This window comes from Pelobates fuscus, chromosome 12, assembly GCF_036172605.1.
Source record: "Pelobates fuscus isolate aPelFus1 chromosome 12, aPelFus1.pri, whole genome shotgun sequence".
Classification (NCBI taxonomy): Eukaryota; Metazoa; Chordata; class Amphibia; order Anura; family Pelobatidae; genus Pelobates; species Pelobates fuscus.
Window position 1 is genome coordinate 19,787,967 of NC_086328.1, and position 144,179 is coordinate 19,932,145.

General features: G+C 40.5%; 1 protein-coding gene across 2 annotated transcripts; it reads right to left on the reverse strand.

The window, feature by feature from the left end:
* Window positions 1–18,662: 18,662 nt before the first annotated feature.
* Window positions 18,663–85,241, reverse strand: LOC134578723 (ninjurin-1-like). Of its 2 annotated transcripts, XM_063437724.1 has the most exons (5): window positions 85,161–85,241; window positions 84,883–85,005; window positions 76,188–76,340; window positions 40,811–40,911; window positions 18,663–19,018 (listed from the first exon to the last, which is right to left on the reverse strand). In XM_063437724.1, the coding sequence occupies exons 2-5, from the start codon at window positions 84,997–84,999 to the stop codon at window positions 18,871–18,873; spliced, it is 519 nt and encodes a 172-aa protein (XP_063293794.1). In that variant the 5' UTR covers window positions 85,000–85,005; window positions 85,161–85,241; the 3' UTR covers window positions 18,663–18,870. The 2 variants fall into 2 exon arrangements, with proteins under 2 accessions (XP_063293794.1, XP_063293795.1); XM_063437725.1 differs by lacking the exon at window positions 76,188–76,340.
* Between the last annotated feature and the right edge of the window lie 58,938 nt (window positions 85,242–144,179).

Consider the following 144,179-nt stretch of genomic DNA (forward strand, 5'->3'; position numbering starts at 1 on the left):
GGTTATGTTGCTAGGTGTGATTGAGCTGTATTGGTAATGTTGCTAGGTGTGATTGAGCTGTATTGGTTATGTTGCTAGGTGTGATTGAGCTGTATTGGTTATGTTTCTAGGTGTGATTGAGCTGTATTGGTTATGTTGCTAGTTGTGATTGAGCTGTATTGGTTATGTTGCTAGGTGTGATTGAGCTGTATTGGTTATGTTGCTAGCGGTGATTAAGCTGTATTGGTTATGTTGCTAGCGGTGATTAAGCTGTATTCGTTATGTTGCTAGGTGTGATTGAGCTGTATTAGCTATGTTGCTAGGTATGATTGAGCTGTATTGGTTATGTTGCTAGGTGTGATTGAGATGTATTAGCTATGTTGCTAGGTGTGATTGAGTTGTATTGGTTATGTTGCTAGGTGTGATTGAGCTTTATTAGCTATGTTGCTTGGTGTGATTGGGCTTTATTAGTTATGTTGCTAGGTGTGATTTAGCTGTATTGGTTTTGTTGCTAGGTGTGATGAAGCTGTATTGGTAATGTTGCTAGGTGTGATTGAGCTGTATTGGTAATGTTGCTAGGTGTGATTGAGCTGTATTGGTTATGTTGCTAGGTGTGATTGAGCTGTATTGGTTATGTTGCTAGGTGTGATTGAGCTGTGTTAGTTATGTTGCTAGGTGTGATTGAGATGTATTGGTTATGTTGCTAGGTGTGATTGAGCTGTATTAGCTATGTTGCTAGGTGTGATTGAGCTGTATTAGTTATATTGCTAGGTGTCATTAAGTTGTATTGGTTATGTTGCTCGGTGTGCTTGAGCTGTATTGGTTATGTTGCTAGGTGTGACTGAGCTGTATTGGTTATGTTGCTAGGTGTCTTTGACCTGAATGAGTTATGTTGCCATGTGTGATTGAGCTGTATTGGTTAGGTGGCTAGGTGTGATTGAGCTGTATTAGTTATGTTGCTAGGTGTGATTGAGCTGTATTGGTTATTATGCTCGGTGTGATTGAGCTGTATTGGTTATGTTGCTAGGCGTGATGAAGCTGTATTGGTTATGTTGCTAGGTGTGATTGAGCTGTATTGGTTATGTTTCTAGGTGTGATTGAGCTGTATTAGCTATGTTGCTAGGTGTGATTGAGCTGTATTGATCTTGTTGCTAGGTGTGATTGAGCTGTATTGGTTATGTTGCTAGGTGTGATTGAGCTGTATTGGTTATGTTGCTAGGTTTGATTGAGCTGTATTGGTTATATTTCTAGGTGTGATTGAGCTGTATTAGTTATATTGCTAGGTGTGATTGATCTGTATTAGTTATGTTGCTAGGTGTGATTGAGCTGTATTGGTTATGTTGCTAGGTGTGATTGAGCTGTATTGGTTATGTTGCTAGTTGTCTTTGACCTGTTTTAGTTATGTTGCTAGGTGTGATTGATTTGTATTGGTCATGTTGCTAGGTGTGATTGAGCTGTATTAGCTATGTTGCTAGGTGTGATTGAGCTGTTGTAGTTATGTTGCTAGGTGTGATTGAGCTGTATTAGTTATGTTGCTAGGCGTTATTGAGCTGTATTGGTTAAGTTGCTAGGTGCGATTGAGCTGTATTAGCTATGTTGCTAGGCATGATTGAGTTGTATTAGTTATGTTGCTAGGTGTGATTGAGTTGTATTGGTTATGTTGCTAGGTGTGATTGAGCTTTATTAGCTATGTTGCTTGGTGTGATTGGGCTTTAATAGTTATGTTGCTAGGTGTGATTTAGCTGTATTGGTTTTGTTGCTAGGTGTGATGAAGCTGTATTGGTAATGTTGCTAGGTGTGATTGAGCTGTATTGGTAATGTTGCTAGGTGTGATTGAGCTGTATTGGTTATGTTGCTAGGTGTGATTGAGCTGTATTGGTTATGTTGCTAGGCGTGATTGAGCTGTATTGGTTATGTTGCTAGGTGTGATTGAGCTGTGTTAGTTATGTTGCTAGGTGTGATTGAGATGTATTGGTTATGTTGCTAGGTGTGATTGAGCTGTATTAGCTATGTTGCTAGGTGTGATTGAGCTGTATTAGTTATATTGCTAGGTGTCATTAAGTTGTATTGGTTATGTTGCTCGGTGTGCTTGAGCTGTATTGGTTATGTTGCTAGGTGTGACTGAGCTGTATTGGTTATGTTGCTAGGTGTCTTTGACCTGTATGAGTTATGTTGCCATGTGTGATTGAGCTGTATTGGTTAGGTGGCTAGGTGTGATTGAGCTGTATTAGTTATGTTGCTAGGTGTGATTGAGCTGTATTGGTTATTATGCTCGGTGTGATTGAGCTGTATTGGTTATGTTGCTAGGCGTGATGAAGCTGTATTGGTTATGTTGCTAGGTGTGATTGAGCTGTATTGGTTATGTTTCTAGGTGTGATTGAGCTGTATTAGCTATGTTGCTAGGTGTGATTGAGCTGTATTGATCTTGTTGCTAGGTGTGATTGAGCTGTATTGGTTATGTTGCTAGGTGTGATTGAGCTGTATTGGTTATGTTGCTAGGTTTGATTGAGCTGTATTGGTTATATTTCTAGGTGTGATTGAGCTGTATTAGTTATATTGCTAGGTGTTATTGATCTGTATTAGTTATGTTGCTAGGTGTGATTGAGCTGTATTGGTTATGTTGCTAGGTGTGATTGAGCTGTATTGGTTATGTTGCTAGTTGTCTTTGACCTGTTTTAGTTATGTTGCTAGGTGTGATTGATTTGTATTGGTCATGTTGCTAGGTGTGATTGAGCTGTATTAGCTATGTTGCTAGGTGTGATTGAGCTGTTGTAGTTATGTTGCTAGGTGTGATTGAGCTGTATTAGTTATGTTGCTAGGCGTTATTGAGCTGTATTGGTTAAGTTGCTAGGTGTGATTGAGCTGTATTAGCTATGTTGCTAGGCATGATTGAGTTGTATTAGTTATGTTGCTAGGTGTGATAAACCTGTATTAGTTATGTTGCTAGGTGTGATTGAGCTGTATTGGTTATGTTGCTAGGTGTGATTGAGCTGTATTGGTTATGTTGCTAGGTGTGATTGAGCTGTATTGGTTATGTTGCTAGGTGTTATTGAGCTGTGTTGGTTATGTTGCTAGGGGTGATTAAGCTGTATTGGTTATGTTTCTAGGTGTCTTTGACCTGTATTGGTTATGTTGCTAGGTGTGATTGAGCTGTGTTGGTCATGTTGCTAATTGTGATTGAGATGTATTGGTTATTTTGCTAGGTGTGATTGAGCTGTATTGGTTATGTTGCTAGGTGTGATTGAGCTGTATTAGCGATATTGCTAGGTGTGATTGAGCTGTTTTAGTTATGTTGCTAGGTGTGATTGAGCTGTATTGGTTATGGTGCTAGGTGTCATTGAGTTGTATTGGTTATGTTGCTAGGTGTGATTGTGCTATATTAGCTATGTTGTTAGGTGTGATTTTGCTGTATTGGTTATGTTGCTAGTTGTGATTGAGCTGTATTTGTTATGTTGCTAGGTGTGATTGAGCTGTATTAGTTATGTTGCTAGGTGTGATTAAGCTGTATTGGTTATGTTGCTAGGTGTGATTAATCTGTATTGGTTATGTTGCTAGGTGTGATTGAGCTGTATTGGTTATGTTGCTAGGTGTGATTGAGCTGTATTGGTTATGTTGCTAGGTGTTATTGAGCTGTGTTGGTTATGTTGCTAGGGGTGATTAAGCTGTATTGGTTATGTTTCTAGGTGTCATTGACCTGTATTGGTTATGTTGCTAGGTGTGATTGAGCTGTGTTGGTCATGTTGCTAATTGTGATTGAGATGTATTGGTTATTTTGCTAGGTGTGATTGAGCTGTATTGGTCATGTTGCTAGGTGTGATTGAGCTGTATTGGTTATGTTGCTAGGTGTGATTGAGCTGTATTAGCTATGTGCCTAGGTGTGATTGAGCTGTTTTAGTTATGTTGCTAGGTGTGATTGAGCTGTATTGGTTATGGTGCTAGGTGTCATTGAGTTGTATTGGTTATGTTGCTAGGTGTGATTGCGCTATATTAGCTATGTTGTTAGGTGTGATTTTGCTGTATTGGTTATGTTGCTAGTTGTGATTGAGCTGTATTTGTTATGTTGCTAGGTGTGATTGAGCTGTATTAGTTATGTTGCTAGGTGTGATTAAGCTGTATTGGTTATGTTGCTAGGTGTGATTAATCTGTATTGGTTATGTTGCTAGGTGTGATTGAGCTGTATTGGTTATGTTGCTAGGTGTGATTGAGCTGTATTGGTTATGTTGCTAGGTTTGATTGAGCTGTATTGGTTATGTTTCTAGGTGTGATTGAGCTGTATTAGTTATGTTGCTAGGTGTGATTAAGCTGTATTGGTTATGTTTCTAGGTGTGATTGAGCTTTATTCGTTATGTTGCTAGGTGTGATTGCGCTGTATTGGTAATGTTGCTAGGTGTGATTGAGTTGTATTGGTTATATTGCTAGGTGTGATTGAGCTTTATTAGCTATGTTGCTTGGTGTGATTGGGCTTTATTAGTTATGTTGCTAGGTGTGATTGAGCTGTATTGGTTTTGTTGCTAGGTGTGATTGAGCTGTATTGGTAATGTTGCTAGGTGTGATTGAGCTGTATTGGTTATGTTGCTAGGTGTGATTGAGCTGTGTTGGTTATGTTGCTAGGTGTGATTGAGCTGTATTGGTTATGTTGCTAGGGGTGATTGAGCTGTGTTGGTTATGTTGCTAGGTGTGATTGAGCTGTATTGGTAATGTTGCTAGGTGTGATTGAGCTGTGTTGGTTATATTGCTAGGTGTGATTGAGCTGTATTGGTAATGTTGCTACGTGTGATTGAGCTGTATTAGTTATGTTGCTAGGTGTGATTGAGCTGTATTAGCTATGTTGCTAGGTGTGATTGAGCTGTATTGGTTATGTTGCTAGGTGTCATTGAGTTGTATTGGTTATGTTGCTAGGTGTGATGAAGCTGTATTGGTTATGTTGCTAGGTGTGATTGAGCTGTATTCGTTATGTTGTTAGGTGTGATTTTGCTGTATTGGTTATGTTGCTAGGTGTGATTGAGCTGTATTGGTTATGTTTCTAGATGTGATTGAGCTGTATTAGTTATGTTGCTAGGTGTGATTGAGCTGTATTGGTTATGTTGCTAGGTGTGATTAAGCTGTATTGGTTATGTTGCTAGGTGTGATTGAGCTATATTGGTTATGTTGCTAGGTGTGATTGAGCTGTATTGGTTATGTTGCTAGGTGTGATTGAGCTGTATTGGTTATGTTGCTAGGTGTGATTGAGCTGTATTAGTTATGTTGCTAGGTGTGATTAAGCTGTATTGGTTATGTTTCTAGGTGTGATTGAGCTGTATTCGTTATGTTGCTAGGTGTGATTAAGCTGTATTGGTTATGTTTCTAGGTGTGATTGAGCTGTATTCGTTATGTTGCTAGGTGTGATTGCGTTGTATTGGTAATGTTGCTAGGTTTCATTGAGTTGTATTGGTTATGTTGCTAGGTGTGATTGAGCTTTATTAGCTATGTTGCTTGGTGTGATTGGGTTTTATTAGTTATGTTGCTAGGTGTGATTGAGCTGTATTGGTTTTGTTGCTAGGTGTGATTGAGCTGTATTGGTAATGTTGCTAGGTGTGATTGAGCTGTATTGGTTATGTTGCTAGGTGTGATTGAGCGGTGTTGGTTATGTTGCTAGTTGTGATTGAGCTGTATTGGTTATGTTGCTAGGTGTGATTGAGCTGTGTTGGTTATGTTGCTAGGTGTGATTGAGCTGTATTGGTTTTGTTGCTTGGTGTGATTGAGCTGTATTGGTAATGTTGCTAGGTGTGATTGAGCTGTGTTGGTTATATTGCTAGGTGTGATTGAGCTGTATTGGTAATGTTGCTACGTGTGATTGAGCTGTATTAGTTATGTTGCTAGGTGTGATTGAGCTGTATTAGTTATGTTGCTAGGTGTGATTTAGCTGTATTTGTTATGTTGCTAGGTGTGATTGAGCTTTATTGGATATGTTGCTATGTGTGATTGAGCTGTATTGGTTATGTTGCTAGGTATGATTGAGCTGTATTAGTTATGTTGCTAGGTGAGTTCCTTTAATATAGCAAGCAGCTAACTGCAGATAGCTAGGGTTAAGCAGTAGTTATAATACAACTGCAGCAACCATAGTCATACAATATTTAGTGAGTGTTTGTGTGTGTGTGGGGGGGGGAGGTGGGGGGGTTACTTTGCAAGTGCATTGTGGGTGTTGCACTGATCTTTAAAAGTAATAAACACAATGTAACCCAGAATTAAGATGTTTAGCCTTTATTGATACCCATTGTGTGATTTGGTGCACAAGGATTGATTTGATATGTACTGTCCATTGAGACATATTGATTTTAGGCATCGCCTGCAGAACTACAGAGTGCCAAACAGCCTTCTCTCTGTGAAAGGCAGCTCAATAAGAGAGCGTACATCTGTATCATGAGTGGAGAGGTGTGAATTACCCAGGCTGATCTGTTGTAGAACAGCTTGAAACAGCTGAAACATCCAGATACACGTTTGTTATCCTGAAATTAAAATTGGTTTTCATTTGCTTCTGATACACACGTGTTGATGTGCAGATCTATAACTTCCATTCAGCTATGATGTCCGGGGAGACTTCATTTAAGATGTTTTAAGACAGCGTATATCCGTATATCAAAAATGGAAGATAAATAATTGAAAAAGAGCAGAGCTTAGGTCAAACATCTCTAAAGTCTAATAGCTACTACACCAGATCAAAGTATGAGACTTGAATGGCACCGACCGGGCACTTTGTAGGTCTCACTGCCAGGCAAAGAAAATGCAGAGCCTAAACAATATTGCCTTTGAGAGTATAAATATGAGTATAATATGATACAATTATATATAAATATTATATTAGGGAATTTTGTAGTGATGGAAACGGGGAGTATTATGAATGTAAAGCGGCAACATATTGTGATTACAGATGTGATGAAGGCTTTAGATATTGCCATAATTGCTGCAGAATTCAGTGGATTTAACGTCCTAAAGCAGGGACTGATCCGTTTTTTTTTTTTTTTAAAGGGAGAATTTGACATGTGGCTGTATTATATCAAAGGGTTTCATTAACCTCTGGTGAGTGATAACAGTCAGATAAATCCTTGCGACCATCCGGGCTCCTTAGAGCATAGCATTACCCTGAGACCCACTTAAGGTGTTAAATTATAGACTGCTATATTGCTGGATATAGAATGAAGAGGCATTCTGCAACAGTCTACAGATTTCATATTTGATACAATATAGAACGTGACATTGTAGCAGAGTAATTGTCAGGTGTTTTTAAAAGTAAGAAGGCTGAATGTAATTCCTTTCCTATTAAAAATAGCAGCAATGTGATTGACTTTCCCAGGCAGTGATTCAGGACCTCGGAGAGCTACTCTCTGACTGCTGCTGTGTGGATGTTGTTACATATCCGGCTGGAAGGGACTTTCTAGCGAACTTCGTTTCCTGTGTCTCCTCTGAATCACTGTTCAAATTCTCCGAGGAGGGTTCATGATGCTGGCAGAGATGTATGGTCTAATTAGCGTGCAGTTAATCAACTAATTTTGCTGTGTACTTCACGAAGGCCTAATTGATTAATTATATGTTAATTAAGGAATACTTAAGCTTTCTCCAGACCTATAGTGTGACTGGTCACCTGAATTCTCTGAGATACTAGTCAATCTGTAATGGAAAACTGAAACACATAATGATTTACTTCACTTTGCATTTTTAAGAGCATTCCAGAGTGAGCTACTGTTACATTTCTTTACTAACGTTCCTGTTGATCACATGGATTTAGGGAATGCAAGTCAGGCATAAGGCCTGCTAATACATCTGTGCCTGATGCATTTCGCTTGTGCCTGGTGGATTAACGCAGGGTCAGTTTGTGAATGAGGTTTGTGTCACTGTGTCTGTGAGTTTCATGTACCTCCCATTTGTTAGAATAATTCATACCAGCAATGGATGGGATGGATAGGCTGCCCATTGGCATCTGGTACCTTAAGGATAAAATTGGTTCACTATGTTACTAAACTGTTAATCATTTTGTTATGGTTTAAGTATATATTGTTTACCTGGGCTGGGTTTAATGGGTAATTGAAAACATCCACATAAAGTTCTGGTAACGTATTTACTGTATCCTGGGATAATAGGTTTTGGGGGATAATTTGGTATAAAATGTTGCCTGGTAAGGAGCAAAGAAAGTACATTTAGTGACTGCATTCTATGAATGCTTTAAGATGCAAAATCACCCACTGTTGTGGCTTGACAGGTTATCCTGGATGTGATGGGAGTTAAAAGATTTTGATACATGAGTGAGGAGTTGGATATAGCAAGAGTGTGACAAAGTACCACTTGTGCCTGGAGAGGACTAATTGCCAGCCTCCTGCCATGTGACTATGGTCCCTGGGAGACTTTGCCAGTTAAAAAGACTATTTGGGCTTATTGGCTTTTAAAAGACTGTATCTGCCCTTTGATTCCATGGGAGCATGTGTCTCTTCCCCTCCCCCTCTAATACCTATACCATTGTTCTCCAGCAGGGCGTTGTCCCAGGGACACTGCCAAACCAGTTGAAACTAGCTGTTTTGTCCCAAATAAGACTTTTACCTAACTTTTGAGCTACTGGAGGGAATTGTATGATTTTTGGGTATGTTTATAATTTAAGTGTGCTGAGTTCGAATATGTTCGAATATGAATATGCGATTTTTTCTCATTGAGCTGCATTGGGAAGTCTGTGATTGGACAGCCACAAAAAGTCTGGGCGGGGTTAGAAGGGGAGGGTTTGCAAATGCTGCAGACAAGTGAACTGCAGTGTTTGCAAGTTGTTTTAAAATATACCCTGAATGAAACATTGCATAATTAAGTGCATGTTTTTGTTTGTGATATATTTACTAAATAGTGATTTATATATATATATATTTTTTGTATTCGGGCAGTGGCGTGTCCTATACCTTGGCAAACTATGTGCCTATACCTTGGCAAACTATGACTAAACCAGAGATCTGGCACATTTACAGAAATATATTTCAGGCAAACAGAATTAAATGTTTGCCTTTTCACAGACATAGCACTGAGGGGATAAGTCATTTTTTACATCGTATCATTACAATTAATTTTACCTATAGGAGAGATAGCAAGCAACAAATATTTACAAAAAAATATGTTTATTCCAATACACCTGTCCCATTATCATAATAGACTTATAACATTTTACTTTGCATGTTTTCCAGGCTTTGTTAAGATGACCAACCTATACATACATGTTCTTCGGTATAACTTGTATTATTTTCTGTAATTTCTTTGGAACTCATATTGTATGATCTAAAGCCGTAGAGCCAAAATAAATCCAAGTTTTTGTCTGGTAAGTCCAAATGGGTACATATACTTTGAATTCCATTAATCTTTCACAAATAACTGTGTCACCACTAGTACCTGCACATTCACCCTTAAAAAAACGCACAGGTAAATACTATGTCAAACGAACTATTGACAAATAAGTGAATGCAGCTCCAAGTCCGTCTGGCTATGCCGTACTAGACTAGTATATAATTTGACACACACAGCGTCTCAGTTGAAGACAGATTTATTTCTATCCTGTGGTGATATCATTTCTACTGCCTACACTGTCCTCTGATTTTACTTAGCTAGAGGTCACCATGTTTGATGACATATATAATCCTATCACAGAGACATTATCAAGACAATAAGCTCTTTCACACCATTCTCAAGTATTAATGCCTGCTTCGAATTACCATCAAATATGTATTTTGATGCTAATTGCTTTAGCAGGGGAGCTGGCCTTACAATAAATCTGTTTTAATGAGACCACAGAACAAATTGTATTCATGTTGTTGAATTTGTGTGCACAAGACATGTTTACATGTGTGGGTAAACCTACATTCAAAAGCAGGATCACGGAAGTACAACAAACTGCAGACATACCCATATCATTTAACCCTTTTACTTCAGAAGCTGTGTCCTCGAAGGGTTAAACTGGCTGTGCACATAAAACATTCAGATGTATTCACTTAAGTGGGAATTGTCAAATATCTAAACAGAATACAAAATAAATTCTAAAGTTTAAGACAAAATTGTTTAAACTCTTAGTGACCATGGATGTATCAGGTACGTCCGACAAAAAAACAGTCATTAAGGACCGTGGACGTACCAGATACGTCCGTGGGGAATTAGAGCACTGGAAGCAATCATGATTGTTTCCAGCAGCTCTAATTGTATTGCAGTGATGCCTCGATTGCAGCGATACCCCTCTCAATGCCAGTGGCTGCTGGAGAACACCGGGGAGGGGGAGTGGGGGGGAGCGATCACTTCTGGGTTGCTTCACGTGGAGCCCGGCTATCAGGCAGGCTTCCGTTGCTCTGCCTGTACTGAGTGGCTTGAGGGGGTCGAGGTACTCAGTAAATATATAAACAAAAAAAAAAAAATCAAATAATTAATAAAAATTAAAATTTAACCACTGCCCTCCCTCTCCCTCCCTCCCCATGTACTTACCGATCGCCGCTGTTCCCCTTCCGGCGATCAGTCTTCTTCAATATAGGACCCCCAGGGGTCATGTGACCACTCTAAAAGAGCGGTCACATGGCTGCAATAGGTGTCCACAGTGCTGCCAGCAGGGGGACTGCCTAAACTGACAGTCAGTCCCCCTGCTGGTGAAAAACGATTAAAAAAGTTAAAATAAATAAATAAAAGGGAACAAATTTAAAAAATATATATTTTTTTTAGTTTTTTCATTTTTATATATATATATTTACATATATTATATCTAAATATAATATGTATATATATATATATATATATATCGTATATATAACGTCATAATAAGTGTATTTTTATTAATATATACATATATTAATATAAAAATACACTGAGAGTAAAATTACACACGTGTATATACATATTTATATATATAATATATATAATAACTATATATATTGTGTGTATATATATATATATATATATATATAATAAAAAATAATAAAAAATAAATAAAAAACTGTAAAAATAATAAAAAAATTAAATATATATATGTAATTTTGTTCTAACTGTATTTTGATATTAATATATATATACATATATATTTATATCAAAATACACTTAGAATTAAATATATATGTATATAAAAATAAGAGCGCAAAAAAGCAAATAAATAACCAATATACTGGTGACAAATTAATGAATTAACAAATTATTAGAAGCAGCTAAAACCACATTAGAAGTTTCCCAATTTCACACATACAACATATTAAAATCGTGTTAGCGCTATGTAAGAGAAGCCCTCAATCCAAAAAAGGGTGCTCCACGAGTACTCTTATGAAGAAAAAATATTTATCATCCTGCTGCCGCAAACTACTGTGTCTTAAGTCAGTGGACTATCTCTGTGACAACAATTAACCCCTTCAATACCAAAGAACTCTGGGACATTTGTATATATATTTTTTTCTTCGTAGATTCCATATATTACCAATATCTGCTATGAACACTAGTAAGGTCCATTGGTAACTAACAGATATTTTGTTACAAATAATGGTTATAAATATTTTTTCTTCATAAGAGTACTCATGAAGCGCCCTTTTTTTTAATTGAGGGCTTCTCTTACATAGCCCTAACACGATTTTAATATGAAATTATATATACATCTATGTATATCCCCTTAACGACCGCGGATGTACTATGTATGTCTGACAAAAACACAGACCGGACTTACCTGGACCGGCGATCCACAGTGATCACCATGATCACAATGGCGCAATAGGACTATAGGTGCTGCCAGCAGGGAGTCTAACACAAAAAAATTAATACCCAAAAGTTTGACAAAGCTGGTGATAGAATTAGTGCATGGAAAGTGTTAAAATACCACCATTTGAAATACCCTAGGGTGTCTACTTTTCAAAAATATATGGTTTGATGGGGGTAAATCACATTCAAAAATGTCCCAAATAGGACATGGGTGCATGATGACCAGCTGTGAAAATTCCAAGTTGGAAAACTGTAATGCGCATCCTCCAAATAAGGTCTTTTAGCCCCCAGAGAATCCAACACACCTATACATGGGGGGGTACCACTGTATTCAGGAGATGTTGCTGAACACATATTTGGGTGTGCTTTGGTAGAAACCCTTAATGTTCTCCGTACATGTAGTCTTAAATTGCTATGTGTGTCAAAATAATCACCAATTATTATTATTTTTTTTAAATTTGGCATAGATTGGTGGTAAAATGGTTGCATGAAAAGAGTCAAAATACCCCAAGTTTAATACCTTAGGTTGTCTTCTTTTAAAAAAGATATACATGTGAAGGGTTATTCAGGAATTCCTGACAGATATCAGTGTTACAATGTAACTTGCGTTAATTTTGAAAAAAAAATGGTTTGGAAATAGCAAAGTGCTACTTGTACTTATAGCCCTACAACTTTCCAAGAAAAGTTAAGAACATGTTAACATTGGGCATTTCTAAACTCAGGACAAACTTCTGAAACTATTTATCATGGGTGTTTTTTGGCGGTTGTAGATGCGTAACAGATTTTGGGGGTCAAAGTTCGAAAAAAAATTTTTTTCCAACTTAGCTCTTTCAAATTTTTCATTTTCCATTTTTCAGTCAATTCCTGACAAGTGAGTAATTCCTTGCCCTGCCAAGTAAGGATCTGTATAGGTATGTATTTTGCTGAACTTGCTGCAATACAATACTGTGCAATTAAGAGATTGTTTCTCTAAGCCTAAAAACTTAGATTTTTTTTGCATGGTCATTCTGCTGGTCCCACTTGAAATCTGTCTTAATGTCACTCCAAATGCGTACGCAGCCACTAAAGACCATTTAACGTCTGCTTATGCATGTTTATAGTGATAAGAGATAAGATATGCAAGAATCAATGCAATCTGACAACAGGATAGAAAAAAAAAAAGGATTTCTCTTGTCAAGGCAATTGACTTGTTGTAAGTGTTATCAGTTTTATAACAGGTTTGATAGTAAAACCTGGCCACAAGCCCACTCATGGCTGCCTGGACAGTAAAGTGAAGAGGCCAGGTCGTGTTGGAGAATCCCTGGAATTAAATTGAAGGGAGAGCTGTATGTCTACACCTGGAACTAGCATAGAACATAAGAACTCTGAGAAACATCAAGAGCTGCTCCAAGCACTATGACCTCTTATGTGGTTTGAGGTGGTTATGGTGTTCGGATTCTGTACGTGCAGCATTTAGCTGAGAGACGCAGCACAAACAGAGTTAACGCCCTTTGCTTTGTCGCCAACTCCGGAAGCTCATTAGCTACTCTGAAATCAGAGGTGCGGGCTGGCCACTGTTAAATCTGTGCATATTTGGTGTATGTCGTCAGCACGCAGACGACCAATAGTGGTATGGATCTTCCTCTACGCTGACAAAGTCCTCCCTGACATGCCTTCCCTTGCAGTGAGGTGGAGAGATTTCACAGTAGGAGGATAGGGCTGCAGGGTGAACGCACATAATTTTATTGGGGGGGATAGGGAAGTGGAGCAAGTCAGCACAGCTTACTCTCCAAGTAAAAACAGAGTTTTAGTAACTCTTTAAGTGATCATGTGTAGGCAAACCTTGTGTAGCGGAGAGCCGATCTTGCACAGCTATTCTCCACTAGAGATCCCAGTGAGGCTCAGGAACAAGGTGATGTTAAGTCCACAGGCAAGGTTTCCAGCAGGTAGAGTAATACAGCAATATCCCCATCGCAATCCCAATAACTGGACGACACACAGTTTCAGGAGTAGAACTAACTAGCTTTATTTCACAGTTCCTTATAAAGCCCTCTCCCATGCAAGGGAGGAGGTTCTATCACTTAAGACATTATCCAATCTCCAAGTAGTAACCTCCCACAGATCTCCTCCCCTCCTCTAGCATCATAATCCCCTTATCGTGTACACAGTTTTCCCCGAGTTTTGGATGTACCCTAAATACTTGGGGTACATCCACAAATCCAACATCCCCAGATAGCTCTATTCTGGGGGACCAACATACTTAAAAATTAGCCCATTCGGATAAAGCGTTCGGGAGTTATGGGACTTTGAAGTTTGGACCGACCGCAGAGGTAAAGTATCCGAAAACAGTTCCATGTATTCTGGCCCTGCGGTCGGTCACAAACAGGCGAATGCAAAGGGGTGAAATATTACTGTTAAGTGGCCTGACGGGGATTCGGATGAATCCCCTAGTTTGTGGGGTTCTTTCTACCGAACGGCGGGCCGTTCGGTAGTTTCCCCACGAAGTATTAGGAGTCTGGAGGTCTCAGCGGTGTTTGCCTAGTCAAGTGTCCGATTTTGGTTCCAGACACTCGACGGCAAAACACCGCTGTTCGGCAGTCTAAGATGGCCGCCGCCACGTGTTCGCATCCCGAATGGCGGCCACCCAGAGAACAAAGACCACACCGCATGAATAGGTAATTACCCGTTTGCAACATTGTTGCAAATGGTAATTGAGGGCACACTTTACACAGGGGGGGGTCTGGTTGTTCGGTAGTTTCATTCCCTTGTTTTATTTGAATGATTCTACCGAACAACTAGAGGAATACAGTTCTTTATATACATTTAACTGTCAATATAACCGGATACCATGCTTTCTATACATGTTCACACACATTAAACCAGCAATATGACTAAATACACTATTTCTCATACATGTTGTGGGACAGCCCGGTACCAATCCGCTACACCTTGGTTAAGACAGATCATTGAGGACTTTCAGTAGAGCTATAAGCACCAAAGACTCAATGTAATATTTATAGTGCAAATAGGTTCTGAACGCCACCTTACTTTTTTGACCATCTCATCTCATGGCTGCCGAGAAGTCAGGGCAGAGCCTTGCTTTTTCTCAAATGGATCCCAAGTAATTTGACAAAACATGTCAGACAAGGCCCATATCATCTTTTCACCCAAAGCACTTCACTGAGCTGTAGTATCCAACTTGCTTGAGGTGTCCCTTTAATTCCATAGTAAAGAAGGTTAAGACAATATTTTCATTAACTTTATGTTAAGATAAATACCTGTTATCCCATATATCATTATCATTATTGCATTTTTAACAAATATCCCATATACATGATTGCGTTTGTTTTAAAATGTAGATTTAAAATGTTTTGTTGATGTGTACTTTTTTGTTACAGTGTGTTTACTCTACTGAAAGCGGACATTTTTAAAAACCAAGACATGCTTTTTTAGTCATTATTCAACATTTTATTCGCGATTAGGATGTGCTACGCCGACGTTGAAGCTGTATAAGTCAAGGGTTCAGAGATTTTACTTCAAAGAGATATTTTAAATACCGCATGTCTGAGTCTGCATAATAATTAATGTGACCTTCGTGTATAGACACATATAATCATTGCAAAACTACACACAGATGTATAAACCAAGGGACGTTCAGGTATAAGTGGTTAACACTCACCAATACTCTACACGTCTATGATGACTGGAGGGATTTGAACTGACTGCCTTTATACCGCAATAATTTTTGAGCCAAGCATTTAGCTAACAGACAATAAATCAAATGCTCTCCTGTGTGTCATGTATTCCTTATTATTCTGTATGACAAGTGTACTTTTAATTTAAACAAAATAAAAAAAACTTTAGCTTTTAAGATGACGCAGACCCTTTGAAGGGAACAGAATTTTCTCTGAATCATAGTTCTCTAACAGGCCAGACATAATCTATTTATTTTTAGCTCTAAGATTTTTCCAATTTAATTCCCGTTTTAGAAAAAATTATTAAAACTCATAAAATTAAAGAAAAAAAAAGTAAAAAAAACAACAACAAAAACAAGTTAAAAAGAAAGAGAATTAAAAGAGCTCTAAACACCTTTAGTGGTATCCCTTAAACCACCTCTTTAAATACACACACTATACATACATAAGTTAGAGCTGGTGTAATGTAAATCTGTAAAGATAAAATGTAACAAAAAATAGTGCAATATTGCCAGTACAAATACTTTTGGAATTGGTAAAATCAGGAATATCACTCACAAGTGGAGAGCCATTAAAGGGAAATTCCAGTGCCAGGAAAACAATCTGTTTTCCTGGCACTGCAGGTCCCCTCTTCCTCCCACCCCCCAATCCCCGGTTGCTGAAGGGGTGAAAACCCCTTCAGTCACTTACCAGAGGAAGCGATGATGTCCCTCGTCGCTGCTTCCTCCTCCGCTGCCACTCCTACTCTGCATTGCGTCGGCCGGTGGGCGAGACTGATCCCGCCCACCGGCCGGGGAGACCTAATGCGCATGCGCGGCAATGCCGCGCATGCGCATTAGCGCTCCCCATAGGAAAGCATTGAAAATGCTTTTCAATGCTTTCCTATGGGGAAATGAGCAACGCTGGAGGTCCTCACACAGCGTGAGGACGTCCAGGGACGCTCCAGCACAGGTTTCCTGTGCTATGAAGGAGGAAGTTCCCTCTAGTGGCTGTCTAGTAGACAGCCGCTAGAGGTGGAGTTAACCCTGCAAGGTAATTATTGCAGTTTATAAAAAACTGCAATAATTACACTTGCAGGGTTAAGGGTAGTGGGAGTTGGCACCCAGACCACTCCAATGGGCAGAAGTGGTCTGGGTGCCTGGAGTGTCCCTTTAACATCATATGGGTCTGATGAGAAATGTGGTAGGGCACTTGGACCTCCTTTAAGTGCCTTACCACATTTACCATCAGACCCATATGATGTTAATGGCTCTCCACTTGTGAGTGATATACCTGATTTTACCAATTCTAAAATATTGCACTATTTTTGTTATATTTAATCCCTACAGTAAAAACAAAAAACAAGCTTTGAAGAACTATCTGCATGTAAAGTTGTGTATGGCACCCGTCCCTTGGAGATAACAGCTGCCTATTTGTCAGATGTAGCGCTTGGCTTTAACATTTTAAAGGCTTAGAGCAGATTTTGACAGCAGATAAAAGCCAATCGCCCATATATGCTGGCTATTTACAATTTAAAAATACAGGCTTTATCCTTCTCTTTACTTACTTTTATCAGCTGCAGTATATCTACCCCGAGCTTCCTTGAAATACTCCAATATGTTAACCACTACCACCTCTGCTGGAAGGCTGTTCCATGCATCCTCAACTCTATCAGTACAGAAGTATTTACCGACATTAAACACAAGTTTTCCTTTCTCCAGCTATTGTTCTAGCTACCCTCTTTCTTCTCAAAGGATTTAGTTAAATTAAATAGCTCTATAACTTAACACCACCACATGCAAACAGGACAGCTGATACTCATCAGAACAAACAAGAATAAAACTATGTTTTTAATGGTCACAGAGAACTAATGTTATCACAGAAAGAAAAAAAAAAAAACACATGTACTGTCCTGGCAAACAAAGCAAGAGATCTTAGGAAACAATATATAAACCTGTGGAACAGATGGTCAATATTTAGTTTAGATTTTTACTCATTAAATGAATATTTGGCTGAACCTGAAACAATCATTTTGAGAAAATGAGCTTGGCGCTCGTACAGATAACACTGTGCTCTAGCAATTTGCGGGCCTTGTTATTTGCTGATCCCAGAGAGATTTTAAGACTTTTTGAAAAGTGAAATTTTAACTAGTGTACCATGCTGAGTACAGATTATTTTGTGTACACAAGACTTGGTGTATAATAAAAAAATATCAGACATATTTTAGAATTTTGTTCATCATATATAAACAAGAGGACATAGTCTTAAATTAGAGATGCAAAGGTTTAAAAATAATATCAGGAAGTATTACTTTACTGAGAGGGTAATGGATGCATGGAATAGCCTTCCAGCTGAGGTGGTAGAGGTTAACACTGTAAAGGAGTTTAAGCATGCGTTGGCTAGGCATAAGGCTATCCTAACTATAAGATAAGGCCAGGGACTAATGAAAGTATTTAGAAAGTTGGGCAGACTAGATGGGCCGAATAGTTCTTATCTGCCGTCACATTCTATGATTCAATATATCTACATCTATCAAAAGAGAAACAATCAGATTTTGTGTTAAAAATGTTACTGAATCCAGCACATAAAATTAGCTAGGCCTTTTATTTTAGAATGGTGGGTGATGGAGGTCTGTGTGTGATGGCACAGACCTCTTTACTGGTTCCTGTTGGCATATTGCAGGGTGAACGCAAACAGCTGGTAACGGAGCATTAGCCAGTTATCAGAAATTGAGTTAAACTGGGAAAAGACTAGGTCAACAAGGGGTAATCTTGACATTGCAGATGTTTTATGCATTATCTTTCCCGTCATACTCAGAAAGGTAAGATGGCTGCCAGAAGTCTGCTCGGCTGAGACGGGAGACAGAAAAGGAATGGGAGACAGAAAAGGAAATTAGTCTGTATCAATTTACCCCATTCACTAATAAACCAACCGAATAAAAAGACATAATAATAAACTTTGTCACACCAATGGATTCTGGGAAAAGTATATAGCGAATCAGCATTAAATGCCCTGTCTGTGCCAACTGGAGATTGCAAGGTTAAAAAATAATTCAATCTAAACAATGAGCGAAAATTAAGCAGTGCATAGGATAAACAAATAAAAGGGTCTGTAGGTACTTTTGTTTGCTGGGTTCAAATACTTTCATCTGAAAGATGTATATTTGTACAGAAATACATTTTTTTGTTTCAGGAGGATTTTAAGGGGTGTTAAAAATTATGTTACAAACAAAAATAAATACAACTAAGCAAAGAATTTCCAAGACAGTCTGTATTGGTATATAAAAATAATGCACCATAATAATAAAAAAAAATTAAAAAAACACACACACACACACAGCACAGCAAATGTCAAGTCTTGTTTTACTGCAGACAGCTTGTTCCTTTGACACCTACATGAAAAAAAGGTAATCCTCTTTGGAGAAAGTGGCTTGAACTCTCGTCGGCTTGCACCGTATAATTGTGCTTCGTGTTGTTTGGAACATGTCTGTCTTAACAGGAGTTTTTGTAGAAAATGGAACTTGTTAACACTCTTCGGTAGCTTTGGCCACAAGAAAGTTCTGGTCTTCAGGGGTCGAGTGGAGTGGAGAGAACCAGAATGCGGTGATGAATACATTGACAGCCGTAATAACCAGAATTAGCCCAGTCACAATGTTATTCAGCAGGTGTACTCTACAAGGAGTAATGATGGCAAATCAGTGATCAAAGGCATCTCTTACAGACATGAGGAATAACCCCACATGCAGAGTCTACAATAACAGTAACAGACTGGACTAAAATAGATGTATTACTGGTCCTTAGAGTGGCTGGGGTTAACACACAATTAAGTGGACACAAAGTCAATTACATGTCAGGATAACAAAGAGACAGTGTAAACAAGTCTAACTGGAATCAGGTAAACGGTATATCAGTAGAACAGGTAAACAAGTCAGAAAAGGGTTACAGAGAAACTCAGGGTCATGAACCCTGATCCAAGGTCAATACCAGAAACATCACAATGTAACAAGGGATGCACTTAAGCGTACTGAGAACAGAAACCAGGAAAGGGCTCAGTAAATGGAGTCAGAGGTGTTTAAATACTGGTATGTCTGATTGGATTGGTCCATGTCATGCCTGCAACCCCAGAACATGTATGAACGTGGACCATGGTGTAGCTTATATAGGGTTTGACAGAGATAGGGTTAATACCAGCCTTACCTCCTTCTCAGCAACCTGTAGATATTACACTAGCAATACTCAGTATCCTGCTCCCATGGGAACCTTCAAAACAATCACCAACATATATAGTAGCACTAAGCAACCCTTTCCTCACCATAAATATGATTACAAATGCCCCAAGTGCCTGTCCCATGAGACATGTAATTTATTTAGATTTTTACAGAATGTATAACACAACAAGACCTTGATTTTACTATGTATGCTGGGTAGCTATTCCACGTACCTACTACACTTTCAGTATTAACATTTACGGTAGTTTAACGTAAACGCTATTCCAGGCACCTTCTAACGCTATTCCAGGCACCTTCTATACCTTTCATATCACTGTTGTCTATCACTGGTATCGGCCACTCTTTCCTTATCATCGTAAGCATTGACAGCTACCTCTAGAAAACCATTCAAATTATTACCCTTTTATGTCACTGTTCCATGTACTGCTACCTCTGACAGGTAATGCAAGGTACATACTACCCTTTATATATTTATAGATTGATTTTCGCACACCTCTGGGTGGTATTTTTTGTATTGCTCATTTGTCATTTGTCATTTGTATTGGACATTTGTCACAAGTTTAATTACATGAGCTGGTACATTATACCTGGTAGCCCTCTTTTTCAGTACATTTCCTATTACCAAAATTGTTTCGCTTCCACTTTATTTAATTGCCAATTGCCATAACAAAGATTTCAATCTCTTTTTTAGTAAGTAACAAGTCCAAGAGCTAAAAAACAAAAAAACAAAAAAAAAAAAAACAGAAGAAAAAAAGAAAACAGAGCTCTCAAGCTCGGTATAAAAACTGGCAGCATGACTCAGAGTAATAAACACAAACAGAATACAATTATAGAGGGAATTCTCTATACAACACAATATATACATAAAAGACGGTTTCTGCTTGCAGGAAGCCGTAATTACATGAGTAAACATGTATCATCTTCTAATCGCGCTGACAAACTCAGCCATACTGCAATCTAGGCAAACAAAACACGCATCGTCCCAGCTTTCTGAGCTGAAACGTTCTGAACTTACTCGAATAGGAGAGATATATAGGCAGGTTGAGTATTAAGGGGCATGACAAAAGTCCGCAGTGCCAAGGTTAGACCTCGTTGACCTCGATTTATCTCGGTTAATCTCGATCTACTGTAACTTGCTAATGCTCAGCTACCAGCTGTTTGCATTCTCCCTACAAACCCAGTTAAATCTGAGTGGGTCAATGAGTAAGGCCATTATTCTGAGCTATTAGGAGCAGTTCAGTGAAATATCTACATTTGGAAGCAATGGATTTTTCTTGGTGAAGGGAGGACGTTGGTCTTGATAATTACCTTGCTACGTTATTGGGTGCAATATACCATATTGAAGAGCAGCCATGATTCTCCCACTAGATACTTTATTAGAGATATAATTGTCAGCCGCTTTGTGATAAGGCCTTTATGCGCAAATATTGCATCATTTTCTATTATATCTCTTTAGTCAGACTGTAAATACTGCTGAAAAAGCTTCGCTCTCATGTAGCAAATCTTCGGGCAGACTAATCTTTTCTTTGGCAAGCTTTGTGTGCACTGTAAGAGGAATATACTAAATATTTTTAAGTATCTCTAAATCTGGGGACTCAATGTCTGGCAAAACGTAGCATCCTGCTGGGAACGCTGGGACGAGGATTTGCTTTGAGATTTTAGCTTAATTCGGCATTAACAAAACAACCGTAGCCACTCATTCAAAGGAAATTTTCAAAGAATGATTGATTAAAGCTCCTTGAGATATTTTCCTGCACGATAATGTTATTATTAAAGGAGCAGCTTGTATTTAATCCAGACCATATGGGGTAAAGCAGGTCAAAAAAATTACCTTTTCTCCACCCCAGCTACAATAGAACCAGGCCTATATTTACTTGTCTACAATGCAATCACGCTCAGCACAATCTGTATCACCTGTGTTCAAGCAAGGTTGCCCTTAGATGCTTGGGTGTTCATAGATTCCGTAGTGTGAAATAGATTTAAAATGATAAAAGTATTCTCTCTATTAAATGAGAATGAATGACAAAAGGAGATCATAGGTATTATTAGGGGTGATTTGGGGGGCTGAGCATATTTTAATTTAAATGTTACAGTTGTATCATGGTCTGCTGAGCTACTTAGGGGGAAGAGGTGATGCTGTTAAGATTTGGTTTAAACCCCCAAAGCTCTGTTAGTGTAGGGTTCATCAAATTTTCCATTGGGTTAAAGGGACACTCCAGGCACCCGGACCACTTCTGCTCATTGGAGTGGTCTGGGTGCCAACTCCCACTACCCTTAACCCTGCAACTGTAATTATTGCAGTTTTTCATAAACTGCAATATTTACATTGCAGGGTTAACTCCACCTCTAGTGGCTGTCTATTAGACAGCCACTAGAGGTCACTTCCTGGGTTCTAGCACAGGTTTCCTGTGCTAGAGCGTCGCTGGACGTCCTCACGCTGTGTGAGGACCTCCAGCGTCGCTCAAAACCCCATAGGAAAGCATTGAAATGATTTTTCAATGCTTTCCTATGGGGAGACGTAATGCGCATGCGCGGAATTTCCGCGCATGCGCATTAGGTCTCCTCGGCCGGTGAGCGAGATTAGTCTCGCCCACCGGCCGACGTAATCACTAGGAGGAGCGTCGCGGAGGCGGAGACAGCGGCGAGGGACATCGCCGCTGTCCCAGGTAAGTGACTGAAGGGGTTTTCACCCCTTCAGTAACCGGGGATTGGTGGGTGGGAGGGAGAGGGACCCTCCAGTGCCAGAAAAACGGATCGTTTTTCTGGCACTGGAGTTTCCCTTTAAGCCACTTGTGTTTTTAGAATGTAGCACCGCTCCTGGGAGATATTTACGTGCTTCTAACAGAAACAGGGCAACAAATGAAAACAATAATGATTCCACTGGTATCCATGGGGAAATACATTTTTAAAATTTGCCCTACATACTTGTTGGTGACACTTTTGATAAGTTGTGGCAGCCAGACTCTGTACTATAGGATAATAATAGTAGATTTCAAGTCTTTAAAAAAAAATAAAAATTTAATTGATCAATGTAGAAGCATAGAAGCATTTCTCACATGTGGGAGGGCTAATTTTAACCATATTTCCTCATGACCCTCTGTCTGACACATAACTATGGGAACTGCAAACCTCCCAACATTTCAAATGAACAAAGAGGGACACTTTCATTTTAGGGGTGTGATATAGTGGCCAGGGATGGAGCTGATCTGGAAAATTTTAGGTGACTTACCAATAACAATTTAAGGAACTAAAACATAATTCAGATCAGATTTACTGATTTCTAAACACATTTATTGTAGTTTAAAGACACATTACTGCATGTAACATTGCTGTGGCGCTCTGTTATACACTCAGACACACCAACAATATGGAAAAGACATGTGCATTTGTTTTCGTACAAACACGGTTTCGTACAAAAATTCGTGTTTTTTCGTATTCGTTTACCGAAACGTAAACGAAAGTCCTACATACGAAAAGAAACTGAACGAAAGGGCAAATGCCAAATGCATTGCTTTTTCATTTCAGTTCTTTTGTTTATTGTACACACTGCGCATGCGCCAATAAAAAAATGCAAGGAGGGAGCTGGCAGCGCTACCAGCTCCCTCCTTGTAATAAACAACCATTCAACCCCACCCACCCCCGCATTAACCTATGGGGGTCACTATGACTAGGTTAAATCCTCCTGCATGCCCCTACTTGTCGCCAGTGGCTGCTCACTGTCATTTAAAACTACTAGTGACTGGGCGGAGCTTATATCCCCCGCATGCCCCTTCTCACGGCATTCCGTGAGTAGGGGCATGTCGCCTAAACAAATTTCAAATTACTATTGCTACCCAGTCACTAGTGCAATAAGGGGGTACCTGGCACAGGTTAAATCCTCTCCATGAGTAGTGGCATGTCGCCTAAACATTTAAAACTGGATATAAATCAGTATGTTATATAGAAGTGATAGAGAGCTACGGTAAGAGTACATGTTACCAATAGTTATAGCAAAAACTATAACAATGTTGCACCAAGGGCACGGCACAAAATGAGCTCCGCAGGGCGGAGAATGGCTTATAATGCCTTCCCACGCCCTGCAGTTAGTCTGAGAGTGCTCTGATTGGTTGGTTTAAGCCAACCAATCAGAGTGCTCTGACAGGTAAATGAAGAGACTGACAGGTAAGTCTCTACATTTACCTGTCAGAGCACTCTGATTGGTTGGCCTGAAATCCAATAAATTAGAGTGATCTGTGTCATTTTACACAGCGTGGGAAAGTTCTTTGGAACTTTCCTATGCTGTGTAATTTCACTCATAACCCTCTGATTGGTTACTTTCAAAAAAGAAAAAAAAAGCCAGTCAGAATGTTTTCAAATACCGTATATACTCGAGTATAAGCCACGTTTTTCAGCACATTTTTTATGCTGAAAAAGCCCCCCTCGGCTTATACCCAAGTGAGGGTCTGTATTATGACAACTTATATTGCCATAATATAGACCAGGACCGCCTGGCCCATGACAATTTACCAGTAGCTGCTGCATTTCCCACCCCAGGCTTATACTCGAGTCAATACGTTTTCCCATTTTTTTGTGGTAAAATTAGGTGCCTCGGCTTAAATTCAGGTTGGTTTATACTCGAGTATATATGGTAATTTCTATTCAATATATATTAAGCTATTTTGGACAGGACCCTCTTCATCTAATGTTCCCATATGTTATAAGACAATAATTTAATAGTCTGTCTATCTATCTAATCAGTTACAACACCACAGACAGGTGAAGTGAATAACATTGATTAGATCATTACAATGGTATCTGTCAAGAGGTAGGATATATTAAACAGCAAGATATACAGTCAGTAAAAAAAATATCTGAGTGACATGGACTAAACAGTGATGACTAGACGACTGGTGAGATGATCTCCAAAATAGCCAGTCTTGTGGCATGTTACCGATATGCAGTGGTTAATACCTACAAAAAGTGGTGCAAGGAAGGACAACCGGCATCATGGGTCATGGGAGCCCCAGGCCTGTCTAGTTCAATCACACAAAATAACGAATGTAGCTCTGTTGCTAAAAACGTTAATGCTGGCCATGATAGAAAGGTGTCAGAAAACGCAGTGCATCATAGTTTGCCAAGTATGGGGCTGCCTAGCTGCAGACTGGTCAGATTATCCATGATGACCCCTGTCCACCGCAGAAAGATCCAGTGGAGGCCCCACCTTGCAACTTTCAGGACATAAAGGATCTCCTGCAAATGTCTTGGTGCCAGATACCACAGGGCACATACAGATGTTTTGTGAAGTCCATGCCTCTACGCATCAGATCTATTTTGTGAGGGGACCTACATGATATTAGGGCAGGTTTTAATGTTGTGACTGATCCGTGTATATGTACATAGGAAATATATATATATATATATATATATATATATATATATATATATATATAGACAATGTAATGGAAGCATATATCTTAGCAGTGTGTCATGATGTAAATTATCTAAATCCAACGTTATTTAATATAGATGTAAAACAGTGTTGTTCACTAAGCACCAGATTTTGTCTGAATGGACAAAATCCTGTAAAAAATTACCGAATTCATACTACGTGGCAATTCGCAGATCTACTAAAAGTAAAAAGACGTGTATGGGTTTTCGCCAGTCCAACTGATTCTGTAGAAGCTCGATGGAGGTTAATGGAAGAAAACGCCCAGAAATTGTAGATGGATAAAAATATATACTGACCAGACATTCTATTTACATGATGATTCAGTAAAAAGGCTTAACTCGTAGTCAAAGCATTAGGTGCAATTTGAAGTCACTGGGACAACTGACTACTATAACCAAAAGACCTATTGAGATAATTTTAAACCATGATCTTAGATCCAGATTTATTTATGCAAATTGATTGCATCAAATTTTTAACTGAACTAATTACATGTAAATGAGATGACCGGCCAATTACTCTCAATTAGCTGCGAAAAGTGCCAAGACTCCTGAAGAGAAAATGGCAGTTCAAACCTTGTAGCTTGTCCCCTGGACCTAAAACTTTAACTTAGAACTGTGGATGGTATTGCATTGTAGGATCTTAGCAGATAACCACCAACCTGATGTGCTAAGCGGCTTGTACAACAGAACTGATGGCCACTGTAGAAATTGTAACAATTATATTTGATCTAGGACAATATTTGGAGCTCCAATGCTGTGACAGAAAGGTTTCTGATAGAATATTGTTCAAGGTTCCTCAAGGACGGTTACTGTTACATCATATTAACATTTCATAATCCACACGGTAAACATGTAATTTTATACAGAAATAGCGATCCACAGAAACCAGGTCAATAGGAGGCAATCAGAAAAACTCTTTATTCTTGCATTGTCAGAAGAACATTTCAAAGGACAAAGCAAAAAAATAAAAAAAAATCCCCTTTTCCAATAGCTTTATGCCTGGATTCAATGACCTATGATAAGTATAATACTGGCAATGGATTCTTTATTCATCTATCGAGGTCTATAGCAAAATGAAATCACCAACGTCAGTGTCTCTGTTTATAGGATCTAACACCTGAGCAAAATAGTATATGCCTAGCAATTAAATTCTAATTTTTAACCCCTTAAGGACACAACTTCTTAAATAAAAGGGAATCCTGACGGAATATTTCCGTCATGTGTCCTTAAGAGGTTAAACAAGAGATGTAATTTAAGTGGTCCTCCATTTACGATTTAGACCAAGGATAGGACGAAAGGTAAGGTACTAAAATTCTTATGACCTTTAGCTAAGCTTTGTCTGACGATACGGATTATATTTAAAAAGTACCAATGCCTGCTGTTTATAGTGTGTTTTAATTTTTGTTGGTTTTTTTTACCACTCTGAAGTTATTTTCACTTTTGCTTATAGAGTATGATTATTTAGTTGTTTGTAAACACAACACCAGGTTGATAATTGCATTTCCTAAATGTCGCTATCATGTAGCAACCACATGTTCGGTCCCAAAATATGTTAGTGTCTTTCAATTGTGCAGTATGTAACCTTTACACGATGATATATAATTTATATATATATATATATTAATTATACATGTCTATACTTTTAACACCAAGAAAACTGCCTTTAAAACAACTACTTGTTGGCTAACTCTAATCTTGTTGTACGTCCATAAACAATTCAAGTAATTTATTTAAAAAAAAAAAAAAGAAAAGCACACTTGCCAGAAAATGAATTTGCACTGGTAGCCTCAGCTCATTATTTAATGAGATAATGGTGAGGAAAAGGGTGACTCAAGCCCCTGGCTCAAATAAAAAAAAGGATTAGCAAATTAGTGTCAGCTCACACATCTTTTGGTATTTGCAGCCAGAGTTATGGGGTCCACAGATCACACATTCAAAATCCAACATGTGCTCCTGCAGTAGTCTTTGCGTGTAGAAAATGCAGAAGGGTCAGTGGAAACACCCTTTCTGATATATGCAGTGGGCTAAAGTATCAATTATCATGGTACAAAAATGACACTACTCAATTCCTTCTGTCCTCTAACCCCCCCCCCCCCCCCCCTCACTCCCCAGGTAACTGGACCATGGTGAGGTCAGCCTGTTGCTGGGGATTGATTGTACATTCCAGAATTCTTTCTACCTCCGGTAACTTATCAGGTCAAATGTTCCTATATTCACACCCCTTAGATGCCCACTGATTTTTTTGTGAGCCATTTAATAACCTCATCTCTTGTCTTTTTAATTTTTCGATAATTAACCTGGTTGTGTTTAACCTCAGATGGACTTTACATTTTTATGTAATACTAGGATACAATTTTACTACTTACAATTTTACATTTTTCACTTATCAGTTTACAATAAAGAACTGTACAAAGTATCAAATGACCAGGAACAGCATATCACAATGTTCTCTTGTACAGCATTGTACACTACTCCCCCAACAAAAAAAGCTCATTTTGATTTTGTTATGTTATTGTTTGCAGTGTAGATACTTGTTAACGATATGATGAACCTGCAAACCTCTCATTGTCCGAGATATTAAACACACTATGCCAAATATTACAATGGCATTTAAAGGGTTACAACTCAATCCTCCACCTCTCTGCAAATTTTTTTGTAATAAATAATAATAATATGCCAACCTAACGCACAGGACGAGGGATAATAGAGATGATCTAATTCTGCACAGAGTACGTTTAAGCCATATTCCCATGGAACACACGGACAGAATGTGATATGGCTGAATATATAGGATCTCTTGCAACAGTGTACACGAATATGCTTACATAATGAATCTTCTTTTAATTACCCAAAGCTCTTTGCAAATCTAGGATACCATCTGTCCTAATGCTAGCTTTTTGATGGCATGATGGACTTTTCTGTTCCTCTGTAGTTAGCCAAAATAGCACAGCATAAGTTAATGAATAAATAAACAATTATTAAGAAATTGTCAGGGCTGATCCATCAGAACCTCTTTAGAGGAAAACCAAATGCATTTTTATGTTAGCGGATGTGCCTGGCTTTGTTCTGTTCAATGCACCTTTTGTCTCTTCTGTTATTGTTGCAGATGTTCATTTTTGTCATGTTTAATTCATTGCAATCCCCATCACGGGTCACACTGTACTGACACAGTACAATATTTAGTGCAGACCAATTATCTTTGAAGGTTAGTGTTTTGTGCTAACTAACCAATCACACGTTAGCAGGGCCGGACTGGGGACACAAAAAAAAGCCCTGGAAAAAAAAATCTATGCCAGTCCCATAAGTCATTGTGCCATGTATTATCACATGTAATATGTAATGCTATGTCTTGCCACCCCAGGGGATTGAGTGATATATAAACACATAATATACATATATATATATTATGTGTTTATATATCACTCAATCCCCTGGGGTGGCAAGACATTGCCTCAGACGAAGGCACTGTAGTAGCGTCGAAACACGCTTCAGGCTCACTCTCAACTTTTTAATTTACTGCACATTTTGTCATCACTATGGATAGTTTATGAGGGTTTTTGAATAATACCTATGAGGGGAAACTCTCTTTAATGGGGTGTAGTTAAGGACTACTTTCTAGCCAGCATGAAGGGTGTGTACATGCTCCCTACAGAAACAGCCAGCTTGTAGAGTGTGTACATGCTCCCTACAGAAACACTCACTGACACACACCTGCTTCTAACAGACAAGCTCACTGACACACACATGCTCACTATGGACAAGCTCACTGACACACACATACAAGCATACTGGTAGGTGAAGTTGCCATTTTGAGGCCCTTCTTTGCAGCGAGGTAAGCAACGTGTGTGGAGGCGGGACTTGCGTTAAGGAGGCGGGGCATCCATCCAAAATTTTGACAATTAAGAAAGGGAGACTGACAAGTCTCCCTCCAGCATCGGGCAGCCTGATTGCGGCCGCACCAGCCCCCAGCTCCTCCCTCTTTATACCCCTCGGCACTGCACGTTAGTGCTTTGCAGTTCACGATTATCCTATACGTCTCATTTTCAGCTAAGGGTCACCAGATTCAGTCTTTAAAATGGGCATTGAATTGTTTTGTTCTATTTTATTCAGTTTTATTCTATTTTTGCTCAACTAATTGCAGTTTCCATGAGGTATATACAGCAAATCTCACCGTACATTAATAATAAAAGCAAGAGCCTTATTTATTCTCCTGATTGTACCCAAGTAAGAAATAAATCACGCAGGGGGTATGAACAGAAAATGAAAGCCTACCCTATGATGGTGGATTCATCCATGATTCCAAGAGGAACATGATGCATGAGAGTAAGCTAAGAGGCTTTACAGTGTTTCCATTAGAAAATACTTATATTTAAATTCATGAATTCTTCCATTAACTATTTGAAGATCAATGAATATATATGTTAACCTATTAATTTGGTCTTTTTTTATATGACTGAGTCATGTGTGGTTAGCCAGAAGAAGGATATCTTACTTTAACAAAACCAGTGAACTGTAGACGGAAATGTCCTATAGATTTATCATTAATCGGGTTCTACAGAATGTGATGTCCTATTTATTTATCATTTTTCAGGTTCTGTAGAATGGAATATTCTGCATATTCTGTCAAGCCATATAGAACTGAATGTCCTATTCTTTAGCAATTAGCCATGCTCTCTTGAAATGAATATCCTATATATTTAGCAATTCACAATGCAATGTCCTCATTTTGTTTTAGGAGGACTGCAAAGAATGGGATGTCCTACTTATTTATATTTAGCCAGGATCTATAGAATGGAATGTCCTACTCATTTATAGTTAGCTAGGATCTATAGAATGGAAGGTCCTACTTATTTAAAGTTGCCCAGGATCTATAGAATGGGATATCCTACTCATTTATAGTTAGTTAGGATCTATAGAATGGAATGTCCTACTCATTTATAGTTAGCTAGGATCTATAGAATGGAATGTCCTACTCATTTACAGTTAGTCCAGCTCTATACAATGGAATGTCCTACTCATTTATAGTTAGCTAGGTTCTGCTGTGATATATATATATATATTTATATATATATCACAGCAGATCCTAGCTAACTATAAATGAGTAGGACATTCCATTCTATAGAGCTGGACTAACTGTAAATTAGTAGGATATCTCAGACATTTATGTGCACCTATGGGGTAACACAGATTTCAATGTAGACATGTGCCAGACTTTAAATAGAGTATGTGATTGTTTAAAAAGTAGCAAGGTGTAAAATAACAAAAAAATGAGTCACTAAAAAGGAAAATAAAATAAGCATAAAAACAGGTAAACTCCAAAAAAAGAATGCATTCCAGTGTGTATTATTTTGAATGTTTTTTTCATAATCAAAATTTTTATCCATGCATTATGGGTTACTTGTATGGGAAACAAAGTGCTGCCCGCCGTACATGTTAGGGATAAAATCAGCTATACACGAAACCCTCTTAGTTAGATGGATATTTTGTCGGAGCCACACCCTCTTTGATAGACAGACAGGATCCTGGGAATCAGTCAAGAAGACAAGAGATGTGTTCTATAACCAATTCAAATTTAATTATACGTCAGTTGCATTTATACCCCATTTTCATGTCGGTGGGGGTCATGAGCATTTAATTACATAATATGTTTTTCACAAGTTATAAACAGCTGTTTCTAGTTATAATCTTTCATTATATAACGCATTACACATTTGATTAAAACCAGATATTTACAAATACCGATATCTTGGACAATTAACAAGGACATTTCGAAATCAGTTACTTTTCCCGTAACTAGGATTTTATATAAATCCCATTTCCGAGAATAGGAGATAAAATGCCAAATTTATTCTTGGTTCAAATTAACCCTTATATGAACAGCTAGGATAGATAGCAAAATGGATATTTGTATCTACAAAAAAAAAAATTAAAAAATAAATTGTGATCTAAAGATTTTTCAGTTTAAAACTTACAGTTACCAGGGCACATAAATCTACTATGATTTTTAGTGGAACATTTGGCGGTAATATTGACGATAATAATGTGTTCTGCATGAAAATATCAATCCTGTTTTTGTTGTGTTTCACGCAATTTTATGTTTATTGATTTTATATTCTATTTTCTTTTTTGCACATCACTGTTTTTTGTTGTCTAGCCAATATTTGTGATTGGCTGGGGAGATGCACATAATGACTGCATCATTTTTGTGGTTATAAATCTTTTGGATAGTTACTTTAAAGAACTATGCTTAGTTCTAAAACAGAATGATCAAATATTCCGTGGCTTCTAAAAAAGGAATTACAGAGACTATTGGAACTACAACTTTAGTAATGCTCAGCCAGCCAACACTTTACGCCACCATCTTTTTCAAACTCCTTGTTGTAGAATTATGGATAAGCACTGTGTTACCTAAAGATCCATGATAGCTGATACACTACCAAAATCATTATGAAATTCAAGCCACTCAGTTAAAGGGGCAATCTTTGCAGCATAATCAATAGATCATCGTAGTAGTTATTCTGCAATAAGTCTAGGGGCACCATTTCCTAATAAGACCTGCTGTGAAATTGCCCAGCCTTGGACACCAGTGATTGGCTGGGGGCAATGATAATGCAGAAGTTTAAATGTCATTTTATATATGCGGCTGCAGAAGGATTGAGCTATTTGAGCTTAGGAATGTACCATAACCACTTTAATAAGCTGTATTACAGTACTTACAGCAGTATTCCTCTAAAGCAAACTTGCTGCTCTAATAATAATTCACCATTTTTCCTGTTATATTTCAAATAGCCACTGTCCTTTTGAAAATTGACCATGTTAACTTGTGTTCAGCACCATTTTTCACCTAGTGGTGAATTTTAGTTTTGCAAAATATAGTTGTCTGCGTAAATAAATCTTATATTAAACATTGTATACTGATGTCATTGGAATATATGTACATCGATAAATACATAATTGCAGTATTTGTATTAAATGTCTTTAACGTTATAACTAAATAGTGGTTAATATCAAACAAATGGAAATCTTTGGTACAAGTTAGTTAAACCTTCCTAAAAATAGGCAGGTGCTTTGCAATGTGGTCTTACAAGCCTGAGATGATTGTATATTGTTGTCAGTCAGCTCATTAGACTTGTCACAAATGAGTGTCTGATTGATAGTTTAATTGGCTGCTGGCATGGATAATTGGTTAATGAGGCTGTAATTAGACTTTCTATATATAGGTAATTGTGGTGTTGCTATATCCCGTTGACCAGGAAATCTAACTACGTATTAAGATTCCAATACGGAAAATTGTTCAAATTACACCAAAAGCTGTTACGTGGTTTACAAGGGAAAAAAGGAACTTGACCAACAATTTTGTTTGTAAAACATCTAAAACCATTTAACCCAAAGAACGGCTAGAGAGCAGAACAAAAGGGGCTTGAGTTAATATAATTACAAACAAAACTATACAGCGATGGGAAGACAAAAGGACTTGGCAAGGACAGGAGGACTGTATCAAGGGAACACTTCTATGCCTGTAACTATTTAATGTATACATTTGATTATATTGTTAAGTGGAGAATATTGTTAAGTGGAGTATCCATACAATATGCCATTACATTTAACAAAGTCACAATCCCATATCTGATACATGTCAACATGCTAATGACGAACTGTCAACACGGTCAACGTGATCACAACCTCATTGTTCCAATATTTTTTAAGAGCATGTTTACCTTTAATGGATATTATTAAATGGCAGAATTTTTTTTATAGTGGGTAGTTTACTCTTTCCTGAAGACTATTTTTGGAATAAGCTATGAAATTTGTAGTAGCTCAATATTGGGTGAAAAGCAGTCTATCTTTGTTGTCAATTAAAATCAGCCCCAAGTATCTTTATCATGTTACATCACCACATATAGAAAGCCCTGACGGATCACTGTATTATTCTTGAGACACTTATGAATTCTGTTGGTTAGATGTTGAAAATAAATGTGTGATTCATATGTTTCCATTCTGTAATGGATCACAGAACTTCCTTTGGAAGATCCACTTGAACCCCTTAAGGATGGAGGCAATTGTCCAAGTTCTGAACTTGTAGCGTTACCTCGGTTGTCAGGCAGTCCAACCAATCGGATCCAGCAAGGAGGGTAATTATCCGGTTTCGAAGGCCTGATCATTAGGGGGCATGCTATACCACCCTACGGCATTGAAGAATGCCTTGTGCAAAACTGCAAAGCATGCCCCCCATCCTTAAAGATATAAGGGAATTTTAAGGGAATTTTCATGAATCCCATTATATTTCAGGCAGTAAAATGTTATGGTGATTAACTAAACACACTTTATTACATTTAATAATGTTGCTCCAGAGCTAGATGTGAATCATGGTTTATTTTTGTGTTATTAAAATACATCTCATATACTCTGGATTTTCTTATTTGTGTTACAGGATTACAGCCTTCTGCTACACAAAAACATAGGCACTTGGAAAGGTTAAAATTCATGTACTTAATGTCTCTTTTCAGTGTAACTACCGTATATACTCGAGTATAAGCCGACCCGAATATAAGCCGAGGCCCCTAATTTTACCCCAAAAAACTGGGAAAACTTATTGACTCGAGTATAAGACTAGGGTGGGAAATGCAGCAGCTACTGGTAAACTTCTAAATAAAATTAGATCCTAAAAAATTATATTAATTGAATATTTATTTACAGTGTGTGTATATAATGAATGCAGTGTGTGTGTATGAATGCAGTGTGTGTGTATGAGTGCAGTGTGTGTATGAATGCAGTGTGTGTATGTATGAATGCAGTGTGTGTGTATGAGTGCAGTGTGTGTATGAGTGCAGTGTGTGTATATGAGTGCAGTGTGTGTGTGTGTGTGTATATGAATGCAGTGTGTGTGTGTATGAGTGCAGTGTGTGTGTGTATGAGTGCAGTGTGTGTGTGTGTGTTGCAGAGCCTTGGTGGGGGTTAGGCAATTGTATTATAATTTTTTTTAATTATTTTAATAATTTGTATTATTATTATTTTTTATTTTATTTAATTATTATTTTTTATTATTATGTTTTATTTTATTTTAATATTATATAATTTTTTTTCGTCCCCCCTCCCTGCTTGATACATGGCAGGGAGGGGGCTCTCACTCCCTGGTGGTACAGTGGATGGGCACTGTGTAGGAGGGGGCTGGCAAGGAGCTCTTACTTACCTCTCCTGCAGCTCCTGTCAGCTCCCTTCTCCTCCGCGCCAGTCCGTTCAGCACCTCTGTCAGCTCACACTGTAAGTCTTGTGAGAGCCGCACTATGACCCCGCGGCTCTTGCGAGACTTACACTGGGAGCTGACAGAGGTGCTGAACGGACCGGCGCGGAGGAGGAGGGAGCTGACAGGAGCTGCAGGAGAGGTAAGTAAGAGCTCTGCAGACCCCACAGCCCCCTGTCTGTATTATGGCAATGTAAATTGCCATAATACAGACAATTGACTCGAGTATAAGCAGAGTTGGGGTTTTTCAGCACAAAAAAATGTGCTGAAAAACTCGGCTTATACTCGAGTATATACGGTATATAACTCTGTAACGTGTTAGACATACAATGCCTTTTAGAACACAGAGCCTGTTCGTCAGCAATGAGGCCCCTTTTGTAATCGTGTCACGAATACAAAAGTCTAAGTGGTCATGTCCACCATCACAAGCCATATTCAGAAACAGAACGTACTGTGTGTCCACATCAGCTGTCACTTTAATGTCTAGGCTGTGCCAATCTAGTATGAATAAGGGTCCTGGACTAAGGTCACTAACAATGTAGCTTCTCGCTAGCTAAACATGATGATTAAAACATACAATGTTGCCTTAGTCGAGATGTCACTTTGCACTTTGTATTTTATATAAATATCTCTGTACTTCTACAAGAAAGTGATGCATTCGCACCCAGTAAGTCGGAGCAAACCTCCGATAGCAGGAGCCAATATGAACAATGCATACATCCTGGAAACACATTTGTAAGTTCAATATTTTTTTGAGGAAGAACCTTATGAATCTTTGAATTTGTCAGATAGAGTTTAAAAGTGATGCCTGCCCAAATGATGTAATTCATGCACATCTGGTGGGAAATCAATCAAGTAATCATGGCCTCAGTTGCCAAAAGGAGGCAATATGAATAGACACTGGATTTCACACATTCTGAAAGCACTTTCAATCCCTGTCTGACGGAATAAGAATTCCCCCAAAATGGCAACTTTATTGCAAGTTTCTTAACAAAATGTCATTATTTCCCTCAAACATGTAAAAAGTGGCAGAATTTTTTTTTCCAAGCCAGTTATGGTAAACCATGGTACTGCAGATATGTGTGACTATATTTCCCATGATTCTCTGTCATTAAGCAATGCCAACTTAAGTCCCATTAATTAACATTATCTGTCAACACCAGAGCAATGCATCCCTTATGTTTTGTATACAGGCAGTGTATAATACATCCCATTATCAGCATATGTTGATTGTATCGGCATAAATCACTATTTTTAGTGTGAACCACACAGTAAAAATAGTTTTCTAATTACATTGTTAAATGCTATTTTTTTTTATGCAGCTCATAACCACGGGGGGTGAAAGGAGATTGAGAATGTGTCAGTCTTTTCTGTTATTAGTAACCTGCTGTGAAGAGAAGCGACAACCGTATAACAGCTCTTTCATATTAGCACAAATCAAGTCGATTTAAATATTATTATATAAAAAAAGAATATGAAAAATTAAAACCGTAATCAGTGGGTGTGATATTGAAATGCGACTACTTAATAATCATTGATCAGGTTAATCCATCAGACATACTAATAATTGCACCAAGGGCAGTGTTGTTTTCCAGGTGTCAAAGGTATGGTGGTATATTTATGAATGGAAAATTAAGAGTACATTAGACTCCATTCAATAAAGTGTACAGACAGCCCTTCAAATGCTCAGCAATACAAACTCGTATTTATAGAGAGTAAAGATAGAAAAAGAAATTTAGCGCTTGAATAATACCGATACAGTCTTGTCCGGCAGCTCAACAACCAAATCCGGCATTTGATGGTGGGAAAAATAAGGAATACGATGTACACTTAAACTTTTCTGGAGCTGTAAGCCAGCTCCAACTTAAGCACCTGCGTGGTGTGCATCACCGTAGTCGGGGATCGTACTGCTCGTGTGTAAGTGTACATCTTATTCCTTATTTTTCTCATCATCAATAGACTTACAATATCGGTTCTCATATTTTTCTCTTTGTTGTTACACAAACTTTTAAGGACACACCAGGTCCTACACCTACCCCTCTATTTTGCAAATTCGTATTTGTTTGATTGGAAGTCTAGAAGTGGTGGTTTATACTGACGCTCCGTGTATATTGAAAACAACGCGTTTTACCTGCAGACAGCATGCAATATCCATTTATAATTACACACAAAACTACTGCATGGATAAGGACAAAAAAATAAACCCCTGGTGCTACCACCACTTTATACCTCATTGTGGCAACTCATTGGCAAATGAGAAAGAGACAACATTATGTTTCCCTTCAGTCACATTTACAAAAATGTATCTAATATAATTCCATGTACAACTTTTCATCCAACAAATGCCACATTTTATCGTATTTTTGCTTTTTCCTACCTCTTGCAACAATTCATGAGAAGAGCTATCGTACCCTACATAGAAGTCCTGTAAAATGGACTACCCAACAGCACGAAGAAATTATATGTGCACCATCACATGGTTGATCTGGCAACCCTGGTCATTAATGATGGGTTCAAGAAACTCTACAGTGGTGGTAACGTTTAGCATAATGATACATTGCTCTTGGATAGGATTTTTTTGAGAAACACAAAACACTTGATGCGAAAACACTGTGGCAGGCTCCAAAGGGAACCCATGCAAAGCCTGCATTGATCAAAAACATTATGAGTGCCGAGAAGGAAGCTATATTTATCAACTGTATCTAATACAAGAAAGCTGCCAATCATGTTTGTTAAATACACTGTACTATTAGCTAATAAGGTTTCTATGACCTCGGACTGTGTGCTTTCTCGATTACAGTAACCGGTTCGTTAAATGATTCAAATGTCAAAGTCAAGTAAAATTTGACATCATCATAAAATGACTCCGTGCATCACAGGAATCATTTTCGAGCATACAATGATTTTGGGATAGACTTTCCTTCAAAAATGCAAAAACCTGGAAAGGTTTAGTCGAGTACAAGTTATTTTCAATAAAAGAAAGATCTGCTGATTGACGATCTGATATTTAGCTTGCAGTAAATAAACCTAGGATGAATGGGAGTTCTTTATTACATGTATAAGGTTATTGGTTACTTGCAATAAATCACTCATCTAGATAGTGTTTCCAGTAGATATTTCATTTTTACGAGGGTGTACCGCTCTGTACCAACACTGGATACTTTGCTAGATACTCTAATCTGTACGTTTCTCTGCTTCCTTCTTTTAACTCTTACATAATAATAATAATAAATGCACGTCGAGCAAGGGGAAGGGGAATATTGAAAGGATTTTTAAAAGCACTCTCTCTGACAGCCTTTGTGAAAATGAGAGGATCTGTTTGTGCCACTGTGTGAGAATCAAGGGACAAGTGTGAGTCACTGTGTGAGAATCGAGGGACCAGTGTGAGTCACTGTGTGAGAATCACAGGATCAGAGGCAGGGCTGCCATTAGAAATTTTCCCCCTTACACAGCTTAAGGCCTGGGCCCCATGAGCTTGCCCCCAAGTGTGCCTACAAGGATAAGTAAAGAGGATGTTTGTGTGTATATAGTGGATGCAGTGTATTTGTGTTTTATAGTGGATGTAGTGTGTGTTTCATAGTGGATGCAGTGTATGTGTGTTTTATAGTGGATGCAGTGTGTGTTTTATAGTGGATGAAGTGTAAAACGCCACTTACGACTGTATTTGCTTAAATGTGTTTCTGTAGCTTTAAGGTTGTTAGAACCAAGTGTATTCCTGTATGTGTATTTCATGCGAACAAAAGCATTCGTATGCTGGCGGCATGAAAGCCACCAGCATTCATACAGTAGTTTCACGAACAGTGAATTTCAACACTGTTCGTGAAACGAACAAACTGCCAAAAGGGAGACCACACACAGAAGGTCGTGTGGCTCCCATTAAATATTGAAACATTGTTGCAATCGGTAATTAGAGAGATTCAGGGTGGCTGCCGTTCGGCTACCGACCACGCGGTGTTTGGCCATCTTGGATCCTTTGTTAGCCCAGCGGTATTTGGTCGTCGAGCGCCTGGAACTAAAATCGGCTACTCAATGGCACGAATACCGCTGGACTTCCAAGCCGTTCGGGAGCCCCGGTCCTTTGGTAATTTGTTCCCCTACAGTCAATCGGTACTTTGAATATAACTTGGAAATAATATGTATTTCATGCGGCGTTCAGTTAGTTATGCTGGGATCTGAGCGGTACTTTCACAAAATGTGCGCTCAGACCCCAGCTATCTACCGAACGCCCATTCGTTTAAATAAAGGGAATACTGTTAACGTTATGCATTTTCATGTAAAATATTGGTTCTGCTACACGGAGGGATAATCCACTTAACTGTATATTCTAGTGGGGGTAACCCTCTCGTACAGCAGTGCATGATGGGAGAAATGTCCAGGTTGTTCAGTTCCCCATGTAGTCCCCTACTGTACAACCCCTGTAATGTCAGTAGAGAAACCCCTTGCATGGGGAATCCTATAAATACTGTGACCTGTGATTAAAAGCTCAGTGTATCATGTATGTGTCATCTAGTTCTTGGGAAGGAAGGAATCTTACAATGCTACCGGGATTATTGTATGCTGTATTTATTTGCCTGGATTATTTTATGTTGTTCCTGTTACCCAGCGGAGATATTCTGGATTATACTACCTCTCCGCTACACAGTATATGTGTGTTTTATAGTGGATGTAGTGTGTGTTTTATAGTGGATGAAGTGTGTGTTTTATAGTGGATACAGTGGATGTGTGTTTTATAGTGGATGTAGTGTGTGTTTTATAGTTGATGCAGTGTATCTGTGTTTTATAGTGTATTTAGTGTGTGTGTTATAGTGGATGCAGTGTATCTGTGTTTTATAGTGGATGCAGTGTATGTGTGTTTTATAGTGGATTTAGTGTGTGTTTTATAGTGGATGCAATGTTTGTGTGTTTTATAGTGGATGCAGTGTATTTGTGTTTTATAGTGGATTTAGTGTGTGTGTGTGTAGTGGATGCAGCGTATGTGTGTTTTATAGTGGTTTTAGTGTGTGTTTTATAGTTGATGCAGTGTATGTGTGTTTTATAGTGGATTTAGTGTGTGTTTTATAGTGGATGCAGTGTATGTGTGTTTTATAGTGGATGTAGTGTGTCTTTTATAGTGGATTGAGTGTGTGTTTTATAGTGGATACAGTGTATGTGTGTTTCATAGTGGATGTAGTGTGTGTTTAATAGTGGATGCAGTGTATGTGTGTTTTATAGTGGATGTAGTGTGTGTTTTAAAGTGGATGAAGTGTGTGTTTCATAGTGGATGCAGTGTATGTGTGTTTCATAGTGGATGTAGTGTGTGTTTATAGTGGATGCAGTGTATGTGTGTTTTATAGTGGATGCAGTGTGTGTTTTATAGTTGATTAGTGTGTGTTTTATAGTGGATGTAGTGTATGTGTGTTTTATAGTGGATGTAGAGTGTGTTTTATAGTGGATGCAGTGTATTTGTGTTTTATAGTGGATGTAGAGTGTGTTTTATAGTGGATGCAGTGTATTTGTGTTTTATAGTGGATGTAGTGTGTGTGTAGTGGATGCAGCAGTGTATGTGTGTTTTATAGTGGTTTTAGTGTGTGTTTTATAGTTGATGCAGTGTATGTGTGTTTTATAGTGGATTTAGTGTGTGTGTAGTGGATGCAGCGTATGTGTGTTTTATAGTGGTTGTAGTGTGTGTTTTATAGTGGATGCAATGTATGTGTGGATGTAGTGTGTGCGTAGTGGATGCAATGTGTGTAAACATTTCTGGGGGCAGAGGCTTTTAAAAAAAATATATATATAAAAATCTATTTTTATTTTATTTCCCCATCCTTGCTACTTACCAATGGCTAAGGAGGGTGACAATACACTTCCTGGTGGGCCTGTGGTTGAGTTTGGTGGCGCATTGTAGGCTTCTGCATGCTTTTATAATGAAGAGGGAGCCCAGCCTCCATCAACCCCGTCCCCGTCCTCCTTTTCCCTCTCGCAAGACTGGCATGCGTGCCACGTGGAACGTTGCCATGACAACCCACGGCAGCGCTCAAAGCCTGAGCTCTCGAGAGAATGCTGCCGGAGGAACAACTAGAAGTCGTCCTGCTGGGCCACCTCTTCACTATGGAAGCCAGCAGTGATCATTTGCTTATTATCATTATTGCATTGCAGTTATTGCAGTATTAGTATAAAACACTTAATATAAAATTGAGAAAGGGAGTGGGGTGCGATAATTTGTCATCCCTTCTCTGAGTGTGAGGCACCTCCAGCAATACAATAAACTGAATTACATATGGTACGTACAGTGTCCCTTTAACTTAATAACAGTGGGAAAAAGATGGCTTTAGAGGCACAGAATGAAATATAACCCTATTATATCTTAGTGTGCTAAACTATATTGTTTACCACTATATCCTTATTTATTTTCAGCTAAAAATAACAGTACGTGAATATTGAAAACATAAAAAATGTGGCAATTAAACACGAATAAACACACAATATATAACATTTCCTCCCAGCACTTGAAACAATCAATATGTTATTGAGGTGAAAATTATTTCACAGCTTCCCCACAGCAGTATTAAAGATGCCCATTGTTCTGCATACCTGTCACTAAGTCTGCGCTCGGGATCATCGCACTCAATGTTCTTGGATGCTTTGTAGATCAGCAGAGCTGCCACTATAAGTTGCAGGATGACTGAAATACACTGAAATAGAATAATTAAATCCACACTTTGTAATATCACTGTGTTTATTAGTCCCTTCAAAAAACAAAAAACAAAAAAAAAAACACATTAAAGACTCTGTTTTACTGTTTTGCTGATGTAGAAACACTCCAAGCACCATAACTACAAATGCTTGTTGTAGTGGTTATGGTACTAAAAGTGCCCTGGTGCCATCCTACATTAGCTTTATTATGGTTTGCCAAATTACCTGGATATGTCACGTCCCTGCTGCCACGGCCCCAATTTCTTATCTTTCAGCACAATTAACGCTACACAGGATTATGCAGAACCATGCACTCAGAGGACCCAGTGCTAAAACAGTTTGACTACTTACCATGCAATGCCAGCAGGTCCTCCTGGCACCATAACCACAAGAGTGGACTGTAGTGTTTGTGTTGGTGCTGGGAATATTCCTTTAAATAATGTTAATACATTACAAACTTACATGTATTTTGTTTTATACATTATAAAAAATGATGTTCAGTACAGAATGCAGAAGAAATTGTAAGGTAGAATGTAGAATGAAGTCTGTATCCATCCCTGCGTAACTATGGTAATCCCTCCATGTCATATGTTTTGATTTCAGCAATTTCCATTGAGTATTTAATTGAACACTTCAGAGATCATTTTTATTTGACATTTATTACTCCGCAACAGAGTCAGGAACTTAGCATCCGTTCCCAACATCACACAAGATCTAGGAAACTACCAAGGTCACAAATCAAGCATTGCTTCCAGTGAACAGCAATTAAAAGGACACTCTGGGCACTCATCGAAATTCAGTTGTTATGGTGCCAGGAGGTCTCCAGATGCTTTCTTACCTGAAGGGGCTAAACTATTCTCCAACGATTGCCTCCAGTGCTGGATCTCCAATTCCCCCAGCAGCATCCGACTTATGAAATTGACTATCAAGAAGCGCGGAGTGCTGCCGAAACATGGCTTCGCTGATTGACTGGAGCTGTCAGCTGACTCTCTAAGCACAAAAATCGGATCAATAATATAAAAGCGCTAATCTAAATGTATCATAAATAAAAATAATAATAAACAAATAAAAATACAAATACAAGGTGGGAGAGACACAATGTGCAAAAAATTCCTCTCCACCCAATTGTAACAATATCCCTAATATTAAGGGTTCCAATATCAATAAGCTGCTACACACCTGTGTGTACCCAAACCACACACAAATAAAATAAACAGTATACTTATGCAGGTGGAGCACAGCGCAAGTACCTATCCGTGGAGGATGTGTGGAAGCCGGCTGTTGTATTAATCGAGCCCAGGCAGGGGCACCACAAAGCGTCTGTGAGTAGCAGCTGGGACTGCATACGCTCACTTTTGTAATCTTGTAAGAGGCTATTTTTACCGTTATTACTGTTATATCTAGGACTCCAACCCTTGAATGTGGATAGGAGTGTTTTATGTCTAGTGTGTATAATAAATGTATTTAAGTGTTACTGTGCTTCACTATTATATGTTTTCTATTTCCATATACATCTGAGTTGACGTAATCCCAAGATCTTTCTGAGAGTTTGGAATTGACTTTGCGCTCCACCTGCATAAGTATACTGACTCTCTAAGCCAAACAATAAGCGGTGGCACTCAACGCTTCGAGAACTGTTTAACCCCTTCAGGTAGGAAAGCGTCCAGGCAACTCCTGGCACCATAGCATCTTCATGTGTATGAAGTTGTTATGGTGCCCGGAGTGTTCCTTTAATTACTCTGACATTTGTATTTCTGGGTAGAAATACAAAACTAATGGCAAGACTGGTTGTCGAAGTAGGTAATACAGTAAGATGAACGTGATGGGGTTTTGTAGGTGAAGTAGCCATTTTCTATTACAAAAGGAAAATACAGACAATGACAAAGAAAAATCTCAGCTCTTCTTGTGTTTAATATATGTAGTGTTTGTTTTGTGATTCACCTAAAGGTTTCCCACATCTCCCCTTTGGTCTGATTTTTCTTTGCAGTCTCATCCTTCCACATTCATTTATGCATTGGGTCTTAGAATTCATTAGACCAAGTAGTTCCCTGATGAAAGGCTCGGCAGCGGAGGTGCACAGATATATAATATATTTCCTTGAGCAGTTGATGCAAATGTGTCTTGTCTTGTCATTTTTAATGATTGTATTTGATTTTTGCCATCCGTCACTCGTATTCCATAACTTGGATTTAATATAATTACTATTTCTTATGGAGTGAATAAATACCCTATAAACTATTTATGGAATCCCAGCGAACTCTCTGAATGGGATTACATGTTTACGGTTTATTACTTAGGATACTTTTTATGATTAAGTTTAACCTTTAAAGGTCATTTACAGAAACCATGAAATAGCACTAAAATATTTAGGATCTAGATTTTTTTGGTTTGTACTTTGTAGCTATTTCAATACAATATTTTGCATAAAATTCAGAACACATCAGTACCTTGAGATATATATATATATATCTATTGCATACAAGTTTCAGCTATGTGTATATTTGTGGTTGGAAACATTATAGTAGTATGTATCAGTTGGTGGTGGTGATAAGTCGGTCGTGGTGTGCCAAAACCAATGTACGGGTAGGCCTGTAAATAGAAGAGGGATCACCAAGGAGAAGAATGGAATAAATAAATTAAACAAGGGGTGAGGTGGGTGGGATGACCTGAAACGGAACGGCCCAGGTAAGAGGGGGGATAGGGTTTTTATAGGACAAACTCCTCCCAAAAATAAAGGCCTTTGGCCTCAAAATATATCATACGAGACTCTACGCACTCACTAACTCACTAAACGCCAATGTCAAAGCTCACAAAATTTAATAGCTTTTTTGAAAAAAAAAAATACCTGGGATACACAATGTGAAGTTACTTACAGTAAATGATCATATATTGCATAAGCCTGCTCCAACGCCATTGTACCCCCATTTTTGATGGGTGCTAGTCTACAAAGCTAATACCTGCTCCTATGAGATTAACACATTTACTTGCCTGTCATGGGGGGAAATTGGACAGACACATGAGGGAGACACACATGGGGAATCAAAGGACACTTAAGTGACAGGGGAAATAGGAGGGGGTTATTGTGGCAAGTTGTGCTTTGGGGGATGTGGCAGAAGCACAACTGGGAGGGACATACAAGTGGGGAAGAGATGGGACATGTGACATAAGTGGGATAGATATGAGGGAGACAAAATTGGTGGAAAGAGACAAGTTGGGTGAGGGGAGGGAGAGATATGTGTTGAGAGAGAGAGAGAGACAGACGCAGAGGGGGGAAAGAGAGGAAAAGAAGTGAAGAAAGAGGGTTAAAATTGCAGATGGGAAAAGTGTGCAGTAGTGCGAGGGAGATGTGGACATCAGGATGGACAAAAATGCATTTATCGCCAACAATTACAATACTCAAAAATACATTCACACACTGACACATCACAGAGGAAGCACAGAGAAGTGTTAACAGAGATTTGGTCTCACCAGCAGGCTTGCATGAATTCTGCAGCGGATTCCTGCTATACCCTGTCCAAATATTTGGATAACGAGGAAGTAAAATTACCTAGATATGTTGGCCTAGCAGTATGGGTGGGCTTTAATTACAGAAACAAACGTAACATTTTTGTAGACTAACATTTTAAAATGGACAAAAATTTACGTGACTGGGGAACAGCCTTCTTGCTCCTTAACCACTACTACAATACGCCCTAGTGGCTATGGCAGGGGTAGGCAACGTTTTGGCTCTCCAGGTGTTGTGAACTAAATCCACCCTGATGCTTTGCCAGCATTACAGCTGTAAGAGCATTATGGGTGATGTAGTCAATGACATCTGGAATGCAATGGTTGCCTACCCCTGAGCTATGCTGTCTGGAATATTATCTTTACATTTTTATGGGGGGAGGGGGGGGGTATTTGAGCCAATGAAGGAAACAGGTACAAGTGCCAAGTTCTCTAGGTACCCTGAATATGTGTCCAATAAACAGTAGTGAATCAAAAATCTTAATTTCCAAAATAGGTATTTTGAAAAAAAAATGTCCCACACTCACCTATAGTGGCAACCTTTTTTTTAGCCTAAATTTGCAAGTTGGTTTTTAATTCAACACAGTTTACTACTTATTTAATTAACCCTATTATCTGAAATTGCAAGTACTGCCCATCAGCATGAACAATGAAATCACTCTCACCGCATACACATAAAGGGACACCCAACTGTCAAAATACAAACCTAAATAAATATCACTGTTTAGTAGATATGCCCCAATGAAACCAAGCTTGCATTTAATTATGCATTTTTTTCATCGGCGGTATATATAAAAACAGTTTAAAAAAGCTGTAAATCTCTTGTCTGCAGCCTTTGCAAGCCCTCCCCTTCTAACCCCGCCCAGACTTTCTGTGGCTGTCCAATCAGAGACTTCCCAATGCAGCTTAATGAGAAATATTTGAAAGGTAGGTGCTTGAGGCAATTTCTGCCTCTCGAGTTTACCAATAAGTAATATGACCAGTTTAATTGACAGACAATGGGGTGTAACAAGGTTTATTTATAAAAATGCCAATTTCTATTGCAATCTGCACTTTTAGTAAAATGAAAAAAAGAGTACATACTTGTCACACATAAAGCACTTGAGTAATAAGAAGTAGGGGTGTGGAGAGTTCCTTTAAGAAATTGTTGCTAAATTTTAACAGCCAGGAGGCATGTTGCTAGTCCCAAAGTGAAATTGACTAGTCTCCGCTTTGTACTTGTCTGCTCATGTTTTTTGTTGGTCGTTGATAAGTGCATGTGGATTCTCACTGTATGTGTCATTGGAGTGGACGGGATCACTTGTAATGCACATTTTCTGGAGTAAAATATACGCTGCATTCAAATTGACCTCTACATCTATAAGAATAGAGAGAGTGAGGATAAAGATAAAGAATAAAATTGTATTTGTGGATTGTACAAATATTTCCCAACATTGAAAGATAAGGAATAGAGTTTGATAAGTGACTCTTGGCCATAAGCATAAAACTCTAGAATATTTTACAGCCTCTTTTATCTGTGCTTGTGTGATACTTTACTACCTGACTGCTTATAATAAATGAGACGGGTAAAGAAGAAAATGCTTTTCTATTACTATTAGTATTATTAATTATAATTATAATAATAATAATAATAATAAAAAAAGTAACCAAAAAACACACACGAGATAAAGAAATAAACATTGTATGGAAGGTAGCTCAGTCTATATATGTGATCCTGAAAGAATTTTAAAAACCCAAATACAGTTAAAGGGACACTATAGTGTCAGGAAAACCGCTCACGGTCCCCCTCCCGCGGCACTGAAGGGGTTAAAACCCATTCAGCTTCTCACCCGTTTCCCCCACCGGGCTCCCTTACCTCTCCTCCCGCACTGACGTCAGCATCCTTGTCTGATGTCAACAGCGCGGAATGTGCATGTGCGGCACTGCCGCGCGCGCATTCAAAGTGTCCATAGGAAAGCATTTTTGCCTCAATCATTGCCGATGCACCTCTAGTGGCTGTCCGGAAGACAGCCACTAGAGGCTGGCTTAACCCCAGATGTAAACATAGCAGTTTACATCAGGCAGGGTTTACCCTAGAGGGAGCTGACACCCAGACCACTTCATTGAGCTGAAGTGGTCTGGGTGACTATAGTGTCCCTTTAATTACTATTACTATTACAGAGTGAATATCAGGGTTTATTTAAAAATATATTTAAAAAAAACTCTTTATTTTTATCGGATAATATATTTAAAAATAGCATTTATATAGAAGTATAACGTTACCATCACCATCTGAAGGTGATACATTGTTTACAATATTTCGATGTAGAGAGCATGTTATAGAAATGTTGATGTTTGGATATCGGAGCCAAACTCAACTTTCCAGAGCGTGCAATAACAGTCATGGTTTATATCTGGGGAACATTTGAAGATGGCTTTGAGTGAGGGCCCTGGATCTGAGCTACTTTAAGTAGAGCCAGTAGTACACAGGTCAAAGTGAGATTATCATGCCATATTTTGAATTAATTCACCGCAGTGGCTTATATAACACTGGGTTTTCGAAAAGACATTATCCACAACAGAACTGAACTAAAAAGAGAGTGTAGTGAGAGAGAGGTGAAGGAAGAAAAGAAAGAACTGAGGTTCCAGGGCATTCAGCCACTCTGCCCTTACCTTCTGGAACTCTTTACCGTGTGCAATCAGAGAGGCACCGTCCTTACAGACATAAAAAAAAAGCTAAAGACCCACCTCTTCCATCAGGCATTCAGTCTGCTCAGCTGACCTTCAGAAACTACAAACCTTTATGTCTTTATGTTTGTATACTTGTGCTTTGAGTCTCACAGGGAGAAAAGCACTATAAAAAATAGCAAATTATTAGTATTATTATTATAGAGAAGAAAGGGAGCATCCACCTTAGGATGCAGAGGTGGCTAACTGTGGTAGCCCTAATGATCCCTAGGAGATTGCCGGTTGTGTTTGAGTGCTGGGATATAAGGGAAAGGGTCATACCACATACATCTTTACATCCTACCGTGTGTCATCTGGTTTTGATTTTTTAAGTTTGTTCTTGCGTCTCTACATGCGCAGCTCTTTTTTTTCTCTTATCCTGAATTCACATGGTCCCTGCTTGTGAGCCCATCCATGCTTCCCATGTATGTCATGCAGTTATCTTATCGTGAGGTCTATGGGCCATCTTTTTACATTGGCCATTTATGGATACTTGTTGCATCACCAGCTCCTCTGCTGGGAGTCTTGGAGGATTTCCATCCTATCGCTATCAACAGGTTTGAAGCTACCAGTATGTGAAAAGTTAAGATCCCTTGTTGCCCTGTGAGATCGCACGGGAACATGAATAAGAGAAAAGGGTTTATTTTAAATTTAAGGCCACAGAAGCTGAATTTAAAGCATACCTGACTTAGAACATTTTTCCAGTTTGGCTATTTGGACTCAAATGTAAATTCACTTTCGTAAATGAACTCTACAGTTTTTTCTGTTTCATTCCATTGATACATCTCACAGAAACGAATGGAAGGGAATTGTGAAACAATGCACAGAGCTCATTATTCACTCCAGAAAAAAAATTGGACTGAATTTTGGGTGATTTTTGGTTCTTCTGAATTCTGTAAGTCCATAGAACCATGACAGGGTATCACGAAACAAACAACATGGTCAACCGATAAACAGTTTTGTTTGTTTTGTGATTCGAAGTTCAGTCCATGGTACAAAACATTTTTTTTTTTTTTTTTAATGGGAAAAAGAGGATTGATAGTCAAGGAATTAAATGTTGGTTTTATTCATACAACAAGTGAGAGAGAAAAAAAAAAAGCTAAAAATATATAAATATAAAATAATTTTTATTGCTCCTAATTTCTTTTCCTTTTATTGGTTACTTCTTATCACTTGATCCGTGAACCATATAGCTGAATAATGTGCCTATCAGTGCATTGTAATAATATAGATAATATACATGTATATATTTTACTCATTTTTTCTCGAAATTATTTCATGAGCAAAACTTGTCTGAGACAAAATGCCACCTGGATGAAATTCGGTTCACCTGAACAAAGCTTGTTTCGGACGGATTGACGTGACCGCACTGCCTTATGTCAGTTTAATCCAGCAGTTGTAATTATTTCAGTTAGTGTTAAACTGCAATAATTACATTGTAGGGTTAACTCCACTTCTGCCAGACAGTCACTAGAGGCGCTACCGGGCTTTTAGGCGACTTGACGCGGGAAGTCCTCGCGCTCTGCATGAAGACATCCAGCATCTCCCAATCCAGGGACCTTCACCTTCTCTACACACACTAAGACAACCAGAAACCCCACAAACCTCATCACAATACCCTCCCCTTTACCCTTAGTAACCAAAAATCATTGTGCACTCTGGAATGCCCGCTCCATCTGCAGTAATTTAAAATCAACTACCATACACGACTTTTTCATCTCAAACTCACTCACACTGCTTGCACTTACAGAGACCTGGCTGTCCCCCTCTGATAGTGCTACTCCTGCCTCTTTATGTTTTGGTGGGCTACAATTCTCTCACACTCCCAGACTCAACTGTAAAGGAGGCGGCGTAGGCATCCTTCTCTCCCCTCAATGTACCTTTCAACCAATCATAACTCCCCCTGCCCTATCCTTTTCTTCTTTTGAAGTTCACACTGTCCGCCTATTTAAACCCACTCCTTTAAGAATTGCTATCATCTACCGCCCCCCCGGTTATCCTAGACTATTCATTGATCACTTTTCTTCCTGGCTTCCCCACTTCCTCTCATCTAGCACTCCTTCCCTTATACTTGGGCATTTCAATATCCCAATCAATAACCCCAATTGCACTGATGCCTCTGGTCTTCTCTCTGTAACCTCCTCCTTTGGCCTTACGCAATGGTCCAATTTAGCAACTCATACAGCAGGAAACACTCTTGATCTTGCCTTGACCAACCTCTGTACTGCCTCTAATCTCTCCAATATTCCTTTTCCTCTATCTGACCACCATCTGCTGACTTTTGACATTGGCATACCTAAGACCCAATTGACACCACCGTCTGAACATCACTCTCACAGAAACCTCCAATGTCTTGACCTACTGCATTTCTCCACTAATCTCCAAACTCTCCTTTTACCTATCTCAAACCTCACCTGTCCTAGCTCTGCAACCTCCTTCTACAATTCTACCCTCTCCTCTCAACTAGACATCATGGCACCTTGTACATTTAAACGCTGCAGGCCCCCCCAACAACAACCCTGGCACACCAAGCTCACTCGATACCTCCAAAAATGCTCCAGAACTGCTGAACGCTGTTGGAGGAAGTTTCACTGTGCATCTCACTTTCTCCACTATAAATTTATGCTGAGCTCATACAGCTTGGCTCTTTCCTCTGCAAAAGTTAATAACTTTAATACCCTCATAACCACACTCTCCCGTGAACCCAAACGACTATTTCACACATTCAACTCTCTTCTTCGCCCTGCTGTTCGTCCTCCACCTACTAACTTGACCGCCTCAGACTTTGCAACTCACTTCACTGACAAGATCTCTAAAATCAGAGAAGAGATCTCTCATCTTTCTTCTTCCCCTTACAATACTTCCTTTAACTTCACTCCCTCTGCTGTTCTATGTTCATTCGCACCCGCTACATTGGAAGAGGTTTCTGCTCTGCTCCAGTCCTCCCGCCCCACCACCTGCACCCTAGATCCAATTCCCTCGCATCTCATCCGTACTCTGTCTTCTTCTCTTTCTCCACCTTTCACTAAAATTCTCAATCTCTCTCTGGCCTCTGGTATATTTCCATCGCCCTTCAAACATGCAACTGTAACCCCAATTCTAAAGAAGCCCAATCTTGACAATAACTCGCCATCCAACTATCGTCCTATCTCGCTACTGCCTTTTGCATACAAGATCCTTGAAAGAATTGTTTATGCGACATTGACAGACTTCCTCGAGTCCAACTTTCTGCTAGACCCGCTTCAGTCTGGTTTCCGCGCTAAGCACTCTGTGGAAACGGCACTGACCAAAGTATCCAATGATCTACTCGCTGCAAAATCTCGTCGTCACTACTTTATCCTAATTCTCCTTGACCTGTCTGTGGCTTCTTCTCATCCTCCGCAATATCGGTCTACAAGATATTGCTCTCTCCTGGTGCTCCTCCTACCTCTCCCAGCGCTCTTTCAGTGTTTCTTTCTCTGGCTCTGCTTCTTCTCCCCAACTCCTCTCTGTTGGTGTCCCCCAAGGTTCAGTCATCGGTCCCCTACTGTTCTCCATCTATACTGCCTCCCTTGGTAAACTCATTAGCTCCTTTGGCTTCCAATATCATTTCTATGCGTATGAGACGCAAATCTACCTGTCATCTCCTGATCTCTCCCCGTCCCTCTTGACTAGTGTCTCTGACTGCCTCTCTGCTGTTTCTAACTGGATGGCTGCCCACTTCTTTAAACTAAACTTGACCAAAACTGAAATTCTGGTCTTTCCTCCCTCAAATGTTGTTACTCCTGTGTCTGTCTCCCTCCAAGTCAACGGTGCTACCATCAGCTCCACCACGCAGGCTCGCTGCCTAGGCGTTCTCTTTGACCCCGACCTCTCCTTCAAGCCTCATGTCCAATCTATCGCCAAATCCTGTTATTTCCATCTCAAAAACATTGCGCGCATCCGCCGCTACTTAATGCCAGATGCGACTAAGGTGTTGGTCCATTCCACTGTCCTTTCTCGCCTTGACTACTGTAATCCACTTCTCAGTGGTCTTACGTGCTCCCAACTTGCGCCGTTACAGTCCATAATGAATGCAGCGGCGAGGCTCATCTTCCTGTCGGCCCGCACCTCCCATGCCTCACCCTTCTGTCAGTCCCTACATTGGCTTCCTATAAAATATAGAGCTCAATTTAAAATTCTGGTTCTTGCTTTCAAATCTCTACGTAATGCTGCTCCCACCTATCTATCCTCCCTTATACACAAGTATGTCCTGTCTAGGCCCTTACGATCTGCTGAAGACTTACGTCTATCTTCTGTCCATACTCCCACCTCTGACGCTCGCCTTGAAGATTTCTCGAGGGCTGCACCGTTCCTGTGGAACTCGCTTCCCTCCTCCGTTAGATGCTCACCCAGTCTCCACTCCTTCAAAAAATCGTTAAAAACCCACTTCTTCATAAAAGCGTATCAATTAAACTCTTAATAGCTCCCAACTGATTCCTCTTCTTTTTTTTTTTTTTTGAAAATCAAGATTTTATTAATAGAAAAGCAGGGATAATGGTGAGCACGCAGGCCCCCGAGGAACATTTAGTGAAAAATGCAGTAGGTTAACAGTTTTACAGATAACATGGGTATGTACAGGTGTAAACGAGGTTTTGTTCTATAGCAGCGTTACGTACCAATAACATTGTGAAAATTGTTCCTGTTCTATAGGGTGCAGTTCAAAGGGTCTGAGCGTCAACATGTTTTGGGACCAAGAGCGTCCGAGTGTTTTAGGGTGAGGTAGGCATAATAGCGGTCATAGGTATTTAACAGGTGAGGTTCAGTGGTCACAGTGTGTTCCCAGACCGTCGTCTGTGAAGGTATGTCGTACAGATCAATTTAAAGGAGAAGGGCGATCTACCTAGAGATCGTGTGGAGGAGTGAGTAGTGTTGGGGTGTTGTTAGGTGTTTGTGTAGGGACAGGGGAAGTAGTGGGGGGGGGGGCGATCCGTATGGATCGAGGTCGCTGTGTAATCAGTGTCCTCCTATCTCGTTTCATTCCATTATGTATTGGTTTCGCTCTTAGGACAATTGCGTCTCCCACCCAGAAGTGGGCATAGGTGGATAAGTGTAGGGGGCCTAGTACAGTATCTAGTTCGGTAGTAGTTATATGGCCGGGAAGGGTGGTCGGTATCCAGGCAGAAGTACTAACTAGGTTTCTGTGGTCGTGTTGCGGCATGACGGGGGTAAGGAGTGAAGAGGTATGCCTATCAATTGCTTGGTTCGGTGTGATCGTGGACCTAACTTGTTCATGGCGTTCTGGGAAGAGGTGACGCAGCAGTCTGGTGTGTGTATGTTGTGGAATCTCAGGGTTGCTGCACACATCCCAAGACCTTATCGCAAAGTCGTCCCATTAGTGGTGTAGGTTCCCCGGTGGTGTCTGTGCGAGGTGCCCTTCGTTGTGTTCCCTGCGGGGGTGTGGTCTCCATCTCTAAGAGTCTTCCCGTGGCAGTGGTAAAATGAGGTCTAGGGAAGTCATTGTAGGGAGTATAGGCTTATGTGCTCGTCCAGTCGGTAGGGATGTGTTCGTCTCACGATCGTTTGTGTCATATATGCGGTATGTTAGCGTCTCAGTCTGCTTGAGTGGGTGTGAAACAGTGGTCTCGGGGTGTATTGCGTGTATCGTGAGTGTTGTGGACGTGTTACTGTCCCACGACCCGTCTGCATCCCGTACCTCTCCTATGGTCGTGCACGGTAGGTATACCACGGTGACCAGGCTTCAGCAAATTGTGTCTCCCTGCCCGTCAGTTCCGCCTTTAGAGCTTCGGCTGATCTGATATCCTCGACTCTGCGGATCCATTCTTCCCGTGTGGGTATGCTTGTTTTCTTCCAATATACTGGTATGAGCGATTTGGCTGCGTTGAGTAGGTGGCGTAGAATAGACTTCTTGTAGGTGGACACCGGTTGGGAGGAGATGTGTAATAAAGCTAATTCTTCCGACCAGTCAAGGCCATCTCCCAGGATTAGTTGGATGTCGGATTTAGTTCGGTCCCAGTAGGGAACAATATGTCCACAATCCCACCATAGGTGTTGCATGGTTCCCCTATCCTCTTGGCATCTCCAGCATGTTGGTGGTGTAGTGTGGAAAATCCTGTGTAGTAACACCGGTGTGCGGTACCACATGGAGAGTAATTTATAATTTACCTCCTGGTAGTGGGAACTAGAGGAGCTTTTATGCTGCCATATCAAGGCCTTGTCCCATTGTGTCGGCGTAAAGGTCTTGTTCATGGCTTGTTCCCAGTGTCGTTTAAAGGTGTTATTTTCCAGTTCGGGGCCGGCTAGTAGATGTTGGTAGAGTTTCGAAATAGCATTTTCCAATGGGGTGCCCTGAGAGCATAACTTCTCGTACCATGTTAGGTCTCTGTGGAGCTTATCTCTGTGTGGGATTGAGTCATAGTAGTGCTTTAGCTGCATGTACCGAAAGACCGCCATATGTGAGCGTGGCCGTGCGTCTAGTAATGAATCTAAGGATCTCAGGTTGCCGTTCCTAGCAACTTTATAGATTGGGATGTAGTCCGCTTCGCCCAGGAAGGACCAGGCGTTCGGCGGCAGTCCGCCACCTATGTCGGGGTTATGAGCGATTGGTAACAAGGGGCTGGGGGTAGGGGATATTTGTGTCACTTCCCTGAGGGTCTCCCATGTGAGGAGGGTTTGTGTGATTGGATCGCTATCTACATTTCTGTTGGTTCTCGTCGTTCGCCTCCTCCAGATTGCCGCTTTCAGGTTGGTGTCCCCGCCTTCTCGGTCCAGGAGCACCCATTGTTTGGTCGTCTCAGTTTCATGCCACTCCAGAATCCTCTGTAACGTAGCTGCCTGGTGATATTTTCTGAAGTCGGGAAGTGCTAAGCCCCCCCTGTGTCTAGGCATGCATAGTATGTCGTGGCGTATCCTGGACCTCTCCCCTCTCCATACGTATTTGATAACCGCTGATTTTAGGGACGAAAAGAATGTGGCCGGTAGGGTTATCGGTATAGTCTGGAACAGGTATAGGATCCTTGGCAGAATATTAATTTTAAGGACCGCTATCCTGCCGTGCCACGAGATGTATGGATGGGACCATTTCTTTAAGTCGGTTTCAATGCTCGACAGTAGTTTCGTAAAGTTGCGCGGGTATATGTCCCGGTGGTCCGTGGTGACCCAGATGCCCAGGTATTTCATCGCTTCCGTGCACCACCGGAATGGGAATAGGGAACTGAGGGCTGAGTATTCCGCCGTGGGAATGGTGATGTTTAGTGTTTCGCATTTCGCCAGATTGAGTTTGAACCCCGATATTCGGCCGAACCTGTCCATCTCCGAGAGCACACACGGCAATGTGATTCGAGGTTGTGAGATAAAGAACAAAAGGTCATCCGCGTAGGCAGCCACCTTATGTTCCGTACCCTGCCAGGTGTAGCCGTGGATGTCTGGACAGTCCCGAATCGCCTGTAGGAGTGGTTCCAATGCGAGTGCAAACAGGAGTGGTGACAGGGGGCAGCCCTGTCTGGTCCCGTTCGCGATACCGAAGCTAGCCGTCAGTGCTCCATTGACCCTAACTGCCGCTCTCGGCTTACTGTATAAGGCCGTGATCCACGTCATGGTCCTCTGACCAATGCCCAAGTATCGAAGTGTTTGAAACATGTAGTCCCAGTTGACCCGATCAAATGCCTTCTCGGCGTCCGTAGACAGCAGAAGGAGCTGTTTCTGAAATTTCTGCGCATGGTGTTGAATGGAAAATAGACGTAACGTGCTGTCTCGCGCTTCCCGGCCCGGGATGAACCCTGTTTGGTCCGCGTGAACCAGGCTCGGTAGTGTCCTCTGGAGTCTGGTTGCCAATACTTTCGTCAGGAGTTTTGTGTCTACATTCAGTAGGGAAATCGGGCGATAACTGCCGCATTGTTCCGGGTCTTTGCCGGGTTTAAGCAAGACTGTGATTGTTGCCGTCAGGGATTCCGTGCCGAAGCTGCCTCCGTCCGCGACTTTGTTGACCGCCTTCATTAGCCAGGGCAAGAGTGTCACGGCGAAGTGTTTATAATACCCCGTAGAGAATCCATCCGGACCTGGTGCTCGTCCAGTTTTCGTGCTCTTCAGCGCTGCAGCCAGGTCTTCTGTTGTAATCGGCTCATCTAGTGTGGCTGCTGCCTCAGGGTTCAGCCGTTTTCGCACGTTACTCTCCAGGTATGCTCTGGTGAGCGTCGATGATTCTCGTCTGCGTGTCGGACTCTCCGAGGTGCGAAGGTTATAAAGAGCATTGTAGTATTCCCGGAATTCATTCGCTATTTCTTCTGGGTACGGGGATGTGTTGCCGTTTGCTAGACGTAACTTTCTCACCTGGGTGCGGGGTGTGTCTCCTTTTAAAAGGTGGGCGAGGAACTTTCCACCTTTATTTGCATGGGTATAGAAGAATGATTTGGATCTCTGGAGCGATCGGTGGTATCTTTGTGTGAGTAGGGTCTGCAAATTTTGCCTGGCTTCTGTCAGTGCATCGTAGGTCGCGGATAGCTGGGAGTGTTCATGTTGCATTTCTAGGCGTGTGATGGATTTGTACGCTTCTGCCATCGCGTTGGTCAGGTCTTTCCGTTTTCGCGTTGCGATACTGATTAGTGTACCACGAATCACACTCTTGTGGGCTTCCCACACCGTTACCGGGGACATCTCATCCGTTCCGTTTTCGGTGAAATAAGTTTCTAATGCCCGTGAGATTTCCCCTCTTACACCAACGTCTTGGAGTAGGGATTCGTTCAGGCGCCACGTCCAAGTTGCTGGCTTAAATAGTGGAGATTCCAGTTCCACCCGGACCGAACCATGATCTGACCACTGATTCCTCTTCTGCAACTGTCACTAGACTAATACTATCCTTACCTTTTTGTGTCATTTTACCCCACTCCCTCTAGCATGTAAACTCATTGAGCAGGGCCCTCAACCCCTCTGTTCCTGTGTGTCCAACTTGTCTGGTTACAACTACATGTCTGTTCATCGACCCATTGTAAAGCACTGCGGAATTTGAAGGCGCTCTATAAATATCATCATAATAATAACAATCAGCTAAAACCCCATAGCAAAGCATTGGATTCAATTCTTTCCGATGGGGTAGTACTAACGCCAACGAGGTGCTTGCCGCGCATGCGCATTAGGTCCCCAATGTCAGCTGACATCGGGAAATGAAGAGCGGAGGTGGAGTCTGACTCGGCACAGAGGTACGTCAGCGCTGATTTCAGCAGGTAAGTGACAGAAGAGTTTTTAACCCTTCCTGCGCTGTGTGAGGGGCAGGCGAGTGTATTCCTAAAACTATAGTTTCTTTTTAATTTCTGCATTGAATTTTATTTTTTCAGACTTCACTAACCGGCAATCATAAGTACATGTTTTTTCAAAGTAAAGATAATATTACAATCCTGGGAAGTGACAGTACCCCCTTTAAAATGTGGTGAAGGTGGATAACATAATCCCTCTAAAAAACATTAATTATGTTAGAATTTTACTAAAACAGTAGATACGATGCAGATTTCGTGATGGTTTAACCCGATATATAATGAAGTCCTGTGCAACGTATAGATTGAAAATTACCCTTTTGAGTTCAGTTTTCAATAAAACCTCCTCAGGTATTGTGTATATTCTCACATTGCAATCTAGAAGTTTGTAAAATGAATCATCTTTAAAATGTATAATTAAAAATGTGCGGTGTAGCACAGATACTTCACACTTTCACATAATCCAAATTCTGTGTGTAAAAACTTTACAAAACGTGAAAACCATCATCACCTTATTACCAGTGGTGCAGATGCAGATTAGATGTTAAGCTCTTCAGAGTCATCGTATTAATGCAATTGCTTATTGATTTATCATTTCCCCTTGGTACTTGCTACTTTTTTTTCTTATTCTTTAGATGTATTTAGTTGGTTTTACCTGTGGTTTAAAGGGGAAATGCCACTTGAAAACTAAATGTTTCAGGGAACTTTAAGACACAGTTTATTATTTAAGTGAGTGTCAGTAGTCTAGTGCTTTTGATGTAACATGTCAGATAGCCTCAATGTGATGTATGTATGCCCCTTAAGCTTTACATAAACACCATGGCCTAGACCAGGATAGGTATCCTTTGGCACTCCAAATGTTGTGGACTACATCCTCCATAATGCTCTTACACCCATAATGCAGGCAAAGCATCATGGGAGGTGTAGTCCAACATCTGGAGTGCCGAAGGTTGACTATGCCTTGCCTAGACCATTTAAACACTGACAATTTGTTTCTGTTTATATTGTGTGGTCTATTTAATTCAATAAGATCACTATATATTTTAGTTTATATCGAGACTGTAAAATGATCCTGAAATTACTATTTTTGTGTGTGTGTGTGTGTGTGCGTGCATGTGTGTGTGAGACACTGGGAATGGACATTTTCACTTCCAACCCTTTCGCTAGACCCTATACTAAAGTTCTTGAATTCAATGTGAAGCGCATGCACATCTAATTATTTGAACATACTTTACTTGGTCATTGGGAAAAGCAGGACACGAGGAAACAAACCTGGAATGGCAGGGAAGGATGCCAAAATTGGGACTGTCCTACTGAATCTGAGACTGTTGGGAGACATGAACATCTTGCAGTGGAAAATGAAATAGACATGTCAGACTAATAACACAGAAATATTGTGATGTCATCGCTAAAGTGAGCCATAGTGATTATTGTTTTACTTTCCCTTTTCTGTAAGTTTGCAGTAAGCAGAGGCAAGGCCCGTGCTCAACGTTTTAGCATCTGAAGTTTCACTCACGCAGAACCTCATATTATTTGTAAAATGTTCAAGTTAACTTAATATTTTCTCTTTCTCTTGCTGCCAAAGCGACACTGAATGTTGTGACATAAAAGGACGGTCAAATCACAGCTAAACGCAGCTGCAAGACAGGGCATTAATTTGTATGTAAAATATCTCTCTATAGATATAAATATATATATATACACACAGTCTCCTTCGTGATGCCTTTTTTTCTTTACTGAGCAAAAATGCTTAGAGACAAGAAAATTAGTCACATACACTAAATCAATGTGGCAGCGCGGCTCCAAATACGTATGGCTTAAAGACTAAATAGCACAAGGGAAAAATAAATAATACCATAAAGTATTAACGCATGACAGGGGATGGGCTGCCATCTGTTATTAAAGACTACGGTATGTATTAAATGTGACAGAGGGAAATCAAATATCATAGGCCGTTACGGAATGTGGATGTTACCGAATGAATTCCTAATTCTCATTCAACTCTCGCTTCTGGATAAGGTAGAGCAGAGGGCATTAATAAAATGGATAAAACACTTATTTCTGACGGTATCTCATGGGGTAGAATTATTGGTTACACAAAAACCTGTGTCTGATTATGATCCTTAGTAACAAAATGAGTAATGCCACCAAGATAAGCTTAAAATGGAGCCTCCATAAGTGGTACCGCTTGTCAAGAATTATGAAGTTTTATCCCGGATTATCCTGTGCAGCAACAGTACTGTGTTACAGATGGAGTCATTGATAGCATTATAACTGGATGGGCACCTTTTTCCAAGGAGCCTCAAAACTAGTTCCTCTCTTTCTCCACCTCGCATGCTGTGGGATGGAGATTGTGTCTCAACACTTGATTTTCGACCTCTATGTTGTAGGACAGAGGATAACTACTAATGGTTGCTCACTAAACCTAAGGATGCCAAGTCTCCAACCAAAACTAATAGGGGAATTGGGGTGCTACGTTCCCTGGTTCCACTGGTTTCAAAATTAAAATGATTCTTACCCACTGGGTTGTCAAGACTTTCCGAGCCTCTGGCTGCCTACCCATTTAATTGGTATTTATATGGCGCCAGCTTATTCCACAGAACTTTACATTAAAAGGGGAACTAGATCTATTAAGTACCAGTACAAAACATCTGTCTGGCAACCCGTCGATCAAAATAACTATATATAAAAAAAAGAGGTCTCACATTTAGTCTTGTAAAAAAAAGATTTCACATACAGGAGTGGAAAGAATTCTTTACAGTAAGAGCAATGAAGATGTGGAATACACTGCCTTAAGAGGTTGTTTTATCAGGTAGAGATTTCTAAAATCCAGATACTTTTTGAAAAAAACAGGATATTCAAGGGTATAGTCGCTAAATTGTTGGTAAGAAGCTTATCGATTCAAGGAGGTATCAGAGTGTAATTTTGAAGTTATTATTATCCTATTTTATGGTACAATTGAAAATCACTTAAAATTGCTTTTTTTTTGTATTTCTTTAAAGGAATGACATAAAGAGAGTTGTGTGAAAGTCTGTTACTACTTATGCTTATATGTGTGTAATTTCATTGTTGCAGCTGAGAGCAGTGTTTTGCAGTTCTCAACAACAACACTCAAAGGGCTACGTTAGTGTTAACAAAGTTAGCACTGTTTAGAAAGTTTTTGGAGTATTTGAGTCCAACTAGTTTTTTTTGTTTGTTGTTTTTCTCCGACTTAGTCTTGGCTCCTACGTAAAGAAATTTCAGCTGTCCCTGACTCAGTTTGCTGCACTTTAAAATCATTCTAAATTTCATAAAAGCAAGAGAAATATTGATGACAATGAATAAAGCGAAACAGTTGCAAACCGAGACAAAGCATGATAATTGCCAGACTATTATTTTACCCTGCAGCGTAATTGGACCATGATCCGATGACGATCTCTTTTCAGAGAGAGGTCTGTCTCTCCTTAGTCTAGCGTTAAAAGTTTCTGATGGGAAATTGTTTTCTACAGACCTGCTCCCGGAGCCAGAGATAGGATACAATAAAATCTAAAATGATATTTTCCATATTGATTGTACTTTCATAAAGGAGACAATTACACGGCTGTTTGCAAAACACAGGGACATCATCTTAAACATTTCTCTCATCATTCAACCTGCCTTTTTTTCTGCTATAGCGCAGAGACGGTCTGGCTTACAGAGACACAGATGAATTTACAATTTATTGAATCTTTACTCCTGCGCTCCTTATAAAAAAGTCAAATAGGATGTATTAGTAGACCAGGTCACTTCCTTAAATAAATGTCTTTGAATTTTTCTCTCGTGTTCTTCAGCTAAATTAAATCTCTCTCTTTTTTTAATGACGGCAAAGATTTAAAATTCCAATTTGGTAACATTATAACACGCTTTTTATGGCAATAAAATGGCAATTTATCTAGAGAACGGTTTGGCAGGCAGTTAATGAATGGTAGGGTCCCATGTTATAATTCTTCACAAAATTGAGTAACAGATTTTAATGTCCCGTCCAGAGTCATTACAGAGTGTAAGTGTAATATTTACTGTCATTAATGCAGGTCTATTTATTGCTAATTACATTATCACAGTGCCAGTGTGCCCTTTTTAATTTCACTGAGATTCCTAAAGTATGCAGGGATAATTGATTTTGTTGTAAACTAGTGTAATAAAATACATTTCTTTTTAATATCATAAAGAGAAAAAAAAATCTCGTTGTTTAATGACGATGAGTCGAGGTCTTCTTTCATATGAATAATATTGTAATAAGGGATAGCAGAATTTTGGCTTTTGCTCCAAACGTGTGGAAATTTATTGCTTGGTGAGGTCAGATAACATGGATATACTGAATATTTAAATATAGTTAAAAGCAAGATATATACAGATTCTTCTATATACCCAAAACCTTCTTAGGGGTACATATTGCATTAAAGTTGTTTGTAACTTTGAAGATCACACCTGATGAGACTTGTGCGAAAATTCGTTTGGGTTGTTCGCCCAAATTAAATCCCTTTCGATCCACTCTCAAACTACTTGTTTTGTTCAAATAATTCATATGAAGTCTTCTTTGAATGAATAAGACTTGACAGGTAAATCCGGGACAGATCGATGAGATGTGGATTAAAAGGAGTTTGAGTCAGAGGGATTGGCCCAAACAATTTTTACGCAATTCTACCGCTGACCTCTAGGAAGGGAAGGCGCCTTGAATTTTGGACTGTGCCAGAAAGTAATTTTTGTAAAGACATCTATTGTTAGTGTTAAATAAACATAATTAATGGTGACTGGGTGTTAGGGTCAATATTTGTAAATATTGCGGTGGCATACATTTACAGGGAAGAGGATGGCTTAACTTTTTGATTTTTGGCAGCAAACCATAACCAACACGCAGTGGCGTACACATGACCCATGGGGCCCCGGTGCGAAAATTGATCCGTGGGCCCCCCCCCTCGTGCTTACTCTGCGCGGGCCGGGGCAGCAACACATGGCGGCGGGCACCTGGTCGCAGGGGTTGCGACCGCGGTATGTACGCCACTGCATGCAGATGCGCACACACACTTAAAGGACCACTACAGACACCCAGATCACATCAGCTCAATGAAGTGGTCTGGGTGTCAGGTCCCTCTAGTTTTAACCCTGCAGCTGAAAGCATAGCAGTTTCAGAGAAACTGTTATGTTTCACTGAGGGTTAATCCAGCCTCTAGTGGCTGTCTCACTGACAGCCGCTAGAGGCGCTTCCGCCATTTTAAGACACTGAACGTCCATAGGAAAGCATTGAGTAATGCTTTCCTATGGGCGGTTTGAATGCGTGCGCGGCTCTTGCCGTGCATGCGCATTCGGAGCTGAGAGGCAGAGGGATCCCCAGCGCCATGGGAGTCCGGCGCTGGAGAAAGGTAAGTACTGAAGACACACACACACACACACTCTCACGAACAAATGCATACACACATTTACTGATAAAGACACACTCACTAACAGACATACATACACACTCACTTACAAAACATACACTCTCACTGACAAACACACACTCCCTAACAGACATCAAACAGACTCACTAACACACACTCACACACACACTCCCTCACACACACTCACACACACACACTCACACACACACTTACACTCACACACACACTTACACTCACACACACACTTACACTCACACACACACACTTACACTCACACACACACACTTACACTCACACACACACACTTACACTCACACACACACACTTACACTTACACTCACACACACACTTACACTCACACACACACTTACACTCACTTACACTCACACACACTTACACTCACACACACTTTTTTTTTTATTTAATCCCCCCAGCCTCCTTACCTTTTGGAGTGCTGAGGGGATTCCCTGGGGTCCAGTGGTGCTGCTGGGCTCCTGGGGGGGCCGGACACCCGGCGGGCTGGCTGGTCCTGCGGGCGCGCGAGGGAGCACTCTCCCCTGAGTGCTTCCTCTTCAGCTCCCTCGCACGCCGCGTACTGATACCGGCGCCGGAAGATGACGTCATCTTCCGGCTCTGGTATCAGTGCGGTGCGCGAGGGAGCTGAAGAGGAAGCACTCAGGGGAGAGTGCTCCCTCGCGCACCAGCCGGCCGCCGGGTGTAAGCAGGGCCAGCCTCGGGGGGCCCGGAGGTGGCCGGCTCCTGGGCCCCCCAGGAGAAGAGGCTGGCCCAGAGCGTACATACCGGGTCGCAGGGGCGGCCGGGCCCCCTGGTGGGCCGGGCCCGGTCGCAGCCGCGACCCCTGCGACCCTGGTATGTACGCCACTGCCAACACGCTTAGTTCCTGCTATGTTGATATGTGATTTGGTGATGTTGTCGTATTCTCTCGTTTGTTTTCACAGCTGTGGGTAAGTCCATGCCAGTGCAGGAATAGAAAGAAAATCCACTTGATGAGCGGGCACTGGGGAGATATGTCCAGTCCAAGTGAAAAAAGAAAACCGAAGACTGAGCTTTTGGTTACATAGTGGGGGAACTGCTTGCGATCTGAAAGTATCAGCTGCTCCAGAGAGTTGAAATATGCTGGCACAATAATTGGATAAGAAAGTTGTGACCTATGACAATATATAAAGTAATCTGTCATTTATTGGGGTCATTTTAATGAGAATTTTAAACTCAAGATATGACACGTAATGATATATGTGGCCAACAGGTATAGTGGAATAGTTTTTTTTATATGTTGTAGCATTTGCAAGTACAAACTACATTTAGCATCATCCCACACCCTATGTCACGATCTATTACCTTATTCCATCACGCCCACGTGGAGCAGGATCTAGGGCGGGCTCCTCTTCCGGTGAGTTAAGCATGTCCCACGCCGGACGCTGGAGTCATGCCCCTTTTTATGATGCGGCGCATACACGCCTACGTAATGACATCATTAACGCGTTCCCGCATCATTAATACCGGCCCAGAACATTTTGGGGGCATGGCCTTAAAGCAAAAGACGCTCATATATAAAAAGGACTCTCCTTGTCCTATTGTGGTTCCTTGTGTTCCCTTTAGTGCTCTTTGATTCTCCTTGCGTATTTACTGTTGTTTCTGTGTTCTGACCTGGCTTGGCTTTTGACGTTCCTGTTTTCTGGTTCCCTGACTCGGCTTTTATTTTGACCTTTTGATTTCTGGTATCCTGACCCGGCTATTCTGGAATCGTTCTCCTGATCTCTGGTATTGTGATTTTTGGCTATTCTCTGACTACTCTTTTCTTCCTACGTTAAATCTGACCATTCTAAGGTTCGGTAATACGGGCTTGGGTTTTCTGTGGGTTTACATACTGCGTGTTGGGTTATCACACGACCGTGATATCCTTGGTTTTAGGTGTATGAGCAGGGCGCTCCTTTACTTTCACACCAGTTGTGTAATTATGCACCGTAATGTCTCCAGTCTCCACCTTCTGTCAATGCATGCATACAGTATTAAGGTACGGTATTGTGGAAAATGTTGGAGCTTTCTAAATAAATGCAAGATTGCTAACAATGATATTAACAAAGCAACTCATCTTAGCCTGATCCTGCACGAGAGGAAAGCTGAAACGTAAACAGCCTTAGAGTCCTCTCTCTGGGGGTTTATATATATATATATATATATATTGCTGCACACTATTCCTGATGGTCTGCATGCAATCACTATCAGGGCTTTTCACTAGAGTGATTATCGTCAGCAATTCAGAGTTGATTTCAAATTTAAGGCCAAGGTAGGCAAACTGGGAAAGAATCTCCAAGTCAACAATGCTTCTTGTTCAGCTACTTTATTCACCAGGTCAGTTTTTGGTGTCACAGTCCCTATTTTGGTATCCCATCCTGCCATCCCAATTTAGTTCTTTGGTGTCCCAAATTCTGGGAAATTCTGGGACACTAGGGAACTGTCCAGGGCAGCACAGCACAACACAAACATCATTAGACAGGCTTAAACAGTATAGCAGGCTGTAGGACCATACAGCTAGTACATTGGCATTACTCTCTCCATGTCCTGTATGTCAGGGGCCAGCCAGGAAGCTGTCTGTCAGCCTGGCATGCTTGTTCTAAACTCTAATTAGAAAACATATGCATTTATTCCACTATTGATACACCCAATACGAAGAGAAAGCTGACTGAAAACCTCTCCTAACATCAAGTCCTATGTTTTGTATTGTAACTAACTGTACTGTATTGTCCAAACTGCTGTATGTTTTTTGCATAATAATGGTCTAAATAGCTTATTAGTAGCCTTGAGCTTAATGATCAACACACAATATCTGTTGCATTGCTCTTATGTACACTATTATTCCTACATATATTACAGTTAGATCTTTTTTTTCCACATTTTTCTTTAAAACATGCAACCATAAACTATTAATTACTAATTAATCTGCTATTAGTCTAGAGATTATTAGCAACTTTGCTCTGTTCCAGATAAAAATAGATTTTTTTTTGCTGAACTGCTAGGTGCACTTTGGAATAGAGGGGTGTAAGAGTGGCTTCTCTGTTACAAAGTGAGAAAGATGAAAATAGACAAGACAATTAGAGCAGAGTTGCTATCATTAAGATGTTAGTGTTGTTATTATAATTACTGTATAGCACACAGGCTGTGGAGACACTGTTTATACATTAGAAACATTCATGGTGTTTCAAATTTCGCGATGGAAAAATGTGCTTAAAAGGTGCAAAAGTTGTGCAGATTTGTTTTTAATTTTAAGAATACCATCCATTTAGTAAAATAAGAAAAGTTATTTGATATACTGTTCATAAATGTAGTAAAAATAAAATAAAAATTCTAATTTTAAAATTGATATACAGGGAGTGCAGAATTATTAGGCAAATTAGTATTTTGACCACATCATCCTCTTTATGCATGTTGTCTTACTCCAAGCTGTATAGGCTCGAAAGCCTACTACCAATTAAGCATATTAGGTGATGTGCATCTCTGTAATGAGAAGGAGTGTGGTCTAATGACATCAACACCCTATATCAGGTGTGCATAATTATTAGGCAACTTCCTTTCCTTTGGCAAAATGGGTCAAAAGAAGGACTTGACAGGCTCAGAAAAGTAAAAAATAGTGAGATATCTTGCAAAGCTTCTGAAGCGTGATCATCGAACAATCAAGCGTTTCATTCAAAATAGTCAACAGGGTCGCAAGAAGCATGTGGAGAAATCAAGGCGCAAAATAACTGCCCATGAACTGAGAAAAGTCAAGCGTGCAGCTGCCAAGATGCCACTTGCCACCAGTTTGGCCATATTTCAGAGCTGCAACATCACTGGAGTGCCCAAAAGCACAAGGTGTGCAATACTCAGAGACATGGCCAAGGTAAGAAAGGCTGAAAGACGACCACCACTGAACAAGACACACAAGCTGAAACGTCAAGACTGGGCCAAGAAATATCTCAAGACTGATTTTTCTAAGGTTTTATGGACTGATGAAATGAGAGTGAGTCTTGATGGGCCAGATGGATGGGCCCGTGGCTGGATTGGTAAAGGGCAGAGAGCTCCAGTCCGACTCAGACGCCAGCAGGGTGGAGGTGGAGTACTGGTTTGGGCTGGTATCATCAAAGATGAGCTTGTGGGGCCTTTTCGGGTTGAGGATGGAGTCAAGCTCAACTCCCAGTCCTACTGCCAGTTTCTGGAAGACACCTTCTTCAAGCAGTGGTACAGGAAGAAGTCTGCATCCTTCAAGAAAAACATGATTTTCATGCAGGACAATGCTCCATCACACGCGTCCAAGTACTCCACAGCGTGGCTGGCAAGTAAGGGTATAAAAGAAGAAAATCTAATGACATGGCCTCCTTGTTCACCTGATCTGAACCCCATTGAGAACCTGTGGTCCATCATCAAATGCGAGATTTACAAGGAGGGAAAACAGTACACCTCTCTGAACAGTGTCTGGGAGGCTGTGGTTGCTGCTGCACGCAATGTTGATGGTGAACAGATCAAAACACTGACAGAATCCATGGATGGCAGGCTTTTGAGGGTCCTTGCAAAGAAAGGTGGCTATATTGGTCACTGATTTGTTTTTGTTATGTTTTTGAATGTCAGAAATGTATATTTGTGAATGTTGAGATGTTATATTGGTTTCACTGGTAAAAATAAATAATTGAAATGGGTATATATTTGTTTTTTGTTAAGTTGCCTAATAATTATGCACAGTAATAGTCACCTGCACACACAGATATCCCCCTAAAATAGCTATAACTAAAAACAAACTAAAAACTACTTCCACAAATATTCAGCTTTGATATTAATGAGTTTTTTGGGTTCATTGAGAACATGGTTGTTGTTCAATAATAAAATTAATCCTCAAAAATACAACTTGCCTAATAATTCTGCACTCCCTGTAGACACCTTTCAATTGGTGGCAGTTTGTCTTTAATTACCCCAGTCAATACTATTACAATTGTTTATAAGTATCAGTTTTGGTGTATATATCATGCCTCTGCAGTCTCATTTCTCAATTATCTGCCATTCATGAGTTAAACCACATTTGTGTCTGTTTATGCAGCCCTAGCCACACCCCCTCTGGCTGTGACTCACACAGCCTGCATGACAAAATGGTTTCATTTTTAAATCAAGTCTTTTAATTTAGAAATTTTTATCTTCTGCTCAGTTAATTGAACTTTAATCACATACAGGAGGCTCCTGCAGGCTCTAGCATGCTATTAACAGAGCTGGATCTTAGAATTCATACATTAAAAAAACACTGTGCAATAAGAGAAGCTAAACAATTTAGACACTTTTTTCAGTAATGTGTGGGGAGGCTGTGTGATTCACAGCTAGGGGAAATGTAGCTAGGCCTGTATAAATTTTTTTAACACCTAACTGGCAGAGAATTTAGCAGTGATACTGCAGAGGCATGGTCTATACACCAAAAAACTTTGTTAAAGGAACACTATAGTGTTCGGAATACAAAACTGTATTCCTAACACTATAGCTCTCTCTGCCCACCAACCAGCTGCAAACAAAGGGTTAAAAACCCTGTTTTCATTTAACTCAGGCTCCTCCACTGACATCAGAGCGATTCAAAGCATGAGGACGACCAGGGTGTAGAACTCCATGAAACTCGAGCAACACATCAACTAGAGGTAGTCTAAACACGTCAATGTATCTCTAAAACGGCAATGTTTTACATTGTGGGGTTAATAGAAGGGATAGGGCATAACGTGGTCTTAGTGCCTATAGTGTCCCTTTAAGCTGAAGTTGTTTTGGTGCTTAGAGTGTCCCTTTAACAAGTCTGAGTCTGCCTTTGTGCATAAGCAAAATCTGAATGCTTCAATTAAGACGGATTTTAACTTTAGTGTCATTATTGGCTGAATTGTCGAAATGCATGCAAAACTGGCAATGCTATATGCTCGTGATAGAGCCACTATCTGTAATCATGTTGCCTTAACCAATCATTAAAGTTTCTCTTTCACTTTCAGGATTTTTTCCTATTGTGTTAATCAATCATTAAAATTGATCTGTCATCTTCGGGGTTCATGCATGGTGTGAAAAGTCCCCATAAAGAGACATCCCGACTTGGTACGAGGTGACCTGGGGATGATGATAACTACCTGAAGCTTTATCTCATGCATGTGCCATCTTCTTTTTCCACTCCTGCGCAAGAGTACATCATGGATCTGTATGGAGGATCCTGCAAGGTCCTTTGTAGACCAAATCCGACAATGTGCGATATCTGGTTTCCCACGGCTGTCTCTAGCAACAGCTGTGGGAATTGACAGCGCTTGGTGGTGGAAGCTCTCAATCAGCCTTAAACATAACATAAAGTAGTCTCTAATTTGTCTTATGATATCTTTTGATTGGGTTGGATTCGCAATGAAAATTCCAAACCACTCAGTACAATAATTTTATGAAGGCTTTATCGTTGTGAAATACGCAGAAATTATGTTGTGGTGAAAGAGACACTTTAAACACATTATAAATATATAAAAAGACTGTAAGCATGCAGCTAATTAGGAAGAAGATGGAACAGAAACTATTTCAGATTTTGTAATTAGGCCCACCATAATTTTCAGCTCCTGGTCCATGAGGTCCTTAATCCGGCACTGCGTATTGCCAATTTAATATACGAGTTAGAAGAAATCTGAAAACTACAGTGAACTAAAAAGTAAGCTATGGAATACCTTGAATGATATTTTATTATATTTTTACGAAAATTTCCATTTAACTTTTAAATACGTACATTAATCTGCCATGAAAAGAAAGCCATAACGTACGTCTAATACAAAGTGATAAAAAAAAAAAAAAAATGGAAAAGGCAGCAGAACAAACCTTGTTCAGAGTAAATATGAAGGAGCAATGCTTCCTTGTACTGCACGATATCTGGGTGACCGATTTCTCGCAATCGGCGTTCCCATACAGAATGACATCTTGTAAAATTGTTATGTGAAATACTGATTATGATGTGAAGGCAATTTTGTACTAGCAAATGTAGCATGCACTCCCAGGAATTCTGTTGATCTTGATTTACATTGGTGTTTAGCTAGCACACACAATTATGCATTCCGTATTTGCATGGGTAGTCGCATTTAAAGAATGCAGAATTATTTAGTTGCTAATTCATGCCCATGGGGAACAATGCCTAGATTATTTAAATGTACTTATGTCTTTCAACTAAGCCTTTATAATTAGTTCAGCATTATGAATACATGTGTAAAAATGGCAATCAACCATTGTCTAATTATAGAATGAACTGTAAGTGATTTAAAACCGTTCACAATAACCCTTGTCATTTTTTTTGTTCTGCGGATAAATATTTCTCGAATTGATTCACGATTTTATTTACATGCTGGGTGACTGCAAATAAAGTGGTTTGGGTTTACTCCGAGATGTAGTCAATAACTTAAGGATGATCATGGAGGGGTAAAGGTTTACTGCATATTATGTTCTATAACTTCGGATAACGTAGTATGTGTTTTACGTTTACGCAAACTTTACATCAAACGCGTTGTATGATATGCTTTGACCTGCTATAAGTTGTTACGAATTGATGATTTCTCTGTAAAGGTTAATATCATTTAGTGGTCCCCATTACTGTAAAATGTTAAGGAGTTAGTCCAGTCAACAGGTAGCCCCCTCCTGCATCTGCAGAATGGAAACTCCCATAATGCTTTTCAAGCTTAAAGGCATTGGGGGAATCGTTAAGTTGCAGCTCTGTAACTGCAGAGCAGGCTACTTGATGGCTATACCATTTCTAGGGTCTATTGAGGCTCTACTAATTGGTTAACTTCTAAGCAATTATGTTTCACTTTGAAATATAAACTTTACTCCAATTGTATCAGTTTGGGGAGAGACTAGTGATGAGAGATTCTGCATGACATTTATGTATACCATGACATTTATAACTATGGATGTTTCAACAATACGTGAATCCGGAAAGTGCAGTAAACTACTTTTTCCAATCACCATCCACATGCCTTGCAGAGGCTGTTAAAGACAGGCATGAAAAGAGACAAACTCAGAAACAATTACAAAATACAGGACCGATTATTTTCTCAATGCTGATTGCCAGGTACAAAGGACAGCGCTTACTTTTTATTTTTACATTTCTTTTCTTTTTTGCGAGTATGTCATTGTATACATGGAAATAGAAAGACTTGCGTAGAAGATAAGAGCACACGTATAGCTGATAAATGAATACATGTTCAGCCATATTTTAAATATATGGTAAATGGAATGAGTAAGGCTGAAAATAAAATTCTCTATAACCCTGGAGGGCACAAGGTTATTACTGAAGTCAGAAGCGTAACTAGAAATTATGGATTTCTGGTGCTCCCTCCAAAATCCCTCCATGTGTCTCATGCCTGATCCTCCAACCTCGTCCATGTGTCTCATTCCCGCCCCCATTCCCTCCCCCTATGCAACTCCATGTGTCTTGTTCCCTCCCCCCAGTCCCAATACCTCAGCCCCCGCATGTGTCTCATTCCCTCTCCCCCAGTCCTTACACATATTCCATTCCCTCTCCCCCAATCCCTACACGTATCCCATTCCCTCTCCCCTCCATCCTTACACGTATCCCATTCCCTCTCCCCCCAATCCCTACACGTATCCCATTCCCTCTCCCCTCCGTCCTTACACGTATCCCATTCCCTCTCCCCCCAATCCCTACACGTATCCCATTCCCTCTCCCCTCCGTCCTTACACGTATCCCATTCCCTCTCCCCTCCGTCCTTACACGTATCCCATTCCCTCTCCCCCCAATCCCTACACGTATCCCATTCCCTCTCCCCTCCGTCCTTACACGTATCCCATTCCCTCTCCCCCAATCCCTACACGTATCCCATTCCCTCTCCCCTCCGTCCTTACACGTATCCCATTGCCTCTCCCCTCAGTCCTTACATGTAGCCCATTCCCTCTCCCCTCAGTCCTTACACGTATCCCATTGCCTCTCCCCTCAGTCCTTACATGTAGCCCATTCCCTCTCCCCTCCGTCCTTACACGTATCCCATTCCCTCTCCCCTCAGTCCTTATACGTATCCCATTCCCTCTCCCCTCAGTCCTTATACGTATCCCATTCCCTCTCCCCTCAGTCCTTACATGTAGCCCATTCCCTCTCCCCTCAGTTTTTACACGTATCCTGTTCCCTCTCCCCTCAGTCCTTACACGTATCCCATTCCCTCTCCCCTCAGTCCTTACATGTAGCCCATTCCCTCTCCCCTCAGTCCTTACATGTAGCCCATTCCCTCTCCCCTCAGTCCTTACACATATCCCATTCCCTCTCCCCTCAGTCCTTACACATATCCCATTCCCTCTCCCCTCAGTCCTTACATGTAGCCCATTCCCTCTCCCCTCAGTCCTTACATGTAGCCCATTCCCTCTCCCCTCAGTCCTTACACGTATCCTGTTCCCTCTCCCCTCAGTCCTTACACGTATCCCGTTCCCTCTCCCCTCAGTCCCTACACGTATCCCATTCCCTACCCCAGTCCTTCCATGTGTCCCATCCCTACCCCCCAGACTCTCCATGTGTCTCCATTTCCTCTCCCTCCAGCCCCTCCATGTGTCTCCATCCCCCCCACAGCTCCAACATGCGTCTTCATTCCCTCTCCCCCTTTCCCACGTACGACCCCTGTGACCATGGTAGGTACGCCACTGACTGAAGCTCAGTTATAACATTGGAGGCATATGACACATAAAAAAATAAAATCCTCAATATAAACTTTAACATTGATTGACAAGAAGGTAAGATGGACGCATCCAGTTGCAGGTTAAAGAGGTGTGGGTTTCTACAATTATTTCTGTTTTCAAAGACGGGATAAGTGAACAAAACCATAAAGATTCTAGATAGAACAGTAGTGTCCAGAAGGTAGATACCCAGCTTTTCGGGAGCTACAACTCCCATAATGCTTTGCCAGCCATGAATATGCTGGCCAATACAGAATAGTCTCATACTCCACATAGAACCTAAACATAGAACATAGTATATTACCACAACAATATCTATCTTCCTCCATAGAAAAGTAGTTGCAAATAGGCTTGTTGCACAATAAGATCACATAAAAACAGCAACAAAGAGAACACAAACTGCCAACTGTGAAGATTTTTATTGATCATAGTGAACATTAGCCCTTTTTGCACCTGTTTGGATGTTTTTTGTAATACAAATCATCACCACTTTGCAAAAAAAAAAAAAAGGCTAAATAGGTAATTACAAAGCTACGAGTTCAAATTGTGCTGTGAAGGGGTTAAAATACCGTATCAACATAATAGCTGGATTTTATAATGGATTGAAAATCACTGCTCTTTTATTGGGACTGCTCTCACTGTGAAAGGAAATTGTACCAAAAATGCAGCTGTATCCTTGCCACCCACGGAAATACATTAGTTAACTGTACCCTCTGAAAAATGAATGCGTTCCCTCCTGCTGAACCCAATGAATTCATTCTATTCAATATTTATCTCTACTTACTGTAGATGTGATCAAAGCGGCCTTAAAAATGCTTTTCTACGTGCGTTTGAGAGTAGACAAACTGTTATCACTTACATGTAAACACAATAAAGTGTTTAACTAAATAATGATCACTTAGCATTGTAACACAAAATACCAGCTTATGCATTTATGCAATTATATATTCTCTGCTTTTGTCTGACCCAATGTGCTTTACGACTGTCATTAAATCAGACTAAAACACTTTTAGGCTATTGAACAAAATAGTAAAAATTCTTTATTTTTATGATATCAAAAGGGGAACTGTAGTGGTTATTTGTAAAAGGACAATCAATGTTTTTCTTCATCGGATCAGTAGATCAGTGAAGTAAATTACAATTTATATCATCGTCCCAGGCTTATGGAATTCTAAACTGGGTCCAAAAGGAATGCAGCCAACACACTTACAGTGCTGCTTCCTACGACATGGTATACGGACCGAGTGATAGAACAAACTTAGTACAACAATAATCTCAGTGTATTTGAATTATCCAACTCTGAATTTTATACATACAAAATAAATAAAAATGTATTTGGGCAACACTTTGAAACTGGCAAGAAAAAATACACAAAAAAAACAGATCCACTGAGTTTTTTTCAGGGGAAACAAATGTCCAAATGATGATAGTCTGAAGATTCACACCTAGCTTTTAAAAAGTTACTTCAACAACGAATGTAGTTTTTGTCTTGACGAAGGGTACTTCATTGATTGGGCTGAAGGGACAGGTATACATTTTAGTCTGAGAATGGGGTAGAAATTAACTATTCAAAGTTGCATCTTGATAGGGTGACATTGTTATTGCAGGCACTCACAATAGCACATAGTCTGTAAACCAAACTAAAATTAGTTCTGTTTAACCCCTTATGACCAAACTTCTGGAATAATGTCATGTGTCCTTAAGGGGTTAAAAGCACGTCACTAGGATATGACAAGAATACAAGACAATTAGGGTTTGTGTAAGTATTAGGGTAGTTTTAATGTTTAATTTACAAAGTATATAGGGTAAAGACTAGGTGAGGCTGATAAAAACTTTATTACACATCACCTAGAAGGCAGATACCGCTAATCCTAAAATACCATAACTAAACTGTCAATCTCTACTACACCCCCAGAACTCAACCACATGGGGTACACTGAAGCAGCGTGCATTTTTGCTTCATCTTATATAAAGGTGTACAGAATAGTCTCATATTCCATATAGAACCTCAACATAGAACATAGTAAATTACCACAACAATTTCTATCTTCCTCCATTGAAAAGTAGTTTCCCCTTTATTCTTGCAAATAAAGCTCAGTTAATGACACTTATAGACTTGTTGCACAATAAGATCCGAGTGCTGTAATATCACTCGGCATTATAAACAGCACAATTATTACAAAACACCTTTGTCACCTAGGTGTATTTCTTGCGTCCCATTAAACAATGGCAACATTTTTAACTAGACTTTTTAATTTAAAATCACTATGCCTTCTTGTCTTTGCTGGTCATGCTATATTTCTATATCTCCCCCCCCCCCCCCCCCCCCCAAATATACCATTTAGCTTTTTCTGATCAACGTTTATATTTCGTGGAGCTGCCTTGTAGTAATTATGTCATTTTATATTTAAAGGGTCTCTATAGGCGTCCAGATCACGTTATCTCAATTAAGTGGTGCCATGCCTCTGACTGTTAAACCCTGCAACTGAAAACATTGCTATTTTGCAGGAATGACAACATTTTAATTACAGCTTTAGCACAACTCTAGTGATTGTCTTCTTGACAGCCACGAGAGGCACTTCCGCATTCATAACAGAGTTAAACTCCGTTCTAGCTCAAATGACTCTTTGAGAGCATTTGACTGATGCAGTGTGGAGTTTTGCTGTGCATGCGCACTAGCCTGCCATGCTTCCCGATGAGTCGGATGCGATCATGAATCAAGAAAATCTGTAGCATGGAGACTAGCGCAACTCAGGCTGTAAGGTCAGTAAATCTTATATTTTGAACCCCTCGATAGGTAGGGGGGACAATATAAACATTAGGAATACATATTTGTATTCATAATGAAATAGTGCTCCTTTAAAACAATGTTGTAGCTCACCGAGAGTGTTTTCCATTTCATATTTTCTAATAAATCTTAGTCGAGTTGAAAGATTCTCTGAGAATTCATATTCTCTGAGTAGGAGAGCTCTAGGGATGGTCTCTCGTCTCTCTGTTTACCTAGATAATCTTTGTCTGTCAGTATCATATCAGTCATACCATCTTGCACCCCTGTCAGACTACCATAAAATGCAAATATTATATATTAATATAATTAAAAGGACAGTCATCATTTAAAAAAAAAAAATTACACTATTTATTAAAACATTGAAAATCCCCTATAACTTGGGTTAACTGTTTTCCTATTAAAAATGTATCAAATGACCAATCCAGCTCAGGCAAGGCAAAGCCAGGACACTAACTGCAAAAAAAGAGACAACGTAGAAACATTGTTTCAATTCTCTTAATCTCTCTATGCTTCCTATACTGACTTCCAGGTGCAACAGGCCTAACCTACAACAATGATTGACAGAGAGCTAAAATGGAGGCGCCCAGTTATAGGATAAACAGGTGTGAATTTCTGCATTTGATTTTATTTTATACACCTCATAAATTCATATATGTTAAATATTGGAAATATGTAAACATAGCGTTAAAAATACTGGGTAGCAACAGTTTCCCTTTAAAATGTAAAACCAAACCTAACACACACACACACACACACTCCACAACAAAGACAGTGTAAACAATACAAGGAAATCAAACACTGTAACACTGAAGATGTATGAAGAACGCCTCTATGAATTAAATGAAACCTTACTTGTAGATATTGCATTATTCTAAGATCCCTTTCAAAATGTTTTTTTTTTTCATATCCTTACTTAAAATCCCACATATCTTTTATGCCTGGCCTGGACTCATTTGAGTACACAGATTTTTTGTATATTTATAAGATATGTTTTTCATTCAGAATTAAACAATGCTGCTTTAGTTCTAACCCTGCTCTTCAGAATGCAGTTTAGGAAACACACATTCATTGTTATTTAGAAAAATCTGGATTGTACTGAATTAAAATCCAAATTACAAAACGTTCAAGATCAGATACGTTAGCCTAAATTTTGCAATTTGTGTTTTAATTGGCTGGGATTTGATTTTTATTGGAGAAATCTCACAATGACGATAATCTGGGAATTCGCTTTTGAGGTTTTTTTCACCATAAGTAAACGTATTTCAGAATGAGATTTAATACTTGCATTTTCTTCTACTGTTAAATTTCCTTTTTTTTAATTTTTATTTTTAATATATTTAAAACTAAAATATAATGGCAATGACTAAAACTCGAAAACTTTGGGATTTGCGTAAAATTCTAATTTTAAGCTATGTACAGGTTTAACTATTGCTCATCAGCAATGGTTTGGTTTAACTTGAATCAAATTTCAGTAGAGTCGGTGCATTTCTAAAAAAAAAAAAAAAAATCTCTTTATCACCGAATTGAATTTTCAAAGCAAAATATTTTTTTTAAACTGAAATTCTTCAAATCTGGAAAATCTCGGAAATCCAAACTGAATCAATTTGAAAGAACTGAAAATCATCCCTGTGCACAGTCTATTAATTTTAATTTAATCACCAGCAGGAAAAATTAGACCGATACTCATAATTAGTAAGGTACAGAGGTGCGGAAACCACGAAAAAGCAATGTGGAGGATACATTATTAAAAGTTCATTTAAATAATGTCAAAATCAAATGGCTACTTATTTAACTTGATTGGAACTCGTATTAGATGCATATAAAAACTTAATAGGATCACGATCGTGTCTGCAGAAGTGACTGTTTAATGAACATAATGCTTAATAAGGCAATTTTGTTCCTTAAAGCAAGGCATTCTCCTAATGGCGGTCAGTGTGATGTCCAAGAATACATACCAGCAGAGAGAATAGGAAATAATAAAACTGGGTGTCCGATCCCTGCTGCAGAAGATGTTTCATTTGGGAAGCGTTCGCAGTGAAGAGAGCCATGTCAAGGAATCCTTGGGCCAAAGTCTTTGTTCTCGCATAGGTGTTGATATTCCTTATTACCTGAAGTAAGCGTAACAAAAGAAGAGGTTTGGACCAGCAAGCGATTCTCCATAAATAATTCATGCACACATTTTATTGCTTGTATTTGTAATAAAAGTCGTTTTGTGCCTCCAGCTACTTCATCATCTAAAATAGCAATCACCCATTGTTATGAAACTACTACTCTCACAATGTCAAGAGATTCCATTTTACAAATGTACGAACAAGATGTCTAAGCAATAAAAAGAGTGATGCCGTTGGCATACATCGACAAACACAGCATGTACTCTCTTTGTAAAGACATTGGCATCATCTGCCATAAGCTTATGGTTTGTCACACCCAGTTTGCCCTTAATTGACCTACAGAAAGCAATAATTGCCCAATAAACTTTATATATACAATTGTAAATATGACAATTACTCTTTATTCATCTCTCACCTATGCTGAGAACATTGGCATATATATATATATATATATATATATATATATACACATATATATACATATATACACATATATATATTTATATATAAATACACCTCTTCTGTGCTCTGAATCTCACTACTTTTAGTCCAATTTGAAGCATGAGAGCTTAGTGGTCTGACGGTGGTTCAACAATAATTAAGGGTGCATACAAATTAATAAAAAAAAAAATTGTATGCACCCTAAAAAAGAGATTTGTCTTTTGGTCCAAACTACAATGCTTCAGAATTTGGGCCGATCTGGTGAAAAGTCAAATTACTGAACTCTGACCTAAATATGCATGAATCACAAACTAGACATGTGCAATTCGTTTAGGTCCGAATTTAAATTCGGACGAATTTCGTCAATTCGGACAAAGGGGTAGGATTAAGTGTTGGGGTACGGTTAGCGGTAGGGTTAGGGTTAGGGGTTAGTTATGGGGTAGGGTTAGGAGTAGTGGTAGGACTAGGGTTAGGGTAAGGGTTGGTGAATTGCCAAAGTCACGTATTCCCAAAATCCCTAAGTGCCGAAGTCCCGAATTGCTAAATAGCCAAATTCCTGAATTGCTGAATAGCCGAAGTCCCGAATTTCGGAAGTGCCGAACCGAACTGAAGTGCCGAATTGCCAAAGTCCCGAATTTTGGAAGTACCGAACCGAAGTGCCCAAGTCCCGAATTGCTGAAGTCCCGAATTCCCAAAGTCCCGAAACGAACATCCCTATCACAAACCAACTAAAACATGCAATAGTAAAGCAAGTTTGCTTGCTTTGATTTGTGATGTTAGATTCCACCGTTGGTGCCAAAAATAAAAAAAATGGTTGATGAGAAAAAGAAAGATGATAGATGCCATTTACAAAATGGCCGATTTTATTCATAGATCAAGTGAGAAGTGGCCAAACGAGGGAAAAAGAGATAGAGCAGTATATAAAAAAAAAGTTCATATGTTAATACATATAGAATAAATTAACTATTGACTTTTACATTTGTTTTACTTCTCTTTTTCCTTTTATCAGTTACTTTTTGATCTGCGAACCAAATGGCAGGAAAGTGTGCTGCAATATATATATATATATATTACATTATGTATATATTATGCAGTACACTGATTGGCCCAATTTTGCATTATTTTAGTTCAACTTATTTCTCCACTCTTGGGTGGTTGGGAATACTAATACATAGTACAAAACTATAGCATATACATGTATTCCTAACACAATAGGGCTCCTTTAACCCCTTAAGGACCAAACTTCTGGAATAAAAGGGAATCATGACATGTCACACATGTCATGGGTCCTTAAGGGGTTAAGGAACAATGAAGACCAGATTAAAAAGAAAATGAAAGTTTTTTGTTTTATTTGTTATTTATTACTGCCTCTTTTTTAATTTTGGAAACATTGCAGATTTCAACAGGAATTGACACTTTTATAAATTATACTGGTTACACCCCCTGGCTTTTCAAGCAGAAAGCAGGTCCAGTTACTTCCTGGTTTGGTTAGCTTATTTGCACTGAACTCAAGAGGCAGCAATTGCCCAGATCACCTGCCTTGCAAAGACTTCTCATTGAGCTGCATTGGGAAGTCTGTGATTGGACAGCTACAGAAAGTCTGGATGGGGCTAGAATGAGAGGGCTTGCAAAGGCAGCAGACAAGAGATCTGTAATTTTTGCAAATTGTTGCAAATTGTTAGATATAACTCCAATGAAAAAAATGCATGATTACATACGTGTTCATGTTTTCATGTGTGGTATTCTACTAAACAGTGATTTTTATTTATTTTCTATTTAGGCAGTGGAGTGTCCCTTTAAGGTGATGCAATATGAAAATTCAAATTCAAGTTTACTCTGCACACTTCAATGACTTTGCATGAAAAGCTTGGGATTGACTTAAAAAAATAAAATCATTTAAAATGTGACAAATTAATTATTTGAGAGGATCTGTTATGCATAATATCAAGACACCTGCACCATAAATAAGAATTATTAATGTCTCAGCCTGTTAAGTGATTATAATCATGCATAATGTATTTTTTTGTTCCCTATTGTCAATTACTGTTCCAAACGGGGTAAGAGAGAGACTCAACGGACCTGCCATGTAAACTTTGTGCACCGTTTTACTTTTGGGAGTGGAATAAAAAAAACTATGTCCATGCAAAAATTGGTGTCAATTCAATAAATCAGATTTTACAGAAGGATTTTTACAAAATTTCAGGAGTCTGGCAGAAAAAACACCCAGAATTCTACCGTTAGCAACAGAAATTCAAAGTATTTTACGTTAGTATTGATCGCATGTAAACCGGGTATCGTGTGCTTTTTATAAGGACATATTGAGCAATTACTTTGTTTTTAAAGGGGCGTAACGTGCAGTGATGACTAGTGATGCAAATTATGACTTGCCTCATTATCTCGGATTTCAGAGCTCAGAAACTGTAGCCAGAAAATGGGGCAAATGTTTTTTTTTTTTTTTTTTTTAAGAGGCTGCTGAAGTGCCAGAGATAGGTGCCGGTTTGTAGGGTTTGGAGAATATTGGATAGAAGTCTGACTCCCATCAATATGAGGCAGCCGTGATATGGGCTTTGCTGTATATTGCCACGATATACATTTTCACAAGTAAAGCTCGCCAGAATCTTATCTCTCGGCTCTTCTGAGCCAAAACCAAAGTTTTGCCAGCTACTTCCTCTATTTCTACTTACAGCACTCACTTCGATAGTGTAAACCAGGGGTGCCCGGAAGGTAGATCCAAATGTTGTAGAACTACAACTCCCATGATGCTTTGCAAGCCTTTAGAATGGCAAAGCATCATGCAAGCTGTAGTTTTCAAACATCTGGGGATCCGATCTACCTTTTGGGCATCGCTGGTGTAATCCAATAAGCATCACTCACACCTCATACACAAGCCACTTTTTCACCTACTGCATTAAGCCAGTTGGAAGCATGAAGCATTGTCTAGACTCTTAAAAAACAATATCTTCCCTACAGCATTGTCAGCATGTGGCGGTGCATATCAAGAAGTCAAACGCATCATTTCTAGTCTGTAGGCAATAATTGCCGTAATGTTGTATTTAAGTTCTTAGTTACATATCCCAGGTCACATTCAGGTTTTAAGATTCAGCCAATGCGACTCTGAATTACAGCAAGGAAAGTGGCTGCAGTGCACATACCTTAACTCCATTAAATAAGCAAGCAATCTGTTCCTCGTTTATTGCAAAATAAACCCACAGCATTGATACATTCTAAAGTGAATATTGCAAAAATGATACGTTAGAACAGAACATTACGTTTACTTAAAAGGCATTTTGGCGTTTTTGAGATTAAATTTGAAGTTCACTCTGAATTCTCACTTAAGTAAATAACCCTGGTAATATTTAAAACTGACTTGGAATCGTTTATGTGACACTGATTGGATACTGAGTTATAGAATCTGGTCCGCTGCAGGGGAATGGACATGATGCTTTTCATATTTATAACCATAAAAAAAAAAACATTTAAAGGGATATTATAGTCACCAGAACCACTACAATAATGTAGTAGTTCAGGTGTCTACTGCCGGTCCATGCTGGCTTTTCAATGTAAACACTGCCTTTGCAGAGAAAATGCAGTGTTTACATTACTGCCTAGTCAGGGCCGGCCTTAGGCATTTGGGCGCCCTGTGCGAAAAATCTTCACAGCGCCCCCCCCTTCCCGCCCCCCCCTCCCCCACACTCCTTCCCCCTTCCCACACACCCTGTCACACACACACACACAGGCAGACAGCCATACACACACACACACAAACACACTCAGGCAGTCATACACAGACAGCCACACACAAACACACACACACAGACATGGAATGTGACGGCAGATAAGAACCATTCGGCCCATCTAGTCTGCCCAGACAGTCACACATAGGCAGTCACACACACAAACACACACACACACACAGGCAGACAGTCACACACACACACACAAACACACACAGGCAGACAGCCACACACACACACACACAGGCTGGCAGTCACACACACACACAGGCTGGCAGTCACACACAGACAGCCACACACAAACACACAGGCAGACAGCCAAACACACAGAGGCAAACAGCCACACACACACACACACACAGTCACACACACAGACAAACAGTCAAACACACACTGGCAGACAGTCACACACACACACACACACACAGACAGACACACACACACTGGCAGACAGTCACACACACACACACACACACACACACGCAGACTGTCACGCACACACATACACACACATAGGCAAACAGTCACACACACACAGGCAGACAGCCACACAAACACAGTCAGACACACACACTAACAGATACACACACTATCAGACACACACACTAACAGACACAGACACACACTAACATACACACACACTAACAGAAACACACTAACACACACACTAACATACACACACACTAACAGACACAGAAACACACTAACATACACACACACTAACAGACACAGACACACACTAACAGACACAGACACACACTAACAGACACACACACTAACAGACACAGACACACACACCCACATTAACACATTTTTAAAAATTTCTTTAAACACCCCCCCCCAGCCTCCTTACCTTTGGGAATGCTGGGGGGGGGGTGGTCCAGTGGCTGCTGGGCGAGCGGCACTGGCTGGCAGGCGGCTGGCGAGGGAGCACTTCCTCTGAGCTGTCTGCTCAGCTCCCTCGCGCGCCTCAGAGTGAGGCTTGGAGCCGGAATATGATGTCATATTCCGGCTCCCAGCCTCACTCTGCGGCGCGCGAGGGAGCTGAGCAGACAGCTCAGAGGAAGTGCTCCCTCGCCAGCCACCCGCCCGCCCGCCAGCGCCGCCCGACCGCCCAGCAGCATGTCTGTTAGCCGCAAGGCTAACAAGACATTTGCCTTGGGCATTTGGGGGCGGCTTTTTTGCCGCCCCCTGGAAAATGCCGCCCAAGGCCTTGTTTGCCTTGCGGCTAATATGCCCCTGCCGTGTGAGCTATGCGGCCGCAGGGCGCCCCCTGCTCCATGGCGCCCTGTGCGGCCGCACAGCTCGCACACCCCTAAGGCCGGCCCTAGTAACACCTGTAGTCACTCAGACGGCCACTAGAGGCGCTTTCTAGTCTCATTGTGCAGCACCTACATTCAGCGTCTGAACCCTATATTCCCTATAGAGAACTTTGGCCAGCCACAGAGAGACCGGTGCGGCAATGGAGAACAGGTAAGAAAGCTCACATTTTCACTGCAATCCAAGGAATGACTGGGGATTAAACAGCCATATTCATATTCCAAACACTACAGTGTTCCTTTAATGAAGGAATGAAGGAATGAATGGGTACAGGATTCAAACATGTAATTCTGAATTCTTATTAAATAATGTACAGTGCTATATGGCATATCTGGGAGAGAGAGACAGTTCCTCGTTCTGCCCACATGGATAGAATGTTGAACCCAATCTTAATAGTGCTTGTGTTGGAGTGCATGCAGGCTAGCTACGCTGTCTGAATAATGTCAGTGCTCACATGGATCAAATTATCTGATTGAATCAGACATGTCACAGAAATGGCAGAGAATTATTTCGATGAGAAACACTGCTCAGAAATCATGATTTGCTTTGCTAACCTGGAGGAGTGGGGCAGAAAGAAAAAAATAGACTCTTTTCGAGAAAAAAGAAAAATATGATAATAAAATAGACTGGCTATGAGTATTTTAACGGTGTTATCTCCAACACTAAGCATGATCTACTTGGCCATATATTTATCAATGTCTCATTTAGTCTTGTGTACAGTGTAAATATTTTGCCTCAAATGTTTTTTTTTTTTATTTGGCCAAAAATTCTGTCTACACGGTGGTTAGGCTGGTCCAGGGAAACAATTTGGGAGAACATTTCAGATTAACCAAATGAGAGAAAAACGGGTGTCTACCAGTGCCCTTCGAAATAAATACTTAATTTTCCAATGTATATATATTTTGAAGTACAGTGAAAGGCTTATTTCAGAGCCCTTTTAATGAAGCCAATTCCGACTGAATAGAATCGTATTATCACATTCAAATTCCATCCACTTTCGGTCAGTATTCTTGATTCTGAGCATTCAGTTATTTTTGAGCATTCGGTTGCAAATTTTACGATTTCAGCCCAGCTGATTCCTGGTTCTTTCTTTCTTCTTTCTTTAGGTTTTATTTATTGGCTGACACCTAATCATCAATCCTGTTTATGTGGGATTGCTACAGGCAGAATTCAAAATCACAAATAACTGAACGGACTCATCCATTGTCTGTTTCAGTTGCTTCATGAGGCCATATGGCGTTTCAGACTTACAGAATTCGGACAACATGACGAATGCAAAAGTTCGGCCATACTAATTCGTCCGAAACTGATTGTACAAGTCTAGTCTCTATCCATTACATATAAAGATGTCTAAATGGGCTTTGTACATGAGAACATAATGACTTTTTTATTCAAAGAATATGTTGATAGCACCTTTCATAGAGCGTTGGATAAATTCATGAAACTAACGGAACACTTTTATGCCTTTTCTTTTTAAAATACACAACTTTTGAACTAACAAAACAAGAATTAAATCCCTTTTCTATTTTTCTGCTATCAGACTGAAATGTACTTCAAATCAAATTATTTTCATATATAAGCAAAGGGACTCATTTTGCTGACAACATACGGCTTCCTTCACTCTCACATACACACAGATAGACACATTGGCGCATACACACTCAGATACAAACACATTCTCAGGTATACACACATTCACCCACACACACATTCTCAGGTATACACATACACACACATTCTCAGATATACACTGACGCACAGATACACACACACACTGACATACAACTACACACTGGCAAATACACACACTGACACACAGATACACACTGACAAACACAGATATGCACACTAACACACACCTAGATACGGACATACACACACACTCTGACACTCTTGCACCTTGCTTGCTTAGAGTCCTGGTGATGGTGGCTGAGGCTGATGGGAGTGAGCACACTGCAGCTCACTCCAGCCTCTCCTCTGCCTTCATGCTCTCTGTACCACCACTGCCTCCAGCCTCCTTCTCCCTCCATTCCTCTCGCGTGGCCTTCAGTGAAGCTGGGAGGAAATGAGAGGCTGTCACTTCCTCCCAGCCGGCTGATACTACAAGGGTCCGGTTGTGCTTGAACAGGGCTGCAGCACCCGACCGAGTCCCTGTTTAACGAGTATTATTGGTTAGCAGCAAATTATATACAATATCCTGGAATTTACACACACACACAGTCTGATATACATTGGATGTTAGATTGTGTGATTTCCAGGATATTCTGTATGCAGTGTCAGGGAGCCGCATTGAAAATGCGTGTAACTCCCAGAACCTCCGGGAGAGTTGGGATGTCTGCTTTTAAGGTCTGAGTAGATGAATTGGAAACAATTCTCCAAGTTAACTATGCTTCCAATTCACCTTCTTAAATTTGAAACTCACTTTAACGTCAATTTGAATTCACAATTCTCGCTTTAGTGAATAACTCCTTAAATAAACAAAATAAATCATCTTTACATAAAACCGTTTGAAATAAACAAAACAAAACAAAAAAAAAAAACAACAACTTATTCATTCAGGATTTTTAACTGGACAACTGCGGGGCTGTGCAATGCCCTTCGGCCAGTGGCGTTTCATGGCATATACCAACAATTACATTTATTGTAGATTACATTTTGCAAAAAACGACAAGGTTAAGGCTATTCAAAGACCTTTTCTGTCAAATGGAATTATCTTGATCTCTGCTAATTCACTTTGCAGAGTTACTGAAGCATCTACTTATTGAGTGGATTCACAGACCTGCTATTTTCAGACATCATTTTAGCAAGAGTTGTTCAGATGATTCCGAAGTGTGTTTTTCCAAATTAGAAAAACCCTCGGAACATCTGGAATCTGCTCAGATGACTAATAACTAATCGAAAAAGATAAGGGTGGAGGCTGTGTGGGTGATGTAGCCAAGAATCTAGACATCAAATCCGCATTTAGTGTTATTAATTTTTTTTTTGTTTTTTTTTGTTTGTGTGTACGACAGACCACGAAAAAAAGTAAAACAAAAAAAACTTACGTTTATTCTAGTTTGGCCACCAAGATCTTGTTGGAAAAGTGGATCTTCGTCGGTGGACAAATCACTATCTTCTTCAGGTGGTCGTCTGTGCATGTTTCGATGAAACAGTGAACTCATAATAACCTTGAGAAGAAAAAAAATGTATAACAAGATTTAAGAGCTACAAAAAAATTTATATATATATATATATATATATATATATATATATATTTAAATCACGTGCTTAACATTCTTAAGTCTAAGAGTTAAAAAAAAAAAAATATTAAAACACCACTAACATTAGGCGATTCTCACTCAATATCACACCCACAGCTTGTACGCTTGCCATTTAGCTCTCTCTGCGGTGGTCCTGTAAGCTGAATGCCAGTTTCCAGACCTGTCTCCCATCCCTCCATTCAGAGTAACTGACTGCTGACTCCAATAGGTATTTCAAAGCTTTTAGCTGGATGGTACAGTTTTATTTTTTTAAACAGTTCACCGTGAAGTTTCTTTATTGACCGGCTGCTATAATAGCAGGTGCATTCACTGCAGTAAGCTGGGGGGGGGGGGGGCTTTTTTTTCCAATTTTTTTTTTTAAAAGATTTCGGATATTTACTGTCTCTTTTTGTCAGTTCTACTACTGTCTTGGGGTTAACCCTGTGTTGCCCTGCTCTGCAAGCCTGTGGTAGAGAATTATAGGAGCTTTAGTCCAAGAATCATAGTTGGATTCCAATCATACCATAGATACCAGTCTGATCAAGACAGCAGTAGATGCTAACCTCTAATTACATTTGAGCAGCCCTGCTTCAAAGTGACATGGTACATTTTTGGGAAGCGGTCTTTGCCTATTGAGATGATATGAGCCCCTTGTTAGTAGGTCATGTAGCAGGGAGCTTTAACCCTTAAGCAGTGTCAGAGTTCCCCCTTCTCTAACAGTCATTAGCCCTTTGATAGTAATACAAAAAGAAAAGTCCTGCGCTCACTCCCATTACTCCTGGGAGCGGTAGCAATGACTACAGTACACATCAGCTAATACACATAGTAAAAACCAAAGAAAAAAAGTTACCTGCGCTCTCTCCTTAAGCTCTATGTATATTTAAACAAGTGTAGGCTTACGTCTACTGTAGTCATTGCTGCCGCCCAGGAGTGATGGGAGTGAGTCAGGACTTTTCTTTTAGTATTTGTATTCACTTTTTTCACAGAGCTAGGTTACAATGCTGCCACCCATCCCATGTGTTCCCTATTAAGGGTTAACAAGTATATAGGGGTGTATATAAAAAATACCCCTCTCTATCTCATTAGAGATATTTTTTGCCAGAAGGTAAAGGGACAGATTAGGACCCGTCTAGGGTGGGGTCTGCCTTGACGTTGGCAGGCGGGTATTCCCTCCAGTGTCCATTGGATTACTAAATGACCTCCAGTGTCCATTAAATATACATAGGGATTAAGGAGAGAGCGCAGGTAACTTTTTTCTTTAGCCCTTTGATATTATCTACAATCTTACCCCAAAAAGGTTACAAAATCCTTTATTTACTCACCCAGTTCCAGCGCTGATGTCCCTCGGTGCTGGGCCAGTGGTCTGGCTCCTCCGACGTCTGGGGGGACTGTGAGCGTCGTGGGTGCATTTGGGCCCTCCCCATGGGAATTCATTGAATTAGTGTTTTCCTATAGGGATTTAACCCCTTAAGGACGGAGGACGGTTCAGGACCGTCATCGGCATTTTTCCATTGCCGACCGCTGACGGTCCTGAACCGTCCTAACTTTAAGATTTACTTACCCGATCGCCGTCGTTCCCCCGGCGGCGATCGGTGGTGCTCCCGTTGTGGGGAGACTGCCTGCAGCCCAGACAGTCTCCCCATGGCGGATTAGGACCCCTGGGGCCATGTGAGCGCTCAACAGGGCGACCACATGGTCACAATAGGTGTCCCTGTGTCTGCCTGCAGGGGGACTGTCTGTGCTGACAGGCAGTCTCCCTGCATGTGTAAAATCATAAAAAAAAAATTAAGTTAAAGTTAATAAAAAAATAATAATTATATATGTGTATATATATATAAATGATATATAGACATATATTATATCTATAATATATAATATATAATATATGTCTATATATCATATATATATATATATAATGTCATACTAAGTGTATTTTTATATTAATATGTACATATATTAATATAAAAATACACTTATAATTAAATTACACATGTATATATATAATATATATATTGTATATATATATTATTATAAAATACAAATAATAAGTAATTTAAATTAAATTAAACATGTAAAAATAATAAAAATTTAAAAAAATGTATATATCTATACGAAATTTTATTCTAACTGTATTTTGTTATATATATATATATTTATATCAAAATACACTTAGAATGACATTGTATATATATCTATGTATATATAAATAAATAAAATTAATACGAACTATTCATATGTCCATATACAAAATTACATAAATAATTATATAAATATACACGTAGACTTCAAATATATAAATATGCATATATATTTAAATTCTACGTGCGTATTTATGTAATATGTTTACATAATTAAGTTACTTTATTGATTACAATTTAAGGGACCTGCCTGCCAACCCAGGCCGAAAGTCCAGAGAATTTAATTTGCTATCACTGTATTTTACCCTGTAACGTTCTACGACACCCTAAAACCTGTACATGGGGGGTACTGTTTTACTCGGGAGACTTCGCTGAACACAAATATTAGTGATTCAAAACAGTAAAACATATCACAGCGATGATATTGTCAGTGAAAGTGACTTTTTTTTTGCATTTTTCACACACAAACAGCACTTTTACTGATGATATAATTGTTGTGATACATTTTCCAGTTTTGAAACACTAATATTTGTGTTCAGCAAAATCTCCTGAGTATAACAGTACCCCCCCATGTACAGGTTCTATAGCGTTTTTGAATGTTACAGGGTCAAATATATGGGTCAAATATTTTTACATTGAAAATGGCCAGGTTGGTTACGTTGCCTTTGAGAGCGTATGGTAGCCCAGGAATGAGAATTAACCCCATGATGGCATACCATTTGCAAAAGAAGACAACCCAAGGTATTGCAAATGGGGTATGTCCAGTCTTTTTTAGTAACCACTTAGTCACAAACACTGGCCAAAATTAGCGTTCAATTTAGTTTACTTTTTTCACACACAAACAAATATGAACGCTAACTTTGGCCAGTGTTTGCGACTAAGTGGCTACTAAAAAAGTCTGAACATACCCCATATTGAATACCCTGGGTTGTCTACTTTAAAAAAAAAAAATATGTACATGTGGGGTATTATTCAGCGATTGATGACAGATTGATACCGGAGAAACTGACGGAAGCCAAGCACAGAGAGATGGACACAGGTTTCTTCAGGAAGGAAGAGATTCTTTATTGGATCACCGACCGGGGCTCAGAGGGACTAATGTCACCAAAATACAGCAAGTTCTGAGCCCAGAACTGACTGTGTAAATGCATGATATAGACATATAGCTCCTCCTATAGTTAACTCTACCCACATATACTCTTTACACAATCAGCTGAACAAAGCCTAACTTCCCTTACCTGTTAGACCACATGGCTCACTCAGAACAATGGAGGAGGGGAAGTGTTTTCAGTTTCTGCATTCCTGCATTTGCTCAATACAGTGTTGATTGTATCTTAGCTACGTGTACCTGATACACCAACATTTACACATATGCCACATGGCACTCTTGTCCTAGTAAATTTATTTTTACTGAGATTCCACCACATTCCCCCCTTTGATGCTTCTGATATTTCACAATTCCAGATGCATCACTTAACCATAGTTTGCTTACACCTCAGGTTGCCATGAATCAGAACAGACCTCGTAAGCATCTTAGCATCATTACAAATTCCTTCAGCACTCCTCATTCTGAATATATTCTCTCTAGGCTATGGGTTCATACTTGCAAACAGCCATTACATGCGCAGCTGGTTTCCTTTCTGTCGTGCTCTCTATGACACTCTGTATGGACCTAATTACCAATGGAACCAAACATGGTAGAAAGAGACACACTATAATCAACATGACTCCTCCTACCAATGTCTTGATCCCTCCAAGCTGTTCGTACCTACTTCCAAACCAACTACTAGAATTGTACCCGTTCCAGGCTTAAGTCGGTACATGCGTCAGTTTAGCCATGTGGCTTGTGAGATCAGCCACTGCCTGCCCTTCATCATCTATGTGCATACAACAGTTGCTGAGATTGAACTTTCCACATACACCTCCTTCTATTTGCACTGGAAGTGAATGGAGGACTTTATCAACAGCCCAACTGGTTTACCTGGTAAGAAGGCTATGTGCTTTACAGAGGAATCCATAATTGCCTAATGGTAGAATGAGGCTTGAATCCCTGTATTAGAATACAATAACACTTCATGGGCATACAGTTTGGCTGTTAACCAGTTCCCTCACATATTACATCCTTCCTATTGGCAATGAAGCGCGCTAAGGTAGCCAGTGACACTCATTATCTTCCCAGCTACCTACATTCAAGGATGCTAGCTTCTTTTTATGATTCACATCATAAACTTTAACTCCCAAGGTCTCTCCTGTTTCAATTGGCAACAAGAAGAAGGATGGTTTGAGCATACCCAACACACATGCCCCTTCCCAGTCCTGTGGCAACTCCGAATAGGCTTTCTTACCACAGATCCAGTACAAATTTGCTGGAGCTCTCCAGTTAGATGTGACGGATAAATCAAACCACACATCCTTTAAATTTGTATAAATTGCAAACGGATTAGGTGGTTCTGAGACATTTGAAGCCGACCACCAAGTTGTATTCTTTGTATCATCATCATAAGCTTTTTGCCCTAGACAAGTTAATTCTCCTACAGAAGTATTATACATCATTCCTTTCCTCGCTATGCAAACATAACCTATGATGGAGGTCTTTAATCTCCACTCAGATTTACCTCTAACACTCATCTGATAATCGGCTTGTGAGGATATTAATTGGTCAACTGCCTCAGAACCGGACATTACCTCCTTTGCTTCCCAAGGCCATTGGTCTCCCATGTTAGTACCTCCACACACATAGCAGTTGGTAACATTAAGACTACCGGCAATACTTTCGGCTAAATCTATGAACAGGTTTTTAGCGTTATGGGGGATCTTATTATCTATGCTCATCTCTTCATAAAAGGAATGATATACTTGATGAGTTTGGGAGGTTACCGTATCAGTCTCTATCCCTATAAACAATATTGTCCCAGGATCTAAACCCGTCCCATATATTTGAAACCCAAATAAATTACCATATTTATCTAAAAACTTGTCGGGGTTATTTATAAGTATATGGACTGGATTGTATTCCATAGACTTACAGTATGGATTGGTAGGCAACTTAGTCACAATCATATCCTTGTCTGCTGTCTGTCCCCAAGTTGCCCACCCCACACAAGACCAATATGGGCAAAAGTTATAATCTCTATTTGGGCATCTAGGACTCACATATTTATTTTTACTACTGGGACAAATATATTTATCGTTAGACCCATACGTTATCTCCCATCCAAGATCCCCACATACATTCCACGGCTTTCTACCACTTGATATCGCCTTACACGCATCAAATAGCAGAACACCTGAAGAATATACGGATTCTAATACTGTCTTGTTAATTAGGGTCCCCTGAGGATCTCCATTCCTGAGAGTCAAGCAAATTGTACAGGGTTGATACTCTGGACTGAAGCACTTAGGTTCTCCTACTCCTAAATGGCACACACTATATTCTATATTTAAGTATCTACATCTTGATACATCTCCTTTACACTGATATTGTGAATGCCAAATTAGGGTCTGGGAAATATGGTTACCTGTTCTTGTAGTCTTAATGCATACCTCACAGCTAGGAGTGTCGGTACCTCTACCTTCCTGAATATAAAAAGACACAAAAATATACATTATCAAAAGCACTTCTTTCGACGTCTTCATCCTCAGTCTTCGTCCGTGCGATGGCACCTCAGCTTCCAGGATGTAAGGGCTGCAGGGAATGGAGTTCTGCTCTTCTTCACAGAGGTCCCTTCGAGACACCCTGGCTATAATACGTGGGTGAGTTGTCAGGCTTTATTATGGCCGTCAAAAACACTCACTTGTAGATCTTTGTTGATGTTCCCTTTTAACAATATTATCTTCGCAAAAAACACTTTTAATCCAACTCGGTCACACGCTTCAACTGGATCTTGCAAGGATTCTCTGGATCTATGGTAGCTTGTCAGGAATCTGCCGCTGTTTTTTTTTACCCTAGAGTGATGAATCCACGGAGTCACTTCTACAACCTTTACAACTGTTGGGGTAGATAAAAGAACAACATAGGGACCTCTCCACTTGGAACCTAATGGAACAGTGTTCCTTTTTTTTATCCACACTTGATCCCCTGGATGGTAAGAATGAACAGGTGGATAAATATTCACAGGTAATCTATCTTGTACCCATTTCTGTACCTCCTCCATAGTTTTACCCAACTCTACAACCTGCTGCCGGGTAATTCCTTCTCCCAACTGACTCAAATCCCCCCTTAAGTTACCAAGTATGGAAGGTGGATGCCCATACATAATTTTTCAGCAGTACCCCAGAAAAAAAAAAAGAAAGCATCTTTGAGGTCTAGGAAGGTATAGTAGGTTGCCCCACCTGGTATTAAAGCAAGCAGATTATAGGGGATGGGTACCACTGGGTGTATATTGACTACTGCATTATTAACTGCGTTTAGATCTTGTACAGGATGATACTCATCTGATCCCGACTTCTGAACAGGTAATAATGGAGTGTTCCAAGGGGAGGTACAGAATTTTAGGATGTCATACTTTACACACTTATCCACATAGGTTTGTATATTTTCCTTAGCCCTCTATAATATATGGTACTAACTAAGGCTAACAGGATACGCTCCAAGCTTTGATTCAATGTGTATTGGTGGAATATTGCGAGCAAGTCCTGGAGGATTATTCTCTGTCCATATTCTTGAAATGTCAAATAAGGATTCATCACTCTTAGGGTCTGTATTTGTTATTATAGAGTAGAAGTGCCATTCTTCTTCCCTTTGCACCGATACTGATATTATGCCTGGTGATCTATTAAACTTCAGAGACGTTGATCCGTTGGGTTTAAAAGTTATCTGGGCTTGAAGCTTTGATAATAGATCTCGTCCTAGAAGCTGAACTGGACACTCCAGCATATATAGGAACTGGTGCTTAACAAAATGGCCTCCTAGAATACAAGTATGACTCCTGAGAATTGGTCTAGCAGCGCTTTTCCCAGTAGCTCCTATCATAATTATAGTCTTCCTGAAGGAGGAGCAAATAGGTTAGTTACCACAGAGTACTCAGCACCAGTGTCAATCATGAAAGAGCTCCTCTTTCCCTCTATTGATACATCGACCATAGGCTGCACTCGGCTAAAGGGGGATGGAGCCCAGTCGGTATCAATAGTCGTCCATGACAGTGTCAGCCAGACCGACAAAATCTCTATCTTCTCTATCCCTTAATCTCTAGGTAAGGGAATAGTATCTACTTCCCTGATGTCAGGGTACCTGAAGTCTCTACCTCCGAGAGAGGTAGAGACTTAGACGCTCATCCGTCCGGACGCCATGTTTCCTCTGTTCCTCGCGGTCGACCCGGTCACACAAACGCCGGCCGCGAGGGAGTCTCTTCCTTTTGTAGCATGGTGCCCGGAGGCCGACGTCATCACGCCAATCCGGAACGACCTGTCACTCAGTCCGAGACAGACTAATCAGGTTTCGTCGGAGGCGTGTCTATCCTCTCTAGCCAGGGTATTTAAACATACTTCGCCCTGTTGCTCATTGCCCTGTCGTGGTTCTAGCCTGTCTAGTCTCGCAGTGCTCTGGTGTTTCTCAGTTATCCTTTTGGTTTTGACCCGGCTTGTTTCCTTACTCTGTTTACCTCCGTTATCCTTGACCCGGCTTGTTCCTCGCTTACCTGTCTTCTCGTTCCCTCGACCTCGGCTTGTCTCTGACCATTCTCTATACTCTCTGTACGTTAGCCCGGCCATTCTAAGGACCGGTATACGTACCCTGTACCTGTTTGTACTCTGCGTGTTGGATCCCTGTCCCGATCCTGACATTACGACAGGGCCAATGGATCCTGCAGGTACAAACAGTCAGGTTGGTTCCTCTGATTCCAGGTTTGACGCCATGGAACACAGAATGGACCAAATGGCCTTAGCACTACAGGCATTGTTGTCTCGTGCTAATAATCCTCCAGAGGAGACGCGTCCTACTCCTATTTCCTCTGTAGGTTCAGGCCTAGAGGTAGCTACTGTAGGTGCCTCTTCCCGTGTTACTCCACCTGTACGTTATGGTGGGTCACCTGAGAAGTGTCGTGGTTTTTTAAACCAGATCAGCATTCACTTTGAATTGCAACCTCGCTCCTATCCTACCGATAGGGCAAAGGTTGGGTTTATTATCACCTTACTCATTGAGAAAGCTCTGAGATGGGCTAACCCATTATGGGAGAACGATAACCCGTTGGTATACAATTATACTGCCTTTGTAGCTGCTTTTAGAAGAACTTTTGACCCCCCTGGTAGAAAGGTCAATGCAGCCAGATTACTGTTGCGCCTGAGACAGGAGAACCGAACATTAGTGGATTATGCACTAGAGTTCAGGTCTCTGGCGTCAGAAGTTAAGTGGAATGAACAGGCTTATATGGATGTATTCTTGAACGGGTTATCAGATGTTATCCTTGACGAAATTGCTACTAGGGAGCTACCAGAGAATTTAGAGGACTTAATTTCGTTCATTTCTCGTATTGATGAACGTATAAGAGAAAGACAGAACACTCGAGAGAGGAACCTAAGACCTGCCTTTAAATTAGCACCCGCATTTCTAAGTCCTGAGTCCAATACCTCACTGATTCCTGAACCTATGCAGATAGGCAATACTCATCTCTCAGAAGAGGAGAGACTGTACAGGAGAAGGGAGGGATTGTGTATGTATTGTGGAGTCAGAGGTCATTTACGCCTGAATTGTCCTGTTCGCTCGGGAAACGCCCGCACCTAAGTTTCTCTAGAGGACAGGCCTTGGGTGTTTCTATTTTGTCCTCTACGCATAATTACAAAAATCACAGGCTTTTACTACCAGTTTCTTTAACATGGAAGAAGGAAGTACTTAAGACCGTGGCATTGATAGATTCCGGCGCTGCTGAGAATTTTATCGATCAAGCCTTTGCCACTAAGCACGCTATTCCTTCCCAGTTAAGAGAGACCCCCTTGGCCGTTGAGGCCATTGATGGTAGACCACTACTCGAGCCTGTTATTACTCGTGAGACTATATCCATGAGCCTGTCTGTTGGTATCTTACACGAGGAGAGTATATCTCTTATGCTTATTTCGTCCCCTTCCGTTCCCATAGTCCTGGGGTATCCATGGTTAAAGAGACATAACCCTACTATCGATTGGGAGTTAGGGGAGATACTCTCGTGGGGTCAGGGTTGTCAGGAGAGGTGTTTACAGAAGGTATCCCCTTTGGCTGTAATTTACACACCTGACACTACTACCCAGCCTAAAGAGAGACAGATACCTCCTTTGTACATGGACTTAAAGGCAGTATTCGATAAAAAGAACGCTGATACTCTACCTCCACACAGGTCCTTTGATTGTAAAATTAACCTATTACCTGGTACCATGCCTCCTAGGGGCAATGTATACCCTCTATCCACTAAAGAGAATGCTGTTTTAGAGGAGTATATTCAGGAGAATTTAGACAAGGGATTTATCAGGAGATCCTCATCTCCTGCCGGGGCTGGGTTCTTTTTTGTTAAGAAGAAGGATGGGTCACTCAGACCTTGTATCGATTATCGAGGGTTGAATAAAATAACCATCAGGAATGCCTATCCTATCCCCTTGATTACAGAACTCTTTGATCGGTTAAAGGGCTCTAAGATTTTCACCAAGTTGGACCTCAGAGGGGCGTACAACTTGGTGAGAATTCAGCAAGGCCATGAGTGGAAGACAGCGTTTAATACCCGCTATGGTCATTATGAGTATACGGTCATGCCTTTTGGTCTCTGTAACGCACCTGCAGTTTTCCAAGATTTGATTAACGAAGTTCTTAGGGAATTTCAACATGATTGTGTTATTGTCTACCTGGATGACATACTCATACACTCTAAAGAGATTGAGACCCACCATCGACAAGTCAGACAGGTATTACACAAACTTTTACGACATGGTCTGTACTGTAAACTTGAGAAATGCAGTTTTGACCAGACCCAGATAGACTTTCTTGGATACGTGATTTCTGGGGAGGGCTTTAAGATGGATCCTGACAAACTCCAGTCTATTTTAGATTGGCCATTGCCTCAGGGACTCAAAGCTATTCAGAGATTTATTGGCTTCTCTAATTATTATAGACGCTTCATTAAGGGCTACTCGTCTATTATTGCGCCCATCACCAATATGACCAAACAAGGGGCGGATACTAAGACATGGTCTACTGATGCTCTAGCTGCTTTCAAGAGTCTCAAAGAACTTTTTGCTTCTGCTCCAATACTAGTCCATCCGGATACGACCTTACCATTCCTGCTCGAGGTCGATGCCTCTGAGACAGGAGTTGGGGCGGTTCTGTCACAAAGATTGGGGGTAGATAAACCATTGCACCCATGTGGTTTTTTTTCTAGGAAACTTTCGGGCCCTGAGAGCAGATATGACATCGGCGACAGAGAACTCTTAGCAGTCATTAAAGCCTTAAAGGAATGGAGACATTTATTAGAGGGAACCTTACACCCTATTACTATCCTGACGGACCACAAGAACTTGTCCTACATTGGGGAGGCCAAGCGCCTGTCCTCTAGGCAGGCTCGTTGGTCCTTATTCCTGACTCACTTCAACTATGTGCTGACTTATAGACCTGGTTCAAAAAATTCTAAAGCCGATGCCTTATCTCGCCAGTATGAACCTTCTACTGTACCTGAGCCGGTTCTTTCCTCTATAGTTCCGAAATGCAATATTGTTGCTAATACGAATCTCAGGATTCATTCTCCGTTACTGGCCGAGATCGTTAAGCTACAACATTTAGCACCTAGACAGACTCCTGTGGGTCGACATTTCGTTCCTCCTGCTCTTCAACTGGAACTGTTGCAGTGTTTCCATAACAGCAAGATGGCGGGACATCCTGGTATTCGCAAGACTTTTGCGTTGATCTCTAAGGATTTCTGGTGGCCTGCTTTACGTAGGGATACTAAAGATTTCATCGCTGCATGTGAGGTTTGTACTAAGACCAAACAACCTCATACGCTTCCTTGTGGATTACTGCACCCCTTAGAAGTTCCAGAGAAGCCGTGGTCCTGCTTGGCCATGGACTTTATTGTCGATCTACCTATCTCTAAAAAACAGACTGTTATCCTCACCGTGGTTGACAGATTCACTAAGATGGCACACTTCATTCCTCTGCCTAAACTTCCATCTTCTCCCGAATTGGCCGAGATATTCGCTAGGGAGATTTTTCGCCTACATGGGATACCCTCTCAAATTGTGTCTGACAGAGGTTCCCAATTTATTTCCCGTTTTTGGAGGTCCTTCTGTTCGCAACTTGGTATCAAATTGAACTTTTCTTCTGCCTATCACCCTCAGTCTAATGGAGCTGCTGAGCGTACCAACCAGAAAATTGAACAATATTTGCGATGTTTTGTTTCCGAACACCAGGATGATTGGGTCGGTTTGATTCCTTGGGCAGAGTTTGCGCACAACAATCTCGTTTGCGATTCTACTCATTCAAGCCCCTTCTTCATGAATTATGGCTTTCACCCGTCTATTCTTCCTTCGGCTTCTCCTTCCCAGGGGGTGCCGTCGGTTGATGTTCATGTTGCTAATCTGAGGAAGTTGTGGGATCAAACTCGGCAAATCCTTACGCACAATTCTATGCTGGTTAAGAAACATGCTGATAAACGTAGAAGGGCGGCTCCGCTCTTTGTTCCGGGTGATAGGGTATGGTTGAGCACGAGGAACGTCCGTTTAAAGGTGCCCTCCATGAAGTTCGCTCCCCGTTATATTGGACCTTACAGGGTGTTGTCTCGTATCAATCCAGTTGCGTATCGTCTAGCTCTTCCTGATACCTTACGCATCCCTAACTCGTTTCATGTGTCGTTGCTGAAACCTCTTATTTGTAACAGGTTCTCCTCCACAACAGCCCCTCCTTGCCCTGTTCAGGTGGAGGGTCAGGAGGAGTATGAGGTTAACTCTATTATTGATTCTCGTATCTCCCGGGGGAAAGTACAATATCTGGTCGATTGGAAGGGATACGGTCCTGAGGAGAGGAGTTGGGTACCTCAGGAGGATGTTCATGCTCCTCGTCTCCGCAGGGCGTATCACTCTCGCTTTCCATCTCGTCCCGGTTCTTTCCGCCCGGTGGGCGTATCTGAGGGGGGGGGTACTGTCAGGGTACCTGAAGTCTCTACCTCCGAGAGAGGTAGAGACTTAGACGCTCATCCGTCCGGACGCCATGTTTCCTCTGTTCCTCGCGGTCGACCCGGTCACACAAACGCCGGCCGCGAGGGAGTCTCTTCCTTTTGTAGCATGGTGCCCGGAGGCCGACGTCATCACGCCAATCCGGAACGACCTGTCACTCAGTCCGAGACAGACTAATCAGGTTTCGTCGGAGGCGTGTCTATCCTCTCTAGCCAGGGTATTTAAACATACTTCGCCCTGTTGCTCATTGCCCTGTCGTGGTTCTAGCCTGTCTAGTCTCGCAGTGCTCTGGTGTTTCTCAGTTATCCTTTTGGTTTTGACCCGGCTTGTTTCCTTACTCTGTTTACCTCCGTTATCCTTGACCCGGCTTGTTCCTCGCTTACCTGTCTTCTCGTTCCCTCGACCTCGGCTTGTCTCTGACCATTCTCTATACTCTCTGTACGTTAGCCCGGCCATTCTAAGGACCGGTATACGTACCCTGTACCTGTTTGTACTCTGCGTGTTGGATCCCTGTCCCGATCCTGACACCTGAACACCTCCTCTGTTACTACTGTCATTCCCTCCAAGACTTTCTCTATAGCCACCTCTGTAACCATCTCGTAACCTTCTCTCTTGTCTTATCTATAACTTGCTTTATATTCCCTCTGTGGGCAGTCACTTTTCCAATATCCTTCCTCTCTACAATACGCACAGTGATTCCTACTTCCTCCCTTACTCAGGCTATTCTCAACTCCTCTATTCACCTCCCTTCCCTGTCTCTCTACACTTATGATAGCTACAGCTAGCATATCTGCCTTCATCCTCATTTTACGTTCTTCCTCCTGCTTTGTTTCAATCTCCCTGTTCATATACACCTGAACTGTGATATGGACATTCCTACAAATCCCTTTAACTTTAGCAATTTTCTTTTGATATCACCTTGGGTCTGGCTGACAAATGCTGAGTTGTTCATTCGAGAGTTCTCAGGGGCCTCTGGATTAAAAGGAGTATATAATCTATATGACTCCAGCAATCTCTCATAGAAAGCACTAGGTGACTCGTCTGCTTTCGTAAAGGAATTATGGGTCTTCCGATTAAACATATCAGTCATGGTGAACGGGACATAAACAAATACAGGGTCTGACAACTGTAATTGACCATTAATATCAATGTGTGGGGGACCAGGGGTAAGCTGCAGTGGCATTTGTAAATGTCAAAGTTGGAGGGCACCGGTCATTTGTCAGGTTAGGGTGGGACTTAGATAGGGTTGTTTAGTCATAGGTTCCGGTCGGGGAGTGGTGAGGTAGGTGGAAATAGATAAATTAATTTTACTGGTCAGTAACTTGGTTAACAAAATGTTTCGGACAGGGCTAGGAGGAGCCTGACCAGTAACCAAAAATGGTAACAGTGTATTCCAGCGTCCTATACCATTGACCATTTCATCCAGTTGTATTTCAAAACTAATTTACTGTTACTAAAGGCAAACAAGGCTCAGTAATTATAGTGTTATGTCAGTGGTTATGGTGTTTTCAGTGGTTATGGTATTATCAGTGGTTATGGTGTTTTCAGTGGTTATGGTGTTTTCAGTGGTTATGGTGTTTCAGTGGTTATGGTGTTTTCAGTAGTTATGGTGTTTTGTAATTGCTGAGAATTATCTGATTTCAGTGGATTCAGTTACTGTTATTAAGAATTCTCCTCACAATTTTGACTGCTAATAATAAAACTGAATACAAAGAACCATTTGGGGGGGGTAGGTAGGCACAGAAAAAGGAGGGGACAGGCATCTGAGAGACAGAGACAATTAGAGCACAGGGGGACATACCAGCTGCACCAGTTTTTGCCAAAGAATTTAGTTGAGGGATGGTCAGATGGGTCAGATTCCATTGGGGATGGACAGACCAGTTTTGATAACCATCTAGTAACACAAACTGTGTTAACAGTCAAAAACTGGTCATTCTCTACTACATAAGGTAGTCCCCAAAATCACACACATTATATCCCTTTTTAAAGTTATTTAGCATACATTCTAAGGGATCAACAATCTTTAAATTCCGGCGCTGCCATACTTAGCAACGGAGCGTCTAATTCAAAGAAACACAACAAACACACCTACAACAGTCACATTTGTTTCCCTGGCAACAGCACCATGTGGCACAGTTACTAGGTCAAACTCATACAACAAAACATACAGGGAATTCCCGTACACACACAGCTGTTACACCAGTCACTAAGTAACTAATACTGTGCCCTTTGGCGAAACTATACAGTCACCGACGCTATAATTCCCTATATCTGAATTACCCGTCTATAACATACCCCAGTAACATCGTCTTTACAAACAGTAGTTATAGTACGGTTAGCATTGGTTAGAGTACAATTTAAAGTCACAGTTCAATTAGTAGTGGTTATGGTGTTAAACATACAACATAGACAACAGTTATTAGTAGTTATTTACAGTATCAGTAGTTATTATACATGGTTATGGTACCGTGCACTATAATACAGCAACACACTATTAACACTCTCGCTAGACGGCTGAGCTCGCGCTATCTAACAAGATATGCACTTTACTAACAATCTTTAACACATTTACAATCCCAACTAAACTATTGGCCAGTACCTTGAATGGACTACCTAAAACTATATACATCCGTTTTGGTTAGCCACACTGCCCAAGCACCACATATAGCGAGCTAGAGGACCGAATTTACACAGACGCCTCTTAGTCGATTACTCTATCAAAAATCTAGTGGGTTCCAAATTTACACGCCTTCCCACTTAGCCAAGATAGGTTGAGAGCTAGCGGACCGAATTTACACAGACGCCGCTTAGTCTCCCGGTCCCTCCGACCTAGCGAACAAAAATATACACCCTAGAACGCTAGTCTAGACAAGACACCGGTGTCCGGCTAGGGCTATTTACACCAGAACCCCGCCTGACTAACCAAATCAAACAGTCTTACTAAAGAGCGTTCGATCGAGCGGTGCGCCTTCGCTCCTTCCCTCCGACAGAGGGGGCAGATTCCATACACAGATTTAAACCCCTTTTGGGCCTACCGCACAATCGGTATACCCCTAGTGGGTCTGCCGTCTAAAACAGCAGTTGTCTTACCTCCTCGTTCCTGAACCTGAGTTCACACTCATCGACGGGGACACCCCAGCACTTCTTACGTAGAGGCCGATGATCTCCTGGACAACAGACCAGTGGCGCCGAGACGAAGGGAGGTCCACGCAGAAGTTCAGGGGTGCAGCCGTAGAGAACGTGGGCAAAGATAGACCGTCTCAAGCCTCTGCCTCTCAGCTACCGTTGAACGATGAGCTTCCCGGCCCAATGCACCAAATGATACCGGAGAAACTGACGGAAGCCAAGCACAGAGAGATGGACACAGGTTTCTTCAGGAAGGAAGAGATTCTTTATTGGATCACCGACCGGGGCTCAGAGGGACTAATGTCACCAAAATACAGCAAGTTCTGAGCCCAGAACTGACTGTGTAAATGCATGATATAGACATATAGCTCCTCCTATAGTTAACTCTACCCACATATACTCTTTACACAATCAGCTGAACAAAGCCTAACTTCCCTTACCTGTTAGACCACATGGCTCACCCAGAACAATGGAGGAGGGGAAGTGTTTTCAGTTTCTGCATTCCTGCATTTGCTCAATACAGTGTTGATTGTATCTTAGCTACATGTACCTGATACACCAACATTTACACATATGCCACATGGCACTCTTGTCCTAGTAAATTTATTTTTACTGAGATTCCACCACAAGATAATAGTGTTACAATGTCACTATTGATACATTTTAAAAATGTATGTTTTGAAACCGCAATATCCTACTTGTACTTATAGCCCTATAACATGCAAAAAAATAGCAAAAAGCATGTAAACACTGGGTATTTTTAAACTCAGGACAACATTTTTAATCTATTTAGCATTTGTTTTCATTCGCTTTTGTAGATGAGTAAAAGATTTTTCACATAAAAGTCAAAAAACATGTATTTTTTTCAATTTTTCATCATATTTTTTCATTTTTTTAAAAATTAAATTACATGAGATTATATAAATAATGGTATGTAAAGAAAGCCCCTTTTGTCCTGAAAAAAAAAAAAATATAATTTGTATGGGAACAGTAAATGAGAGAGCGGAAAATTACAGCTAAACACAAACACCGCAAAAGTGTAAAAAGATGCCTGGTCGCAAATGTACAACATCGCAAAAACAGTCCGGTCCTTAAGGGGTTAACTGATGCTGGATGTCCTCATGCAGCACATTATTATTATTGCCATTTATATAGCGCCAACAGATTCCGTAGCGCTTGACACGCGGACGGAAAGTGTCAGTTAGGCAATCTAAAGTCCAGTAACATTCCGTAAGCACCTCTAGTGGCTGTCTGGGAGACAATGAGTTCAATGTAATTATTACAGTTTATCTAAAACTGCAATGTTTAACATTGTAGGACTAATGGCAATAGGGTCACTGCACCCAGACCACTTCAATGAGCTGAAGTGGTCTGGGTGACCATAGTGTCCCTTTAAGGTAAAGGTAAACAAAGCTAAATTGGAATAATTCTCAAAACTAGCAATTTTAGTTCGGATACCCTGGCCTTTAATTTTAAATTCAGTTTTCTGATGGCTAATGTAGGGCTGATACTATGTTTGTTTGTTACTGGACATACTGTTTGTGGCACATCCAGGTTACCAGGGTATGAGAATTGCCCAATAGCTCCCATAAGGCAATCAATTAATTAGCATTAACCTGTGCCAGATTTAACCTGCTAAATTTAACTGTTGCACTATTAGAGTATAAACTGTACTGCTAAATTTAACCTCTGCTTTACGACAGGGTAAACTGCACTGCTAAGAACTAAGTTAACCAAGTTAACTGATTCACCCCTGGAGTGTAAACTGCCCAATAAATTAACTGCTTTACCAACAGAGGGTAGAGTGCACTATTAACCTTAAAGGGACACTTCAGTCTCCTAAAGCACTTTAGCTTGCTGAATAGCTTTATGTGTAGAGAGTGTGTCCACTGTTTTAATTTAACAAAAAGTGCAGATATCAATAGAAATTAGCACAGTTATATATTAACCTGGTTACACTCCCCTGGCTGTCAAGCAGATACATATTACTTCCTGCTTTGGTTAGCTCAGTGGAGCTAAACTCAAGAGGCAGCAATTGCTCAGAGCACCTGCCTTGCAAAGATATCTCATTGAGCTGCACTGGGAAGTCTGATTGGACAGCCACAGAAAGTCTGGGCGGGGTTAGAAGGGGAGGGCCTGCATAGGCAGCAGACAAGAGATCTGCAGATTTTGAAAGCTGTTTTTAGATATACCCTCAATGAAAAACAAATAATTAAATGCATGCATAGTTATTTCTATTTATTTTGCGTTTGGACAGTGGAATGTGCAATTAACTACTGCACTGCTAGAGTGCAAACTATACGACTAACCTTAACCCCTTAAGGACACATGACATGTGTGACACGTCATGATTCCCTTTTATTCCAGAAGTTTGGTCCTTAAGGGGTTAAAGGACCACTATAGGCACCCAGACCACTTCAGCTTAATGAAGTGATCTGGGTGCCAGGTCCATCTAGGATTAACCCCGATTGCTGTAAACATAGCAGTTTCAGAGAAACTGCAATGTTTACAAATGGGTTAATCCAGCCTCTAGTGGCTGTCTCACTGACAGCCGCTAGAGGCGCTTCCACGCTTCTCACTGTGATTTTCACAGTGAGAGGAGGCCAGCATCCATAGGAAAGCATTGAAAATGCTTTCCTATGGACTGGCTGAATGCGCGCGCGGCTCTTGACGCGCATGCGCATTCAGCCGATGATGGCCAAAGGAGGAGGAGAGTCCCCAGCGCCGAGGGAGCCCGGTGCTGGAGAAAGGTGTGTTTTTAAACCCCTTCCTCTCCATTCAGCCCGGCGGGAGTGGGACCCTGTGGGTGGGGACACGCTCAGGGCCCTATAGTGCCAGGAAAACGAGTTTGTTTTCCTGGCACTATAGTGGTCCTTTAAGAGTATGAACTGCAGCACTAACCTTAACCGTTATACTACTATAGAGTGTAAACTGCAACAGTAACATTAGCTACTGCATTACCAGAGTGTAAAATGCATCACTAACCTTACCCACAAATGTAGAATATATGGTGGGTAAGATAGTGGATATATGTTATGTGGCAGGTAAAGAAGTGGCAATGCGTTGTATGGTCATTAAGGTCGTTTTTTTTCTGTAGTGGTTGAGGTAGTGGATACATGTTTGAGTACCTTGCTGATAAATTTTAGACACATAAAGATACATAAATATATATATATATATATATATATATATATATATATATATATATATATATTTTAATTGCATTTATTTTGCTACTTTTATTTAAAATAGGATAATTTTTCTTTAGGGGAATTTAATAAAGTAATAAAATTTAGAATAAAATGACTCAATTTGTGAGCACTTTGTTTGCATCGGTCCTGGTATTTATTACCGTACACACTGCTTCCTGCGCGAGAGTCACTGCACAGGTCTCTCCAGAGGAAGGAAGTGTCAGCTCCCCGCAGGGAAGCCTCTAATTAAAAAAGCTGTACTCCACCGTTGTAAAGGAGCATTGGCAAATTACGTTTTTTTTTTTTTTTTTTATTCTTTATTTTATTTGTGCATAAGGTACACAGGCAGTTTTGCACCGCCACAATAGCTGGTGCAAACCGTGTTAAACATATGAGTACATTAGTGTGGCATCAAGAACTTTGCACATTTTTTTTTTTATAAAACAGGGTTAGTAAACAGAATGTATCAGAGACCGGCTAGGTATGCTTATCTGACTATGTGATCAAAATTAAAGCTTTTCTATTGGTAGAGTATGTCAGACAAGAGAAGTTTGTTATAAACCTCTAGCTAGGTTCATGCATCAAAGCATTAGGAGATTAATACATTCAAACATTAACAAGCTTAGGTACAGGATTAAAGGGAATCTCCAGTGCCAGGAAAACGATCCGTTTTCCTGGCACTGGAGGGTCCCTCTCCCTCCCACCCCCAATCCCCAGTTGCTGAAGGGGTGAAAACCCCTTCAGTCACTTACCTCAGGCAGCGACATGTCCCACGTTGCTGCCTGCTCCTCCCCCGCCGCTCCTCCTTCTTCCTCCGTCGGCCGGTGGGCGAGACTGATCCCACCCACCGGCCGAGGAGTCCCAATGCGCATTGGCGCACCCTATAGGAAAGCATTGAAAATTAATTTCAATGCTTCCCTATGGGGAATAGAGCGACGCTGGAGGTCCTCACACAGCGTGAGGACGTCCAGCGACGCTCTAGCACAGATAATCTGTGCTAGCGACCAGGAAGTTCCCTCTAGTGGCTGTCTAGTAGACAGCCACTAGGGGAGGACTTAACCCTGCAAGGTAATTATTGCAGTTTATAAAAAACTGCAATAATTACACTTGCAGGGTTAAGGGTAGTGGGAGTTGGCACCCAGACCACTCCAATGAGCAGAAGTGGTCTGGGTGCCTGGAGTGTCCCTTTAAGTGCACGGCGTAACCTTAGGCAAGTGTGACTGTAAGGTCGCAAGGATGAGCATATATAATGTTGGGATTCCACAGCATATAGCATTGCCTCATTTTTATAGTAAATAAACAGACATAAATTTACAGGCTATGCTGACCTAGCAGAACTGCCATACTGATTATATGTATGGGATGCCCAACAGGGCATCCCAACAGGCTAGATATACTAAGTGGCAATAACAGGCGAGTTGCAGGAGTTACTGAAAGAGGAAAGCACTATGCCCGTGCAATTTAAGAGTATATTAAATGTTGGACATGCTATTCTAATAGTGCCATCGTGCCTATCAAGGTGGTGCATAACTAAAAATACATAGAAAAGAAATAGCCATCAAAATAGTGTTCAACATGTTGGAGTCATATGAAGGGAGAGCCACTGGATCTTGTATACTTGTAAAGGATCTGGAGCACAGGAACGGCCGGCAGTAGCGTGCGCCCGATAGCTAGGTCCGTCTTAGCCGATGCCCACGAGTGGGATATTCCTTATGGAGGCAGGGGGTTCAGCAGAGGCTGTTGCCCGATGTAAGCGGTATATTCCATCCCCCCTGCTCCAGGCTGACTTGGGGGCCAGTGTCTTCAGACCATGGATCTGGAGGCTCAGTGAGGCCCAGTCCGTCTTGCCACGTGGGTGACGCAGGCCCCCGGTATTTAATCGCCGCCTGCGGCATGGAACTCTCCACCGGTGGGTTTGCTGCTTTGGGTTTAATGCCCTTGAGGCCCTCGGCCTAGGTAGGTGGAGCCCAGGCTGGGCAAGATGTCTGGCGGTGCCCGATCCGGTTAGGGGACCCTCCACTCCCGGGTCATCACCCCTCCGTAGTTTCTCCTTAGGCTGCCTTTGTGTGGCCCCCACTTTAAGCGTGTCCTCTCGGGCACACTGGCTTTGTGCTGGCTGCTATGTTTGATGGGTCCCCGGCTCAGGAGGTGGACGGGCTGTTGTGTCGGTAGCTTGTGGTAAAACCGTGCCAGGAGGGTCCGGAGTAGCTTGTTGAGCGATACGTTGCCAGAACTTGCGGCAGATAGCATCGAACCTGGTTTCGAAGAGGATTTTCCATTGCTGATCTGGGTCGCATTGGTGAGCCGCCATCATGGCGGCCATTTTGGTCACGCCACGAGACAAGCGATCTGTGGAGTTTTAGGTTTCTGGTGCTTTGTGTGGGGTCTGCCCAGTAGTGGGGACCGGGATGTCCCCCCCCGGTCCAAAGGGGGGGGTGAAACAGGGTCCTGGATAGGTGGTTTTTATGGAGCCAGAGGAGCGGCCGTCCCCCCAGGCTCGGTTGCGTTGGTAGGCCGCCGAGGCTTGCAGTAGTGGCTACCGGGAGCTTAGCTTCAGTCTGTGTGCAGGAGTCTCTTGTGTGGGGTCAGGATGCAGCTTTGCTGCTGATAATTTGGGTAAAATACCCCTAATATTGGTCAATATTGTGAGTTTGTGGAGGAGCCCAAATTGCATGCGGCTGCCTCGGTAAGCTGTCAGGCCCTGCCCCCGGTAAATTAGTTTTTAAGAAGTATGTAGCTATATATAGTCTTTGAGCAATTGTAAAACATGCCATACCTGAGATTAGTTCTTGGCAGACTGCAATTTTCACAATGCTAAAACGAGAGCCGGATTACCCATAAAGCAACAAAGATGGCTGCCTAGGCCGTGGGCTCAGATGGGCTTAGTGGGTCTTTCTGTGGCCCAGGAGGTCCTGGTTTGAGCAGGCTCTCCTCAAGCCAGCAGGGAGTTCAAAAGATCTCCTTGCATGACACTGCGCTACCCCTCATTTAATTGAGGGATCATTGTGGTCTGTACCAATATCCTTGCGGTTCAACCGGCATAGCTAGCACTTTGATTCATTGATTGAGCCCTGGAGCAGCAAGGATGCTCTTAAAGTGGTTTGTACCTGATAGACAATGGAGCTCTCTCACTGAACCACCAGGGATCCTGCTCACCCTCCACTAGACCACCAGTGAAGGTAAGTGAGGAGGGTGGAGGGTAGCAAACCCTACACACACACACACAAAACAAATCACACAAAAAACACTCAACCAGCACATACACGCACACAAAAAAATCACACACACAACACTTAACCAGCACACTCTCAAACACACAACACAGAGTTACTACACACCACTCAGAGAAACTGAGCCCAGGGCTCTAGGTCAGGGCTCCAATCTGGCACACTGCCGAGGGCCCTTGGCAACCATAATCAGGCTCTGGCTTAAACTGTGCTTGTTTGCTCTTGAGAGTAGTCAATAACATTTGGAAATGCAGAGTCAAACATCTATCAAAATGTTATTTATTCAGTTTATTAATGATATGTTTTACAGAGTACAGGAACCAAAAAAAGACTCAGAATATTTAGATACTAATCTAATCTTTTGATAGCAGCCAATCAAAGTGTCACAGAAATAGAAACTAAATTGAAAAGTTGAATTCATTAATAGAAAATAGATGTGCCAAGGGCTAAGGTTCAAGTCATCTAGTGAGACTATGACCATAAAACCACATTCATACATAAATTATTCCTTAAGTCATGTTCTATGCGTTCTACTATAATATATTATTTTTAGTATTTTATGTAGTTTTATTGTATTGCTTACCATACTTGGATTTATCTTCTGTTTTCCCTTATATAGGACAAACATCATTTTTATGTGGTTATGTTGGCTATATATGAACCGCAATACAATTAAAAAAACAAAAATAAAGTAGTAATACAAATAATCAGAGATTTGTACAAAGTTGAACTTAATGAACATTTTTTTTTTTTTACAAAGTAACTATTTACATAGTCTCCCAGTTTTACATTGTTATTACCAGTTTCATAGATGTAGCCCTACAATTGATCGTCCTACACCTGGTATTTTAACCCAATGACAGTTCTAGAGGACAGAACAAAATGGAATACAAGTAATAATAAAAGTAAATGAGCTAGTTTGTATCAGCTTGGCAAAGATGTACAAAATTATACTGCATTTGCTTTATTTCTTTATTATAGGCAAATGTCCAACTCATACATCCCAACATTCTTAGATATGAAATCATGGCAGAAGGGGTGGTCCTGTCTGGAAAAGGGGCGTGTCCGGCAGTATATCCAGTGGGAATGTGTCAGCCTGATTTGCATATACAGAAACGGACTGACAGTGTCTTTGGCCAGCACACTGAAGGACTTTCTCTACTCGATTCTTGATTAGGTCAAGTTGCTGTGTCCAGAGAGTAGTGGACCCATTCTTATTGGTCATACATATCACTGGTGTTTTTGAGATTTCATAACAGAAACAATAGATTTTCTGTCAAAATAAAGAATATGGGATCTCTGAGAACGGACAAAAGCTTAGAGTAAACTCAATAGCTTGCCCTTTGGTACAACCCCGCTCAGGTCTCAAAATAATTTCTGGTCAATTGTGCCATTACAGAGAGAACATATCTTAAGCATATCAGACTGGTCCCACCCGTACGGGCAGTCTAGAACCAAAATACCAGCAAGTCCCCTCTGCATGAGAGATACAGCAACCCCAGACGATCGTTTAGCACTTTCTGGCCATCTTCAATGAGGTGTAGCTGATATCCCTCTAGGCAGAGTGAGTATGGGGTCCACGTCTGGATTGCTTTTTTAACTTAGGGAGAGCCAAATTAATGCATTGAAGCAAAAATAAAGAATATGAAAACTCTGAGTCCAGAACTGATATGCCTCCCTAAGTCTAAAGAGTAATCCAGATGTGGATCCATTGCTCACGGTGCCTAGAGGGATATTGGCTATACCTCACTGACGATGCCTAACAAGTTTGAAACGATTGTCTGGGGTTGTTGTATCTCTCGTCCAGAGAGCCGGGCTGCATTTTTGATCTGTTCTTCCCTTTTGAGTGGAATTATTCTGATATGCAAATGGTCTGGCTCTTTTTGTAAGGATGAGCTAAAATCAGCCTGAGATCTGAGCGGGGACCCACCGAAGGGCAGGCTAATTGAGCTGTTGTCCGTTCTCAGTACTCTCTTGCAACTTGTTTTTTGCTCTCCAAAATATTTTCTGTTCCAACAGACTAATAATGTCACATCCAATTACTTTTTTGGCAACATTAAACTCTTTAAGATGAGAGTCCTTTTGCACCCTGAACCAAAGCAATTTCTTGCATCATCTTGTGTAACCACACACATTAAATATCTTATAAAGACCTGATAGGCCTTTGTTCTGTGTCCATAGATATAACCCTTCTTATGTATAGAGATTGAGAAGAGAGAAGGTGTATTTATTTTCCATATTTGTGTTGTAACAAAACATTACTTTAATTTTGGTGATTTTTTTTTTGGAAAAATCTATTTTTTTTGGCATTCATGTATCACAACTGTATTTACTGAAGCAAGACAGGTTAGGTAGTTTTACATTACATGTATCCCTTGTTCGTAATTTTGATTATGCTGTTATTTTGCTTGTGTGGCATACATATAGTTTATAAGCCTTAAATCAAGCCTTAATCTGTTTATCTCAAACCAACGTTTGCAGCCTTTGTTTATCTCAGTTCAAATCTCGCAGTCCATCACCTCCATCCAAATTTATACGGATTTGGACAATACATTTTGAAGCATTATCATGACGACAGGTGTGGACTAGGCTTTGACCAACAGGAGAGTCCTAGCTGTTGAAGGGACTGCATCCATAGTCTCTCTGCACCATAACCACTACAATGATCTGTAGTGGATATGGTGTACAGAATGTCCCTTTACTAAAGCACAGAAGCCAGGGAAGCAATGACGGCTTTTGTTTTATCTTATTTTTATTTCAACTCATTTATTTCATTACTTTTTGAGATTTCGTGATTGATGATTAACATTCTCGTCACTGAGTTGCATTCTCGATAATGTTGACCCGCGACGCGATTTGTACACTCCATTTAGTACTGGCCTTAAACCTGGCAAACCAACAGACTAAAAATAAAAGCAACAATTTATTTGACATGTTTTATGCTAACGAGGATCTGTTTTGTCAGACAGTGCTTTACTTCCCCGCTAAACATTTGTCATGAGCACAGGCTGAGCAGGATGTTTGGTGCTCCTTTCTGTCCTTAATAATATGTAAAGTGCATTCAGAATGTGCAGCTCAGTGCCTTCTAGACAGTCATTACTGAGATTAATGTAGACAAATTAATTTGATTTTAATTTTTATAAGTATCTGCTTTGGAGTCTTGGGAGGAAACATATTCCGTATTTCAAGTAGGAAACATAAAATGAAAGATAACGCTGGAAAAAGATGACCAGACTGTATATTGCTGCAGGAAAGGAATGGTAATATTTTGATTACGGCAATTCTAAGCTGAGCCTGAACTCTGCACCATAAGATTTAAAGAACCAGCAGTGCCATAGAGTGCATATATAAATTATCTTAGGTTAAATAGCACACTACGAAGGTTTCACTTGTGCATGTTTTCCGTTGCATAGCCTTGCATTATACAGAGAGCAAGAAGAAAAAAGTCCAGAAAAAAATCCAGAAATAATTCAAATTATGAAAAATAGAAAGGAGGTCCAGGCACTCAAACAGCTCCAAGCAAATTTGTTAGAACAAAAAAATACAAAGCAACGTTTCGACCAACAGATGGATCTTTTTCAAACTTGAAAAAGACCCATCTGTGGGTCTAAACGTTGCTATTTACTTTTTGTTCCAACAAATTTGCCTGAAGCTGTTGGAATGCCTGGAGCTCTGGACCTCCTTTCTATTTTTGGTATCTACTACTGATGGGATTGTGCTGGCCCATGGTCCAGTCCATCACCCTTGACTTTTATGTCGATTGAGTTTGGTTCCTATCAACATATTAGAATGCAAATTATGGTCAGCGACCAGTAGGTGCAAGAATGAGACTTGACTAATTGCAGTCACCAATAACACACCATAACCACTACTGTACTGTTTATGTTGCCAGATGTACACTGCCAGATGTCCACAGTAAATAATAAAGCCATTTTAGTACAGTTTGGCTACTTATGGTTCTCCCTAGTATCAGTGGCTGCATCATTCTTCTTCTGCAGAAGAAACAGTATGCCTCTATGGAATAAAACACAGCTTGTACCGGACTGTGCCCATTGGCTTAGCGCTGTAGAGTTATTTATATTCTCCTTAACCCCTTAAGGACCAGGACTTCTGGAATAAAAGGGAATCATGACATGTCACACATGTCATGTGTCCTTAAGGGGTTAAAGAGAAGTCTGAAAGTAGAGGCTGCAGCCACGGAGGACTCAGGCAAGTTGTTAAACTCTACTACACTGGTTTGACTACCCACTATGGGATGGTCCAAGGTTACCATAACCGCTACAGCCTGTTTAAGTGATTATGGTGCTTGGATGCTATTCCTTAATGGAAAGACACATTTAATGAACAATCACAAATGTTAGAACTGTAAATGTTAAATAGGATAATCCATGATGGCATTGGGTCTTCTGGGAGCACATAGAATGGGGCCAAAGCATAAAATATGGTAATAAGAGATTAAACGACCACTCCGAACCAATAATGACATCATTTTAATGAAGTCGTTATGGAGTCTGGAGGTCCTGGGGACCACCTCACCTTCTGAGGTCAAATAATTTTACAAAGGTTTAGCCTCAAAGGACTCTTGACGGCAAGAGGTTTGGGGTTAAACCATTCAAAAATGGTTCAACCCAATAGGTCAAGTTGGTGACCTTTGACTTTTAAATTCCATTATGACTTGATTAAGATGGGGGACTAATGGGACCTGAAGTGGTCCTTTAAGATGTTTAGGTTTGCAGCAGCTTAGAAAAAAACATAAAAGAAGTAAGTTCTATAACATTCACATATATTCCTAGCTCTTTCAATGGCCTCTTTTGTATAGGATCAATTTCATGTTTGAACATGACTTTCCATTTAATTAATAGTAAACTACCATTTAATATGGAAGGCGACTGGACATACGTGAAGTAATCAAACATTTACACTGATCCCTGTGTTAATATTGCTGGATGACAACCTATTTATAATGCTCAAGGACAATCACACTAATACCCAAGGTTGGTCTGGCAATAAATACACAATAACAGTGATTATTAAATATTATGTTGATTACTTATTTATAAAGCAGTGACATAATCAGCAGCTCAGTACTGAGGTGAAATGATTTATTACCCTAAGCTATCCTGTGAAATATACATATCTTAACGCAAGTTTTAAGGGGGGTGGGGGGGACTTGTTGCAGTAGTTTGGGCAATATGAAATTTGCAATAAAAAAAAAAACCCTGGCTTAATAATTGCTTTAATGGTTTTCATAAGAAAATTATTATTTAGTCCTATAGGTCACACACTAAATTTTTTGTTTTTAATTCTTAAAACACACTTAGGGCATACCATATGCTCTCCTTCTGCCAGACGTGTGTGTTATTGGATCACAATGCCAAAGGGTGACTCTGGAGGCATTGTATATCCCAAGACAGATTGTTACCTAGCAGATTGTTCCCTGTATATATATAACAGGATGACGTATCTTCTTTCTTTCTTTCTTTCTTTCTTTCTTTCTTTCTTTCTTTCTTTCTTTCTTTCTTTCTTTCTTTCCCTTTCCCCTTACTTTTCCCAATTTCCTTTCTGTCCTTACTTTTCCCCTTACTTTCCCCTTTCCTTTGTGTCCTGACTTTTCCCCTTTCCCCTTTCCTTTCTGTCCTTACTTTTCCCTTTTCCTTTCTGTCCTTACTTTTCCCCTTACTTTCCCCTTTTCCTTTCTACCCTTACTTTTCCCCTCCCTTTTCTCTTTTCCTTTCTGTCTTTACTTTTTCCCTTCCTTTTCCTTTTCCTTTTCCCTTCCCCTATTCTTTTCCCATGTCCCCTTCTCCTTTTCCTTTTTCTCTCCTGTTGTTTGTTCTCTCGCATTTCAGCTGCTTTGGAATGCACATGCAGTCATATCTCCCTAAATTGCGGGGGGTATAAAGTGGCATAAAGTGGTGTACCAGTGAGGTATTTTGCATTACTGGGGATGCCCAAAATAGGAGCCCAAAAAAGAGAATGAAGCTGCCCAAAGAAGGGGCATATATATCTTGTAGGAATGCATGTCAGGCTGGCTTTCCCAGCATGGAGATTGTCCACAAATTGTGTCATCAAACGGTGAATTTTAATTACACAATGTTATCCAGTATGATGTCACACCGTGCAATGTAGAATTTGACACCACGATCTGCTGTCCATTAAAATAAAAGACTAATAATGTTTCTAACCTGTGAATTGACGTAAAATGTATCTGATAAAGCTGCAAGTTATTTGGAAGAGAACCTAAAGAGATCAGAAAAAATGACGGACGTCCTCTGAACCTTTTTTTTACACCTTTTCAGAGCTCATTTGCTTGCATCTTGGGAATGCAACACTCATATCTCTTTTAAGAGTTATGATGTATCATCCTTTTTTTCTTTTTTCAATTTTTTGGGATAATTCATTGGTGTTTCAACGAATGAGTGAGGCTTTTTTTTTCTTGCAACAACATATTGTCCTTGATTTTCTATTTCTCAGTATTTTAGTAATGCACAGCTAACACAATACTCACTAGCTATCATTTAGCTAATTCTCAGAAAAAACACCCACAGTTAATAATGCCCTAATTGTAGAAATAATGTTAAAGAGTTAACATGCTGTCATTCGTCTTGCAGAAACGATAACTGGGAAGTTATAAAAAAAAAATTAAAAATCCTTCAATGACCCAAGTGTTGGAGTTTCTGACCCAAACTGTGTTTTAATGAAAACTATTGATTTTTATCACTGAAACTGCCTCGAAAAGGTAGAAGACTGACGACTCTATCAGCGAGATGGAGTCCAGGAGAAGGAGAAATATAAAGTAACGACAGCTAGGCCTGGTGTCACTGTAATCCATATTGTGGGTAAGATGGCATTTATTCCAAATGTTCGATAAAGATGATGAACCACAGACAGAAGTGTAACTTAAAATTGCTAGAGAAAATATGTATCACTATGATCCCCAGTGAATGGCTTTATATTGCTTCCTCCAAACTGCTTGAAAAAACAGAGGACCCCTGACACCCCACAATGAGAACGGAATCGAACACGGAATACTATTTAATGTGCCTAATAACACCAGTGTTTTTTCCAATAATGACTTTCAATTCCATAATTATTGAAGCGACTTTCGGAATCTGTTTTCTCATATAAGACATGAGACAAAGTAAGGACTACTTTGTTTTATGTATTTTTCCTCCGCTTGACAAATCTTGACAAGGGGTGGAGCTTGAAACAAGCGTCACTTCATTTGCCGAAACTTATCAAGTTCCATTTGACCAGAATAGTCACGCTACTGTTGCATCCCTTGTCTATCATCACCATACTCTGTCCTTCTCCAAACGTCGTTTCCATAGCACTGGAGTAAGGGCAAACGAAGGCAGAGACTATGTGTCACTGGCAGGATAGAACATGGCGCCTACTTTGATAACGATCTGGCACTGTTATCAAATCATAAAAAAGGTAATAATTGTAAAAATGAATTTAAAAAAATACATTCTTTTAGAAATGAGAGAGTCGGGCGGAGTGGATGGGAAGAGAAAAAATTGTGAATGGCTAATGACAGGGCCATTTCAAATATTGATTTTCCTTTTGAAAATTCATTTATAAAATACATTTTATTGATAGCAATAAACCAAGAGGATAAAACAAGACTTAGTGTTTGTTGATGTACATTAACACAGGGAGGGGCGTTAATGTACTGGGTCTAATTTTAGCACTGTTTAATTGTTATCCCCGGAACTCCTGTAATACTGAGAGAGAAATAAATCCTCAAATTACCTTAATGCAACATATTTTATATCATATGCATCATATGTGGTTTTTTTTCCTGTGGATACAAGTTTTTAATGCAGTGTGGATTAATTGTGGTTAATACAGCACAGTGTGACGTTTAAAAATAGAGGTTCACGTAATACTCTGAATTCATAGGAAAGCATTGGGAGGCTATTGCGCATGCGTGGCAAAACCAATCCGCATCTCCTAAATGCATCTCTATGGGGAACATTCAACGTCTCCATGCGTCTCTGTGCGTCTCCGTGCGTCTCCGTGCAGCACTGACTCAGGAAGCACCTATAGTGGCTGTCTGAGTGACTGCACCTAGAGGTGTAACTAGTCAGTAATCTAAACACTGAAGCCCATGGAACAACGCAGTAGGAGGAGTGGGCCTTGACAGAGCCAGGAAGTGGGCAGGTGCTAGTGTTTGGGGGTTGGATTAGTTTAATGGAGCTTGGGGGCGGAGGCAGGGAGTATAAAGAGCAGCCATTTTAGAATAGGGGCCATTTTAACCAGAGCCTTTCTTACCTGTAAATTGTGTCAGGTCGGCGAGGTTCTTTTTCTTTGTCGTTTCTGCAGGATTATGGCGTCGCTAGATGAGATCCTGGATGGTGTTCGGGCAGCGGTGAAGGACAGAGGACTGGATTGGCTTCATCAGCAGTTGGGGACTGCCGGGCCTGCTCCTGCGGTACCGGCCCTTCGACCGGCAAGGAGGACGAGACCACCTCAGCGTTTGAGCCCGGGCGCTGGGCCTGCAGCGCGGCGGAGGAGGAGCCCTTCAGCGGGAAGTAGGGTGACCGATGGTCCGGGTGAGCCCCGGTCAACAGAGCCAGGCAGGCGCAAGGCTCGCTCCGGTGGGCGCGGCAGCGGCCTGGCGAGGACGGCCGCACAGCGCATGGTGGCGGATGGATCTAAGCCACGCGGTTCCGCGGCTGGCAGGAGGAACGGTCCGGGCGGATCTCGGAAGACGGCCGGGACGGAGGCCAGGCCGGCTGGGAGTCATGTGAGCGGCGGCACGAAGCGGACACGTCCCGGTGAGTCAGCCACTAGTGCGAATGCTGGAGGGCAGGGGTGTGATGGTGATGGCGGATGTATGACGGCCCCTCAAGCGGTGGGGGGAGGCCAGGACAGCAGTGTGAGGGCAGGGACGTCTCAGGCTGAGGCAGGTCAGGGAGACAGATGCAGGGACAAGGGGACCTCACAAGAAGCGAGTGGGTCTGGGCACACGGCAGGCTGCCAGGATAGCGAAGATGAATCGGACATGGGGCAGACGGCCGAGGAGAGGCCAGGCTCGGCACTGACAGTTGAGGGACTGGGTAATCAAACTGTTAAGCTGGTTAGGGATGTCAGCGGTAGGCGGGAGGTCCCATCTGGCCGCTCCCAGGGTCAGCTTCATGACAGGGAGGCCTCAGGGAGTGAGTGGAGAGCAGAACGACGCTTCTATGGCGTCAGGCGCAGAGTTTCGAAGAGCAGAGCAAGGAGTTCAGGGAGCAGGGAAGGATCACCTGCGCGGAGCGGGTGCAGCTTAGCAGGCTCATGTTGCAGGAGGCGTGATTCCAGGGATAGCATGAGGAGGAGTCAGCGGAGAAGATCGGGTTCGCCGGGAGAGAGGCTCAGTGATCGGTGGAGGGGATCATCTCGTGAGGGCAGTCGCCCTGCGAGACGCAGCGTTGCGGAGGAGGATTGGGAGGAACGTAGGGAGGAAAGGCGGGTGAGGAAGGTTCAGGACAGACTACCCAGATTTCCTTCTCCCTACAGGTCTCGGAGCAATACCCCTACGGTCTCGAGGCGAGTCCAGGCGGATGGGAGTCGGCGACAACGGGATTCTCCGGTGCCTGAAAAGGTGGACGGAAGGACGGCGCCTCTGCAGCCAGCTACGGCCAGAGGTCCGAGTGGTGAGTTCTCCCACACACGACACCCAGGACAGTTGTTAAATGATTTAAGAACATTTTTAGATTCTTGGTCTGGGAAAGAGGGGTCGCCTGCGCAGTTCGGGAAGGTGTGGGCACGAGAGAGTAGCCGGGACATAGCTACAGGGCTCGGGGTTACACAGCTGTCCGTGCATGGCGGAGGTGAGTCCGGAGCCGGGGCTGAGTTGTCTGGGTTGGAAGGAGGGGGCGAAGAGCGGGAGGTAGGTGATGTCCCGGATGCGGCGCGGCAGAATGTGCACGTGTCCTTCGCGGGCCCCCTCGGATGTCATTTAAAAATAGAAGTGAAGGAGAAGATATGGAAAGGTGAGTTTGTGGAGATATTTTCCCTCCTTCCCCTAGAGGAGTTTTTAGACTTGAAGGAGGAGGATAAGAAGGATGCTAAAAAGGAGGAAGAGGAGAAAAGGCGGAAGTATCGCAAGATACCTAAGACCTTTGGGAATTGGTTGAGGGCCTTCTGCATTCTAGCTAGTGTAATCGGGGAGAAGGCGCCGGGGCGTTGCTCAGAACTATTTTGTTATTTGGACGGGATAGGTGACGCGTACCGAACCTACGGAGGTTTGGCTTGGTGGAGGTACGACGAACAATTTAGTCAGCGGCTGGCAGCGAATGCGAGCATGCGGTGGGACCAAATGGACCTGCCGTTATGGATGCGCCTTATGATGGCCCAGAAGGCGGCGCCCTTTCCTGGGGCAGCCGGCACGGCCTCAGGGGCCGGGTCGGCTGGGCAAAAGAAAGGTTTCTGTTGGATGTTCAACGAAGGACATTGCAAATGGGGAAATAATTGCAGGTTCCGGCACGAATGCTCAGGCTGCGGGGGGTCCCACGGTGTCAACCGTTGTTTCAAAAAGGGTAAGTCTGGCGGGGGAAGCGGGCCCGCAGGGGCGGCAGCCACCGCAGCTCCCGTTGGGAGCGTCTCCGGTGAAAATAGACGCGATGTTGCCTTGGCTAAGGCGATACGTTAACAGGGAAGATGCTATTTTCTTGTGGCGGGGTTTTCGGGAAGGGTTCTTTATTCCCTACGTAGTTAGGGGACCTGGTACGTTATGTGGGAATCTTAAGTCAGTGAGGGAACACCCAGAGGTGGTGAGGGACAAGCTAAGTAAGGAAGTGCAACTGGGGAGGATGGCAGGGCCGTTCTCGGCACCGCCATTGCCCGATTTGCGAATATCCCCGTTGGGCGTGGTCCCCAAGAAGGAGGCAGGCAAATTCAGGTTGATTCACCATTTATCGTACCCAAAAGGGGCTTCGGTGAATGATGACATCGACACGGCTCTTAGCTCCGTCTCTTATACGTCATTTGACAAGGCAGTCGAGTTGGTTCGGAGGCTGGGGCATGGTGCACTGATGGCAAAGGTAGATGTGGAAGCAGCATTTCGACTGCTCCCGATACACCCGGACTGCCATCATCTGCTCGGGTGTTGTTTTGAAGGGGAATATTTTGTTGATCTGTGCCTGCCTATGGGGTGTTCGATCTCGTGCGCCTATTTCGAGAAGTTTAGTACCTTCTTGGAGTGGGTTGTGCGGACGGAATCGGCAGAGGGTGCGGTGGTGCATTACCTAGATGATTTTCTTTGCGTGGGCCCGCGGGATTCGGACCGCTGTAAACAGATATTGGACGTGTTTCAGTGGGTGGCGCATAAAGTAGGGGTTCCCTTGGCGGAGGACAAGACGGTGGGGCCTACGACGTGCCTTAGTTTTTTGGGCTTAGAAATTGACTCCTGTAAATGGGAATGTAGGTTACCGGGGGATAAATTGTCACGGCTGCGGGAGTTGGTGGCCACGGTAGGGAGGGCCAAGAAAGTGACATTGCGAGGGCTCCAATCGCTGGTGGGGAGCCTTAATTTCGCGTGCCGGGTCATACCCATGGGGAGGGTTTTCTGTAGGCGCCTCGCGCAAGCTACGAGCAAGGTGCGGCTGCCGTCGCATTACATTAGGGTTTCGGTGGATATGAAGGCAGATTTAATGGTGTGGGACCGGTTCTTGCAGGATTTTAATGGAACGGTGATTTTTCGAGAGCCGGCGGCATCAGTGGAGGTTGTTGGTTTATACACCGACGCTTCTGGTAGCGTAGGCTTTGGGGCTTACCTGGGGGGTCACTGGTGCGCTGAGCCATGGCCGGAGGCCTGGAGGCAGAGCTCGCTGATTAAAAATCTGGCGTTTCTGGAGCTATTCCCGGTAGTGGTAGCGGTGAGTTTGTGGGGGCGGGTGTTATCCAACAAGCATATTATATTTCACTCAGATAACATGGCGGTCGTACAGGCGATCAATAGTTTGTCGGCGTCGTCCCCCCCTGTTTTGTGTTTGCTGCGGCGTTTTGTCCTTCTTTGTATGTCTTCTAATTTGGTGTTTAGGGCTAGACACATCCCTGGTATGTTGAATGTGGTAGCTGATGCGCTTTCTCGTTTTCAGTGGGAACGATTTCGGGAAGCGGCGCCGGAAGCTTTGGCACAGGGGCAGGCTTGCCCTGGCGAGATGTGGCAGCTCGGGACCGCATGCTTGGGGAGTGTATAAAGAATTCTCTTGCGCCGAGCACGTGGTCTGGCTATGTCAAGGTGTGGAAAGAATGGGACGAGGCGGTACAGCAGGTAGGGGGTGACAGTTCGCAAGGGCAGAGGGTGGACGTGCTGTTGTGGGTACTGTGTCGCTTGTTTGCTAAACAGGCGTCGCCGGCCGTGATAGATAGGTGCATGTCCGCCATGGCGTTTTTTTTTTGTTCAAGTTCAACGGGTGGGAGGACATTACGAAGAATTTTCTAATACGCCAGGCTTTGAAGGGCTTTAAGAAGGGTAAGAAGCTCGCGGACCCGAGGCGACCGGTGTCGTTTTCGGTTTTGCAAAACCTGTTAAGTGTGTTGATTGATCTGTGTAATTCCCCTTTCGAAGTGACACTATTTTCCGGGGCGTTTGTCTGGGCGTTTTTTGGGGCTTTTCGCATTAGTGAGCTGGTGAGTGCCAGCAAGTTGGGGAACGGCGGTTTGATGTTCAAGGACGTGGTCGTGGGTATTGATCAGGTGCAGATATGGCTGCGCCGGTCTAAAACGGACGTGTACGGCAAGGGCCGTGCGGTGGTACTGTATGAGTTGCCAGGATCAGAGGCTTGCCCGGTGGCTTGTGGCAAAAGGTACTGTGAGGTGCGGCCAGAAGGTAAGAGTTGTTTCTTTTTACACGCCGATGGTTCAGCGTTGTCGAGATTTCAGTTTCTGCGGATTTTTCGAATGGGTCTGCAGAGGATGGGCTTAGAGCCGAGTCAATTTGGGACGCACTCCTTTCGCATTGGGGCAGCGACGGAAGCTGCGCGTTTAGGCCTGGGGGACGAGAAAATCAAGCAAATTGGGAGGTGGGAGTCCGTGCGATTCCGCTCGTATGTAAGGCCTGATATGTTGGTGTAATTGCTAGGGTGCAAGTATCTGGGGATGGGGACGTTGCCTTTTCTGCCACTAACTTTGTCTCTTTTCAGGTTTGGAAGTTTGGTTGCTGGGCCACTCGTATGTATACTGGGCGGAGAAGAGGGCCGCAGTTCGCAGAAGCGGATCACAGCTGGGCTTTCCTTTGGAACGAGTGACTCTATGTTGGTTTGGTTTCAGGGGAGCAAGTTGGCAGAGTTTGTGTAATTTCTTGTTTCAGAAAGTGGTTGGCGGGTCGGTCCCGGATGTGGTATTGATTCATGGAGGAGGGAACGACCTAGGTGGGATTCCGCAAAGGGAATTGGTGAGAAGGATGAAAAGGGACGTAGATCGGCTGAGGGAGCTGGTTCCTGGCGTGGTGGTGGTGTGGTCTGAAATGGTTCCACGTTTTGCGTGGCGGCACGCCAGGGACCCGGCTGCAATAGCTCGATCGAGGGGTAAGGTGAATAAGATGATGTCAGTTTTCATTAGACGTTCTGGGGGCGTAGTGGTGCGCCACAGAGAGTTGGAGGGCATGTTACCTGGGTATTTCAGGAGGGACGGTGTACACCTGTCAGATGTGGGGAACGATTTGTTGAACCTTGGGTTCCACGAAGGTATTGAGCAGGCCCTGTTTAGGTGTGGTGGGGGTCGCACATGCGCTTAAGGAGGTCAAGCCATGTGCTGTGGCGGAACAGGGCATAGTAGAAATTGGAATTTGGCGTAGAGTTTGGACTGGACAGGCCGAGGTGTAGGCCTGATGGAATTAAGGACTGGTTGGTTCTAGCTCTTTGGTGGCGACGAACCTGTGGGTGTAGGGGTGTCTGAGGTACACCCCTACAGTTAACAATATGATGTGGGGCCTCTTTGGTAGGCCGTGTTTCAAGTGAATTGTTATTTGTTATATATTGTTCAATTGGTAGGGTCATTGTCAGGGGTACTGTGTGGGGGGTATAGTAATTTAATGTATAGTTGGACAATGACCCTAAATTATGTTAATTTATGATAATTTAATTAATAATTTAATTAATAAAGCTGTGGACTTTATACTCCAACAGAATTAACTGTGTCCGTGTCTTATTCAGTTTAAGGTTATAGTACATACGAATATCGTCTGTACAAAGGTTTATATAAAAGTTTAGCACATGCCGAATAACGTCTGTGCAAATGTCATGCTTTATCTCTGAAAAGGTAGTGTTTACATTAAAAAAGCCTGCAGGCTATAGAGATTTGAAAAACTGCATTAAGCTGTAGTTGTTTTGTAGACTACAGTGTCCTTTTTAGCACAGGAATACTCAAATAATACATAGATCAAGATTATAGTCTGTTGCATGATTTCTATCGGTAAGTTATACCCTCTGAAAATTAACCATAACAAGAGAGAAAAAGGGTCTGTATATTAGTGGAGTGACTCATTCGGTAAGGGATGCTTTATATGACCTCAGAGGGTGTCTCTCTGGGTGATTGAATTTTTTTAACCCCTTGTTTATTATTTCTTACTCCTTGTTTATTATGTCAGTAACCTCCATTTTCACAGTTTTTGTATATATTTAGATCCTACATTTGTAGGTGTAGGAAAACCCAAGTATGTTTTGTATTTTGTATTGTGTTTTAAATAAAGATTTAGGATTGAGTGAAGATAAAACACGTTTTCTAGAATCCTGTTTTTCCATTGTTTTTTTTTTCTTCTGCTGCTAGAGATGGCGTCAGTTTCACGAAGTCGCTATGACCTGTCTTGTCTTAATGCTTTTCTACTGAGAGGCGAAGTGAAAACTGAGACAATAAACAGACAATGGCAGAAAAGGTGTTGAAAGGAGTTGTTTAAACATGTTCCATGTAATCAGCGAACGCTGATAACACTTTTACTTTCAAGTGTAAAATAATATGCAGTGTTTTCTTAAAAAGGACGCAATATGTGTTCATTACTTGCCATTTAAATCTTCATTATTAAAGGGACTATAAAGCCTCATGTTTTGACTCTAAATATAAAAAATATGGCTACGCTCGGATACCTAATACAGCTATCAATTTTTTTCCTGATTTTGGAAAACCACAGAGTCAAAAAGAATATATATAAATACGTGTAAAAAGCACAATTTTTCTGTATGTGAGGTGAAGAAATACTTAAGTTGTTATGGTGTTTGGAGTAACCCTTTAAAGAGAAAATCTAATAAAGCTGAAATGTACTAGTCTGTTTAATGCATATGATACATTGTCATAAGTAATATGCATGATCAAAAATTTGCCTAAAGAGCCTCCAATTATCTTTTTTTTTTTTTTACATTTATTATTTTTTCAGAAAAAGAAAACTTCTGCAGATAGTCCAGACACATCCAGGATTTGCTGTACCTATATACCCCTACAGTGAGCAGGATAAACAGCAGTTGAATAGAATCCTTCCCGTTATTATCTTTCATGTAGGTAAACATTCTTGGGGTGTGATTTTTGGCCCGTATGGCTGATTTCCTCTGCTCTCTTAACGCACAAAGAAGCTGCTTTGTGCAATCCACAGCCCAAAATTTCTCCTAACATTTCAAACTAACAAAGAGGGACACGTCATTTTTAGGGGTGTGAGTGACGGGTGTGACCAGGAGCGGGGCTGTTCGGAGAATTGTTAGGTGACTTAGTAATAACAATTTATACGACTAGAATGTACCTTAGAACAAGAACAATGTATCTTATTACACAGACTGATTTCTAAACACATTTATTGTAGTATATAGACACATTACTGGGAGTATTATTGCTGTGGATCTCTGTTATACACTCAGACACATTACTGGGAGTATTATTGCTGTGGATCTCTGTTATACACTCAGACACATTACTGGGAGTATTATGGCTGTGGAGCTATGTTATACACTCAGACACATTACTGGGAGTATTATTGCCGTGGAGCTCTGTTATACACTCAGACACATTACTGGGAGTATTATTGCTGTGGAGCTCTGTTATACACTCAGACACATTACTGGCAGTATTATTGCTGTGGAGCTCTGTTATACACTCAGACACATTACTGGGAGTATTATTGCTGTGGAACTCTGTTATACACTCAGACACATTACTGGGAGTATTATTGCTGTGGAGCTCTGTGATACAATCAGACACATTACTGGGAGTATTATTGCTGTCGAGCTCTGTGATACAATCAGACACATTACTGGGAGTATTATTGCTGTGGAGCTCTGTTATACACTCAGACACATTACTGGGAGTATTATTGCCGTGGAGCTCTGTGATACAATCAGACACATTACTGGGAGTATTATTGATGTGGAGCTCTGTTATACACTCAGACACATTACTGGGAGTGTTATTGCTGTGGAGCTCTGTGATACAATCAGACACATTATTGGGAGTATTACTGCTGTGGAGCTCTGTTAAACAATCCGACACATTACTGGGAGTATTATTGCCGTGGAGCTCTGTTATACACTCAGACACATTACTGGGAGTATTATTGCTGTGGAGCTCTGTTATATACTCAGACACATTACTGGGAGTATTATTGCTGTGGAGCTCTGTTATACACTCAGACACATTACTGGGAGTATTATTGCTGTGGAGATCTGTTATACACTCGGACACATTACTGGGAGTATTATTGCTGTGGAGCTCTGTTATACACTCGGACACATTACTGGGAGTATTATTGCTGTGGAGATCTGTTATACACTCAGACACATTACTGGGAGTATTATTGCCGTGGAGCTCTGTTATACACTCAGACACATTACTGGGAGTATTATTGCTGTGGAGCTCTGTTATACACTCGGACACATTACTGGGAGTATTATTGCTGTGGAGCTCTGTTATATACTCAGACACATTACTGGGAGTATTATTGCTGTGGAGCTCTGTTATATACTCAGACACATTACTGGGAGTATTATTGCTGTGGAGATCTGTTATACACTGAGATACATTACTGGGAGTATTATTGCTGTGGAGATCTGTTATACACTCAGACACATTACTGGGAGTATTATTGCCGTGGAGCTCTGTTATACACTCAGACACATTACTGGGAGTATTATTGCTGTGGAGCTCTGTTATACACTCGGACACATTACTGGGAGTATTATTGCTGTGGAGCTCTGTTATATACTCAGACACATTACTGGGAGTATTATTGCTGTGGAGCTCTGTTATATACTCAGACACATTACTGGGAGTATTATTGCTGTGGAGATCTGTTATACACTCAGACAATCGGTAGAGATTAAACAGAGAGACATAGTAATACAGATAGTATGTGCCCACTGACTGTCCTCTCGTTCTTATGCAGGAGAAATGATTCTGGCAGTCCGGCTCATCGAGTAATGTCTGTGGCTGTGTATGTACACTGGTATGGAAGTCATTTTTTAGGAAGGAAGGAGTGTGGCAAAGGATGCAGGATTATGCAGAAGAATGTCACAAAACATTTATTTATTTATTTAGGTGCAAAAAGTTTGGTATTTTAGTACAGAGATTTGCAATAAATACAGATTTGAAATAAGACCAAACCCTAATAAAATGAAATGCCCCTTTAAGAATACCTTCAAGGCCCTAAGCATGCAGGTTAGTCATAACCCACAGAAGTATTTTAAAGCGTTATAATTTACTGGACGTCTGAAATAAACCATTTTTTGCTGATCCTTTTGTAGCCCTTTTTGCACACTGCTGCAGGGATTTTCCATTTTATAAATTCTGAAACAGACAGGGAAAAATAAAGGAAGAGAAGCAGTCTTGTTCTCATTCGAGAAACACAACAAATCTCTATTACACCTAAAATGTGGTTGTTTTCCCAAATTAGTCCATTTTGCTCAAAGTATATTTTTTTAGGCGTGATTGCTGCATTTTGGTCTGCAGCAAAGAAAAACATTTGCAATGACTGGACAGTGGAACAGATTATTTGTATCCATAATATAAACACTCAGGAGCCACATATTCCCAGATACGATCCGGCACTGTTAACCAATCAATACATTGTTTTGAGTTTTGTCTTGTTGTGCGATAGTTGTCAGAGTGATCCCAAATCAGTCCTCCTGTTTTACCTGCTTTTTGACCTATTAGATTGAGATGTGGAGGATGTGAATGCCAATTGGCGAGTATTGAAGTCACTGTCATTTTGGATAAACCAGCATCAGGTGAATCTTCTGTGCTGATTCCAATTTACTGATCAACGCGATTCTTTGTTCTGCGATGACATTCTATATGTCTCTAATCTATTGAGTGGTTACTGGAGTATTTCTGGGCTGAGTTGCAGATTAAACAATAACAAGATTCTTGCTCAGATCAGATCAATTCTATTTTTTTATTTTTTTTATTTCAGACAAGTATGATTATAGCGCTGACCAATCTAAAGCTCATTTTGCAAAATACAGATGAAGGGAACAGCGTGCACACAAAAGAAAAACGAAATTTTAAATCTTACAAAGCTACTTAAAATTACCTAGTTTAGCAAACAAATATGACGTTTGGTCCCATCATATAACCATACAGCTCATTGCTTTGTCACAGTACCCCGATATCGGTGGGTCCTACACTAATTATAACATGGGAAATATGCACGCTGGCTGCAATACTTATTGCTTAAACCGCTTCCAGAGACTCTCCTCAAATGTATTTTTTCTGATGCTCCTGTGATGAGCAAAGTGACAACAGGAAAGCATATATTGAGGAGAGTCTGTGGAGGCAGTAAGTACTACCGTTAGCATGTTAATTTCCCATGTTACAATTAGCATACGACCCACAATATTGGAGTACTGTGGCGTAGTAGTGACGATGTGGCCGTATGGTGTAACTGAATCCTCATATTTGTTTGCTAAGATAAACTGATTTTATGTAGCCTTGTAAAATTTTAAACTGTATTTTATTTGTGTGAGTGCAGTTTCATTAATCTGTATTTTGCACATATTATGGTTTTTGTGTATACTAAAAAATAGATCTTCTGGTGTTTCTTCCAATTCCCTTTTTCCCCCTGTAAATCTTATTTTGTGTATTTGTTGACCCCCATACAACGTGGTTATGACCTTTGGTCGTTTCAGCAAAGCTTTTATTGATTTACATAATTATTGTACTTTGCTTTTCATATGATTTTGTTGTGTGTATGTGTATGTGGATATATATATATATGGATATATATATGGATATATATATATATATATATATAATGGATATAGTCACTCTTATTTTCCACCTCTCTCCATTGTCTAAATCACCTCAATAAAAATGTCTAATACATATGCATTTAGAAGAAGGAAATATTGCAGCCAGACTGATGCCACTCAGGACAGAGCAGCTGTAAGTTGAGGGATGTCAATAAACCATGCATCAAGCTTGTCCAACTACATCAGAACTGTCAACTTGCAGAGTTTTCAAATTGACTCCTCGTCCTGCCCCAGGGTGTTTTCAAACTCAAAATCTGAATAATACATTATAGTAGAGTGTAAGCCAACATGACAGCTGTATATATATATAAGTAAATTACAAGATACATCGTAAGTTCCAAACACAGCAGTTACCTGTGACATTTTCCATTGGTTGATGTATGAACAGCCTTGCAGTGATACATAAGTAACATATCATCTTAAAATACAAACAAATCAGTTCTATACAGTGCTGCATACATATACTCAAATCACAGACCCTGAAATATAACATATAGCACTTGCAAATAGTTTAATTATTCAATACCATTAAAATTGCTGTGAACATAATTCCCATCAAATCTCGGGCAAGCTCACTGAATGATTCCCTGTCAAAGTTATCATGGGTGTATTTCAGCTAATTTCCCAGAAAAAGTCCCTATCTCTGTTAATGTTAATGTGGTTTAACCTGGTTAATTTTAGTTGCGAGAACCTGGGGCATGGGGGATTATGGGAAGTGCGACTAAATTTGCATAAAGCTTAGACATTTAAGATACCCAACTATGACCCAGCTTTCAGACATACGTTGATTATATGTACATCTTTGCTTGCTGTTTTTTTTAAAAAAAATAGTGTACATCACGTACTGGCATGGATACATTATAACATTATAACATTATAACACATCAAACACAGAAATGTGAATGTATCTCTTTGATCTGTTTTTTTTTTTATTAGGAACATCACTAAAGGTTTTGATGGAAACACCTGCATTTAAGCAGATGGAAGATATATAAATATCTCAAAATCACATTTTCCAGACAGCACTTTTGGATCTCTCTATGGAAATGAGATTTGAGTACTCCGCATATCTTTCCTTCTCTGTTTAAAAGTTTTCACCCTGAACAAATGACACATTGTGTTGTTGGTGCTCTCGAAACTTATTTTTTTGTTTTGTTACTTCTTCTACAATAAAACACATCAAATACAAAAAAAAAAAAATCCCAGAGTCAAAACAAAACAAAATATGTTTTTGTGGATGAGCCCTTGATGGCTTTTATTGTACCTTTTTCAACATACAGGTTTTTCACTCTATTTTTCGTTGCTTAGACAAAAGGTCAGTACCCACATCAGAAGGTGCCACAATGTGATACGAGCTTTTATCTTATTTCAAAATGCTGGAGGGTTAATCATTATGGCACAAGAAAGACTCACTCTTACATCTCCTGATTGATTTTTGTTCAATCCTGACCGCACTCCTGATCTTCAATGACTCCTTGCACCTTTTTTATTTGTACTTAGAGACTTTTGAGGTTTGAAAGTTGAGTGCCAGAATTATAGCTTTCTTCTGTTTTAACCTTTCTGATGATGCTTGGGTTGACAGTAGATGGAAGAACATTTTATAGCGGGCCTATCTAACACTTAAAAAAACCACATCAGTCTTCCGCCTGCTTTGTGACAGCCAAACGTCGATAATCTTGTTTTTTTTTAAAACATCCTGGATCCATGCTCGGATTTGTTTTCTGTGATATCTCAGCCTGTTTATAAGTCTGTTTACTGCTGCAGTAGGGATAGAGTATCTAGTCAGTTTTATATTTCTGCATATGTCAAAAACAAAAATTCAAACAAAAATAGAATAAAAATAAAAAGAATTAAAATTTTAACTCACGTTCAGGAGCACACTACAGTTGTATAATGTGACACACTGTAAAAAAAATAAAAATACAATTCTGCTTACGGTATTTTAAAACTATGATTTCCGCTCTGTTCTTTTCACATGTAGGCAAAGTGATGGACGGCTGGACCACGTTGTTAACACAATCATCACAGTCTGCTGTATGCTGGCTGTCTGCCCTCGTGTTTTCATTTGTTTGTACATAATTGTCAAACTACAAGTGCATGGGTCAGTGCGTGGTATAATAATAGTGTAGAAACAGTTCTGAAAGGTTTCAAGAATAAACATTATTTCATTTTAGTAAGGGCAGATTTTAGGAAGACCCTTGACAAAAGTAAAAGTCACCCTTTCTAAACACCAGAAGAAGTGTATGTGAAAAATGTTGTGTTTTCAAAATATATACAAGTCTCTGTCTGTCCATCTGTCTATTTATCAAATGTATCTATCTACAGCATAAGGGGTATAAACATAACCAATCAGAATTCACGTTTTGCTTTGGTACGCTTTATTCTCTAAGTAACCATTTCCATGAGAGATACTGCTAGAGTAACTGGACTCTAGTGCCACACACAGCATCCTTTATTTTTAGACTTGGAGATGTGTTTCATTTCGAACTGCAATTCAGATGAATTTGAGCCGATTAGGTATTCGGTCGTATTCCTGGCCTCTGAGACGAAATATACCCGAATAATGAACCAACGGAAACGTGGTCGTTTTTTGTTTGTGTTTCTGAATTCTGCCGTGGCACCAAAGCAAGAGATGATTGTGGGAAGAAAAAGATTAATGGTTACTGGACAGTCACTAAATGCAGATCAAGTGAGAAATTACCAAAAAAGGGAAATAGGAGGAGCAGTAAACATTTATATATAAATTTATATATTATATATGTAATACATTTATATGTACATATAGATTTTGTTTGCTGTTCCTTTTATTTTTCCCTATATTGGTTACTTTTTCTGACTACATCTGTGAACCAAATGATGGGAAAATGTAGCAAAATATATACATAATATCATATATTTTCACTCAAGTGAGATTTCAAAGTGCATTTAAAATTTAAGGTAAAAAAAGCCAAACTGGAATAATCCTCTGGCCTTAAATATAAAATTATATTTGAATTAACTTTGAATTCTCATTTTAGTGAATAATCTTGTATATATTTTGCAGCACCCGATAAGCCCATTTCCTTGCCCTTTTTATTTTTCTGCTTTGGTTTCCAAATTGGAATCTTGGTTCTGAAATTCTGCTCAGCTTAACTGGTATTGTGTTATCTTGAAAATGTTCTAATCCAAATAATAAATAGTTATATGGTTTGGCCAAGTCAAATTTTCTCACCATGCCCAAGTCTATTTACTACTGAAACCTCTTGACACTTGTCTATGTTAACAGAATGCCAATACAAGGAGTGGTGCAGCGCCTAAAGTGTCCTAAAAAATATATATATAAAAGCAGGGAGAAAAAGAAAAAAAAGGGGGAAATATATAGTGTAGTATGTCACTGTCCAAATAAATACGCTGCTCAAAAAAATAAAGGGAACACAAAAATAACACATTCTAGATCTGAATGAATTAAATATTCGTCTGAAATACTTTGTTCTTTAGGTAGTTGAATGTGCTGACAACAAAATCACACAAGGTCTGGATTTGGAGCCACACTCAAAATTAAAGTGGAAAAACACACTACAGGCTGATCCAACTTTTATTTAATGTCCCTAAAACAAGTCTAAATGAGGCTCAGTGTGTGTGGCCTCCACGTGCCTGTATGACCTCCTTACAACGCCTGTGCATGCTCCTGATGAGGTGGCGGATGGTCTCCTGAGGGATCTCCACCCAGACCTGGACCAAAGCATCTGCCAACTCCTGGACATTCTGTGGTGCAACGTGACGTTGGTGGATGGAGCGAGACATGATGTGCTCAATTGGATTCAGGTCTGGGGAACAGGCAGGCCAGTCCATAACATCAATGCCTTCGTCTTGCACATGCACATTTGTGGCCTGCTGGAGGTCATTTTGCAGGGCTCTGGCAGTGCTCCTCCTGTTCCTCCTTGCACAAAGGCGGAGGTAGCGGTCCTGCTGCTGGGTTGTTGCCATCCTATGGCCTCCGCCACGTCTCCTGATGTACTGGCCTATCTCCTCCATGCTCTGGACACTACGCTGACAGACACAGCAAACATTCTTGCCACAGCTCGCATTGATGTGCCATCCTGGATGAGCTGCACTACCAGAGCCACTTGTGTGGGTTGTAGACTCCGTCTCATGTTACCACTAGAGTGAAAGCACCGCCAGCATTCAAAAGTGACCAAAACATCAGCCAGGAAGCATAGGAAGTGGTCTGTGGTCACCACCTGCAGAACCACTCCTTTATTGGGGGTGTCTTGCTAATTGCCTATAATTTCCACCTGTTGTCGATCCCATTTGCACAACAGCATGTGAAATTGATTGTCACTCAGTGTTGCTTCCTAAGTGGACAGTTTGATTTCACAGAAATGTGATTGACTTGGAGTTACATTGTGTTGTTTAAGTGTTCCCTTTAATTTTTTGAGCTGTGTAGAATGAAACAAAATAAATAACCTCACAATTTCCTGGAGCTAAAATTGTAGCTCCAACTTGAACGCCTGGGCAGAACATCCCCCGCCTATGGATATAGTGTGGCTCTTGGTGATTACAGTCACTCAAATGGTGGAAACCATATGCCCATATTCGCAAAGCTCTTATGTTTCCATCATTTGAGTGACTGCAACCACCAAGGGACCAAAAATTTATTTAGCATATTGCAGAGTAAATAACTATCTTATTTCAAAACATATTGTGCAGAGCTCTTGTAATGAAATAAAATGCATACTATTCTTCAATCTTCACTGTACCTAGCGGCAATGAATGATACTTCCAAAGTAAAAATATTTTTTTCAATAGTTTTGTTTTGAATATTTTTATTACAAAAAATTGAAAAAATTGCATATACATTATACATTTAATTTATCTTGCATTACTGTGTAGTAGCCCAAAGATGAGTAACCTTGAAAGCCCAGGTGTCTGTAAACTAGATTTCCATCCAAAAAAAAAAACTAGCCAATATTGATGGAAAATGTAAAACACAAATATCTAGCGTGTTAATGTGAGCTGTCAAAGGCCTTGATTACAATCTAGCTCTTCTTTTATGTTGATAAAATTTTTTGAACTTCAGATGAAATGTGTGCTAGCAGAGTACTTCAACAGGGAGCCATCAGGCAAGGACTTGGTGAAACCACTGCTAATGCAGCACTGTGTGGGTTTGCGCTTGGTCTGGTAGCCTACAATTTCAATGTTCTTCAGGCCTTGACTGGCCCACCGGGAGATATTTCTCAGAAGATTGCAGCATTGATGGTGTCCATGGAGTTGTTTGCACATTCTCACGAGGTAAATTGACACAGGGATGGACATCGAGTGGTGGAAATGGAGTAAGAGGAAATAGAGTCTGCATTAGACTCAAACTAATTTTGATTCGTCCAAATTTTGGATGATCAGCTGTTCGTCCGAATTCCATAGCTCTGAATTGTTACATGGACAAATCGTGAAACAAATTAAATGGATAATAGACAACCTGTTTTGCTTGTTTCGTGATTTAGAGATCCGTAAGATGGTTGATGGTTACGGGACAGACACTAAATGTTGATTTTACTCACAGATCATGTGAAAAGTGACAAACAACAAAACAAGCCGTATTTATTTATTATATATTTAATAAATATATAATATATAAACATAGTTTTTTTTCTGCTGCTTTTCCCCTCCCCCTTTATTGATTACTTCTCACTTGATATGTGAACCAAATGGTGGGAACCTCAATCTATAGGTGTAATGTAAAATATATACATAAGAATTATAATATGTATTTATTTTGTGCTACACTGATCGGCCATCTAAATAATTTTTTGCTGAAACATTTGCCTGGTCAAAATCAGTCCGAACCGAAATTCCACATTGAAGAATCTCAAATTGGCCAATAACAAAAAAAGTTATTTTGACCAATTTTCACTTTAACCGAATCACATTTTCTTGTGATGCACAAGTCTATCAATGTACAGATCTGTGAATACTGCCTCATGCTGCACAGGTCATACTTATGGCTGTTTTAGGGACATATGATGTAACATCTTGAATTCCGTCAGCCTCTATCTGTCAAACCCCTACATGCAATATATTCTGTGAGCAAAAAGTGCAATTTCTTTGTATTTTGCCTCATGCCAATATTAACAACCATTGCCTTGGTGACCCAGATGTGACATTCAAGGGTTTTGTGGCGTCACTTGTCCAGTGTTCTCCAACCCAGTCCTAATGGACCACCAACAGTCCAGGATTTATGTGATTTCCCTGATTTATTCAAATGTAAATACTTACAGAACCTGAACTGTTGGTGGTCCATAAGGACTGGGTTGGGGAACACTGAAGAATCCATAAATCATATTGTATTACAGCTTAAACGTTCATAGGACACGCCTGCTCCCAATATGCCAGTGAATGGTGTTCAACCACGCACATCAAACTAAATTTTTTACTGTATTGTCTGTGCACTAAAAAAATAAAAAATAAAATTGAAAATGTATGAGTCTTTTATATTTTGTAACATAAATGTATAGTATACCTTGCAATAGTATAAAGCTGTGTACATGGATGAAATCTGATCTTTGTAATCCTATTTCCTAGTTTTTCTATCAGAAACTGTATAGAAGAATTATCACATTTATGCTGACATAGGTGTGAGTACCCAATGGCTGAGTTTAATAAAAAATAATGTATTGTTTACTGCCGGAGAGAGTGACTGGCATCCGCTCTGCACAATGCTCCGTATTGATTTCTATACAATGCAGAGGATTTTTATTGTTAGAAATGTCAGATTGTCGTTTAACTTTCAACACATCCGTTCTCATCTCCACATCCATCATGTATTAGAAAATAATGATCGTGAAAATCTTATTAATTGCTCCCTGGATAGACTACAGATCTGCCGTAAGTGTCTTTTACTGCAGCGTGTCTTGAAATATAATGTAGAACTCTAGTAGAAACCATTTTAAACCCATCTCAAACGTAATCTTAAAAAAATAATAATTATATATATATATATATATATATATATATATATATAGAGAGAGAGAGAGAGTTTATGTCCTTTGGTTGATATTAATTAAATATTACATGCTATCAGGGTTAATTGGAGCATTTATTGCATTCTTCCACTAGAATTAGAGGGACGCTGTAGAATTACACCGAACTAGCTGTGTTTGTGTTATGATAAATATGACATGGTTATAAAGTCTGTTATTGCATACAAAACAGCTCGTTAAAGCAGTCTTAAAGGTCCACTAAAGAGGTGAGGTGGCCAGGGTGCACTCGTCCTGTCCCTGTAACTCTGCAATGGGGAAATGGAGTAAAGAGCCATGTTAATAGTGTGGGGTTAATACAGACAGCCACTAGGGGCGCATGATGTGGAGATGCAGAAACCCCTATATGAAAACATTTATTCAATGCTTCCCTATGGGGCAGTTTGGATGCGCCAGTGGCGTTCACTGTGCAAGCCCATCGGGTCCTCAATGCCCCTCTATGTTGTTGGAGGAGGAAAGGTAACCGGCACTGAGGGAGCCTTGACACTGGAAAAAGGTAAGTAAAATGTTTAATTTATTATTTTACCGGGGTGGGGGACCTGTTTTTAAAGAGGGACAGGGACACTAAAGCAGTAGAAATACTGCTTTATTGGTCCTTTAAAGGTTCACTGTAAGTATCATCATAACTTTGCATAATTGCAACTGTGATGGCTCACAGAGTTCCCTTTTTTAAGTTCAGTTTTCAGAGAGGCTTAGAACTGCAGCAACTTGTAAATATAACACAGCTGAAGGACGGCCCCTCAGAGCTGTCAATCAGCAGCCGGAATTCTCTGTTGTGTTTCCTGATAGTGGCCTATGTAATTAGTGAACTTGTTAGGGGAGATGAACTTTTTATTCCATAAACCTCTGCAGGACATTTTAATTATTTTGCTAAATAAATCACTCATTTTCACATTTTAGTAGTTAATCAGGCCATATTTGCTTAAGATTGAATTTTCCTTGAAATCTACAAATTAACTGTAATACACCCTGCAACATGCCAGATTAGTAAGAATCAAGCTTATCGAGGCAAGCGATACTGCTATATTTGCGCAATAACAATGGGCAGTGTATCCCCCTTAGAATGCAGGAATGTGATAAAACCTAGGAAAAGTTGTCAATAACATCATACATTCTACATTTCAACCAACACTGCTACAATATGACCTTGGGTTCCATCTGCAGAACCTCAACGTTTCAATAAAACAAAGGTGGGTAAAATTTTCTTTTTTTTTAGATCAGACTAATGTCTGACACCTGCTTGGATTTATGTTATTCATTAATAGTTGCAAACCGTAGATCCCCATATGTTGCAGAACTGCAACTGCTATGATGCTTTGACATTCTATGGGCTGACAAAGCATCATGGCAGTTGTAGTTCTACAAGATCTAAGAATCTAGCTTTTGGTCGGCCTTGCCATAGACACAGGATCACCAGTTGAACTTTGACCTGGGTATGTCATCAAGAATTGCAAACACCCCAAAATGTCAGTTCAGCATTAATACCACTGAGGGGAAAAAATAAAATAACAGATTTAAATATTATTCTGAAAATGTTTTTCTACAAGACATACCACTCTTTAAAGTATTTTTTAAAAGCTTGAATCAAAGTTTTACTCATTGCCCCGTGCATCCTCAGTTACTGTATATTCCGTATAACTGTATACTTTACAATAGAATAGCAGGAGACAAGTTAACCCCGAATATTGAGTCAGACGTACGTGCAAGTTAAGGTCTCACTTACATAATGAGCCAGGAAAGGGTAAAAATGCAGTGAGCGTCTTGGCTGTGAACACACACAGAATTAAATGACAGGCAATCTTTTTAGTAGATTGGGGTGACTAGCAAACCTCCAAGCTATTTTATCCACGCCTGATTCCTTGACAAGTAGCTACACAACGTTGATGGCTGGTCTGTTGAAAACAAATTGCTCATTTCAGATTGGTATCAGTCCTGACTGTAAATCTGAGCCCTGAATTGAATTCACACACTACACATCCTTCCAACCCAGACCTTTTTTTCTCATTTTTTATTTATTTTTATAAACTATAATGGTCAGAAAGATATTTGATAAATTGCAATTTATGTTCCAGTGTTAATAAATATTCATGTCCTTTCAATGGGAATTCAGACTCTCATAGATTCTCCACACTTACTTAATGTGGGTTCAGACGGCAATGGATTATAAATAACATCCTAACAATTCTATAAATTAAAAACGGAAGCCGCAATTTATTTTTTTATTTTTACTCTCTGTGTTATTAATCTACTTATTTGGACTCCCAATAGAAATGATAAAGTGTATTTCATTCATTAATTTATATGCTATCTGGACTTTAGTGCAACTCTTGATTTTATATATATATATATATGTCACTTTATGTCCAGGTAAACAAATACCAAGGACTGAAAGAAGATCTAGAAAGCATGTGGAACGTGAAGGCAGTAGTAGTCCCAGTTGTGATAGGAGCACTCAGGGCTGTGACCTGCAAGTTGGGTGAGTGGCTTCGGCAGATTCCAAGTGGGACATCTGAGATCGCTGTCCAGAAGAGTGCAGTTCTAGGAACAGCTAAGATACTGCGCAGAGCCCTCAGACTCTTAGATCTCAGGTAGGGGACCAGAGAATGAGGAATACACACAAATATATGAATATATGTGTGTGATGGTTTAAGAGAGACTGAATGTATGGATTCTCTGCTATAGGTATTAAGATTTCTGTAATTAGAAGCATTTTCAACCTCTGTAGGTTAGTTTGTTCCCTTGATTTTTTACATTTTATTAAACCTACCTTTAATCCAGTGCTGAGACACACGTTTAACTGTGGCCTGATACTTTAACTGTGATGTCATCAGTCGTAACGACTTTTGTCCAGTCAGATGCTTCTCATTGAGAAGCATTGAGGACACACCGCGCATGCATGACACCCACTGTGATCCTGCAATTTGATGCCTCTCTGTAGGAAATGAAGACTCTAACGTTTGTACTGGATATACACACCACCTGGGCATGAAATAGACACACAAATTGACTTGAAGCCCCTGGTGGTGGAAGTTATTTTGGTGCTTAGACTGTGCCTTTAAACAATAAAGCATGCCTAAAAGTAACTGCAGACACTTGCATGTATATTACTAAAACAAGTGGGTTGCATAGTAGATACAAAGGTCTTTGTCTAGCCAATGAGAGAGAAGTGTGTCCGAGTTTTATTTATCTGACCCCCTCTCACCTTACTCTTCTTAATACCTAACCTGTAACCTCCCAGATATACTCTCTTATAGAAATTGTGATACTGAAAAAAACTCTCATAATAAGAAGGTTCTGTCCAGAGTCAGTATGAGAAGAAAAAATCCCCAATCTATTTAAACAAAAAACTCATATTCTTAAAATCTATTCAGATGCATTTTAGAATAAGGGGTTTCATGTAGCAAAATGAGAAGCACGGTTCACTGTATGCAGACTAAGTTTGTTCTGCTCATGAATAACCTAGCGCATCTGTTTATAAAAACCAAAAATGAGTCCAAGAAAATCATACAAATTGTATATACTTTGTTTTATGGCGTACAAGGATGATTGCTAGTAATGTTTGCACGTTTTATATTTGTGTTCAACTGCAGTCTTTGTGTTATGTGGAATTTTCTTAAACAGATTAAATTGTTATTTAATCAGTTCTGGATTTGGCCATATTACTAGCATGTAGCTTCCAAACTGGCTGCCATTAATTGGCACGAGCATCAAATTGCTTGCAAAAGGCTGATTTCAACGGAAACTCTGCAAGTTCGGCTCTGTGATGCCAAATGACAGCAGCATTATACAAAGCAATTTCTAGTTCTCTAAAGAGGAATTTATAAGAGCAGAAAATAACATTTTTTTTTAAATTTTCACTCTTTTTTTTTCTTCAATAAAAAGTGACTAGTCGAGTAGTTTGTTTTATAAGAGATTGTATTCCTTTAGGTAATATATATAACATCAAAGTCCTTCATTTTCATGTTCATTAAAAAAATGTTTAGTTTATTTTAATGTAAATTACCCTGGACTAAAAAAAAAGAAAAAGAAAACAGATAGTGTAATATTTGATAAACCATAATACATTACCTATAACATTGATACAATAATTTTAGAAAATTGCTTATAACTAACATTTTCATATTACTAAAATTATCAACATTTCAAAAGGCTGGTAAAAACATCAATAGATTGATAGTTACTTAGTAATATAAGTTGGAAACAGAGCCTTGATGCATTTTTGTTGATGATCCAAAAGAAAGAGAAAAGGTCAATAGAAGAGATTTACATTTGTACCACAAAATAGGAAAATACTTCATGACTTAGAAATTAGATATCTTGTGGATCAACATACTTTTACATATTTGTATATGCTCGTTAAAAAAATCCAGACCTTATTTAGAAAATTTCAGCAGAATCTTACTGCTAGGATATTTTCCCAAGCTGTATGTGAAATCTATTTTCTTCAACTCTAAACAGGTGACCTTTTGTACTTTGCACAGTACTGTTAACGAGTAGGTTACCAGAGAGTCTGTATGTTTTTGAATATCGTATCCTTTTTTTTTAAAGTAAACAACTTACATTTTTTCTAGCCTTCTTGCTAATAAAAGTTTTCATTTCTCCTTATTAATTTTGTGTCTCTCCTTTGCACAAAAACTGTGACACTAATATGGTTGCTTTATATTGACAGTTGTAAATTGTCACTTTTATTCTCTTTGTAAGGAAATACAAAAATAAAAAAACTTAAAAAAGTAAACATGCCAAATTGAAAAGTGTCACTTACCATATGTGGGAAAAGTTTTCAGAAAATTTGATTATTTAAGATCTTCAGTTTGAAACTTACTCCCTTTCAACAACACACATTCTATAGTGAAATAAAATTTATTAGGGATGTGCATGGGGAAATTTTTCGGTTCGGTTTGGCATTCCGAAATTTTGGGACTTCGGCAATTCGGAGACCTATTGTCCTCCCTCCTGGCCCCCAACCCTGAGCAGTGGGTGGGGGCCCTAAAGTAAAATAATGGGGGGAGGACCTATTGACCCCCACCGCTCAGCAGTGGTGGCCAGGGTGGAGGACAATAGGTCCCCCCCTTATTCTAATTTAGGGCCCCCACCCACCGGGGGCTCGGGAGAGGAGACATTTTTATTTTTTATTTTTTTACAGTGAGCAGCCACAGGCGGTATATCAAGTAGGGGCATAATTTACTAATTCTAAGTAATCTTTACTTAGTATTAGTAAATTTGACTGAAAGACCAAGTTAGGTATTTCAGCCTTTTAGTGGATAGCTCCCTAATACCGTGGGAATTAGGGAGTTATCTACTTATTCATTCCTGTCATTCCATTGACTGGCTAAGTAACTTACATTTTATATGAATGTATGTTACTTGATTGTTGTAAGTGTTACAACTGCTTACAGCTGAATCCTGGCTATGTTTGTATACTTTTTATTTAAACTTGTATACAGTGTAACATTCTTCATTCTTCCACTGGGTAGGTATATTAGTACTTCGGCAATACTGTGCTTCAGAACTTCGGCACTTGGACACTTTGGAACTTCGGCACTTTGGAACGTCGACGCTTCAGAAATTCGGCAATTTTGGAACTTTGGCAATTTGGAACTTCGGCAATTCGGCAATTCAGCAATTCGGACATTCGGAGGTCTCCGAATGTCCGAATTTCCCAAAATTCAGCCGAACTGAGATTTGGAACGAAACGAATTGCACATGTCTAAAATTTATTGAATTGTGTTGCTCCTAAATTAACTTCTATACCAGCATTGCTGTTTTATACCTTAAGGGCAAAAGTAATTTATACATTTTTGCTAACAGTAATTTCTCTGTAATTACTTATGAAGTGCATGGACAAGTACTTTAAACATTATTTTGTAAATTACACGCAGGACTTTCTATTTATACCCTATATAAAGATATACACCCTCATTTGGAACAGAAAAAAAAAAAGGTAAATTCTGAAAAAGTCCTACATTGTTCACAGCTTTGGCAAAGGGTATATTCAATTAAAACGTTCCTTTAGAAGCTGTCAGTCTAAAACTGCAATGTTTTGCAACCCTAGAGAAAAGGGACAGGGTCTGTGTACCAAAACGACTTCATTGATATTGAGCTAACAAGTTTTGGAGAATTGGTGTTATATATAAATGACCCTTTTTAGTCTTCTTTTCCATTGAGTTATACATTAACCAAGGGGTTAATTTTTGAGTGGAGATGGGTCACTTTGTGGCATGGGGGAAAAAGGTGGGAGAGGGGGCTACTCTTCACTGCAATCTAAGTTGCCCTACTAACTCACAATCATAGTGGGTGAGCAGGGAAGCTGGATAGCACACACACACACCACATTATTAACACAGTGTGTGTTTGTCAGTATATCTCAACATGTGGTCACTCTGATACTGAGTGCATGTCAAGACATGTCTTTAAATGGCTGAAACAGATAGCTCATGACTACGAGCCATCAGGATCAATGTTTTCATACACGGTCTGCAAACTAGTTTTTTTTTCCCCACTTTCATGTCACTTGTTCTGAAGGGGTTAAACGGAAAACCACTGCAGGCCATTATATTTCTATTTTGGAAAAGCAATGTTTATAAAGTACCATCACTCACATCTTTGGCTAATTATAAATTGCACATAATACATGGTAGGCTGTATCACTGGTTGGAATATTTGGGAACGTGTCATAGCAGTGATGGACTGTGTTCCATGTTTTTTGATAAAAACGAGTAGGTAAATCCCAGTGGGTATAAAACCTATTAAACAGCCTTAGCAATGCTGTCTACAACAATTTGGGTGGATATTAGTGGACCACTTTTGAGGACGTCTTTGATCTGTTCTTGAGATGCTCAGGGGACTGTGCTGGAGCAGAATTAAATGATTACCACAATTTTTTTCCGATGGTTCCAGCACTGTGAGAGTTGCACTTGCTCAATTTTAGATGAAAAGGGCCATTTCTAGTCACCTTAAAGATTTATGTCAATTAATGTACCTTTACAGAACTGGCTATCCTTAGTTTTCTGGTCGGTGTTGTAGTTTTGGTGATATTAAAGTTATTTTACTTTTTTCTTTGTTGCACGCATACAAGTTTTCATTCATTATACACAAATTCACTTCTTTACTCATTATGAAGCTGCCAGAATGAATTGACTTGTGCCAATGGGATGTTATTATGGAATGGGGGGCGAGGGGTGCATGGTCCTGTACACAATATAAATAATAGTAGCTCTAGATCAGGCTTCAACAAACTCTGGCGCTCCAGATGTCGCTGAACTACAACTCCCATGATTCTCAGCCTAGTTAATTCATAGATTCTTGGCAGTTGTATTTCAGCAACATCTGGGGGGGGGGGGGGGGAGATGGGAGGCGGAGTTTGGGAACGCCTGCTCTAGATCGTAAGCTCAGGTTCCTCATCAACCTATTGTTTCTGTAACATATTGTAATTATCTCATTTATTGTTAAAAATTCCCCTGTATAATAATGTAGAGAGCTGCGGAATATGTTGGCGCTATATAAATCCTGATAATAATAATAATAACAACAATAATACTAATAATGGTAACTGAAATATCATCCAATTTGACCAATTTTGCGTTCTTGCTAGTGGATGTATTTATTGAACATTATTAAAATATAACTGAGAATTAAAGGGAGAGAGTGTGCTCTCTTGTGCTCTCATTTAACAAAAGTGCAGATTTCAATAGAAATTGACACTTTTATAAATTAACTTTGTTACAATTGAGTTATATGCAGCTATCTGCTGTTATTTACAAAACTGGAAAATGTGGCAGACTGACCTTTGCACCCTGATTCCTTTCCTGAAACTGTCATCAAAGCACTAAGCCCTCAATGAACACTATCCTATCAACCCTACCCTTACCTTTTTGTGTCACTTTACCCCACTCCCTCTAGCATGTAAGCTCATTGAGCAGGGCCCTCAATCCCTCTGTTCCTGTGTGTCTAACTTGTCTGGCTACAAATACGTGTCTGTTAGTCCACCCATTGTACAGCGCTACAAAATTTGTTGGCGCTTTATAAATAATAATAATAATAATAATAATAATAATAATAATAATGAATAAAATCTTCAAACAGGAAAATATTTTTTTGTGAGATTTTTTTTCTGGTTTCTCTAAGTTGGCCTACAATCTTTAGTTCATTGTGCAGTCTCCTCAGTTCCTGTTTTTGCCAAGGGGAGGTTTTCGCTTAAGCAGGAACTGAGATAACAGGAATTGCGTTGGATCTGATTGGACAGTCCTCATTTTTTACCCCTGACCTGTTGTCCCAGTTTTTCATCCTGCATTCCCTCTTCTAGACACATCACAAGGTGAAGGTTCTATAAAGCTTTGCAATCAAACTAGTCTTCCTCGGGATGACAGGCTAGCAAAGCAATTTGCAACACTAAAATGACCAACTCTTGCCCACTTACCTTCCAATTTTGCATACCTCTACGTTCTGCTGCTTTATTTTTTTGTGCATTTTGTAGCTTTTTCGCAGCGTATGCTTCTTTGAAATACTTTTCAAACAATTACTTTTACAGCAAGTGCTTTTTTTTTTTTTTATGTATATTTTATTTTATTTGCATATTTTTGATTCAAGATGTCCATAGGGATTTGGTATTCATATTACGCGCTCGCGTCTCTCCTATCAGGGAGCTATTGAAAACAGTAGATGTGCTTTTTAAATTAAGTCAAGTATTCCAGCCGTTGTACGCAACGCGCAATTTTTTTTTTGGTTTGTTTACAAGGGAATTCATCTGATGTGCCTTAATATGTAGCTCCGTGAGACTGTTTAATGCGAAATGATTAAATAATTATATTATTAAATATTCCTGAAGGGTTTTACTATAATCGTAAACTACAAACCTTGTCAGTCCACAGAGTAATCGTTCCTGTAATGAACACAACTCCTCTCACCTACAAAAAATGCATTTATTTTCTTTTTAGACGCCAAAGTCAAAACATCTCTTTGATGGCATATTATTTGCATCAGTTGGTATAATTGTTACTTAAAACTGCTGCAGTTGTATTTTGTGATCATTATTTAAGTATACCTGTTATGTGATATATCTTATTTGTGTTCTGCGCTAATGACCTTGCAAACGCATCTATTATTCACGTTCAGAAATAGCGAGGAAAGAGATGGGATTTCACCAAGAAATTGCTGTATCGTTTTTCTTTATACACACAACAAACCAAAGGCATTTGAAGCACATTTTAAAACAGATGAAACTTTAAAAAAAAAAAAATATTCTCAATAATTTCGTTTCCCTATGTCTTGAAGATTTTTTAGTCATTTTCTTCAGTTTTTCCATTATATTGTAGATAGATTACACATTATTTATCAATAGTTGTCATTTTTATAATGTCTGTGTTTCTTAAAGAAACCAGGGTTGTTGAGTCTGTGAATGGACCAGGGAAATGGTATGTGTGTGTGTGTGTGTGTGGAGGGGAGGCAAGTCTGGTGGATGGAAACGTAGCTGGCGCGATTAACACCACTGGCGATGTGCATGTCCGTAAAAGGGAATGTTTGTCTGCCTGTGCACGCACACTAGTATGATACGCTGTCCTGCTGGATAGCCAATCAGGGCATCCCGCACAAGAATCACAGCCGACATGCTTACATATATGGTGAAATGCCCTAAATTTCATCTCAACGGTAGTACAAGTGTGTTTGACCAAGCACTTACACTATTCTACCCCAATCAATGGGGTGATCATTAGGGCTCTTTGTACATTTTGTTACATGATGAGTCTGCTTAATTTTTCTGTTCTTTTTTTTCCAATTTGATTTTTATTAGAAAGTTTTACACAAATACATGGCAATACAGGAAACACGAAACACCCGACACATATTGGAGAAAGCCATACTCGGCAATGTTAGTACTGGGCAAATCAAAACATTATCCATGGAAAAGTACAACAGTAATCACAAGCATTTTACACGTTATACACTCTTTTTTTGATCAGTATCAAGTGTGTCCTGCCCTAGCCCTTGCATGCTTCCAAGAGGCATGTCGTGAAATTATACACCTATCACATTGTATCCTTCAATGGGCAAATGATAGGGGGAAGGAGAAGTAAGAGGGAAGAAAGGGCCAGATGTGAAATATCAGAGACAGAAAAGGGAGGAAAGGAAAGAGGAGAACGAGAAAGTAGTAAGATCGTGTGCATGCAGTCATTCGTGAAGTAGGCCCTTAGGATGGGTTGGACCAACTGTCCATTTGTGTATGTTGCTAGAGCAAGTCTGCACATCCATCCCAGGATGTATACTGGTGCCAATAGGCACCATGGGTCAAGCCACACCACAAGCATTATTGGTATGTGGTATAAGTCATAGTGGGGAAGCATTTATGTCACTTCCCATCAGAATAAGCAAGTTGGACTTCACCCGCCCACACTGGAGGGGTCTTTTCTCCAACCCAAGAGAGACATCTATCTGGTTAGGATGTAAGTGTTTATGTGTGCGCAATGTTTTTTTTTTTTTATCTCAAACAAAAACATCTGACTCATTAACCTTCCAAGAGGGATTCCTGAACATTCGCCCAGCTTTCCCAGTGCTTTGTATGTTTGCTCTGGTTGCCTATCACTCTGCGTGCCATTTTTTCATACTGATAAGTTAATTCCAGTTTGTGTAAAATGTCCTCCTTTGAGGGAAAATGAGCACTTTTCCAGTGGGCCGCTAAATTGGATTTTGCGATCGTGAAAGATTTATTATGACTACGGTATGAGGATTCTCTCCCAACTCATTGAAGAAGTGTAGAAGATACATTTCTGGTTTTAGCGAGAGAGCTATGTTACATATTTCCTGCACAAGGCTGCCTACCATTTTCTAATAATTTTGCAATGGCTTGCAGTCCCAAAATATGTGTTTAATTGTACCCTCTTCTAGTGCGCATCTCCAGCAGATAGGGCTAACAGTAGAGTAGATGTGGGAAAGCCTCTGTGGGACTAGATACCACCTCATCAGGACTTTGGTGTATGCTTTCCAGTGAGACAGGCTCTTGGACACACTTTTGTTACTTCCCTTATGCCTTATGCCACAGCAAAGAGGGGAATTTTCATCCTAGTTCTCCTTCCCA

Coding starts and splice junctions, on each gene's coding strand:
- LOC134578723 (XM_063437724.1), bottom strand. CDS start 84,999: ATGAGTTCACTGTTTCATCGAAACATGCACAGACGACCACCTGAAGAA. Junction 76,341..84,882: donor GTGGCCAAACTAGAATAAAC/GTAAGTTTTTTT, acceptor CGCTTACTTCAG/GTAATAAGGAATATCAACAC. Junction 19,019..40,810: donor GAGCGCAGACTTAGTGACAG/GTATGCAGAACA, acceptor TACTCCTTGTAG/AGTACACCTGCTGAATAACA.